General features: G+C 43.1%; 1 protein-coding gene across 2 annotated transcripts; it reads right to left on the bottom strand.

Annotated features, from left to right (window-relative positions):
- Positions 1–34480: 34480 nt before the first annotated feature.
- On the bottom strand, positions 34481–105706 carry PLXNB1 (plexin B1). 2 transcript variants are annotated; one of them, XM_069090618.1, is made up of 38 exons: positions 105361–105706; positions 87924–87984; positions 81270–82412; positions 78136–78318; positions 77585–77713; positions 76897–76997; positions 76279–76411; positions 75088–75244; positions 74709–74817; positions 73854–73962; positions 72116–72946; positions 71718–71843; positions 70848–70970; positions 70201–70294; positions 69524–69690; positions 69154–69305; positions 68128–68233; positions 66844–66980; positions 61185–61361; positions 60798–60981; positions 57703–57945; positions 56790–56957; positions 56558–56706; positions 55939–56039; positions 55614–55831; positions 54251–54429; positions 52699–52765; positions 51548–51694; positions 49293–49461; positions 48980–49083; positions 48798–48882; positions 48436–48608; positions 47095–47255; positions 46693–46840; positions 38340–38404; positions 38058–38133; positions 36546–36620; positions 34481–35421 (listed from the first exon to the last, which is right to left on the bottom strand). In XM_069090618.1, exons 1-38 carry the CDS (start codon positions 105672–105674, stop codon positions 35317–35319), a joined length of 6969 nt encoding a protein of 2322 aa, XP_068946719.1. In that variant the 5' UTR covers positions 105675–105706; the 3' UTR covers positions 34481–35316. The 2 variants fall into 2 exon arrangements, with proteins under 2 accessions (XP_068946719.1, XP_068946720.1); XM_069090619.1 differs by having other exon boundaries at positions 105421–105706.
- Positions 105707–116755: the final 11049 nt, after the last annotated feature.

The raw sequence follows: 116755 nt of genomic DNA, 5'->3' as shown, positions 1-116755 counted from the left end.
AGAGAGAGACAGAGAGAGACAGAGAGAGAGAGACAGAGAGAGAGAGAGAGAGAGAGAGAGAGAGAGAGAGAGAGAGAGAGAGAGAGAGAGAGAGAGAGAGAGAGAGAGAGAGAGAGAGAGAGAGAGAGAGAGAGGGAGAGAGAGAGAGAGAGAGAGAGAGAGAGAGAGAGAGAGAGAGAGAGAGAGAGAGAGAGAGAGAGAGAGAGAGAGAGAGAGCTAGAGAGATGGAGGGAGGGAGAGAGATAGGAGAGAGGCAGGAGAAAGACAGAGAGACAGAGAGAGACAAAAAGAGACGGGGGAGTGGATTTTTTAAAATTACCTTCTGTGATGGAAACAAGGTAAACTGAGCTATGTTACCAGCCCAGCTTTTAGACCATGATCAAGAAATCAATCGATAAGCATTTATTCAGTGCCTACTATGTGTCAGGCTTTGTGCTAGAGGCTGGGGACACAAATAGAAAAGTGACACAATCCCTGCCCACAAGGAGCAGGAGGTACAACATATTCATAGATAAATCAATATGAAATAAATAAGACATGCTTTTTGCAGGGGTGGGGATGGAAGAAGGAGGAGCACTAACCACTGGGGGATCAGGAAAAGTTTCTTGAAGGAGGTAGCAATTGAGCTGAATCTTTAAGGGAATGTGTTCTAAGAAGCAAAAGATGAGAAGAGATGACATTCTTGACATGGGGGACAGCCTTTGCAAAGGCACAGAGAACACAGTAACTAAACGATGGTGTCCTAAGTCCCAAATCCTGAGTCCCCCAGCCCCTCCCCAAACTCGATTTTGGGCCCCACTTAGCTGTGATCCTGTGGACAAGGTAAAGAAGGGAAAGAAGGGGAAAGCATTTATTAGGCACCCACAATGTGCCAAACACTAGGCTGAGTGCTTTGCTATCCCATTTGAGGGTTTTGGGTAGAAGCTGAGATGGCTGAGTGAGTCCTGGAGCTTGTCCCAGGAGGCTTTGGAAGGACAAGAAGCTCTGGCAGAGGGCTTTGGCTAGAGGGGTCTCTGGCAGCAGCCGCTGGGAGCAAGGGTTGCCATGGCAGTAGGAAAAGAAGAGCTCTGTACCAGCTGTAGAAGGAAGAGAGAAAAGGGACCGCTTGCGTACTTATCATTCAAAAACTCAAGTATTTCAAAGTTCAAGATCAGTAACAACTATAATTTTTTAAAATGGACAATTACACCAATTGGCTTTTGTATCATATGGAAGATCATAGCTTTGCAGCTTGAGTTTGTCTAGTGATTAGATTCTAGTCCTTCTACGGAGAAGGAAACTGAGGCTCAGAACAGCTGAATTATGTCCTCAAGGTCTCATAGAGGCTTCATTTGAACCCAGGGATTCTGACTCTAAATCCAGTATTCTCTACACTGATTATCAAAACATTTTCATTATTCAGTCCTTTTCAACGTAGCCCCAACCTATCTCTCTAGTCTTTTTATACATGGAGTCAGGAAGATTCATCTTTATGAGTTTAAAGCCAGCCTCAGACACTTACTAGCCTGTGTGATCCTTAGTAAGTGACTTACCCTGTTTACCTCAGTTTCCTCAACCTTAGCAATAACTGTCCCCCAAACCTGTAATGCCCTCACTCCTCACCTCAGCCCCTTAGACTCCTTTAGTTTCCTTCAAAGTTCAAGTTCAGCTGCCCCCTCCTATAAGAACTCTTCCTTGATCCCTCCATCTGCTAGTGTATTTTTTAAATACCTTATATTTTCTTTTGCATATATGTTATGTGTACTTACTTATTTATTTATATGTTATATCTCCTGATAAAATACATGCTCCTTGAAGGCAAGGACTTTTTATATTTTTTGCATTCCTGGGACCTAGCAAAGTACCTGAAACATGGTAGGAACTTAATAAATGTTCACTGATTGATTGGTTGTGAATTAATATACTTTCTCTTTTTTCTTTCTCTTTGGTTTGCCTCAGTTTCCTCATCTGTAAATTGGGGATAATAACAGCACCTACCTTCCAGAGTTGTTATAATGACCAAATGACGTTATATCTGCAGAAATACTTAGCACAGTGTCTGGTACATAGTCGATGCTATATAAATTCTTATTTAAGCCTCCCAACAGCCCCGTGAATGGATCGGACAAAGACTTTGTTGACAGATGAGGTAAGAGCTCGCTTCCCCATTGCCCTAGGACAACTGGAATGATTTCTCTGTATCAGTGTACTGGGCAAAGCAAATAAGGAGGGTAGGAGCATCAAGTTCTGTATTTACCATGGGTGTGGAAAGGGCACTTACCAGGTTCAAATGCAATTGTAGAAAACACTTAACGACACAGCCAAGGGTGAGGAGCCCCTCCTTATGCTAACATAACTGGAGAAGGAAGGAGCCACCAGAGCCCAAGTTTACTCTAAGAGTTAAAAGAACATTTTGTCCAACAGGAAATTCATTCAAAGTAAGCTCCACAAACGATTCATCAGCAAGGATAAAGGGAAGCGAGGAGAGTTGAGGGTATCCCATATGAGGGTATTCCATGAGATGGAAGAGGTGGGAAAATTGCAGAAACTTGCCAATGACTCAGCCATTTCCCTAAAACAGCTGCTCCCATTTTCTGCTCCCCCCTAAATGCCAGTAAATGAAAGCAGGGCTATATAAGACCTTGTTACAGTTTCCAAAATAAAAGTAACTGACCATTTACATAGTTTTTTATGGTTTGCAAATGACTTTACAAGATTATCTCATTTGATCTTCACAACGACCCAGTAAGGTAGATGAAACAGATATTATTATCCTCATTTTACAGGTAAAAAAACTGAGACTCAGAGAGGGTAATTGACTTGCCCAGGGTTAGAGTGTCAGAGGTGAGATTTGAACACAGGTCTCTACTGTCTTCGAGTTCATTGATTTGTGCTTTCTTAACTAGACTGATGATGATGCTTGCTGCTTTTTTAGTATTATTATTATTATTTTGTCATTCCTGTTCCTTTGTCATTTGCAGGAAACCAAGGGACATTATTATTGCAAACAACCAAGGAAATTACAATCTTGTCCAGATATGAAGAGTTGACAGAGGATGGCCTTTTGGACCCAGTATAGACTATAGAAACGTTGGGTAGAATTGTTTGGATTGTGCAGTATCCTTGCAATTTTTCAAAGGTTCATTAAATCAGTGTTTCAGGAATTACTCTCTCACATCTATTCAAGCCTCTGGGACAAATGTGATATGAAGGTAACTTTGTTCAATAATCCACTGAATATTAATGTCAGATGAAATATAAAATAGGGAGATAAAAGTTCACATAAGGTGTCCAACAATGTCTTAGACAAGGATGTCCTGAAGAGTGTAAACAGATGAAAAAATAATTTTCAATGTCAAGATTCTCCAAATGTTCTATTCACAAATTATGTTGTACTAATGACAATGAACTCCACGACAGCCTCCTCAGTGAAATCCATCATTATTGGGGGAGGGGAGACGGAATCACATTAACCATCCCCACCCATACAACAAAGTGGTTGAAAAATGCATGTTGCCCAGAATTTGGCCCATAGCATGTTGGGCTAATGCATCGACGTCTGCTGGGAAAGGCACTCCAGAGAGACAATGAACTTGGTCCAGATTTGAAGAGAAGAAAGAGAGAGATTTGAATCACATTCGAAAAATTGTGGGTGGCATAGTGGTGCCACAAAACCCCATCTCTAACAAAGATATTCTCTCAGCAGTGCTGTATGGCAGTGAATCATGGAATGCCAAAATTTTAGAGGCATAGTGATTCCTTGTGACCCAAAAGGAAACGGGAAAAAATGATCAAAAAGCTATGTATAAGACATCATTGAGAATATATTACATCAAAAAAGGAGAAGGACTAATAATGTAGTCAGTCTAGGAGGCATCATGGTACAGTGGAAAGAATATTAGCTCTGCAGTCTTATGACCTAGATTCAAATGTTGCCTCTGATGGTTACTACCTATGTGACCCCAGGCAAGTCAATAACCTCCGTGGACCCCAGTTTCCTCATCTGTAAAATGAGGGAGTTTGGCTGGATGGCTCCAAGATCCCCTCCAGCGATGAGCTATGGGTCCTATGAAAGATAAGAGGTGGCCAGTCTCAGTACTGCCTTGAGTTATAAGAGAATAACTTTAGGCACAAAGATAGTAAATGAACTAGAGGAAGATTTTCATCGTGTTTGACGTACTGAGCCTCTATGGAGGCTCCATTGGATAACACAGAAGAGAATCAAGCACAACAAGGAGGAGAAAAGGGGTTGTGATTTGCACCAATGAAGCAAGTGTGTACACACCTAGAGTTAGTTAGTCAGTCGATCAACATTTGTGCCAATAAACTCTGTGCTAAGCACTTGTTCTTTGTCCTTCGTGCTCAAAGACGACCAAAATAACATCACGATGTCAGGGCCAACATGCAGTGTGTCTGGCTGCGGCTGGTCATATGGTCATAGCAGTGTGAGATCCAAAGGCTGTACCGACAGGTCAGGTACAAATAGTCCATATGACCATGGGGAAGGAGAGGTCTCTAAATTTGCACATCTCTCTTTTCTGAGCTACCACAACTCTACTTTGCTCTGACTGATAGTAACAGTGATCCAAAGTGTTTTACAATGCCCTGTAGGCTGTTTATGGGTTAAAGACCTTTGGTGCATCTCAACTACTCAGCACGGATGGAGCCACATGATCCCTGAGAGATGGACTGAGCACTTCCATAGTGTTCTCAACAGACCATTATCAACCAATGCTAAAGCCATTGACAGTCTACCTCAGGTTGAAGTCAATGCCTCTCTAGCCAAACTTCAACTGAAGAAGAGGTTCTGAATGACATTAGGCTCTTCTCATGTGGCAAAGCACCTGGTACTGATTCCATTCCAGCCGAGATCTCACAAGGCAAGGGGTCCATTGCTCATACAAAATCTGGCAAAAGGAGGTTATCCTCCAGAAGATCAATGATGCCTCCATCATCCATCTATATAAAGGAAAAGGAAGCTGGTTTTCCTGTGACAGAGTGGGTCTTAGTCATTGCCGGCAAAATTCTTGCCAGAGTCTTTAATCAGCTGATCCTTCACCTGGAAGATGATCACCTATCCAAGAGTCCATATGCCTTCAGAAAGGGCTGAGGATTGGTCTACCTGATGTTTGCTACCTGACAACTCTAGGAGAAATGTCAGGGGCAGAACAGAGGTCTATATAAAACATTTGTTGATCTGATGAAAGTCTTTGATACCGTCGATCATGAGGGCTTGTGGAAAATATGACAAAATTTGGTTGCCTAGAGAAGTTCATCAGTATTGTATGTCAGTTCCACAACAGCATATTTGCATAGGCTCTGGATAATGGACAATGCTCACTTTCCCAGTCACCAATGGAGTGAAGCAGGACTCCCATGCTTTTTAGCATGATGTATTCTTCAACATTGTCAGACACCTTCAGTGAGCATGAAAATGGCATCAAGGTCAGCTATCACACTGATAGTAAATTATTCAACTTGAAAAGGCTACAAGTCAGTATTAAAGTAGAGGGAAAGTTGGTGCATGACTTTTTGTTCACAGATGGTCATGCATTCAGTGCAGCCTCTGAGATTGAGATGCAACAAAATATGGATGGATTCTGCTGCTTGTGCTAATTTTGACCTGACAGTTCACACCAAGAAAACAGAGGTTTTCCACCAGCCATAACCACACAATCTATACATGGAACCATCAGGCTATAACAAATGGAGAAATTTAGCAGTATACTTTCCAGGAATGTGTACATAAATGATGAGGTTGATGCCCACATTGCCAAAGCTACCTCAGCCTTGGGGAGGAGGCTCTGAAAGAATGTATGGGAGAGAAAAGGTACTAGGCTGAAAGTCTACAGAGCCATTGTGCTGACTTCATTGTTATATGCCTATGAAACTTGAATAGACTGCTAGTTCTGTGCCAGAAAATTGAACCACTTCCATTTGAATTGTCTTAAGAAGATTCTGAAGATCGCCTGGCAAGATAAAGTGCCCTACACTAAGGTGCTCTCTCAAACTGAACTGCCAATCATTGAAACTCTACTGCAGAGTGCAACTCCAATGGACTGGCAACCTTGTTCAAATGCCAAAAGACTATCTCACAAAGATCTCACAAGGCAGGCACTCACATGGTAGTCTGAAAAAGCAATACAGGGACACTCTCAAGGTCCTTCAAAGAACTTTGGGATAGATTGTGATAAATGGGAGACACTGGCACAGGCCTATGCAGCATGGTGTGCCCAAATCAAAGGCTAAGCACTAGGGATACAAAGAAGGCGAAAAACAGTCCCTATTCTCAAGGAGATTTCAGTATAACTGAAGAGACAAATGCAAACAACTATGTATAAACAAGTTATATACAGGATGAATTGGAAATAATCAACAGAGGGAATATACTAGGAATCAAGGAAGACTTCAATCTTTCCCATAGAAAGGTGGAATATTAGCTGGAACTTGAAGGAAGTCGGGAGATAAGGAGAGAAAGCATATGGGTGGGGCGTGAGGTAAGGCAATAAAAATGCCCAGATTCAAGAGATGATGTATAGCTAATACATGAAGCACTGCACATGGGCTGGTAGTGCTGGAAATGGAACTTTCTCTTCTACAGGAAAAATCATAATACCTTGCATTTGTCTCCTACTTTACAGTTTTCAAGGGATTTTGCCATACTTGTTTTCCAATTCAGCCTTTTACGTCCAAAAATAGGCAAATCAACCACTAGATGTCACTCTTTCCACATAAAATTACTCGGTCTCAAAAAACTAGTTTTTGGAGTATAGGGCATTGCCCCTGAATTTATTCCATGAAGAAGAGGAAAGGAATAAGCATTTAAAAGTATTAAGCACCTACTCCATGCTGGGCACTCTGCTAATTCATTTGATCCTGACAACAACACTGAGATAATGATCTCCGTTTTCCGGCTGAGATCTCTGCTGAACGACCTGGGACAAGATGACAGACTAAGTGACTTCCCCAGGATCACACAAAGTGTCTGAGGCCAGATTTTAATTCAGGTCTTCTTAACTCCAGACCCAGTGCCTATCCACTTCACCACCTACGTCCTTCTATTAGAATACCATCAGAATCACAGTACCTCTGAGTTAGGAGGATTCATCCTTCATGCAAGATACCTGATGAGTATCCCCTCTGCCTTTGCCTGAAAAGCTCCCCTGCTTCACTGGGTAGCCCAGTCAACTTTTGGAGAACTCTGATTCATTAGGAAGTCTTTCCTTACATTAAACCTAAACTTACCTCTTTGCAGCTACTACCCTCAATTCTACCTTCTAGGACTAAGCAGAATAAGTCTGCTTTGTCTTCCACATGAAAACTTTTCAAATATTTGGATGCAACTATTATGTTCTCCCTCAGTCTTCTCTTCTCCTGGCTAAGCACTCCCACTGTTTCTCCTACTGGTCTGCATATGCTATGACCTCAGAGCACTGTTTGCCTTCCTTGAGTTCTCTCTAGCTCATCTTCATAAAATGTGCCCAAAATTAAGACAAAGTACAAGGAAACTATCCACTCCAAAGTGCTCTGCTAATGCAGCCCAAGACCAGACAAGCATCCTTGACTTAGAATTGGACCCTTTATTTTATGCCATGTTGGCTGATCAGGCCACACATGGCGGGCTGACGAGGTACCATCCCACCATCCCAGGTCATACAACGGAGATCTCAGGTAAGGCCTCAGCTTTTAAAAGGATGCCACACGGCCAACGGTTAGGTATTGCGTAAGCAGAAACTTGCAGAGGCCAAAAACAGTGATTGGTCAGTACACACCTCAAAAATTCCCACCAGCACCAAGTTTCCCTGACCCGGCAGCCCACCCACCTCCATGAGGGAGAGCTGAGGTTGGGGGAAGGGTGAAACTGAACCCAGCAGTCTGTTCACTTCAGTGAGAGAGAGCTGAGGTTGGGAATGGGAAAGCCAGGTACAATGCGTAGACTGTGCCTCCCCTGTCTCTTACTGATGGAATCATTTTTTTTTTAACTCAAGGGTAAAACTTTATACTTAATCTTATTCAATTATACCTTACTAGATTCAGACTAGTGTTCTAGGTTCTGGTAGTTAGGTGTCTCAGTGAATAGACTGCTGGGCCTGGAGTCCAAAAGACCTGAGTTCAAATCCAGCATCAGATGCTTCTTAGCTGTACATCTCTGGGCAAGTCACTTAACCTTTGTCTGCTTCCGTTTCCTCAACTGCAAAAGTAGGATAATAACAGCACTTCTCTGTCAGGGTTGCTGTGAGGAACAAAAGAGATATTTGTAAAGCAATTAACAGATTCCCAGGTACGTTGTTGTTGTTCAGGCATGTCCAAGCCTGTGATCCCATGTGGAATTTTCTTGCCAAAGATACTGAAATAGTTTGCCATTTCCTTCTCTAGCTCATTTTGCAGATCAAGAAACTGAAGTAAACAGGGTTAAGTGACTTGCCCAGGGTCACACAGCTAATAAGTGTCTGAGGACAGATTTGAACTCAGGAAGATTCATCTTCCTGACTTCAGGCCCAATACTCTATCTACTGTGACACCTAGCTGCCCTGCCAGGTACAGAGCAGGTGCTTACTAAATTTGGGCTCCCCTTCTCCTAAACTGTCCTTAAAAATCCTGATTCAAGAATAGAGCACCAGCCCTGGAGTCAGGAGGATCTGAGTTCAAATGTGACCCCAGACACACTTACTAGCCGTGTGACCTCTTGGGCAAGTCACTTAACCTCAATGGCCCTCCAAAAAGCAAAAAAAAAAAAAAAATCCTGATTCTTGCATATTTTCCCCTCTATTTTTCTTGCTTTCCCTCCCTGCAACATGGTTAATATGAAAATACATTGTGCATAACTTCATGTGTATAATAAGTTTTGTTTCTTGCCTTCTGGATAGATGGGGTTGGATGAAGGGAGGGAAAAAATTTGGAACTGAAAATAAAATTAAAAGTTAGCATTATGCTACGAGTCAGTAATATGATCCTCAAAGAACAGTGGAACAATTGCATGCAAGTCTTCTTGAAGCTTCTTTCCAAAAAGCCCATTTAACTTGTTAGCTACTCTTTGCTGTACTTTTAAAAGTCTCCAGACTTGGAACAGTCAGTTCAGTCTTCCCATTTTACTGTACTGTCTGTAAAGAAGCCCTTCACTTGAACATAATTGTGCTGTATGTCTTCCAGGCAAAGGAAAGGGGTGACGATGGAAAAAGCCTGATCATATCTCTTAAGGTTGCTGTAGAGTCTTATGCACTTCCATGTTCCTTATCTTCACTAGTTAAAGAGAAAGAGTGGGGAATATTTATATCAACAGCCCAGGAGCTGCTGCACTCTCCAGAGGCTCCCTATCACCATGGAGATCTAACACAAAATCCTCTGTGTGCTGCTCAAAGCCCTTTATCACCTGTTATGCACGCGCGCGCACACACACACACTCTCTCTCTCTCTCCCCCTTCCCCCTCCCCCTCACTCCCCCTTTGCCTCTCTCCCTCTCCCCCTCCCTCTCCCTCCCTCTCCCTCCTTTCCACTTTTCTTACACCACCACCACAACAAAGAACAAACAATAACCACAGCAACAATACCCAAATACTCTGCAATCCAGTGACCCTGGCCCCTTTGCTGTATCTCCAGACTCCAGGCATTTTCTTTTTTTTTTTTTTTGAGGGGGAAGGCAAGGCAATTGGGGTTAAATGAGTTGCCCAAGGTCACACAGCTAGTAAGTGTGTCAAGTGTCTGAGGCTGGATTTGAACTCAGGTCCTCCTGACTCCAGGGCTGGTGCTCTATTCACTGTGCCACCTAGCTGCCCCAGACTCCAGGCATTTTCACTGCTCCTTTCCTAGGCCTGAATTCCTCTCTGTTAGAAATACCCAAGAATTTTACCTGGCCATGAGTGAATTTAGAAAAAAAAAAAAAAGATTTTTATTTCATGTCATTTCAGATGGGTAACTTGGCCTTTTACCTCTACTGAAAAGGCTCAAGTTCCAAGTTAAGTTAATTACATAGTCCTTTTTATAATTCATCCAGATTTGAATTTCACACCTTGAATCCCATTGGTTAACATTTTGGGGTTCATTAAATCTCACCCCTTGATAACATCCTCTCATTTCCACATTTCAATTCCCCCTCCTTTCTCATTCTCATATACTTTATGAAAGGAAATCCAAGCAGAATATTTTTAGTTTCTTCCCCAATTATCTGTATCAGATAGCATGAGAAAAGATTTCCCCAATTGCTAATAGATTTGACAAAAGTGTTAGTTTGAAGATTCTAGCCCAGGATATCAATAATAAAAGTCCCATTATCTAACTTGTGTCTGGGTTAATAGACCTCATCTTTGTGAATGACACCGGTCTGGCAGTCCCTTTTGATATACAGGAAGAGGCCTTCTTAGGTATGCTGATTTGCCGGCCTCCCCCACTCTTCTCTGCTAGCAGTTTTGCTCTCCGACATTAGCCATCAGTATGGCTTCAAATAATTTCTGCTTTTATATCATTTCTGTGGAAACAAAATTCAATCATATCTTACACTCTCCTTCATCGCCTCCTAATTTCCCTGGCTCCCTTCAAGTTCCTGTGAAAATCCCACCTTCTCCAGGAAGCGTTTCCTGATCCCTCTTCATTTTAGTACCTTCCCTTTGTACCAAAATATACCATATATAACTTGTTTGTACATGCTTTTTTGTGTGTTGTCTTCCCCAGTAGACTGTGAGCTCCTTGAGAGCTGAGACCATTTTTTTTGTCTTTGCTTGTATTCCCAGAGCTCAGAACAGTACTTGGCACATAGTAGGTGCTTAATAAATATTTATTGAATGACTGGACATTGTGCTTTCAAGGACAGGAGATGCAGTCACAGTTATGCCCACCCTAAACCATAAGATTTATCAAACAACATAGATACTACACTGATGTAGTCTCCCATACAGAAAGGATATGAGGAGACAGACACATCTGCTTCTTTGCTGACCACTGAGTCCCGGTCTTTGTCTGGCCTAATGAAAGGAAGCTGCCCATATAACTGCTCCCAGGAAGTTAGCTCTAGCCAGACAATAGCCCAACCACCAGCTGGCCCACAGATCTAAGGGATGCGAGATTTAATACTTTGGGAGACAAAGGGGAACTGGTGCCTCTTACAAATTCACCAATCTAGGCTAAGCAGATAAGATTAAACACAGGGGTTAGCACAAGTCCTTTGGAGTCAGGAGCGGCACTCATGGATATTCATCAGGCACTCTAGCTGTCTCTGTCTGCACTTTCCCTGCAACCCCTCTGGGTGAAAGGGCTCATCTAGCCAGCCAGCATCAACTGACATCCATAAAATATTAAACAACCCGGAGGAAGCCCTCCTGGGCATTGCACAGATCCTTTATGAAGTATTTATGGAAGAATATAGACAAGAATCATGCCAGATCACGAGAGGTATGAATGGATTGGGATCTGCACCCTACTCCCATGAATTAGACCAAGAGTTCTTAAGGTTTTTTGAATCATGAACCCCTTAGGCAGGCTGGTGAAACTTATGGATCCCTTCTCAGAATAATGTTTGTAAATAGTTGAAGGACATGGAGAATTTCAATTAGAAGTTAGTGGAAATAAAGATGTAATTTTTTTCCCATCTAAATCTATAGACCCCTGAAATCTAACCACCAACCATGGGTTAAGAACCCCTGAATTAGATAGTATCCTGGTCCTGAAATATCCATAGAAGAATTCAGTAAAAAAAAAAACAAATAAATTACTAATCTCATAAAACCTCATTAATCTTGACATAGGCTGGATTTAAATTCTATCTCTTTACTATCTGTGAAAAACAGGACAGAACCCATGATTTCATGGATATAGACAATTCCCAGATCAGGAAACACCCCCCCCCCACTAATGCAGGTCAACTGCCTTCTCCTCAATTTAAATTTTAGAGATTTGCCTGGGGTCACTTGGCCAGAATTAGTAAGAGGAGGGCCTTGGATTGAGGTCTTGCTAGCTCCAAAGCCAGTTCTCTATCCGCTATTTCACACTGCCCTTCAGAAACTGATTAAGAGAACCATTTTTAAGCATTTTAGATCCATACAATTACACAAAATTCAATACCGATCTGATTATAAAAAAAAACCTTCTTATTAAAATAGATGCCCAAAGGACCAGAGGTGGACAAGACTTTGTTAGCCTTATTTGTGTTATTATGGGTCCTTGAAAGTCATAAAACTGTATTACATGGTCAGGTGAGATTTGGCTCCTTCCCACAGAAAGAGGAGCAGGGGAACAGAAAGAGAGACTGACAGATCCACAGAGATTATCACTACTCTCCAAAGGACTACCGTGTTTCCCCGATAATAAGACCTATCCCGAAAATAAGCCCTCCCCTTACTGTGTAAGATTCCTCTAAAATAAGCCCTCCCCAAAAAATAAGCCCTATTAAGATTGCTACTGTAGTGAAAGTGATCCCCTGCGCTACACGCTACATTACGGTACCCTCTGTATGCACCGTCCCCTCCCCCCCCCGAAACGCACGCCGCGCTCCGAGCTGCATCCAATCAGAGCTGCAGCAGTGAGAGCGTCATCCTGTTCTTCCCCAGTGATTTGCTTGTAATCACTGTAATTACAATTTGCTTGTAATCACCAAATTGCTGTCAATGTTCATTAAAATAAGCCCTCCCCTGAAAATAAGCCCTCTGGTGTTTTTCTGTCCAAAAAAATTAATAAGACAGTGTCTTATTATCGGGGAAACACGGTAATAATCCAGAGTACAACCTTATCTAGCTAACTCTCGATTGGTTCATTCAGAGGTACCTGGAACGTATTTACCTTAAATTGTTACATTGGTTAAGCTCCAGCTCCCTCTGTCCTTCTGGGTATAAAACAGTTCAAACTCCAAAGTTCTAGAGCCACTCAATCTAGAGTCCTAGCATAGGACAAGTTCCTTCTTGGACCTCACGCACACTATGACATGTCCCAAATCAGGGCAAAAGGGACCCAGATGGCTATGTCACCGACTGGCCATCTGTTTTAATATCAATAAATTATAACCAGGCAAGTCACAAGTGACGTGTTTCTTGTCCCTTTACATATATTATCTCATTCTGATGCAAAAATGGATTACTATACTGTACTCATTTTTTAGATATTCTCTAATTGGGGTGGCTAGGTGGCGCAGTGAGTAAGAGCTCCGGCCTGGAGTCGGGAGGACCCAGGATCAGTTCCGACCTCGGATACTTAACACCCACACAAAAGAACTGGCCGTGTAACCTTGGGCAAGTTACTTAACCCCAATTGCTTTATTTAAAAAAAAAAGGTATTCTCTAATCAACACTTCACTTCCTCTCTATTAATTTGATTAAATTAATATTTTTTCAACTAAAAACAAATTGCTTGACAACCAGGATATATACAATGATCTTTTTCTTTTTTTTGGTCCAGACCTTGACTAGATTAGGAAACTACCATAGAGAGACTTCCTTTTGCCAAAGTAAATGCACAATTCTTATACCACTTACAGTTGTATTCAGTTGCATGGCACACTGAGAGGTTAGGTGACTGCCCAGAGTCCCACAGTTAGGAAGTTTCAAAGGCAGGACTGGAACACAGATCTTCCTGACTACACAGCTCACTTTCTATCCGATGCCTTTTGAACATAGCTACAATGATGGAAATTAAAACAACATTAAAGGCACCTGAATTCAGGCTAAAAGCAATGATCAATCCTGGTCCCTGAGAATAGGTGATAAAAATCACTTCTGTCATTAAAGAGGTGGGGTTCTTCAGGTGGGAAATTATTCCTATGCTATCAGACATCATCACACAGTTTTATAAGTTTTGCTTTATTGCAAAGGAGAGGTCTAATGCAGGAGATGTGTCAGGATATGACCATGGTGTTTCTCAAAAAGAAAATTAAAGCTTGAAGAACTCCTGAGTCACAACTGTCTCAAATTAATAACTACAGAATAGGACAGATTGGTTGTACTCCCTTCTTTTTTATGTTTATATTTACCCCCTTTTCCCTTTTCACTGCCTACTACAAAGATGTAAAAATATATTAAACCATGTATCTGAAATTCTTGTAACTTGGACACTATATAATTTCATTAAACCACGTTTGAATTACTTCACCTATTAGAACCCTAAGGTCCATCTTGTAAAAGTGAGCCTTCCCAGCAGAAGTGATCCATCCTCATCTCAGTGCTAACAGTGCTTTGCAGGCATGGTTCTGTTGTGCCGAAAAGGAGCGAGACAAGAGAACCCTGAGAGTAAAATTTGGAAGTGGATTTTATTTTCCTTGGGACTGTTTGGGGTCAGGCCCAAATCGAACAGTGAGTCTGCACGGATAATGTGTCGGCTTTTAAAGGGATACCACGTGGCCAACGGTTAGGTATTACGCAAGCAGAAACTTAAAGAGGCCAAGAACAGTGATTGGTCAGTACACACCTCGAAATTCCCGATGGTGCCAAGTCTCCCTGACCTGGAAGCCCAGCCACCTCTGTGGAGGTGGGTTAACTGGGTAAAGGTGGAGATTGGTAGGAGGAAAGTGGAACTGACCTGGCAGTCTGCTCACTTCCCTGAGGGAGGGCTGAGGTAGGGGGATGGGAAAACCAGGTACAACAGTTCAGAGGGTTCTTTGACATTCTACCTTATAGGGATAGAGTCTGGCCCTGCCTTCTTAGTGGTATGAGGAACTTCCAGAGGAGGAAACTCCCTCCCTGAATGCAAGTCAGTACCTCTGCTGCAATTTACAGTAAGGAACCAATTAGTACAAATAATGACTCCTCTGAAGTGATTGCATGTATTTGAATTTGCACTATTCAAAGTTATAATTATGTAAGTTATGGTGATTGGTTCTAACCCATGGAAACAAGCAGTGTGAATGTGGATGATGCAATTACTTCAGAGTATTCATTATTCAGCTAATGGAGACCAAGCTGTATCATCTTTGAGAGTTGCCCAGAGCACCGAGAGGCTAATTGTCTCAATTCTACCTTGCATTCCAGTGTTTACATTCATCATATCACTTCCTTGTTGTGTTGTAAAGAGAAGTACTTTATAAACTCCCAAGCACTCCATCACTATCCTCTGTGGAGGTAGAGGAAAGAGGGCTTCATCTGGAGTCAGAAGACATAGGTTCAATTTTGGAGGACCTTTGCCACTCTGAGCAAGAGAATGGCAGTGACCCTTTGGCAGGAATGGACTGCAGAAGGCTCCTCTCCAATAGGTTTCTGCTTCTTTCTCATCCTGCCCCCACCATTCTAAATCTTCAAAAGTACCTGGCACAATGCCAAAGCTGGTAACGGAGTCGTTAAGAGCATCTTATCTAGGTTTGAGCTTCAGTGCCCCCTTACAATAGTGAGGAGCATCCCCCACCCTGGTTTCACATGTGCACAACTACAACATGTATCATCTTCAGAGGAATAATCAGGGATAGACTATGCCGCTATTATTACTTATCACTCACTTGTAAAATATATATATATACAAATATATCTGAAAATAGGAATAATAATAATACATCTACCTCCCAGGGTTGTTGTAAGGATGAAATGAAATATTCAGGAAGTGTTTCGTACCCCCTGAAGTGATATATAAATATAAAAATTATTACATACGTATACATCGTTGTTCTTGTTGTTGAGTTATTTTTCAGTCATGTTCGACTCTTCATGACCCAATTTGGGGTTTACTTAGCAAAGATACTGGAGTGTTTTGCCATTTCCTTCTCCAGCTCATTTTAAAGATCTGGAAACTGAGACAAACAGAATTAAGTGGCTTGCCCAAGGTCACACAACTAGTCAAAATCTGAGGCCAGATTTAAATTCAGGAAGAATAATTTCCTGATTTCAGGTGCATGTATGTACACACACACACACACACACACACACACATACACACACATGCTTCTTCTTTCCCCTCTCCAGTTTATCCTCTATACAGGTACTAAAGTGATTTTCCTAAAGTTTGACCATATCATTCTCACTCCACTGGTTCCCTGTTGCCTTAAAAATCAAATAGAAACTCCCCTTTCTGACCTTTAAAGTCTTTCATCACCTGATTTCAACCTACCTTTCCAGTCTTATGACACATTGCTTTATTCACTCTATGGTCTTCCTGTTGTCTGGGGGGGTCCTCCGTCCTCACCCCAACTTCTTAGAATGCCTAATTCCTTCTAAGCTCAGCTCAAGTATTCCCTCCTACACAAAGCCTGCCCCGGTCACATACCCCACCCACCAGTACTAGAGTCTTCTCTCCCAAAAATTTCCTTGAATTGATATATATGTGAATTATGTCACCCCTGTTACATTGTAAGTTCCTTGAGAGCAAAGATTATTTCATTTTTGTTTCGGTACCTTGGCACAGTGTCAGTCACAAAGTGCTTAATAAACATTTTTGTTGATTAATTGCAAATATACTTATATGTATCTGTATATGCATAGTAGCAACCACACTGGCATACCCAGGATGGCTGCCAGCCCAGGTTCTGAGATCTGCTTTACTAGGAAAGATTGCTGTTTAAGGGGTCAACAATCTTTTTAATTACATTCATTTAGTTCAGGGGAAAAATCACTCTGAATTTCAGAGAAAATACAGGCAGAGGAATAAAGACCAAAACATAGGGCTTCTAACTGTCTGAGAAATTAGCACAGAACAACAGAAAGATCCAACTGTCTGATCAAGGCAATACACACATAGTTATCAGAGAGAGAAGCGCCAACATCTCGGTTTTTCAAAGCCAGGGGGCTCCTTAATGGCTACTCAGAGTCTTATCTGGCCAAATCACAAGAACACTCTTCCAATGAGTGAGCCCCAAAGCAAAACGCTAACCTCAGAGTATATATACTCTTTTTTAGAGCCAGAGGGCATCACAACCCTGAGGACTCAGTGCCTAATTAGAAATTAACAAAAGGTATGAAAACCTTCCTAGAGTAAGCCTCCTCTAAGCTAGTTTCCTTTAATGGGCTCCATGTGAAGCCTATTAATGGGCAAGGAAGATCTTCTATCCATTAACATTACAGTATATATATATATACATACACATATATTTACATAATTACAATGTAGTAGCTAGGTGGTCCAGTGGATAGAGAACTGGACTTGGAAACAGGAAGACTCATCTTCCCAAGTTCAAATCTGGCCTCAGGCACGTCCTAGCCATGTGACCCTGGGTGAGTCATTTAACTATTTGCTTCAGTTCCTCATCTGTAAAGTGAACTGGAGAAGGAAGTGGCAAACCACTCCAAGTATCTTTGCCGAGAAAATCCCTAAAAAGGGGTCACAAAGAATGAAACAACTGCACAACAGCAACAACTAGATGTGTGTGCATAATATATACACTTACAAATACATGTGTGTACACATGTATGTATGCTTTAGACCCATGATTTCATTGGTATAAGGAGCCCTCAATGTAGATATAGCCTCCACCACTCCAGACTGGCAGCTAGGTGTCTGGATTGTTGATTGGCTAATTGACTTACTCATGGTCAGACACCAGAACGTTTCAGAGGCAGGACTAGAGCCCAGACCTTTGCTGACTCCAAGGATAGCCCTCTCTATTCCCTAAGCCAGGCTCCAGGAATTCTCCCTATCAATTATTATATATCATAATTATTCATGATCATATCATAATTTAGATGATCCCTAAGGTCCCTCCAGCTCAAAATTCTGTGATTCTTCATGAATTCCTCTGCTCTTATGGCATCCTATACCTTCTCTGGAATTTGTATCCTCTCTTCTGCCCATGGAGGGGCTGCACAATGTTTACTTTATCCTGTACCTGGGATCATTTTCAATATTCAAGCTTTAACTAGATGCATGTGAGTGTATGACATATGTTTATGGTATTGGCAAAGGAAGATCTGCCTGGGGCTGTGTGTAGCAGGCAATACCAACCTCAATGACTACTTTTAGGTTGTCAGGGATACCTTTCCCAAGGTTGCCACAGATAAGCTTCTGTAAGGCTTTCACATCTAAGTCTGGCAGCCTGTAAATGGTCACAAACAATAACTCCAACCATTTTAATAAAAACTGTAGCACTACAAATGAATCTGCCCTCGCATACATGAACATATATGGATGGGCACCATTTTTTTAAACACTCACTATTCCTCTCATTCTTTACGGGAAACACTGATGTTCATGGTGTCTTTATGAGCCTCTAGCTCATTGGGAGATTCCTGGCACTGTACAATAGAGATAGAAATTAATCGGTTGTCAAGAAACGGAGACACCTCAGGGCTAGATGGAACAGAGAGACGCAGGTGCTGAAGCTTGCTGGGAAGGATTCCCTCCCACCTTTCCCTGTTCCAGGGGCAGCTGGAAAGGGGTATGATTGATTACAATTCTGCCAGGAGTCTTTAACAGCATCTGGAGGTAGGCAGAGTGCTGATGTATGTGACAAAGGGTGGTTGAAAGCTGGCCCATGTGTAGTGAATACTAGAGAATGGAAGGAGAGAAAATAGTAGTGATGGGTATGTGTGTGAGAGAGAGGTGTAAATTTTTCGTGTAAGAGCAATGAGTATAGAGACTAGGGAGATCACAATGACATAAGACAATTGTGTCTTTTGGTATGAGGACAGAGAGTAAGTGAAGGGCAATTCAGAGACTGCAGTACATTTTGGGAGTGAATTCATTGTTCCTGAGGTGAAGGTATATGCATTGGGTACAGATCTCTGGCATAATGGCTAATTCAGCAAAACACACACACACACACACACACAGCATATGCCAGTGTCTCGTGTAGTTTATCTGAATCACAGACCCCTGAACTTAATTCTGGATTTCTGTTTCTGAAGCAGATTGCAATCTAACAGTAAGGAGATATAATTAAAGGGCACTGGCCTGGGCTAGAAACAATAGATTACAGCTTGAGTCCTGGCTGTATGGTTGTAGACAAGTCTGAGTGTGTCTCCTGATCTATAAAATGGGGCAACCAAAACTGTAGCGCCAATCTAAAAGTATTATAGTGAAGTGTTTTGTCAATCTTAAAACTCTATGGAAACGTGAAGAAATGTTGCAAAAGCTGTAGCCGTTAGAGAGCACACTTCAATAACTATGTTATAGCAGCTTTTAGTGTGGGAAAATCAAACATTTCAAGGATCATTTAAGGCTACAAGGAAATAGAATAAGTCACACCAAACCTCAAAAGAAAGTGTGGTGAGTGTGTGATGACTGACTTTGATAGACTTAGCCCTTCTCAGCAATGCAAGGACCTAAAACAATTCCAAAGGATTCATGATGGAAAATGCCATCCACATCCAAAGAAATAACTATGGAGTCTGAATGCAGAGCAAAGCAGACTATTTTCTGTTTTGTGTGTTTTGTTTTCTTTCTCATGGTTCCTCCTATTTGTTCTTATTCTTCTATGCAACATGATTAATGTGAAAGTATGTTTAATAAGAATGCATCTGTAGAGCTTATATTAGATTGCACACCATATTGGGGAGGGAGGAAGGAGGGGAGGGGTAGAAAATTTAAAACTTAAAGAAGTGAATGTTGAAAACCAAAAATAAATAAATTAACTTTTTTTAAAAGTGTGGTCAAGGGGGCAGCTAGGTGGTGCAGTGAATAGAGTGCCAGCCCTGGAATCAGGAGGACCTGAGTTCAAATCCAGCCTCAGACACTTAACACAAAAACTAGCCATGTGACCTTGGGCAAGTCATTTAACCTCAATTGCCCCTCCAAAAAAAAAAAGTGTGGTCAAAAACAAAATAACAATGCCATGAAATGATAAACTATTGCTACAAACCAGACTAATCTATCCTCAGAAAACAAGTAAATATCTTCAAAGAGAACTGAAAGCCACCAAGAGTTGCAAGTGATTCCTCTGCAGAATAGCATAGGATTATTGAAGCTGGAAAAATATAGAGAAGGCCAGCAATAGAACAGAAGCTACCTACTGAGATGCTGAAAAAAATACATAGGCAAGACAATACAAAGACTGGGGCACTGAAGATTGGAAAAAGGTAATTTTACTGTCAAAAATCACTTGAAATTCAAGACCATAACAAAACCATTGTCAGAAAAAGTACAGATGAATCTATAATATCTGAGCAAAAATCTGTAAAACATCCATCCAAAAAAATGTTTCAGGACTTTTACTCAAGAATTTGTCTTGGCACATTAAGAACCTAGAGAATTGAGAGGTTAAGTAATTTGCCCAGGGTCAAACAGCTAGTATGTGTTACAGGTCAGATTTGAACATAGGTCTTCTTGGCTTTCTATTCACTATGACATACTATCTCTTATTTATTAATATAGCAATGTATAGATGTTTATATGCATAAGGGATATTCTGTTGCAAGTAATACTTGACAGCACTTACAGTTGCAAAATTATAAGAAGCAAAACCATTGTTTACACAAATAATGTGTATAGAACAACAAAGAGTAAGACATTATGGAAAAAATTATAAAACTTAAAGTTTGTTGACCCTTCCACAAGACAGGACAAGATAGAGCCTGTAATAGGTTGATAGTTGTAAACTGAAATAGGATGGAGATTATGGAAGTGGGAGAGAAGGAAACCGATGTGGGACATGTTTTTGAGGGAGAATCAATAAGATTTAACAACTATTGAACTAGATGATTTCTGAGGTCCCTACCAACTCTGAGATTCTATGATTTATGCTTAGATATGGGTAGTGACTGAGAGTCAAGAGTCAAGGATGAGTCTGAGGTAGCAAATGGATGTTGGCACCCTTGACAGAAATAGGGAAGTGAGGAAGAGGGTCGGAAAGATGAGATGTTTTGAACATGTTGAGTTTGAAGTGCCTATAGAATGTAGAGATGGAAATGTCCAATAAGCAGTTTTTGATGCTGGACTGGCACTCAGGAGAGAGCCTGGGGAAGGATCTATAGATCTGAGCAAGGCGGCACAGTGGAAACAGTACAAAGCCTGGAATCAAGAAGAATCATCTTCCAGAGTTCAAATCTAGCTTCAGACACTTATTAGCTGTGTGACCCTGGCAAGTCACTTAACTCTGTTTGCCTCAGTTTCCTCATTAGTAAAATGAAATGAGCTGGAGAAGGAAATGGCAAACCACTACAGTATCTTTGCCAAGAAAACCCCAAAAGGAGTCATGAAGAGTTTCACACAACTAAAAAACAACTCAACAACAAAAATAGATCTGAGTTATTTGCATAGATATGACCATTAAATCTATGGGACTTGATGAAAAAGACAGATAGACAGAGACAGAAAGGGTGAAGAGGAAAGAAGAGCTGAGGAACCAGGATTTGGAGTACATCCACATACACAGAGCAGATATTGATTATGATCCTGAAATAGAGATTGAGAAGGAATGGTCAGACAGGTAGGAGAACCAAGAGGAAGGAGTGTAACAGAAGCTCAGAAAATAGAGCATAACCCAAGGCTTTTCAATTCTCAACCTTCCAGGTCACTATTGAGTCATTTGGGGAGGTTGAGTGCCCCACTTGTTCACTCCTGCAGACTAGCTTGGACAATCAAGCTGACTGCTGACTCCTCCTCCCATCTCCCCATTTTGCAGCTGTTCTGCTCTCTACTCACTCCTCCAGATCCCCCTTTGGCAAACAATCACTAATTTCCTCATGAGACAGATAATTCCCAGGGGACATAGCCTTCTTAGCGTTATCATATAGAAGGAAATCCATCAAGATGGATTTTACTCTCGTTCAGTTCCCCCCACCCCACCCCGGCTGTGTCCAGGAATACTTCTGACCCAGGATCAGTGCTTATCTAATTCTGCATGTTTTCCAGAGTGAAGGAAGGGTAGTGTAAGCACAGCAGAAAATACACTTTATTACATTGTGAGATTTAGAGCTGAAGAACCATAGTTGAAATCCAGTCCCTATCACCTAAATATAACTTCTCTGAACCTCAAGTTTCTTCATTTGTAAAATGAGCATAATAATACTTAAGAGTATCTGTTCCATGTGGTTGCTGTGAAGTATGTTTTAAAGCATTTTGCAAACTTTAAAATACAATATAAATGCTACTGTCATTTTAGCTATACCCTCTGCATTAAGAATCCCCTCTTAAAAATACAGATACCATTCAAGAAGGCCTTTGATCAAGCAGTAACTTCAGAGATAAATCTGGAAATGTGTTTTGCACAACTTCACATGCATAAACAATATTATATTGCTTGCCTTCTGAATGGGCAGGAGAGAAAGAGAAAGGAACTGAAAATTTTTTAAATGAATGTTAAAAAATTTTTAATGTAATTGGGAAATATATACACACATATGTGTATATATACATCTATATCTACATATGCATGTATATGTGTGTGTATGTATATATATGTGTATATATAAAGTTCAGGACCAGGTTTTCATGCCCTCAGAAAGGATCAAATATTTATCAGTGTGTTTTCTGCCCTAAGAATGGGAAATGAAAGCTGTCATAGCCCTGCTTACAAGGAACGTGAAAATCTTATGCATTATTCTTCTGCCACAGAAAAGGTCGATCCATCTACCTGGGGAAAAGTGCCTGCTTCAAATTGACCTTTTGCCGCCAAAAGTCTTTTTATGTCTCCATGAATACCAGAAGCCCCACCAACAGCACCATTCAAGAGAAGACTCAATTCAACCTTTTACAAAGTGGAACAATCACCACTGCCTAAGGTAACCCTATACCCCATCTGCTGACATTTAAGTGACATTTTAAGATTGAATAATAATAATAACAGCTAACATTTATATAGCACTTTAAGGTTTTCAAAGTGTTTTACAAATATTTTCTCATTTTATCCTCACAACAACCCTGGGAGGAAGGGGCTCATAAGAGCTGTCATCTCCATTTTACAGATAAGGAAACTAAGGCTGGAAAAGATTTAATTACTTGTCCAGGGTCACACAGCTCATAAGTACCTGAGGCTAGATTTTAACTCAAGCCCTGTTGTTTAGTACTCTATCCACTGGGCAACCTAGGTTCACAAATCTTTACATGCTTTATTTCACTTTGCATATATTATCTTACTTAATTCTCACAAGAGCTATGTGAGATAGGTACCTATTCTCCCATTTTACAGATTACAAATCTAAGGCTCTGAGAGGTTAGATGTCACACAGTTAGGAAATGTCAGAGAAGTGTATTCAAAACCATGTTTCTGCTGACTCCAAGTTCAACAAGTGCAATGTGTTTCACTCTATTACATTGCTTCTCTAAGGGAGAGCTGGTTACTACTGAGTTTAAACCCCAAGGAGACAACAGCTAGATTAGTTGTGGCATCCCTTTGTAGCCAGGTGTGCTCAGGGTTTTTCCCTTCATTTTCCTAACATCTCTAGGTCAGAGAGAGAGCTGAATTGTCTGGGAAATACTAGGTAAAGGGATCCTTAAGATTATGTAATGTTGAGCTAGAGCAGAACATTTAAAAGCCCTGAGAGTCTCCTGCTTCCAGAGAAACATGCTAAAAGAACATGGCCAATCCGGGAATTTGTTTTGCTTAACCATGCATATCTATTACAAGGGTTTTGTTTTTCTCTTTTTCAAGGTAGGGAGAGAGGAGGAAAACATTGATTTTTACTTGTTGAAAAAACTTTCATTTAATCTTTTAAAAAATGCCAGAAAGCATCAAAAAGGGACACAGGAAAACACATCAGAGGTGTTTGAGATACAGAATAATCAAAAAACTTGAACTCACTAGTTAGGGCTGGTCCCCAGCCCTAGGTGGTCACTCAGTGCTATTGATAGGGGACCTCAGGCCTGAAAGCTGCACAAGGTGGTAATGTAGGAGATAGCAAAGAGACCTTCCTATTGCATCACTGGTAGCAGAGAACTTTCACTTAAAAACTGATCAAAGAAACAAATGCTGTCCTTCCAGGGCTCAGGGTAGAGAATGGCACATGGTGAAAGGGTTCTCTCCTTTCCTTCTTTGTGATTGATATGGGAGAGGTGGGAGCCAGGGAGATATCTCCTCTACAGATGACCTTCGAACAACAAAAAAAAAAAGCCTGACGTATAAACTCCTTATAACTCCATAATATAAACTCCAAGCCAAGGTAGCTGCCTGAACAGAAGCAGGCTCCCACATACTAGCAAAAACTCTAGCAAAAACCTGAAATTCACTTTAACAAAATAATGATCAGAAACTACAATTAGAAACTACAGAAAGAAATTTCTTCCTCCCCAGAACTGCACAAAAGGTCAACCAGAAGCACTTGGGCAATAGGAAACAGAGTTGCCAAAATAGTCAATGCCAGAACATGCAAATACATGCATGGTTCTTGGTCCAGAGGAAGCAGATCAAAAGGATCCCTCCTCTAGAAAACTACAGGAGGTTGATATCCAGAGTCTGGAAACTCTAGAGAACAGTAGTGACGGGTGGGGCATCAAAGCACAAAGATTGGGACAACCAAAGACCCCAAAGGCTCCCAGGTCTTCGGTACTCTTTCCTGAGATACTGTGGAGAGCCCTGAAGATCCAGGACTATGGAACTCAAAGATGGGGGAGGGAGTGATCCCAGGAAGTGGAAATCAACACTGGAGCCCCAGTAACCCAGAACAAGACCAAGTAGGGCCGACCACTTCACCCAAAAGCCTGTCACGGATTGGAATTTGGCCCTGGTCCAAAGTCTCATTTCAAGAAATCAAAGAAGACACCAACCAATATAAAAATTAGAGACCTAGACATGTCCAAACAGCCATTCTTGAAGAAGAAAGTGACTCCATACCAACTACAAGCTGAAAATATAGATTTTCCACAAAGACTACATGAATACCTAAATCATTAAGAGATAAAAAGGGATTCAGGCTGGTAGTTCAGGGCTTATATGCCACCTGGTGGCTAGCTCAAAGATTGCATGATGTTCAATTATTCCTGCACTGTCTCTAGTGCCCATGTAGAGCAGATCTTTCCAGGACAGAATAATCTGTGTCCTTTAAGACAAAAAGAAATACCCCATATGTACCCAAATATTCACAATAGTATAATTCATAATAACTTGAAACTGAGAACAAATTCTGTGCCTAATGTTTGGGAAATGACTGAACAAATTGGAATATGTGTGTGTAATAATATTCCTGACTTCTGAGGAATTACAAATATGAAGAATTCAGAGAAATGTGGGAAGACTTGTATAGACTGACACAGAACAGAAAAGCAGTCTTAAAAAAGACAATATTCAGAATAACAACAATAATGTAAATGGAAACACTTTTAAAAGACGAGAATATAGGTCAAATACAGTGAACAATGGTGGTTTCAGATGACTGAGGTTCAAACACATTTGATTTCTATTCAGAAATGATAAACCATAAGAATAGAACATTACATAGACTCTTAATCATAACTGTCATATTAGATGCTTTCGTTTGATTTTTTTTAAAAGGAAGATACTTTTGGGGGTGTGTATTGAAAAGCAACTAACATGTCCAATCAGAATCTTTTAAGAGATAGAAATAAAAGAGTTCTAGTTAAAGGACCATAGGGAATCTAGATGGTTCAGTAGATAGAGTACTGAGTGGGCCTGGAGTCAGAAAAACATCTTCCTGAGTTCAAATCTGGCCTCAGACATGTACTAACCATGTGACCCTAGACAAGTCACTTAACCCTGTTTGCCTTAGTTTACTCATCTGTAAAATGAGCTAGAGAAGGAAATGGCAAACCAATTCAGTATCTTTACAAAAAAATATTGAATGGGGTCACAAAGAATCAGACACAATTGAAAACAACTGAACAGGGGCGGGTAGGTGGCACAGTGAATAGAGCATCAGCCCTGGAGTCAGAAGGACCTGAGTTCAAATCCAGCCTCAGACACTTAACACAGAAACTAGCCATGTGACCTTGGGCAAGTCACTTAACCCCAATTGCCCTCCAAAAAAAGAAAAGAAAACGACTGAACAAAGTTAAAGGACCAGGGCAATGATCCATGGTCAGTAGTCTTTGAAAAGTAGCATGGTAACAACATACTAGACTAGAAATCAGGAAGACCTGGTTTCAAATCCTGATATGACTGTGACCATGGACAAATTACTTAACTGTTCTCATCCTCAGTTTCTTGCTCTGTAAAATGGAGATAATACCTGTACTACTTATGTCACAGGATTGAGAAGATAAAGTAAGGTAATATAAGGGAAGCACTTTGCAGACATTAAAACATTATATAAATAATAGTCATTATTTGGCCTATATATGCATATTTTAGATTTCTATAGTGTTTCTGGAATGGTTCTATAGGTTGCCAGGGCCAAAAACATCCATTATATTGCAAAGTGTGGGATAAAAGATTGATAGCCTAAGTATCATACAGGTAGCCCTGAAATATTAAAAGACCCACAGGAAGGTCCCTAGAATGTTGGATAAATTTTCTTTGGAGGGTATAGACAAGAATCATGCAGAATGAGAAGACATAGATGAGTTGTAATCTGAATCGTGGAAGGAGAGTTCACACCAGTGAGACCACAGAGCCATCAAAGAATCTGGCATGGTGTTGTTGCTTCTTCTTCTTCTTCTTCTTCTTCTTTCTTCTTCTTCTTCTTCTTCTTCTTCTTCTTCTTCTTCTTCTTCTTCTTCTTCTTCTTCTTCTTCTTCTTCTTCTTTTTTGCTTTTTGGAGGGGGGAAGGTAGGGCAATTGGGGTTAAGTGACTTGCCCAAGGTCACATGGCTAGTTTTTGTGTTGTGTCTGAGGTTGGATTTGAACTCAGGTCCTCCTGACTCCAGGGCCAGTGCTCTATTCACTGTACCACCTAGCCGCCCTTAATAGTTGTTTTTTAAAAGCATCTATTATCATAGCTTCTGAACACTATACAACCCCCAAAATTTCAAAGTGCTGATGTTGTAGTGAAGCTCAAATATTAGAATCAATCAAACACCAAGCATTCATTCAGACGCTATACTAACTGCTGGGGTTACAAAGAAAAAGCAAAAAGCAATTCTTGCCCTCAGTGAGCTTACAGTCTAATGGAGGCACTAACATATACAAACATAGCACTATATCAGATACATGCAAAGTAGATACAAAGTAACCCTAGAGGAAAGACACTAGCTAGTACTCAGCCAATTCCTTGGACTTCTGCTCTTTCTTCCACACTGAACTCTCATCTCTCTTTTCTCCCTCTCCTTCATCTTTTATTTTTTATTTTTTCTTAGCTCCCTTGCTTCTCTTTTCTTCACACTCCTATCCTACTATGCTGAAGAGTCGTGACCTGGGCCCTTGCAAAGTTGGTAATGAAGGGACTGTCTGGGCAGGGATGGAGCACTGGCCATCAACCTTGACTGCAGGGAAGGAGGAGGAGGAGGAGAAGAGAAAGAAGAGAGAAGGGAAGGGAAGAAGCATTTGTTAAGAGTCTACGATGTACCAAGCATCTTTACAAAAATTACCTCTTTGATCCTCACAACTCTGTGAGGTAGGAGCTATTTTTTATATTTTATCCACATTTTACAGTTGAGGTAACTGAGGAGGAAAGAGGTTAAGTCGCTTGCCCAGAGTGACATAGCTAGTAAGTGACAGATGTCAAATTTGAACTCAGATCTTCCTGACTCCAGATCCAGCACTCTATCCACATCACCACCTAGCAACTCTATAAGTGCAAGGGCAGGTGCAGAAGCTGTGGGCAGTGGAAGGTGCATCTAGGAGACCCCAAAAGAATCCCTTGACATCATTCAATGGAGAACTCTTTTCTGCGCATCGTGAGTGACAGTCAACCTGTCCCACAAAATAAGATGCTACAAACTTCACCTTGGTCAGGCCAAAGAGAATCCCAGGTTGCATGAAATATTTTTAGTGGACATGGAATCCTAGCTGGTCTTCTCGTGGCCATATGGGAAGTCCCTGAGGTATTCCAGGTGCTGTCAGGGACCAGGGCCGCTAATTCCAACTGCTTCCTCAGCCAGAAGTTTGCATCCTTCCAAATAGCAAATGTGCTTTACCAGGCAGAAAAATTCCTCAGAGGTCTAGGCCAACTGTCTGGGCAGCTCTAGGGTCTTATGGAGGCCCCTGCTGGGGAGCTTCTGGTCCAGCAGTCAGCCTCTGCCATTGTCAGCTGCAGGACATACATTTGTGGAGTCAAACAATAACTGTCACATCTCTAATTGTTATAAAGGGGATGATGGGAGTTTGGGGGGTTGGGAAGGGACAGTGTTGTTGTGTGCTAGTAATTAGGGCAAGCACCAGGCCTGGGAAGGAACAATTGCCTCCCTCAGAAGAGGGCCAGGATCCAAGAAAGCATCAACCAAAACAAAAAAATTTTAAAGCAAAAGCAGGCTAAGGAAATATAAAGATGATAACTGTTTTCAAATATTTAAAGGCTTTTGTAGTAGAAGTAAATATATTCTGTGCTGCCCCAGAAAGTAGATCTTAGGAATAATTGATGGCAATTACAAGATGCCTTTTTTGCTTCAATAATAAAAAGAATATTCTGACAATTAGACCTAACCAACTATGGAATGAACTACTTTGTAAAGAGGTAAGCAAGGCTAACTGACCATCTATTGGGGAAACTGAGTCATACTGTAAACAATGGGGCACTAAACTACTAGATGATCTTTAACCCTGAGATTTAAGATGACATGACTTGATGCAGAATTTAGTTTGCCTAAAAACTGGCTAGTTTCTGATCCAAATGTGTATTTTCCACTCCCAGTAATGTATTATAACAACAGACCATCATCCCTCCAAATACCCAGTACCACAAACTTCTTCCTTGTTTAGCTTCCTCTCCTGCCTCCCTCCTCTCTCTCTCCTCTACAAGAAGAGATTGATCTTTTTATTGGGGAGGAGGGAAGGAGGGAAGTGAGCTCCTCCAGAGTCCTTGTAGAAAGCATCTGAAATGCATTTCAGTACTGGATTTCAAGCATAGAGTCCTTTTGATCAGAGGCGAGGGTTTTTAAGGCTCAGCTTCAATTGATCTGGCTCAGAAGCGAGATTCCTTTGGCCAGTATTGCTAAAGCCCAGATCATGAGACAAACCCAGATACAAGGGTAATGCCTGGGACTATTTTCAATTTTTCTTTTTGACTTCAGTTGATTTGGGGCTTTGCCAGTACCAATAGACAAAAGTCTTACATGCTGTTTGCTCAGAAAAATGTTTGGAGCTTTTCAACACTGACCGAAAAGTAACCCAGGGTTATTACTAGAACCTAATTTGCATATTTACCTAAGGAACTACAGGATACCCAGGGCTGCTGAAGGATCACAATTTGCTTATGTGCCCCTGCATCTATGAAGAGAAATTTGAGGCTGTTGCCAAGTCCCCTAGACAACTAAGCTTGGACAACACCAGAGCTCTACGCTGAAATACCCTGGGAGAGAAACCCTTGGGAAATGAGAGAATTAATGAATTTGCTTGCAGGTCTGTGCCTGCTTCAATCTGCAATGAGTGATTGCTAAGCTCCCTTCCAACCCCATGATTATGTATATGTATACGTATACATATATACACACATACATATATGTGTGTGCATATATGTATATATGTATTGCATACGTTTGTGTGTGTATGAATGGATAAACAGACATGATAGATAGATATAGATAGGCGATAGAGATGGAGACAGAGACAGAGAGAGACAGAGAGGGAGATGGAGATGGATAGATGATAGAGGAAGCTGTGAGCACAATACCCTGTGGTGTAACCCAATCTTGTTTCTTCATGTTGACAGCTACTCAATTCATACAGATTACCATCTCTCATTAATAGCTGATCTTTGATGATCTTGATATAAAGAGAAGGGTTTGCTTTTTGTGTGTCTGTATGAATTCTTAGCTTTTTGAGGTTAAGGAAACTCTGCATCTTGGTTTTCCTTTGAGGATGTGGAACTGAGGAAAGGGCGGGGGGAAGAGTTCATTATGTATTAGGAAGTAATATCGGTGAAGCATCACAACCCCCACTCCTACACCACCACCATCAAGAGCCCTTTCCTTGGGCTGAAAATGAACCTGAATTGGAGGAAATGACCAAAGATCACAGGTGAGGGAATTTCAAATTCAGCTTGGGCCTAAGCAGAAGGGTTGCAAGATCTGATTTAAAGATCAGGCTCAGCCTGGGGACATTAGGTTAAGGGTTATATCAGAAAGGTTAAGTGCCACTCAGTCTTGGTGGAAAATGCAAACTTTTGATGTCTTAATTCCCCTTGATCTAGAGTCTACCTGGAATCACACATATTTGTATCCTAATTTATTAAATTATATTAATTATTAAATTATTTTTCTTAATTAATTTAATTATTTAATTAATTTATTTATATTTAAAGTATTAAATTATAAACTCCTTGAGGGCAGGGACAATTTCATTTTTCACATTAGAACTCAGCACAGTACCTTAGACATAGTAGACATTAAATTTCCCTAGGGCATCATTTCTGAATATGAATATTCCCATTTCCCTCATATGTTGGTCTGGACCTATGATTTCATCAGTAGAAGGAATTTCCTGTATGAAAATTCCCTCCACCCACACAGATCTGCCCCACATCTGTAACTTATAGCATTAGAGTTAGGGACAATGAGAGATTAAGAAATTTGTCCACAATCACAGAACCAATGTGTCAGAAGCAGATTTGACTTGAACATAAGTCTTCCAAACTCCAAGGCTGGCCCTCTATCCATAACATCCTGCTGCCTTTCTTTCCTTCTGCATAAGTCCTATAAAATATGATTTAAGAAATTATGTTTTACCACAATCTTGAATCAAAGTCCAGATTTTGGACTTGCCCTACTTAATCCTGCTCATGGAAGGCAACACCTGGAAAGATGTAAAAAATTAAATAAGAAGCTGACACCCAAAAAGATGTAAAAAAAATTATCCAGAGGCAATTAATTTGGAGTCCTGGAAGAGCAACCGATGATGTTTCTTGTGCTTCATCTTGATTTCTCCCCAAGTATGAGGCACATCTGCTGATCAAAGAAGGAGTGACTGCATCTATCTAGACAATGTGTTTCATGGCAACTCCCAATAACTTTCTTTTTTTTTCTTTTTGGAGAGGAGAAGGTAAGGCAATTGGGGTTAAGTGACTTGCCCAAGGTCACACAGCTGTTTTGTGTGTGTTTGTGTGTGTGTGTTAAGTGTCTGAGGCCAGATCTGAACCCAGGTCCTCCTGACTCCAGGGCTGGTGCTCTATTCACCGTGCCACCTAGCTGCCCCCTTCCAATCACTTTTTTGATAACAGAGTTTCCAAAATAAACAAAAACAAAAGTATCATTCAGGGAAGCTACCCCAGGGAGCTTTGGCCTATAGAACTCCTAGGTGTAAACAGTGTTGTTGGTAGTTGCTGTTTTTAGAAAGAGAACTTTGTCATCTCGTTATGAAATTATCAAGGATAGAATCAGTCCAAGAAATCCAAGGATCCTCAGCCAACATCTAAGTGACGCCAACACCTTCTCCAGATAAAGAATCCTCTCAACAACACAACTAAAAAATAATCATCAATCTGGGGTGGCTAGGAATAGAGCACCAGCCCCAGAGTCAGGAGGACCTGAGTTTAGATCCAGCCTCAGACACTTAACACAAAAACTAGCCATGTGACCTTGGGCAAGTCACTTAACCCCAATTGCCCTCCAAAAAAAAGCAAAAAACAAACCAAAAAAAAAATAGTCATCTATCCTCTTAAGAGCTCCATTGGGGGGGAGGGGAACCCATTACCTCCTCAGGCAGCCCATTCCATTTTAAAATACCTCTGACTGTAAGGGAAATTTTCCCTTAAAAGTTTGCCTCTACAATTTCTGGCCACTGTTCCTAGTTCTGCCTTCTGGGCAGAGAATACACTTATTCAGAAATTGTGCCCCAGAAGATGTCTTCTGGAGCCAAATAGAAGTAATCTAATCTCTCTTCCAGTACCTCTCATCTCTTCTCCACACTATACATCCCCATTTCCTTAAGTGGTACAGACAACACTCTTCACCATGCTGGTTGCCCTCCCTTGGGCATTCTCCAGATTATCAAATATAATACCTGGAACTGAACCCAATCCTCTGATGGTGTAGTCTGACCAAGGCAGAATACAGTAGGACTATGACATTCTTATTTCCGAATAGTAACCTCTCTCTTAATAAACAGATCACATTAGCTCCTTTTGGTCATCAAATCACAGTTATTCCATATTGAGCTTGCAGGCCACCAAGAACCTTCAGATCTTTTTCAGACAAACTCTAGAATGTTGTACACAGCTCCTGTGGTGATCTCCTGGGACATCAGCACAAGTCATATATAATGGATGGTTTGTGATCTGAATTGTTAGGAGCCCTTACCTCACCTAGTCAAAGAACCATTTGAATTCTTATATATTTGAGAATCATGGACTTAGAATTGTTGAGGTCTTTCAACATCAAGTAATCCAATCCCTTCCTTTTTCAGAGGAAGAAACTAATACCCAGTGAGGTTGAGTGTAAGGTCACATAGGCATTAAGGGGCAAAGTCAGGATTCAAATCCAGACCTTCAGACTTTGAATCCAGCACATTTCTACCTGGCATTTGGTTTGACAAACCAACTGTACAAGTACAGAATGAGGCAGAAATAATGGGCTGCAGTTTTTTTTTTCATATAAAAATGATCTAACAGAACCAGGAGAACATTGTATATATTAACAGTTACATTGTGTGATGACTGACTTTGATACACATCTCTTCTTAACAATGAAAGGATCTAAGAAAATTCCAAAAGACTCATGATGGAAAATGCTGTTCACATCCACAAAAAGAACTCTGGAGTCTGAATGCAGATCAAAGCATATTACTTGCCGTTTTTTGTTCATTTCGTCTTCCTCATGGTTTCTCCCATTGGTTCTAATTCTTCTTTACAATATGATTAATGTGAAAATAGGCTTAATATGAATGTATACGCAGAGCCTATATCAACTTACACACCGTCTTGGGGTAAGAGAAGGGGAGAAAATTCAGAACTCTTATGGAAGTGAATATTGAAAACCAAAAATGAATTTAATTTTTAAAATGACCTGGATATTTTGTTCAGTTGTTTCAGTCATGTCTGACTCTTCATGATCCCATTTGGGGACTTCTTGGCAAAAATACTGGAGTGGTTTGCCATTTTCTTCTCCAGCTCATTTTACAAATGAAGAGCTGAGGCAAACAGGGTTAAGTGACTTGTCCAGGGTCACACAGCTAGTAAGTGTCTGAGGTCAAATTTGAACTCAAAACGATGTTTCCAAACCCAATTCTCTATCCACTGCACCATCAAGCTGCCTCCAAATTACCAAGGGGATTTTAGCACACTGCAAATTCAACAGGAATCAACAGTGTGCCACGGGAGAGCAAAAAAAGCAAATGTGGTCTTAGATTGCAATAATGAACACCCAGCATCCAGCAATGGGTAGGTTATAGGATCATAAATATGAGGGGATGGCATATTAAGGCCAAACTCTTCATTTTGCAAATAAGGAAACTGAGGCCCAGGGAGATAAAGCAACTAGCCCAAAGTCACATTAGTAGTAAACAACAGAAGCAGGGTTCTGCTTCCAGAGTCAGTGCTCTTTTCACTGTACCTACCACACAGCACCTCCAAGAGGGTAGTTCCACTACACGTCCCTAATGGGACCACAGCTAAAATTCTGTGTTCAATTCTAAATGCCACATTTTAGGAGAGACACTCATGAGCTGGGAGGGCATCTACAAACAACCCTGGGACGTAGGTGCTATTATTGTCTGAGGCAAGCAGAGCTTAAGAGACTTGCCTGGGATCCCCATATCTAGTAAATGTGGGAGCCTGTATTCAACTTGGGTCTCTGTGACTCCAGGCCCAGAGCTCTGTCTACTATGCCCATCCCCCTTCTCCAGGGATAGTCAAGCAAAAGCCATATAAAAGGTCACTTACTTGTCAAGCAAGTGACCTCTAACTGGGATTACAGGCCCACCTCCACCACTCTGGTGACTTCCAAATTAGACCCTTTCTCCTCCTGTCTCCTCCACAAATTCACTCATCTCCAGACTACTAAACCCCCTCCATAGATCCACTAATTCTTCCAGTAGGACCTTGGGTGAGCTTCAGGAGCTGAGGCCTTGGCTGTGCTCACAGCCAGGTTTGGACTGTGAAAGGATTAGGCTGAGGCCAGTGAGAGTTGTCGGAAATCTTGATCTCAGCTGCCTCACTGGTCTCTTCCTTCGCTCCCTGACTCAATGACTATAGGTGAATTACATTTTATATCCTTTTTATTCCTGTTATACACGTTTTGAAATTTCAATCACTAGTTTTAATTGGATTTTATGGTTCACAAGTGCCTATTGGATAGTTTAAAAAGGGGGAAAAAACTTTGAAACTTCTGGGTCAAGCTAAATTTGGACTTAGCTCCCAGTACTTGCCCTTTGCTAATCTCTACAATGCATATCCCTCCCTCCGTCTGCAGCAATCCACTAACCTTTACATTTCAGACCCCCTCCTCCTTCATGCCAATATGCTAACCCCTACTGATCTCCCTTCCCCTGGAGGAGCAGGAGACAGCAATGGGGCCTGGGGACAAGCTACGCTTCAGGATCTGATGGGTCACCCATGATACCTATGTGGAGCAGGAGGCATGCATGGCACCTCATAGGGATGGATGTGAACATCTGCCTCACTGCACTGCCCACTGAAGATAGCAGGGCCTCAGCAGGGACAAGGCCTGAAAAGCAAAGCCCAACTCCATGAGGTCAGTGTTATCCTTTAATGATCACCAGGTGTCAGTCAGGTCCAGCACTACAGTTACATCACTAGGTCACAAGGTCAGAACCTCATCAAGACTTTATACCAATTTTTCTTCCGGACAGAAGCAGACTTTTAGCACTGAAGAAGGGGTTATGAGGGTGGGCAGGAGAGGTACCTCCCCCCCATTCTCCACCCCCAGGATTACTATATCAAGCAGCCAGACCTGACTAGGGATCAGTCTGTGAGGATCCTGGGAGAGGATTCAGAGTCACAAAGGATGGAGACTCACAAAGCAGCAGAGCTGATGGGAGAAGCCAGAGAAGGGTTAGGGGACCATGTCCCTGCTCCCTTGACTTTAGCCTTGAAGAGTAAAATGACAGGATGCAACAAGGCATTCTACATGAGTTGTATCCTTTGTTCTCCCTGTTTATTCCCCAAGGGAAAACTGAACCCTCATTCTGTGTCCACAGTCCAAGCAGGAACAGTTAAGAGGGCCAGCTCAGTCCCACATAGAGAAGGCAAATCCTACAGGGCCAGTGAGCTCACGGAGAGGGGATCTCCACATGTGGCATGAGGCCACTGCCATAGTGCTTGAGGGGCCTGTCGCCAGAGCTCCAGGAAGCCCGGACCCTGTTATTCCCACTAAACTCTGTTTGGAAAATCAGTCACAAAAGAGTATATCTTCCAGCAGCAGGGCCCTCATCCTGTCTGAGGCCACCCTGGTGGGGGGAGGTGGGAGGGTTCATGTCCCAGGCTTCTGAGGCCATAGCAAGGCGTGTGTATCCAGGCCAAGGGGGGTTCAAGGGAGAGGGTCTGTCAGGACCAGCTCAGTGAGGGGAGGTCACAAGTCAGTGACTTTGTTCTCTACAGCAGCAGCAATCTGTTGGAGCCGGTAACCCAGCTGCATCTTCTGGGCAGTGCTATCTTCCTCCAGGGCAGTGATGATCTGAAAGGCAGAGACTAAATAATGCAGAGCCTTGATAGGCAGCACAGGGAGAGGCCTATCACTAAAAGCCTTCAGGTTTCAAAGAAGGCATCACTCAAGGTGGGGAAGGGGAGAGAATGGAGAGGAGGGCTACACTGGAGGTCCCCATCACCAGGACCTGTAGGCCAAGGAGACATTACCCAGATCCTTTAGGCAGAAATAAAGACCCCTGACCTCTAGGGAATAAAAATGGCAAGAGTTTCAAGCAAACAAGATCTATCACAATCAGTCCTATTTTTCTCCTATCAGGTCTTTGTGAGAAAACCCATTCTAATGCTATAGCATCCCCACCACCTCCAACCTGGGCACACTCTCCCCAACCCTGCCATAGACAAGTGCCAAGAAGGAAGTAGTGCAAATGCCCCCAAAGAAAGTGGGGGTGAAGTTCATTTTATTGTCAGGCAGTGCTTGGGACTCAGAGAAACTGTTTGCAGTGACAACTCAGCAGGTAAGGAGACACTCCCACATCCCTGTAGTGGGAGAAGGTGTCTGTCCTACATCTGGCTTAAGGTTTAGGAAACATTTACCAAAAAACCTGGGCTTCCTTAAAATTAAGGCCAGGGGAGTAACACAGGGGTGAGGGCCTGTGGGAGAAAAATTCCCAATGAAGGTCTTCCCAGACCACAAGATGAGAGGCCTACCTAAGGTGTCTGATTCCCCCAGGGAAATTCTATCCCAATCCCATGGGTGGGGTGGGGGGTAGGATTACAGAGCAGGATCTGGGAAAGAGGGAGCAAGACTTCCAAGATGAAGTTTCCAGATAGTAGCAAGAGGTAGGGGGTGGGAACAGCAGACCAGCCCAACCCCCACAATTCTTGCCAGATCTCTGGGAAGCAATGGTCCCATTTCCCCCTCTGCTGGGAGAGGCACTAGGGTAATGGGAAAAGAGAACACTAGCCAGTGGGGGCTTCTGTGCAGAAGACACAGGAAAGGCTGCCCCTTTCCCTACCACATACTGTCCCAGAGACCCCACCCAAGTCACACGAGGTCCAGGACCAAGAACGTCAGCTCCCTGTCCCCTCCCAGCCCTGCCCACTGGGGTCCCACAGACAGAATCCCTGAACTCCTGAGGATGACATACTCACCTGGTCATAGTATTTGTTGATATACTTGTAGAGTTCATGAAGCGCCACCAGAGCACTGAGGTCCCCAGAATAATTCTAAGAGGGAAGATCAGAACCTCAGGTTATATAGGGACAAGGCAAGAATAGGGAGCACTTCTAGGAAGGAAGAGACCCATCACACAGGTCTCAAGAGCTTGCCTCATGTTGCCAGTGACCATAGCAGATAAGCTAGGGATACAGTAAGTCTCAAGCAGCCAGAAACTCCTAGCAGAACCCCCTCTTGGTGAAGAAAGCTAGCTGAGGAAGCCAAGTTCCAGTTTTTTTTCTGGAGTACGAATGGCTTTAATTTCACCTCTTGATCTTCCCAAAGATCTGCCATAAGTACAGTACAGATACGTCTGACTACAGGAGGAAGGGAATGAGCATTTATACAGTGCCACTATGTGGCTAAGAACATTTTACAAATATTATCTCAGTGAATCCTCACAACAGCCTTGGGAGGTAGACACTATTATTATCCCTATTTAACAGGTGGGGAAACCGAGGGAGAGTTTAAACAAAGACTTGCACAGGGTCACACAGTTAGTGTCTAAGACTAGGTCTGAACTCAGGTACTGGCTGTTCCATGAGAAGATGGGGAGCACATGGAGGGGAATTATGGACCACTGGCCTATAGAATGAAAGAGATACAGAAGGACTGGACTGAATGGAAAAAAGCAATGGACTGGGAGTCAGAAGAATCAAGTTCTAGTCCTTGTTCTGTTGCTGGCTAAGTGACTTCAGGTAAGTCACAATGTTTCTAAGTCACATTTTTCTATCTGTGAATGAGATGGATTGGAACACCCAGTGAGAAGCATTGCAAAAAAAAAAAAAAACTGAAAAAAGCAATGAATTCATGTAATCCAAAACATGCCACTTACTAACTGGTGAACCTGGGCAACCCACAATCTCACTGAGCCTCAGTTTCCTCATTTGTAAAAGGGGGGAAATAATCTGCCTCAAAGATGATGGATGTGAACAGTCTATAAACTGTCAAAAGCTATACCCATCCACACAAGATAAGGAAAGGGAAAGAGAGTTGCCTCTCAAATTCAGTGGCCAACCCAGCAGAGCTCAAGTCAAGCTTCCCTTGTACCATGAGTAGAAAGGAGAACTTTAGAGATTTTTTTGTTTCATCGCTTTCTTCACATGTGTGATTTTTAGACCCATATTGACTGGCAGCAAAAATTTCTGCAAACTCAGAAAAGGGCTGCATGTTTGCTTCAAAAACAGGAGGAAATGGTAAACACTGGGAAACCATGTTCCATTTCTCAGTAGGCCCTGAAGGAAGGAAACCCCAGACAGAAACAGCTAATAGTAGAATGGAGCAGGTGGGCCAATTCCCAGGGACCATAAAAAAGACGGAAGTGTTCCTTGGAGATGTGCCTGGAGCTTCATATCAGCAAAATGATACAAGCCCCACCACCAGGGCAGGGAAGAACAAAGCTCATCCCACCCACCAACCCCCCAAGAGTCAAACAACATTTTCCTTACCCTGGACAGCTCAGCTAGGGCTGAATTCATCTCCTGATCACTGGCCGAGATGGTTTGCCTAATATCTGCATAATATCTGCCCAGAGACCACAGTCACAGAGGAGATTTAGTGAGCTGGCCACCCCTAGGGTCCCTCTCTGTTTCATTCCCCACCCCTCTACTTCCAGTCTCTGCTCTCCAGAATGTTTCTCCACTTCATCCCCAGCTTTCTTCCCCACCTCCACCCTCCCAAATGTTAGGTTCACTCCTAGCTCTTCTAAACCCCAATCCTCACAGCAGTACCTCTCCACCATCTGCTTGTAGCGTGGGATGTCTCGGGCATAGAGAAGCTTGTTGATGGGTGAGTCCTGGACATTGGGAGGAAGGAAAATTAAAATGAGTTATTGTCCTTCTCTTCACTACTGAATTCCAATGGAAGGGGTCATGTCCAGCATCCATCCTCTCCTTGCCCTCCTGCAATCTGACTTTTGTCCTGACAATTTTTCACTCAAATTGCTCTACCTGAAGCTACTGATGACCTCCTTCTATACACAACCAACAGTCTCTTCTCAGACTCCAATTCATCCCCACTGCATTTGGACACGTCAGGAAGACAGCTAGTTAAGAGCCCCAACCTATGACCTTGGAATAGGAGTTTGGTAACCAAGATTCCCCCTTCTGATGTTCTCCTCCCTTTAATAATTTCACTTGGGAGAAAGAGGTGAGCATAGCCAAATAGGAGAGCATGATTAAAGCAATCCCAGTCAAATATGGTATCAACATTGCCCTGTTTGTGATGATTTCTTAACACCTACATTATTAAATAAAACATACCAGCTCAACAAGAGCCAATGCACAGGCTGAATAAACTAAATCCAGTTACCAATGCACATGGTCTGCTTCTGCCTCTCTCCCTGTTCAAACTGGGACACTCACCTCAAATAGCCTACCCAAAACCCTTCAGGCTCTAGTAATCAGTCCTTGCTTTATAATCCACTCTTATAGCCTTCAAAGTTTCAAAGTAACTTTCCTTCAGTTCCTGGCATGTTTGTTCCTTCATTCATTCATAAATTCATTCAATCAAAATTCCTGAGTACCTATGACCATGAAAGGCAGCCTAGTAAAAGCAGAAAATCTCTGTACTGGGAGTTAGCAGAGACATGAGCAGAAATCTTCCTCCCAAACTAAAGGGTATGACCATGGAGAGGTCACTTCATCTGAGTCTCAGCTTCTCTACTTGCAAAATGGGCCCAACATTAACACCTGTAACATCTTCACAGGGCTAGTGTGAAGAGAGAACGAGCTTTGCAAACCTCGAAGCACCATAAGAACAACTCTCCAGCCTGGTTGGAGCCTGCCATTCCATGAACAGGGCAAGCTTCCAGCCATAATCCTCTCTGTTCCTTTCTAATCTTCTTCTAGGCTAAGTCGTCATTTTACCCTTGCTCCTCCTCCTCATACTCTTAAGGTTTTAGTTTATTTAATTTAAAAACATTTATTTTATTTTATAGTACCTACTATGTGCAAAATACTAGAAATATAATGACAAAACTTATATAATCCCTGCCCTTAATTAGAATAGGAAGAGTGTTTCCAAGAGACATGTACGTAAATAACCATATTCTAATTTTGATTACAGTGCATAGGCCCAATAAATATATAATGGATCACTTCTGGTGGAGAGAAAGGGTGGCAGATTAGAGAAGACTTAATGAGGGAAAGAAAAAAGAACATGTATTCCTCTTTATCATTATGTTCCATGCACTGCGGTACAAGAACGGAACAGAATGATATGCTCTAAAGAATAACAAGTGTGATGGAGAAGCATGGGAAGGTCTGCACCAACCGACACAGAATGAAGGAGGCGGAGCCAAAAGATATACACACAATGACTACAACAATGTAAATGGAGAGACCATAGACAATCCAAAATAAACACCACAAAATTATAAAGAACAAGCATGTCTTGAAACAAGAAATATCAAAAGAATGTCTTCTCTTTGCTGTACATATTTTCATACTTCCTTTGATGTGCTAATAGTTAATGTTGATTTTTGCTTTTTTTCTTCAAAAAAGTACTATTTGTTATATGGGATGACTCAAGGAGGAAGAGGAGGAACACCATGGGGCACTAGGTTGATGGAAAATAACAAAAGATAAAAATAAAAACATTTTTTAAAAAGATCAAATACTAGTTTTAACTTGATTTAACTTAAGTATAAAGTACATGAAGAGGAAGGAACTCAGGTAGTGGTATAAAGAAAAGATTAGAGAAAGAAGAGCCTGGTGGCAGAGACCAGTTAGGAGACTAACATCTATTCAATAAGATCTATTCAATAAATAAAAAGACCTAAATGAGTCTGGTGACGATGAGCAAGGAAAGAAGGAGAAGAATGAGATCTGTAAGAGAGAGAGAATCAACAAGACTACTAGGAAATTGATTCAATGTGATGGACAAGGGATCAGGAAAGGTCAAAGATAACTCTCAAGTTTTGAGTCTGGACGACCGAGAGAACTGTGGTGCCATCATCCAAAACAGAAGAGCTAGCAAAGAGCCAGGGCTAGGAGGAAGAGGAATACAATTTAAAGTGTGAAGATTTTGAAATCCCCATAAGGCATCGAGAGAGGGAAGTTATTAGGCAAGCTGGAAATGTGAGACTGGAATTCCCAAGAAAGAAGAAATACTAATTTGGGAGTCTATCACAGGTGATGATAATAATAATAGCTTGCGTTTATATAGTACCTACTATGTGTCAGCAGCTAGGAAGCACAGTGGATAGAGTGCCCGGCATGGAGTCAGAAAGACTCATCTTCCTGACTTCAAATCTGGCCCCAGACACTTAATAGCTGTGTGACCCTGGGCAAGTCACTTAACCCTGTTTGCCTCAGTTTCCTTATCTGTAAAATGAGCTGGAGAAGAAAATGTCAAAAGTACTCCAGAATCTTTGCCAAGAAAGCCCCAAATGGGGTCACAAAGAGTTGGACACTACTGAAAACAACTGAACAACAACTATGTGCCAGGAGCTCTACAAATATTACCATATTTGAGTCTTACAACAACCCTAGAACATAGGTGCTGTTATCACTTCCACTTTACAGTTAAGGTAACTGAGGCAAACAGAGGTCAAGTGACTTGCCCAAGATCACACAGTTAGTACGTGTCTAATGTCAAATTTGAATTCAGGTCTTTCTGACTCCAGGTACAAAGCTCTACCCATTTTGCAACCTTCCTACCTCAAAGGTGATATTAAATCTATTCTAAAGCTTTGATTTTTAGTATGACAAGAACAGTGAAAGGACAAAGGGTCATGGAATCCAAGAGTGAATAGCATATAATTGAAATGATTGATTGAATGGAATAGAATAGAGATGATCCAAGGTACTTACAGGGGAAGATAAGGATGAAGAATAGATTGGAGAAGAACTGTAGTTTGGGAAAGGTGGAAGAACAGGAGATTACAATCAGAGAGAATTCCAAATAATGGTCATTCACATTTATCTAGAGCTTTAAGTTTCACAGATTGCTTTCCTCAGAACCATCTCCATTTTACACATGAGGAAACTGAGGCTCAGAGAAGTTAAATGACTTGCCCATGGTGACAGTGACAAGCAGTTGTAAGCAAGAAGATCACACGTCTCCTGACTAGGAGCACAATGCTATTTAATGCAATACAATGTCATTCTATCTCTAAGAATAGTGAGGAATACTGAGTGACCTCCTTGGTGATAACAGAACACAAGAGAGCTGAGGGCTCAGAAAATGAGGCCAAGATGCTAGAAAGGTCACCAAGGTGAATATTAAGAGTCATGAACGATGATCAGAAATAGAACACAGAAACTCTTTATAGTCTCCAACATGTATTTACGAGACAACAACAACAAAAAGGATGTCTAGCCCCTGTTTCATCATACTTCCTCTCCCTGTTTGGCTTCCAGGATATTTTACTCTCCTGGCATTCTTCCTGAATTTCTGGCAGTTCTTTCTCAATTTCCTAGACTGTCTCCTCATCTTCCTCCAGCTCTTTTAACCCTGGGAATTCCCCATAGCTTATTCTTGGCCTTTAGCTCTTCTCTCTCATCAGTTCATCCCTTAGGGAGCAGCCACAGTCAGAGTTTGAACCCTGGGAATTCCCCAAGGCTTATTTCTCAGTCTTTACCTCTTCTCTCTTCTTAATTCCTCCCTCAGAAAGCTCAGCCACAGTCCGAGTTTGAAGTGCCACACACAGACTGGTTCTCAAACCTGTGACCTCATACATGCTAAGAATAGCTCATAAGATGACAGGCTGAAAGTCAGAAATTTATAGTTGGAAAAGGTCTTTGACAATAATACTACTAGACCTTTGTCCCAAAAAAAATCAAAAAAAGAGGAAAAGTCCCCATATGTACAAAATGTTTACAGCAGCTTTTTTAGTGGTGGTAAAAAACCGGAAACTGAGGGGGAGTGGCCATCAGTTGAGGAATGGCTTAACAGATTATAGTATATGTATGTGATGGAATATCTTTTTGCTATAAGAAATTGTGAAATGGATTGTTTCAAGGAAACTAGAAAGACCTCTATGAACCAATGCAGAATGAAGTAAGCAGAACTAGGAGAATAATGTATACAAAGACAATAACATTATAGAGGAAAAACAACTTTGAAAGGCTATAGAATACCTCTCAAGGCAATGAAAAACCATGATTCCAGAGGAATGAATATGAAGCATGCTACCAGTCTCTTTACAGAGAGATATTGGTCTCAAGATGGAGAATGAGACATACATTGTTGGACATGGCCAAAGTAGAAATTTATTTTTCTGGGATATGAATATGTATTATGAAGCTTTTCTTTTTATTTCTCTGTTTTGCATTTGGGGTGAGAAGGAATGGAAGGGGGAGGGAGGAGACAGAGACTGAAAGGCAAAGACAGAGAGACAGAGAGGGAGGACAGGAGGAAGGAAGGAAGGAAGGAAGGAAGGAAGGAAGGAAGGAAGGAAGGAAGGAAGGAAGGAAAGAACTGACATCTTTGATTACTCTCCATTTTCAGTCTATTAACTTTGGGCAACTAGGTCTCCTTAACTTATTTCTGTACAATCTACTCTTTCCCACCATAGTCCTTTTGCTTACCTACTCCTATCTCCAAAAAGCCATAACCATCTCTTCTGGCAAAAAGTGACTCCAAGTTCACTTCCCCTCAGAGAGTTTTCCTTTCTTTTGCATTTTCACATGGTAGTCTACACAAGACTATCGAACATTCTCTTTCACTGCCTTAGAATTGTCCTTTATTTGGTTCCTGTGTCCTCTGCAAAAGTCCTACTCCATACTTCACTGTGACATTGAGATGAGCTTAGATTATTGAGAGCATGCCAATAGAAGACATGCTCCAACAAGCTTTACCCAAGCTGGGACCACTTCCAGTAGGAGAAGATGGCTGCTGCCCAAAGATCAATCTAGGTTAAGTGCATAAATACTCACTACCAGCAGATTGGCTATTAAGCGAATTTTTAGGCCATGGTGACCCATGAAATCTCAGATTCCTGGGGACAATGGCTAAATGGTGAAAGTGAGGAGGAAAGGGGGCTAAGAATCAGGATGTTAGTTTTTTTTTTTAGAGTATCAACAAACATTACAAAATATATGTCCACAGACACAGTCAGTGCTCTTAACTGTGAGATCCTTGTCCAAAGACCAATGAGTTGGATACACTGTTGTAGGAACCAAACCACATCCGTATTGACATTCTCCCTAGAAACAAAACTAAGAGAAAGAACTTGCTTGCCAATGAAAGGATGGCTCATGGCTTCTCCTTAAAGAAATAACTAAAGAAATTAGTGGAGTTAGTTTCATCAGGTGCCTAAATATCATTTCATGAAATTCTTGCTCATCTCACCTTGAAAAGCTCACGATAAACATCAGCAAAAAGGCCACCATGAAGATAATTACACGTTGTACACCAACATTGGTTGTAAAGGATAAACAAACAGAGAAATTCCAGGAAGAACTTTGCAAGATCCTCTGAATTAAATCAACAGATGCCCTGCTATTTGGTAACTTCAGTGTGAAGGAAGACACAGGGAGGACAGAAGAAATATTGGAAAATATGGTTTAGGATTAAGAAATGAAAAAGGCCAAAAGCTTATGGATTACTCAGAAGCCTCAAGCCTACATGTCATGAATGCTTTATTTAAGAAGTGAGTCAGAAGGGTCTAGTCATGACAAGCCCTGAATAATATCACAAAACTTTCAATCTGTTATATAATAACAAGAGCTAACTTTTATAAAGCACTTCAAAGTTTGCGAAGATCTTTACCTATGTTGTCTAATTTGTATCTTAGTGGACAGGGAAACAACAGTTGCCAAAGTGGGAATCAGAGCTGAATCAGCTCACTGAACAAAGCTGGATCATTAACAAGTTAGAACAGAGGTCAAGATCATCACCAGATAAGAAGGAAGGATACAGATAAGAAAATACAGTGTGCACTTACAACAGTTGAAATCTGACCTGTTGGTTCTCATAACATGGGAAATGGCAAAAAGACACTGACTCTGACTAGAACAATTTCTTAGAAAGGCAAATACTTGATCTCAATGGCAAGCAGATACATGACACCAAGAACAATTCTAGTTTAGAAAGCAAGTCCACTTGTAACAACACCTCATGGAAAAGGAAGACAGAAGACCACAAGCAATATTGGCCCCACAAAACAGTGAAAAGCAATGAAAGGAACGTGAAATTAGTATGAGAATTAACTAAACTAGATCATCCTGTGATCATTTGTAGATGAAACTCAAAGGGCAATAGTTATGTAATGGAACAGATTTGTTCACAGTTCTTTGGAATCTATTCTCATCATTGATGAATGGAACCACCACATTTGGATGCTACCACCTGGGTATCTGATGTGCTATAATGAAGGAGTAGAAATATCACTTAAAAATATGAATTCGGGAAGAATAGCTGGTCCCAAACAAATACACATGAAAAATACATGCTGAATTTGTCACAATATTAGTCACTTAGACATCAATTTTCAAACTATCTCAAAGTGAGAAAAAAATTCAAAAGAATGAGAAAAATTATAGACAGTAGTATCACACCAAAAGAAAGAGGACCAGGAAGACATCAGCAACTAATGATCTACATATGTACTTTCACATCTTTATGAAAATTGTATGTGCTAATATTATGGTTATCTAGGATGTAAATTTGAAAAGAAAAGAGGTGTCTACAGGTGATTTTCTACTTCAGTCTCTATCTTCAAATACAGTAATATCTATTTGTAATATATTCATCTGTATTATTACCTGCCATTGAGTGGGCAGCCCAATAAGTTCTTCCACCTATATCTTGGACAGGCTATGAAGATAAGCAATGAACTGAGCCCAAAATCAAACAAGAGGAGAGCACACACTGTAAAGACAGTTGTCCTCTTCATGATCCAAAAGTCTCCCTAAGACAAAGGCCCTTTTTCATCAGCAATATTTCCTCAGTGACACTATAAGATTTTAAACACAGAACAATATGACTTCAGAAGAATCACAATTGGAGGTGACCTGAAGCTCAATGGAAAGATGTACAGGTGGTCTAAGTAAGCAATAGCATTTTACCAAGGATGTGTGAGAGGTGGCATAAAAGGCATCACCAAGGATGGGTATAGACAGAAAAGGAAAGAAGAGGCCTTGTCATGTAACCCACAAGATTGACAATGAGACCCCAAGGAAGGCCTCCTGTATGTCATGTAGATCCTCAATAATTTATACAAGTGGAGCGGCTAGGTGGCGCAGTGAATAGAGCACCGGCCCTGGAGTTAGGACCTGAGTTCAAATCCGGCCTCGGACATTTGACACACTTACTAGCCATGTGACCTCGGGCAAGTCACTTAGCCCCAATTGCCCTGCCCTTCCCCCCTCCAAAATTAAAAAAATAATAATTTATGGAAGAATATAGAAAAGATTTAAATAAGATGAAAGATATTAGTGCTTGAGTGACAATTCTGCTACTTGCTCCCTGTGTGACCTGGGACAAGTCATCTAACTGCTCTCTAGGCTTCAGTTTCCTCACCCAGAAAAATTAGGGGATTGAAATGGATGATCCCTAATGTCTCATCTCTAAGTCTCTAAATCCTATTATCTCAATTTTTTTATTTGAAAGATATGATCCACATCGCCTTCCCCCCTACCATGCCATATGCTGTATTCCTTCTCATAGTGCATTTTTTTTGATGGAGGTTGCGGGGAGGTTGCCAGTGAGAGCCTGTGATTTTATCAGTATGGAAAACTCCCAGTGTGAAAAATCCCTACACCTTTCTCAGATGAAAAACCCCTTGGGAACACAGCCTAAGAGAGTTCCTTGGGACAATATGAGATTAAGTGATTTGCCCAGGCTCACACAGCTAATACATATCAGGGGCAGGATTTGAACCCAGGTCTTCCTGACTCTAAGGCCTTTATTATGCCATGCTACATCCTTCCTATATCTTATTACCAACCCCAAATTCATTTTCCCATTCTTTATTGACATGTCTTCTTCCAATGCCATACTTCCTTCTCCCACACACTTATTCCACCCCAAGATTCTCTCCCTCTACTTCACCCCAAAGTTACAACAGCTTGACTTCTACCCCTATCTCACACCTCTGATCCCCATATTTTAAGCCACCCTCAGCCCTTGGCTCACCCGACCCAACTTGTGGTCCGCAAGAGTGCAGGCATCCATGAAGGTTTGGGCAATGACTAGGAGCACAGCATCCATGTTGTCTGACGTCTGGACATCAAAAACAAACTGAGGGTTCTTGATGATGTTGATCCAGAACCTCAGGGGCAGACTGTGGACAGGGCAGACCATGGCAAGGTGTGAGAATGTAAGTTCTGGGTAGCTAGGGGGGCCCCCAGGCCTCGAAGTCCTCTCCCTCCCAACCACAGCCCAAAGTCTCTAGGCAGAACTTCTCCCTGTAAGCGATGGCGTGGAGTGGTACTTGTCCACTACATACCCCACCATAACCTCAGGGACAAGTTGTAGACAGAGCAGGCCAGAGGATGGTCCTGGCCACTACCCCTTTAGTCCAACTGGAACCCTGACCTGTTGGTCTTCCAGATGTGGATGGTGTCCTGGTCTGAGATACCATGCTGCTGTGCCTGATCATCCAACAAGTCAAAGAAATACTTGATGGCCAGGGGCACTGGGCGGCTGGTACTGAGGATCACCTGGAATAAGTCATCCACAAACGTCTGCAGAGTGCCCTGTGAAGGGATCATGGGAGAAGAAAAGAACAAAGCCTGAAGTGACACCAAGACCTCAGCAAGTATCCATTGTGCAGCCGAAGGCAGCAGCTCTACCCAGTCTGTGCCCGATCCACTTTCCGGACAGCTCTAATTAGTAGGAAGTTTTCCCTTGCATTAGACAAAAATCAGTTTTGCTTCTTAACAACTTTCATCCAGTACTTTGGCCAAGCAAAACAAATCTAATCCTTTAAATGACAATCCTTTATCTCCTTGAAGAAAGTTATCATGTAATCCAAGTCCTCCCTTCTCCAAGCTAAAACTCCCTAGTGATTTCAACTGAGCCCACTAAGGCATAATCTCCAGTCCTCTCACCATTCTGTTTGCCCTCCTCTGGACTCACTTCAGTTTGTCTATGTCTTCCTTTAAAAAACGTGGTACCCAGAATCAAACACAACACTCTAAGGATGTGGTCTGATCAGGGCAAGGAACACTGCAGGAGTGCACTGGTAAATGTTTAATTACCAGGTTGGGGAAGGGGGAAATGTATGCTTGGCACACTTTTAAGTTTAATCTGCATTATTAATATTTTCTCCATAACTATCTTAAGTCTGGGCCACCAAAACAACAAATAAAGCCTGGATCTGTAGCATTTGCTGATTACTAAAGTGTATAATTTAAATAATCACACTGAAAATTTAACAATCAGCTCTCATGCATCAGTACAAAACAGCTCCAGTCCACCAATGAAAAATGGGACTATTGGGCCCCTTGTCTGGGACATGTTAATAATCTGTGATTTCACCAGTGTAGTATCCCTCTACTGATTCACATCATGACCCTCCTACCCCCATCCCAGATAGTCTGAGAACTGCGAGAGCCAAAAAATCTATCCCTGAAAGTCACCTGACTTTCAGACAATAGATATATACTCTGTCACAGAGATCACATTCAAAGGTTTTCTACCTTGATTGGCTCTCCCAAGGCTTAGACTTGACTGGTACAACTTCAAGAACCCAGGTTTCCTTTCAGTCCATAACAAGGCACCAGTGGGAGCTTATTAAGCACTGTGTCCTGTTAATGCAGTCTGAGGTTACCCTCGTCCTACATGACCTCTGAGTGCATTTATTCCCAACCAAACCCTAGATTTGTCTATGCCATCTGTCCCTGAATGACCCCCCTCCCCCCATGCAATAGCTACCTTCATGGACAACAGGCGGGTCAAGTAGATCTCAGGGATGGCTTTGGCTCTTTCCCGATCTCCACCCCGAAGGCTTCCCCTCCTTTGCCTGGGTGGTTCTGGCTCCTCGCTCGGTTTCACTAGATGCCAAGGACGGATGCCTCCTTCATCCATGTCTTCCAACATTGGGGTTTCTGCATTAGGGACCCATATCTGGATCAGCCTATATCCCCACAAGGGATCCCCCAACTTCCATGGTGAAGAGATCTCCACAGGCAAGGGCTGAAGGGAGGTGCCACCTATGACTGTACTTGGAGATCTCCTTGGGATAAGGAAGGATTGCGGGAGATGCCCATGCTAGCTAGTATAAGGGGAAGACTTACTCTCTCCAGGGACATAATCCTGGTTTTCTCGGGAAATGTGCTTGCTGAAGCGGGGGACCAGGGCTACAGTTGCTCCATCAGGTACCTGTTGATAAGGCTGGTGAATCCCCTACCCCCCAGTAAGCCCAGCACCCCTCCCCACCAGCCCTTACCTTTGTTCTCTGTCCCCCATCCCCTCCCACCTTATAATGCTGCAAGGTGTTCAGCCGCCTCCATGCACCTTGGACCACAGAGGTGACATCTTCATCAGACAGGATGAGGTGACCAGCCACCCCTGACCGCCATTCTACAAGAGGAGTGGGAAAGGACAGGCTTCAATCTCTCCCTGTCATCAGACTGCTGTCCAGGGAGAAGGGTTCAGGTCAGCTTGAGCCTCAAATTCATCAATTAGGGATGAGGGCAACTTTGGGGGAGACCCTGGTCCCTGCAGCAGGAGAGCAATGCAATTCAATTCATCCCTCCCTTTCCTTGCATCCACCCCTCCAGACACCTCACCAACATCCAGGGCACTGGACTCTGGTCGCTGGGCGAGGGGCACCCCCTTGTACAGCTGGTCCAGAATCTTCTCCTTGGCCTGGGAAATGGTGTCACAGTCTAGGACCTTCACAGGGACGCCTGGAGCCTCTGCCAGCCCAACCCCTGGCACTGTTACTGCATTTAATGTCTGTGCAGGACATATAAAAGGGTAATCATAAGCAGTCCCTTCACAAAGTTTCCAGGGGGCTAGCAGGGGGTGGTGAAGAAGAAACAGAAGTCAGTCTGTGAAGGGATGAACATGACCAGCTGACTGCATGGCTAGCAGAGGTTCCACCAGGACCACTGGCTCTCCTCAACAAGAAAGGGGCCTTCCTGTCACCACCACCCCCAGTTCCTAGGGACTGACCATTTCCCTTATCTAACCTGTGTACAATTCCCTTGGCTCTTAAGTTTCACTAAGAAAAGGGTGGGAGATTTCCATAATGAATCTTTATTACAGAAGAAACTTACAGGAAAAGAAAGGAAACACCTGAACATCCAGAAAGTACAGGTTTCCAGAGTATGGTGCTAGACTTGGATCACAAGGCCTGGGGCCACAGTCAGGTTTTGATGTTTACTCTCTGTGTGACTTTGGAGCAGATTTCTAAGGTCCCTTTCCAGCACAAAATCTATGTTCCTACGACCCCAACTTAAGCATCTACCCAGAGTTTAGTTTGTTACGTAGTTCATGGGATGGCCAGGTACTGCTCCCCTTCCCTCCTGTCTAAGCTAAGTGCTACAGAATGGAGATTAAGCAAAGATCCATACTTCTCACTGGACAGGCAGTGGCTAGCGCTGCTGCCCAGGCTGATGGATTCCCACTCCCTCCCACATGATTCCAGGTTCCTCCCCTGGCTCTCTGATCCCTCTGCCTGATCCTAGTCTACATGGAACTTTTGATTTGCTGCCACTCTGACCTTCCCAGGTCCTCAGTTTCCCCAACTATAAAAAGTGCTTGACAAATACTCCCTTCCTTTTTTCCTTTCTTTCCTTTCTTCCTTTGCTTTTTTCTTATCTTCCTTCCTTGCCTTGCTTCTTTTTCCCAACTTCCTTCCTTTCCTCCTTCTCCTTTCTTCCCTGGCTCCTCAGTGAGGAAGAATCTTTCTTTTCTTATTCCACAGATTCCTCTCCCAGGCTTAGGATCACTTTGCTCTGATACCACAAGCCCCTGACCTTCAACTTCCTAGAGGTTCCTATGACTCTAATTCAGGGAATCTTTCCCTCTCCACAGAAATATGGCGGCAGTCTCTTTGCTTAAAATTCATGCACCAGTTCTCTCAATTATGGTTTGACATTAGAAGCTGGATCCAATGTCTAAACCATGTAGCCTCAAAAGTAGAACCATTTTTCCAGGATCCTGTCTACAGCATGACAGCAACCTCCACAGGCCAGAAACAGACCCCTTGTCTCTTTTGTTAAAGGTCTTACTCCCCTTTTGGCCTACTCACCAAATTTCTTGCCTGAAGAACAGCTAGGTTCTTACTGAACAGTGAATTAGTGAACTAGGCCTCAAGCCAAAAAGACCCGAGTTCAAATCCTGCCTCAGACACTTACTGACTTTATGACACTGGACAAGTCACTTAATCTCTGTCTACCTCAGTTTCCTCAACTATAAAATGGGGATAATAACAGGACCTACTTCTCAGAGTTACTGTAAGGTTCAAATGAGATATTTGTAAAGTACTTAGCACAGTGCCTGGTACATAGTAGGTATTATAGAAATTATTATTTCATTCCCTTTCCCCTTCCCCTTTTCCTCTCTAGTCTTAGCTCATAAGCAAAGCAGGAGTGACTAACATTCTAAACTCCATGGCTAATAAGGTCTTTCTTAGTCCAAGGCACCAGCTCTGCCCATTTCCCCATTTTCCTCCTGATGACTCAATGAGTGCCCCTCACGGGAGAAAGAAGCCTTCTAGAATCCTATGACTGTAGCTTCACAAAATCCTAATTATCCTACAACAGCAGAAATAATGACAAGGGGTGGCTAGGTGGCGCAGTGAATAGAGTGCCGGCCCTGGAATCAGGAGGACTTGAGTTCGGATCTGGCCTCAGACACTTAACACACACACACACACACACACACACACACACACACACACACACAAAACTAGCCCTGTGACCTTGGGCAAGTTACTTAACCTCAATTGCCCTCCAAAAAGCAAAAAAAAAAAAAAAAACCAGAAATAATGACAAGCCAAATTTTGACCCATGGGCTAGGCAGGTCATTCCCTCACCAGAGGACGGTATTCCAAGTCCTCTCGAAGCAGACGGTTATCATTCAATGTGTACTTGGCCTTGCCGGTCACACTGTCCACAGGCCCCTTGTCCACTTGGTGCTTGATCCCTCGGAAAAGCATGTAGAGGGGCTCACCCACTGAGTCCTATTAGACGAGATCAAAATGTTACAGAGGCTAATGGAAGTGGTATGTGAAGGGCAGAGGGGACTTCACTGCAATGGTAGAGTGACCGCACAGAAGGACCAGCCTTCTTTCACAGGGATTAAATGAGCACCCTGGCTGGAGACACAGAAAAATCCAGCTCCAAAGCCTAACAAGGTACACTGTTTTTTTCCATCATTAATCTGTCCTGTGTGAAATGGGCCTACTCATAAAATCTTATGCTTAGAGATGAAAGGGCTCTTAGAGAGCATCTAACCCAAACTGCTTCATTTTTTTAAAGATGGAAACTGAGGTCCAAAGACATCATAGAGGGGGCCGCTAGGTGGCGCAGTGAATAGAGCACTGACCCTGGAGTCAAGAGGACCTGAGTTCAAATCCAAACTCAGACTCTTAGCACTTACTAGCTGCATGACCTTGGGAAAGTCACTTAACCCCAACTGCCCTACCTTCCCCCCTCCAAAAAAGCAAAAAAAAAAAAATTTACAAAGATGTCATAGAGGCCATGACAATGGCAGGATTTGAACCCTGGTTTTCTATCTCCAAATCCAGCACCCTTTCCATCATGGAGTTTCTCATATAATCAACTGTAACCCTCTAATGACCAGAAAAGAAGTAAGAAGGGGACCAGGGGACCTGGGTGCTGGTCACCAAGAAGAAGATATGGGAGACCATGTGTCTATAATCACGAAGATGACCTTCACAATCCATCCCTTCTTAATCCCTTCTGGGCAATACACCATGCTCATTTTAAAAACCAAACCCAACTATGTGCATCATTTTGTCTGATATTCTAACTCAAGCCTCAGGGAATGAATGGGGCAGGGGAGAAACCCTTTATATATCACCTCAGTAATCACAGGGTTAATCACAGACCCTCAGATCACAGGGTTAGTTTGAAGACACTATGTCTCATACATAAGACATGCCTAATCAACGTTTATTCAATTTAAATGAATGGGCCAGGCCAAGAAACGAAGGCTTCTCACCCGCACAAAGGTGTAGAGGCAAATGGACATCCAATTGGTGAGCAACTTTTCCACTACAGTCTCAGTCCTGGGTGAAAGCAAAAAGGAAAGAGGCTTGAAGTTACTAGGATGCAGCCTTTGGAGCTGAACACTTGCATGGGATGGGTGTTTTGGGAAGATGAGGTTGGGAAACATGGTCAACACAATCAATACCAAAGGTCTCAAGGTCACCTGTGTAGACACACAGGTCTCTGTGAAATTTACAGCAAATTCTTATTAAATCAGCTTGTTCCAAGGACAAAAAACTCAAACTTAAGAGTTGAAAAGAGAGCTTAATGTTTGAAAAATAAAGTCTACACACATCAGTGAGAATATCAGAGTTCATCACCTTGATTTCCTGCAAGAGGAGGTCTGAAAACTACTAAACATCATACATGACCGTCCTCACAATTCACATATACCCGCATCCCCCCCCAATACACATATGCCAGCCCAACAGCCCTTCTCCGACCCTCTGACACATTCAAGGTTATTGTGGTTGCTTTATGACACAGGATCATTTAGAAGCTGGATTCAGTAATTCGGGTTCAATGGTCTCCAAGAACTACTGCCCATTCTTACCCTGCCCCCCACTCCTTCCTACCCTCTGCAAGACCTTGATCCATCAGTCCCATCCTCTCCCTAGCATCTTTAATTTTTCCTTCTCCCCAGTTTCTTCCAATCTACTTACAAAAAAATGCCTATAGGTCCTTTATCCTAAAAGAAAAAGCCTTCCTTTTATCCTTCTACCCAATTCAATGCATCTCCCATTTTTCTTCCACTAAGGACTTGGACAAGTCATTTCATCCCTAACGGCCTTGATTCCTCCAGATGGAAATGAGGGGATGGGACAAGATGACCTCTAAGCCCTCTCCTGGCTTTAGAGCTTGATCCTATGACCTTCTTGTAAATATTTCCTCCCTGTCCTCATGACCTTATCCCTCCTTATCCCCTTGAAACGAGGAATCTTCTGCCCCATCATTTTACTAAAACTGCTCTATCCAAGGTCACCAATGACTTCCAAATGGCCAAACTCAATTTCCCCTCAGTTTTCCCATATACAAACCACTATTCCTCACGGCAGGGAGCTGAGGAGCCCCAGCTGTTACTATTATCTGAATCAGTTCCCAGCAGGAACCCTGCCAACCCTCAGAGATTTTAAAGCTAAAAAATGCTAGTATTGAGAAGCGTCTTTAAAAGTCTAAGGCATGTAGGCACAGATGAGATCACCAGATACCCACTGCCTCATTTTACCTTTTGTTCCTCCCACTCCATCCCTGTAGCAACACGTTTTCCCCTTCTTTGCTCACCCTTCAATCCCTTTTTATAGTGAATAGCACAGTCCTGTATACAAGCCTCACTGACTCATGTCCCTCTTCCGGAGGCCACTTGCCCTTGTCACCAGTCTTACTTCCTCTACCCCACTCATCAGTCTTCCCAATCCCCAGCTCCTGCCTCATATCTGACACCAGCCTCCACCCCTACTTCCTTTCCCAGCACAGACCCTTTGCCATCCCAAGTCCCCCACACTGACCTCCGCAGCATCAGCTTTGGGTTCTTGGCCACATATTGGGCCACCAGGTCGCTAAGTAACGTCCGGAGAATATCAGTGAAATACTCCAGCTTCCCATGCAATGCCACAGTGAGTAGGGATGCCACATAAGCACGGTCTCTTGGGGAGAAAGTGCGCTGACTCTCCAGTGTATGGATGAACTGGAGATCAAGGAAAGGAATCATCAAATCACACAGATACAGAGTTGGAAGGGACCTGAGAGGTCATCTGGTCCAACTCCTACCTGAGCAGGAATTCTACAATATCCTCAACTAGCTGTGACCTCTTCTGGGAAACCATCACTGATGAGAAACCTTCACCTTCTGAAGCAGCTCATTCTATTTATGGACAGTGGCTCTAATTGTCAAGATTCTCCTTAAATCTGCAGATTCTACCCCCACTCCTAATTTTTCCCTCTCTAATGCCTTTTCTATACATCAGACTTCCAAATACTTGGAAACAGCTATCATGTCTCCCTGCCCCCAAACATTCTTTTTTCTTGGCTAAACATCCCCATTTCTTTCAAGTGATCCTAGAATGACATGGGTTTTAAGTCCCCTCCCTATCCTGGTTTCCCTCTTCTGACCACCCTTCAGCTCATCAATGGTATTCCTCTTATATGGCAGCCAGACCCGAATACAGTAGAGGCATGTTTTCCACATCACATGGGTTAGGGGTGTAGTGCCCCGACAATCTAGAAAATTTGCATAAAATTTTTGGCCCTCCCTTCGTACCAGAAGTCTGAATTATTATGGCATTAAAAGAGAAAATCTGCTTATATTATATAATATCATACATATATTTTATGCATTTCTGAGTTTCTAAATTTTTTCTGTGTTGTCTACTGACCTTCATTATGTCACCTGCAGCTTCCACAAAACTCTCAAAAAATTCCCATTTAATTTCTTATGTTGATCTGAGATATATTGAAACCCCAATGGGGAAAAGTCACAATATGGAGGGGATAACTGTACTTTATATGCAATCTGACCTGACCTGAGGATGAGAATATTAGGTCCTTCTTTCTGTACTTTTTTTACTGATACAGCCTAAGATCACATTATCTCTTTTGGCAGATTGCCGATTCATATTGAGCTTGCAAACCACTAAAAATCCTAGATCTTGTGCATGTAGATTATCTGTTGTCTAGCTACACTTTGTTCTTCACCCTGTATCTATATAGTTGATTTTCTGAGCCCAAGTGTAGAATTTACATTACTGGAAGGGAGGAAAGTACAAAGGGAAGGAGGAAATGGAGTGGAGAGGTGTGGAGCAAAGAGAAGAGGAGAAGGGAACTAAATGGAGTATGAGAAAGAGGAACAAAGAGAAAGATAGTTAATTGTACCTTGGTAAGAAAGAGTTTGCTATTAAGGAGATTGGACAGCTGCCCCAGCCCCTGCTCCACAGTTGGCCTTCGACTCTCAGGTACCCCCAAGTCTCTGTGTAGGGGTGACTCCCGGTGTCCAGGGAAGAAGACGCGCTCTGCATATGACTTGTAATCCAGAAATGGGATCCCACTGCCCACCAAGTCACTGGTAAGATCAGTCATCTCTGTCATCAAGTCTGTCAAGAAGGAAGACGCATGGCTCTGGAGGACTGGGTGGGATGAGGAGTCGGGAAAGGGCAGCAGGGCTCAGGTGAGAAGTGCTGAGTCAGAGCAAGAGAGTCACCTGTAAACTCTTTCTTGCAGCGATCTCGGACACTGGTTTCCAGATTCTCCAGCTGGATTTGCACTTTCTTATAGTCCCTCAGGGCCTGTTTGCTCTTCCTCCTAGAAACCCCGATGTAAGCAAGGAGAAAGAGAAAGAAGAGAGGAGGGCGAGGCAAGGAGGGAGAAGAGGAATGGGAACAAAGGCGAGAAAAAAAACGGGGGGTGAAGGGAGGAAAGGAAGGGAAGGGGTGTGTGTGTGTGTGTGTGTGTGTGTGGGAGAGAGAGAGAGAGAGAGAGAGAGAGAGAGAGAGAGAGAGAGAGAGAGAGAATATGAACATACAGACAGAGAGAGGATATAAACATACAGTGAGTACCACAATAGAAAACATTAGGGACCATGTGATAGAGGGAAGAATAGAGAGGCCATGCAGAGGAAAGGAGAGGAACATTGTGTGGGCAGATATAAAATAGGTAGAAGAGGGAGAGAGAGAACATGTGGTAGGAAGAAGACCACTCAGAGGGAGAGAGAAAGAACATGAATAATATGTCACTGAAGGGTGAAGGAGACTAGACCTCCCTGGTTCCCTAAGCCCCCTCTCCTTCCCTTTCCTTTAACCCCTTTCTAAGATGTATCCCACCTATAGATGAAGACGATGATGAGGACACCAAGTGCAAGGAGGGAGGCACCCACACCCAGTCCAACCTGGGCTCCTACGGGGAAGGCAAGGGGACTCTCGATGTCATATTGTACTCGGCCAAGGGTAAAGTTCAGGTTGCCCATCTGTACCTGTACCAGGAACAGAATCGCTGTGTCCAGATAGCTGCTGGCTATACTCGCCCAAATCTCAAAGCTTTTCATGCCCCACTTACTGTAAACTCAGGTAGGGAGTTCAACCCCTCCCGGTTCCTAGGAGGGGGCTGCTCTGCTGGGGGCTCACAATACAAGTGGTTCCGCGTCAGGGTCTTCACTAGGCAAGGACCATCACCAATCATGGCAACCACCTCATCCTTAGAGATTGCTAGATCTAGATTCTCCCCCTGGTATAGAGACAATGGGTCATTCAAGATGCCCCAATCCCCCAAAGTAAGAGCAATATGGGGTCACTCTGACCCAGATCCCCCTAAAACATAGGAAAACTGAGTCAGAATCAGTACCCACTCTCCCTGTGATAGAGAGAAAGTAAATAATCCCCTCCTCTCACTAGGATACAAGGACAACAGATCCATCAGATCCCCTGCCCCTGAGATGGAGGGAAAGCAAGTCACTCAAAACACCCTTCTCCTTCGATACTGGAACAATAGGACTCCTCCATGCAACAGAGGGAGAATAAGTCACTCAACTCCACCTCCCTCCTCCTGGAATAGAAGGTCAATGGGCACCTCAAACTTCCAGATCTCACAACAGGGTCCCCTCCCCTCCTTGCATTCTCAGTCTCTCCCTCTTATCCCTTTATTCTTCCTTCCCCATGATTCTTTCTTACCCTACCACACCATAACCCTTCACAACCTTGCCTCACCCTCCATGGTCCTGGAATCCTTCAGCTCCTACAACCCTCCCACAATGACCAGCCTTAAGCTTTTGCTTTGTCCACCCATCTCCCACAACTCAGCAAAGGCTCACGTGGCTAGGGCCAATATACTCTTTCCACTGAACAAGCAGAGAAGCAGAGACAACTGGGGAAAAAAAGAATCACAGACCCAGCAGGTAGCAAGAAGACTGAGGAGCCGGAACCCTTCTATGACCTCCCTGGAAGCCACAGGGTTTTGAGGGGAGGACAGATACCTCCACAGATAGCACGCTCCCAGGCTTGTGTCGGAATGGCGAGGAAGGGTCCTCCATGTTGAGGGGCCTCAGGATGGGGTTGGCCTCATAGGAGAAGCGTGTGGGATGCAGGGTTGCAAAGTCAAAGAGCAGATTGTCGAGGATAAACTCCAGTTGGACCCATGTACCACCTGGGAGCCCAGGGATGGCTGGTGTACGGCACACAAGTAGATGGGAAGAATTGATATGGCATGTCTCCTCAAACTGAGAGAAAGGGAAAAGAGGCTAATGAGGATAGGGAAAGAGTAGGACTCTATCTGCCTCAGCTACTCAGCCCTGGTCACACACACACATATCAAGTGACTGTTGCAAAATTATAAAGAATAAACATGGCTTAAAAGAATAGATGTGAGAAGACACTCCCAGTCCACCCTTTTGCAAAGGTGGGAGGTCCACAAGTATTACATATTGCACATATTTTCAGACTTTTTTAATATACTGATCAATTACGTGGATTTTATCCTCTTTTTCTTTTTTTGTCTTTGAAAAAATACTGTTATACCTTCCCAATAAGATCAAGGGTGAGGCAAGAATGCCCACTATCACCACTATTATTCAATATAGTACTAGAAATGCTGGCTATAGCAACAAGAGAAGAAAAAGAAATTGAAGGAATTAGAAGAGGCAATGAGGAAACTAAACTATCACTTTCTGCATATAATATGATGGTATACTTAGAGAACCTTAGAGAATCAACTAAAAAAGTACTTGAAATAATTAGCAAGGTTGCAAAATATAAGATAAACCCCATAAATCATCAGCATTTCTTCATATGACCAACAAAGCTCAGCAGTAAGAGACAGAAAGAGAAATTCCATTTAAAATAACAACATAAAATACCTGGGAGTCTACCTGCCAAGACAAACTCAGGAACTATATGAGCACAATTACAAAACAATTCTCACACAAGTAAAGTCATATCTAAACAACTGGAAATATATCAATTGCTCATGGGTGGGTCGAGCCAATATGATAAAAATGACAATTCTGCCTAAACTAATTTATTTATTCAGTGCCATACAATCAAACTACCAAAAAATTATTTGATAGAGCTAGAAAAAAATAACAAAATTCGTTTGGAAGAAAAAAAGGTCAAGAATATCAAGGGAATTTATGAAAAAAAAATACAAAGGAAGGTGGCCTAGCAATACCAGATCTCAAATTATATTATAAAGCAGTAATCATCAAAACTATCTGGTACTGGCTAATCAGTGGAAGAGATTAGGTACACAAAACACAGTAGTCAAAGGCCACAGTAACCTCATGTTTGATGAATCCAAAGACCCTAGCCTTTGGAACAAGAACTCACTATTTGACAAAAACTGTAAGAAAACTGAAAAACAAAAGAACACAAACTAGGTATAGACCAACATCTCATACCATATACCAAGATAAGGTCAAAATAGGTGCACAATTTAGGCACAAAGGGTGACGCCATAAGCAAACTAGAAGAGCAAGGAATAATTTACCTGTCAGATCTATGGGGAAAGGAAGAATTCATGACCAAACAAGAGACAGAGCATTATGAAATGAAAAATACATGATTTTGATCATATTAAAATAAAAAGCTTTTGTTCAAACAAAACCAATGTAACCAAGATTAGAAGGAGAGCAGAAAAATGGGAAACAATCTTTATAGCAAGTATCTCTGATAAGGCTTCATTTCTCACCTACATAGAGAACTGAGTCAAATTTATAAAAATACAAGCAATTCCTCAGTTGATGAATGGTTAAAGGATATGAACAGGAAGTTTTCAGATGAAGAAATCAAAGTTATCTATAGACATATGAAGAAGTGCTCTAAATCATTCTCGAGTAAAGAAATGCAAAGGTACCATTTCATACCTATCAGATTAGTTAAGATGACAAAAAAGGAAAATGTTAAGTCCTGGAGAGGATGTGGGAAAAAAAAAATGGGACACTAATGCATTGTTGGTGGAGTTGTGAATTGATCTAACCATTCTGGAGAACAATTTGGAACTACTCCCAATCCAGCAATATCATTATTAGGTCTGTATCACAAAGTGATCATAAAAAAATGGAAAAGGACCTACCTGAGCAAAAATATTTATAGCAGCCCTTTTCATAGTGGCAAAATATTGGAAATTGAGGAATTACCCACCAATTGGGGAATGGCTGAACAAGCTGTGGTATATGAATATAATGGAACATTACTGTGCAATAAAAAATGATTAACAGGCAGATTTCAGAAAAACCTGGAAAGACTCATATGAACTAATGCAAAGTGAAATGAGCAGAACTAGGAAAACATTGTACACAGTATGAGCAACATTGTGTGATGATCAACTACAAAAGACTCAGTTCTTCTCAGCAGCACAATGATTCAAGACATTTTACAAAGGACTCACAAAGGAAAATGCTTAAGAACTGATGGACTCTGAAGGCAGACTGAAGCATACTTTTCTCAATTCTTTTTCATGCTTTTTTTCATTTTTGATCTTTTTCTTCTTTCACAACTGTGACTAACATGGAAATATGTTTTACAGGATAGCACATGTATAATCTATAGCAAATTGTCTACCATTTTCAGAAGAGGGGAGGGAGAAAATTTTGGAATTCAAAATCTTGTAAAAAGTAAAGCTAAAAATTGTCTTGATATATAATTGGGAGAAAATATTATTTTTTTAAAATTCTATTATAAAGGTGGTTCTTTGGCAGGGAGACACTGGAGAGAAACTATGGTGATGTGAAAAGCAAGAAATCAACAAAAACTTATTTTAAACAATACATGAATCTTGAAAAATGCATTGAGGCAGACTGAGGTGTTGGCAGGTGGGAAGATAATGAAATGTTAGAGTCAGGGGCTGAGGGTACATACTATTAGGGATCTAGAGACAGAAAAAAGGTGTTTGGGGGACTGGAGACAGATAAACCCTGGGTAAAGTCTCCAAAACAGATAGGGGAGACCACAAGTCATATAAGGCTCTGTATTTGGATGAGGTTCTGGGACAGGGAAATATAACAGATACCAGTGGTCACATAAGTACAACAGTGCAGAACACAGTGAGAACCTGGGTGGCCAAGAGATGACTTACGTGTTGTGTGCTGCACAGGGTATCCTGGGAACATTCGGTCTCAGTCTCTGGGATGATCCGGCGTCTTCGGCCCAGCCCCCGTCGCTGACGCTGATGCTGCTCCTGGGTTGATACCGTGACCCGGATTCTTGGTGTCTGCACCACATCCAAGTTCTGCCCATGGACCCAGATCACACGCCCTCCACTGCAACACAGCCATGTGAGCCACGGCCCCACTGCAACACAGCCACGTAAGCCACAGCCCCACCAGAGCATAGCCACGTGAGCCACGGCCCCATGGACATCAAGCTACACAAGCTCCCCAACCCTCTCCCCGTCCCCAGACACACATATACACACACCACCACCACCCAGCTAAGAGCCCTGCCTCCCAACCGTGCCCTTCACCTGACAAAGCTCTTGGCTGGGCCAGCAGAGGTTATGTTGGGGTCTGGTGTGTATTGGAAGAGGCCCTGCTGCAGTTGCCTCTCCACACCCCCAAACCACACAGCCACCTGCAGTTCTGCAGACACTGGACTTGGACTCGTCTGGCACTGGAGCTGTTCCATCTGGGCCTTGGAGAAGCTGGGGTCAATGGGAAAGAAAAAGAACCCGGGTCAGGTTTAAGGAAGACAATGGGAGCCTGATCCCATGGCGGGGTCTGCAGAAGAAAGATCCGATAAATCTGCCCGATTAAGGGAAGAGGACAAGGAAACAGAGAGGGAAGTAGAGGAGTGCAGGGAGAAGAGAAAAGAAGAAAGGTGAGGGCAAGGAAGAAGGGTAGGAAGGAGAAAAAAGAAAAGAGTAAGAACACAAGAGGCCACAAAATGGTTATAGAGTCTCTAATGGGAAAGCCCAGCTAGGTCATAATTGGGATTTCTGGGTCATCATCCAGGTTCAGGATACATACCAATATCCAAGCTTCCCTCAGTAACATAGTATGGCTGTGTTATCCAGGGTTTAACCAAACTTTTTTTTATAAGTTTTTAGGTTTCCAAAATTGGAAACATGGATAGAATGACAATCTTAGAGTCAGGAAGATCAGCTTCTAACATATTAGCTATGTGAAAATTGGCAAGTCATTTAACTGCAGATAACTCTACATCCAGAAGTTACAAATGAATATAAGATTTCCCTTGGCGGAAGGAGTTTCTACACCAGAAGCTCCTTTTTTGTTGTTGTTCAGTCATTTTCAGTCATGTCTGACTTTTTGTGATCCCATTTGGGGTTTTCTTGGCAAAGATATTGTAGCGGTTTGCTATTTCCTTCTCCAGTTCATTTGACAGTTGAGAAAACTGAGGCAAACAGGGTGAAGTGACTAGCCCAAGATCACACAACTAGTAAGTGTCTGAGGCTAGATTGAACTCAAAGATGAGTCTTCCTAATTCTAGGCTCAGCACTCTAACCACTGCACCTAGCTGCCCTCAGAAGGCTCCTTAATATTCATGAGATTACAGGTCCAAACAAAAATAAAAACTATTTCCAAATTCACTGCATCTTGAGATTACAAATTCCATAAATGTATTCCTCTTTGTGTAAAGTCTATTTCTTTGTCCTAAACTTATGCCTTTCAGGCTTCAAAGGAGACTCTAGTAATCCAGGATTTGGTAAACAAGTCCCTTGCTGATCCCTTCATGCAATCATAGCATTTCATGGTTAAGAGTAACTCAAGAGATCTCCTACTCCTCCCATTCCACCCAAATCAAGAAAGCCTGTCTTCACCATTCCTTTGGAACAGACATACCATCTCACCCTTGGGGGCACTCATGTCAGAGAACTCAAAACCTCAGGAGGCAGCTCCAAGCGTCAGCAAGTTTTTCTTACATAGAGCTGAAATCTGCCTCTCAGTAACTCCCACCCATTGCTCCTAATTCTTCCCTCTAGAGCCAAGAAAAACAAACTTAATCTCTCTTTCACACAAAAGCCCTTCCCTTCAAATATTTAAAGGCAGCTATCAAGTCCTCTTTAGGTCTTTTCTTCTTTAAATTAAACCAGTTATTCAACTAGTTCTGAAATCACCTAAACATGCTAGCAGCTAGTCCAAGCCTCACCATCTCGCCTATAGGGATAGCAGGGAAGATGGTGAAAAAAGCACAGACAAAACCCAGAATTCAGAATAAGACATGTATTTCTGGACATGGCCAGTGCAAGAATTTGTTTTGTTTGACTCATATTTGTTACAAGGGTTTTTTTTTTTATTTTTTCCCCAATGACTCAAAAGCAGGGAAAGAGAGAAAGTAGACTTTTGTTCATTGAAAAACATTAAATTTATTTTTATAAAGCATGGCCAAAATTTAAATGTTTTGCTGAAATTCAGATATATTATGCCTATAGCATTCATCTAAGCCTAGTAATCATATTCCCCTCCCCAAAAAAATCAGTCCTTCCCAGTTTCATATTATCTACAAATTATTAAACATGTCATCTATGCCTTCATTCAAGTCACTGATATATACCTGAAATTAAATTTATCTGGATCCAGAAGAATGGAGTGTTATCTTGAAAATGACTAACTCATAAAGAGCTATTTTGGCTTCTGTTAAATAAAGCCAAAATAGCTAGAGCTAAAAAAGTATGAATAATCAGGGATAAACTACATAGAAAAGTATTGTTTCAAATGTGTATTGTGATTGCTCCAAGCAGAACTCTATGACTTTATTAAACTTGGAGAGGATGTGAAGGGTGCTTCAGTACAAAGAGGGATAAGAATTGGGGTCAGATAACCAACTAGCGAAGGGAATCCAGTGTTCCCTCAAAGAATGCTTTGAAGAAAAAAAAAAGATAGAAAGGAAATCCTAGCCTGTGTCCAGAGTAGAAGACTATGACACAAAGGGTAACTTTGGAGCTATGCAATAGATAGATGTCTTCCTAAAAGGCTCCAGCTAGACCCTTGAAGGAAGAGGAAGCTTCCAGTGCTTCAAGGAATAAAGATATGGTTCCACAAGTGCTGGAAGCATAGAAGGAATCCAGCAAGAGTCAAGGGAAGAAGAGATTAGTCATAGTGTCTGATAACTCTGCTGAGTTTGGAGGTCGCCCCACATTAGCCAGACACAAAGAGCAGAAAGGTCTCTTATCTTGTCAGGGTATCTATATTCTGAACATGACAAGTGTGTGTCCTAAGGTTTGTCAAACCTGAGGACCACTTCCCACTGCCTGGTGATTCATGTACAGACAAGTAACACAATTAGAAGGAACCCAAGAAGTATCACTAAGGCAAGAGTGAAGAACACATAGTAACAGCAGCATTGTGTAATGATCAGCTATGATAGACTTAGTTCTTCTCAGCAATATAATGATCCAAGACAATTCCAAAAGACTCATGATGGAAAGTGCTATCTACATCCAGAGAAAGAACTATGGAGTCTGAATGCAGATCGAAGCAGACTATTTTCTCTTTTTTTGTTTGTTTCCTTTCTTTTTCTCATGGTTTTCCCCCTTTTCTCTGATTTTTCTTTCACACCATGACTAATGTGAAAATATGTTTAATATAATTGTACATGTATAACCTATAACAGATTGCTTGCTGTCTTGGGGAGGGGAGAGGAAAAGGATGGGAAAAGAAAAAAACTGGGGACTCAAAATCTTATAAAAGTGAATGTTGAAACGATCTTTATGTGTAATTGGAAAAAAATACTATTAAATGGGGAAAAAAAATAAGGAAGTTTTCAGCAAGCAGTTGAAGGTTTTAGCAATATAACTGGGGTTCCCATCACTGCTGCCAATAAAAGGGCTAAAGAAAAGCAGAATTGAGAAGTGAATAGTTGTCTAATAAATTAGTAGATTTGGGACAATGATTTAAAATATAGAAATAATGGATTTTTGATCAGGGATGAAGAATACCTAAGAAAGGCTTGTAAACTCCTTGATGGCTTGGACTGTTTCATTTTTGTCTTTGTGTGACCAGTGCCTACCACAGTTCCTAGAACTGTTATAAAATGCTTACTGATTGACTGACAAAAGTATGTTTGCCTAGAGTATTTGAAACTGATTAACAGGACTTCAAACTGAAAAAAAGTAGAGGAAGGAATTTGAAGTGGTACTTTTTATGGTAGCAAAGAATTGGAAATAAAGTAGATGCCCATTGACTGGGGAACAACTAATCACGACATAGTGCATGAATGAAATGGGACATTATTGTGCTATAAGAAATGACAAATGTGATGAATACAGAGAAGCATGGAAAGGTCTATATGAACTGATGAAGAATGAAGTGAGCAGAACCAAGAAAACAATTTACACAATGACCACAACAACGTAAGTGGAAAAAATGATCACCAAAAATATCAAAAGTGAATGTTACAATATTATGAAGATCAAACATGACTCAAAAGAAAACCCAACTCTTTTCAGAGATGGAAGGTACCACAACTGTTGTACTGTTTGTACCTGATCTGTGGTAGAGCCTTCCAACCCCATACTGGTCTTATCAGTCATAGTTGGACACCCTATACCTTAACCCCTACATAAAAATGTCATTTGAGTCCTCTTTAAGAAAAAAAGGACAACAATCAACCAACATTGGACATATTTTCTGATTTTTCTGATGTATTGATCAGTTATGCTGTTTTTCTCTCTACTTTTTCCTTTTTTTGTCTTAAAAAAATACTCATTGTAATATGGTAATTTGTTTTGCTTAACTTAATATCCATGTTGTAACAGGAAATTTTGGGGGTTTTGCTTTCTCAATAGGGAAAGGAATTAGGCAGAGAAGATAGATCTTCATTTAAAAAGATAAAATATATCCAAAGTTTTAAAAACACATAGGATAGCTCTATGGAAAAGCAATGATTCTGCAGAAAGTATGGTAATGTTAAAAAAAATCATCAATAAAAACTTATTTTTAAAAATGTAGAAGAAGGCAAACAAAACTACCCATAAATATATATATATATATGTATATATATATATATGTGTATATATATGTATATATATGTGTGTGTGTATATATATATATATATATATATCTTCCCAAACCAGATACAATAGAGAGTAAAAGGAAGGATACAGGAAGAATGCCAGAAATTCATAAAAAAATAATACTCCCCAAAGAGAAAACAATAAAAGTCATGATCTCATATCTATAAATGTACAAATTGTGTACAATAAACTATAATGAACAGAAAACTATAAAGTACAAGGGGGTAAATTCACCTTCTAGATACCCCAAAAACTTGATGAAATAGCTCATGACTAAAATATGGTTATGAAAGGAACTAAAAAGGAACAGAGAAGATATGTGGGATAGAGTAGCATTGTACATAAAGAAGAAATATGCATATAAGGAAATACAAGATAGGGTAGGAGCTAGATGTGAAAAAGAGCTAGGAATTTTAGTCAATTGCAAACTCAATACACGCTAATCATGCAACACAGAATAACTGAGGCGGAAGAAACTGAGGAACAGTGCCAAGGACAAGAGAGGAGATGGATTGTCTCCTCGGCCACTTATGGAGCATTTTGTTCAGCTCTGGGTGCCATAGTTCATGAAGGAAATGACAAACTGGAGCAGATCCAGAGGAAGATGACAAAGACAGTGAGGGAATCTGGAGGCTGTGCTATGTGGGCATCAACCATAGGTGCCACAGAGGTTTAGCATGGAGAAGAAAAAACTTACAAAGTATATGATAGTTGTCTTCAAGGAGCTGAAGAGCTGTAATGCAGAAGGATCAGGCTCGTTTTAATTGTCCTCAGAGGACAGAACTAGGAACAGTGAGTAAAGCTGAAGAAAAGCACATTTCAATGCCTTCAATGGAAGGCAAAACTTCCCAACACAAGGACAAAATGAGTTGCCTCTGATGCTGATGTGTTCGCTATCACCTGAGGTCTTTCAGCATGAGCATTAGTAACTGACCAACCCCCGGCAAGAGCTCTGTAGAGAGGATTCCCACTCAGATAGAAGCCACAGTACATGACTTCTGAAGGTCCTTCCAACTCCAAATTTCTGCAATTAGAACACTCCCAGACCTCGTATGGAAAGAGGAGGAAAAGGAAGCTGGAGAATTAGGGAAATGGAAGTGAGGGAAGAAAATGAGCAGTTGAGGAAAAAAAATATTGAAATAGCCCTTACAGTTGACAGGGATGGTCACCAACCAATACTCGGATGTCTTCCAATCGTCCAGTTAGCAGTTTGGAACCCTGAAGGGTCAGATAGGTACCTCCAGCCTTGGGACCTCGAATAGGAAAGATAGACTTCACCTCGGGATCCTGAGGAAAACAGAGAACGATGAATATGGGGGAAGAGAGATGTGGAGGAGAAAGAGAGAGGCACACAGATATAAAAAGCCAGGAAGAAATAGAAATGGGCTTGATAGGGGAAGAGAGAAAAGGAAAGAGATAGGAATCTCTCTCTCTCTCTCTCTCTCTCTCTCTCTCTCTCTCTCTCTCTTTCTCTCTCTTTTTCTGTCTCTCTGTCTCTGTCCTTCTCTGTCTCTGTCTCTGTGTCTCTCTCTCCCTCTTATACACACACACACACACACACACACACACACACACCATAAAAGGAGAAGAAAGGAAAAGATAGAAACAAAAAGACACTAAACATAACAGAGGAAATGGCAAAAAAAAAATAGAGATAGACAAAACAAGAGAGAAAAATACATGGAGCCAGGAAGAGAAGAAAGAGAAAGACATAAAAACAGAAAAACAGACATAGGAGCAAGAGTCGAAAGGAAGAGAAACATGAGGGGATGAGAAGGGGAAGAATAAGTAATTACATAATAATAGTTTATAATATGCTGTTTGTTAATTAATAATGATGTGCTTGTATAATAAATAATATAATGATAAGAATATTAACACTATAATATGATGGCATTTATATGGCGCTCTAAGGCTTGCAAGGAACAGTAGATGGGCTATCCCATCTGGTTCTCATGACCCTGGGAAGCAAGTGCTATTATTATTCCCATCTTATAGATGAGGAAACTGAATGTGAGAGAGGTTAAATGGTGAGAGATTAAAGGATCTGCCCAGGTAAGCATCTGAGGCAGGATTTGAACACAGGTTATTCCTGACTCCAGATCCAGTGCTCTTATTCACTATACCAGCAATCTGCCTCAAAGACAGACAAGACAGAGACACAGAGAGAAAGACAGACAAAGACAGACAGGCAGACAGGCAAACAGAATCCAAAGAAGACAGAAACAGGCAAAGGGGTAAGGGAAGAGCAAAGGAATCACGCACACATAATCAAAGAGGGTCAGAGATAGTGATGAAGACAGGATGGGGAGAAGGTAAGCACAAGCCCCCCCCAGAATAAGGGGCCTGGGAGGGGGCCTGAGGGGCTCACAAGAAGGGTGGAAGGGAAGTGGAGAAGGCTAGTGTTCGGGGGAGCAGGAAGAGGTCAGTGTACCTGATAGGCAAATTTGTGGTCAGAGATACCATGTCCTCCACCAGGGACCTCCACGATCACATGACCCACCTTCTCCTCCCCACTGCTACCAGTGACACACACGATGCTGTGGAAGACAAGCAGTCCCATTGGTCCTCCCATTCCTGCTGCCTCCCTCTCACCCCTGCTGACCCTGCAGCACAGGGCTCCAACAGGAGATGCCCAGGAATTAGTGCTCAAAGGAACAGCTCCTTCCCTTCACCCACGAGCAAAGTATAATGAAAGACGCCTGGGAGAATTATTTGTTTCATGTTTCTATGTATGGTTTAAAGATTTTTCATTATAATGATGGGGATGACCACAGTTGACACAGTGATCTGAGCAAATTATGTGTTCCAATGGAATGGGATGGTCAGAGACAGCATTCTGAGGCAGAGAGTGGTTAAGTGACTTGCCCAGGGTCACACAGCTAGTAATTCTCTGAGGCTGAATTTGAATTCAGCTCTTCCTAACTCCTAATCTTGGTCCTCTGTCTTTATTATCTATCTTTATTAAGCACCTACTATGTGTCAGGTGCCCAGTGTTGGGCACCAGGAGTTCAAAAATGAAAACCAAACAGAAACGCCCTTAGCTATACTCAAGTCATAGAGAGCTGAGACAGAAGAGAAAAATAATATTTTTCTGGGGTCAGGGTTCAGAGAAATCTCTAGTAAATGGGTATAGGATGATGTGGGCTGGCCTGAAACCAGGGCTTCCAGAAAGAAAGTATCTTTCTCCTTTAGGATTCAAGACAGAGGTCAAGATAGAGTAAAAGTGTCGCATGGCCTGGGAGGTCAGGACCAACCAGGCAGGGGCACTGAGGGGATTCTGGCAAAATGGTGCCAGGTCTAACACAGAGGTAAGAATCAAGGGCTGGTCATTATCATCCTTGTGACCGGGACGCAGGGCCCCAAAGCACACAAAAGAGTCCTCTGCCCTGGGGTTAACCTGATCAACAGGCACGGGTGCTCTCTCTCTTCCCTGTTCCAAATCCCTACAAAAGGATACCTGCTCGAGACCTCATACTCCTGGGCATCCACAGCACAAGGCACTCCAGCCACGGTGACAGTCTCTGCAATATCTTGATGCTTCTGACCCAAGTTGGATCCTCGGATGGTAATACGGGTGCCCCCATCCACGGGCCCAGTCAGTGGCTCCACCTGTCCAGTTACACCACAATTACAGCCTAGAACCACCCACTAGGAGAGTGACACCTTGGGCTCCACCCTTTCTGCCCCCTGGCTTCCCTGAGGTACGAATTAACAGTCACCCCTCTGTCCTCTAGTCTCATTCCCTCTGTCCCCAAGCCTGAGGGCCCCTCTGCCCTACTCCAAACCCTCCCAAGGCTCTTTCCCTGTGCACCCAGTTATCCACATACCATGTGGATGAGGGGAGCAGGGCAGAGAGCTGCTTCAGCCTCAGCACAGGCCTCACGGGCCGCACAATGGGGATGGTGGCCATCACACCACACACAACTGTAGCGAGGGTCAGCCGTACGGCAGAGGCTACAATCTGGGCGTCCCACAGAGCAGTCGTACAATGTCACTAAGAGGGAAGAGAATTATAGTGAATGGAGCACAAAGACTAGTGTCCCTCATCTTCACCATACTGCCCTCCCCCAGATCTTCCTTCCTCTCCCCTGAAACTGGAGGATCCTCTGTTCCAGAGGTGTCAGACACACAAATGGCCGGTGCCTGACTGAACCAGATTAAAACACAATTGGGAAATATTTGAACAAATAAATAAAAGGTTTTCTACTTTTTTTTTATTTTTGGAGGGCAATTGGGGTTAAGTGACTTGCCCAAGGTCACACAGCTAGTTTTTTGTGTTAAGTGTCTGAGGCCAGATTTGAACTCAGGTCTTCCTGACTCCAGGGCTGGTGCTCTATTCATTGCATCACCTAGCCACCCCAGTAAAAGGTTTTCTAAATCAATATGGGGCTCACAGGAATCCTTAGGAATGGCTTAGTAAGTGTCATTTCTATTCAGATTTGACACCACTGCTCTGCTTCTTTCCTATGACACCATCCTCCCCCCCCACCCTTCAAGTATTCACCATGAAGCCCGTCAGCGCTGTCCATCCGAAGCCTTCCTGACTTCCGCAAGAACACAGGCACGTGGAACTCAGGCTGTGGGGCTGCATAGCTAAGCTGAAGTGAGACAAGGTGGGAGAGAAAGGGTTAAGGAGGGAAAGGAATGAAAGCAGCTTGGAGCAAATGTCACCAGAGGAGGATCAGAACAAGGACGATTAGCTTCCAAATGTTCAAAGAGCAGCAGCCACATTTTCTGACTCCCAAGATCAAAAGTCCTGTGTCCTCCTCAGACTTGGAGGGCTCTGTAACGTCAAGGACCATGTCCTCCCCCCCAGACTGAGGGACTCTCCAAGGTCAACAGACCGGGTCTTCTTCAAACATGAAGGCTCTCCAAGGTCGAAAGACCCTGAAGAAATGGGGAAGGGGTGAAGGGAGAAGAGACTTTCTGAGAGCAGTGGCTCTCTCTCTTTCTTTCTCTCTCTCTCTATCTCTCTCTGTCTCTGTCTCTTTCTCTCTGTCTCTCTGTTTCTCTCTCTATGTCTCTCTGTCTCTCTCTCTCACTCCCTCCAGATGGAGACCCCCTTGTTTATGAAGATTAGTATACTAGAATCACCACCTGCCTGAGGGTGGAGACAAACATACCCCACCTCGGGATCCCCAATTCCTCTACCTGATGCAACTGGCAGATGATGCGACAGAGGGTGCCTGCGACTTCATCACACTCCACTCTGGCCTTGGTAACTTCCATGTGACCCTCCAGTTCTAGCACACATTCATAGTCCCCTAGCCCATCCTGGGGAAGGAAAAGAAAAATCAAGACATGTGACTACTGAAGGTCACTCACCTTCTGGGTGCTTAATAAACATTTGCTAAACTACTTTATAAATTTAGAGAGGCTTGAAGACCTCTCTGAAGCTGTCCAGGGTCTTGAAAGTAGCATAAGGATTTTAGGGACAACTCTAAGAATGTGGAAGCTTCTTTAGGATTAGGCAGTCGACTCTAAGGCAGTAGAGATGGCTGTGGGACCTGAGGTGTGTCTCAGAGACCTCAGTGATTTCTCCAGGACTGACCTGCAGGCCATGTCTAGAACCTCTGGGACATCTCTGGAGCTTCACTGACACCTTTGGGACCTTAAGGATGTTTCTAGGGCCTCAGGGACATCTCTGGAACCTCAGAAACAACTTCAGGACCTAGGGAACGTTACTAGGGTCTCAGAGATATCTCTGGCATCTCAGGGTATCTTAAGAACATTTCTGGGGCTAGAGTAACATGGTGGGAGCATTTCCATACTTAGGAGACAGGTTTAGACTAAACCGCAAGGGATCTAAATGGCAGTTGCCTCTAACCCTGACACTATTCCAGTTCCTCAAAACTAGAAGGTAAGGACCCTATTGGTAAACAATAGGTGTAGAGGGTGCCAAACTTTCCTTCTAACCAATTCCCAGAACCTAAAGAGCCCAATACCTGAGGAGTAAAGGTTTCCTAGGGCTCTCCAAGCTTCAGAAATAGGAAGGGCCACTGAATGGGACCAAGGACTCACCTGGTACAAATGAAAATTCCTTCCTAGAAGGGTCAGTTCACGTTCTATCTGGACAGGAAGCAAGGAGGAGCCTTCAATACCTTCCACACAGGGACAAGCAGCAGGACCCTGGTTCACTACTTCTTCCTATAGTAACCCAGAGAAAGGAGGGTGTGGGGCTGCATTCTCTCTCCCTGCCCTCCCACTCACTCCTTTCTTCCCTCCTCCCACAGAAACCCCAAACACTGAAGGAGATTTGGCCATCTCCTCTCCTCCCACAGAAAGCCCAGATGACAACAGGGAGGTTAGGAATAGGGCAGCATCCTCTCCCTTCGCCCCTAGCCCACTCCTTTGTCCTGCCTCCCTCTCTTCCTGCCCCAAAGACCTTGCTCTTTCTCCCTCCTGGCTCTCAGCCTCACCAGCTCCCAGAGCCCGGGGGAGTCATACTGGTAGTCGAGGTCAGGGAGGAGGATGTGGGGGGCGTTGGGGCCCTCGAATTCCGATGAGTCTCCGTCACCTGAGAGGAGGGTGGAAGTGGAGAAGGGCGATGCGTCACTCCCCGTCCACTCGTCCGCCTCAGGCAATTCATCCTCTCTGAGCAGCCCATCAGGGGCATGCTCCTCGGAGCCAGCAACCCCTGGGAAAGTGGTGGAGGGGCCAGTGCTGGGAGCATGATCCCAGGGAGGAGAGGAGGAAAGGGCCAGGGTACCAAGGTCCCAAGATGAAGAGGTCAAAACTGCTGTATCAGAGGGCTGCTCTCCTAGGGGAGATGGCGAAGGGGCAGAGGGCAAAAGGTCCTCAAGTTTGGTCACTGCTCCAGGGGCATCCACTATGGTGACAGTATCACCTATACCCTCCATAGTCCCAGGATCCATGGGGATGCTGGGGAAACTGATGGGCTCCTCTGTTGGAGCTGTTTCCAGGGCCGGACCAACAGTCACCTCTGACCCAACAGTGCTGGGTATAAAGGCAAAGTCTTCTGTAGTTGGAGGGGCTGTGGTGGGGGGCATGAGGACTATGAGGGGAGGCCCAGGCTCTGGGGGAGGTGTCCTGGGGGCCTGTTCTGTTGGGGAAGGTATGGGTTCTGTGGAGGGAGAAGTGGGCTCCACAAGGAGAGTGCCAGGCTCTGTTGGGGGAAGTTTAGGAACAGGAGTAACAGGGGCTTTGGAGGGCACAGAAGGGGTAAAAGTGTGAACATCCCCTGTGGGAGCCACTGAAGAGAGGAGTGGCCAGGAGGCTGACAATGGCAGCTGGGGATTGGAGGCAGAAAAGGAAGGGAGAAGGGAGACACACTCAAAGGACACAATTGGGAAATGAGAAGGCCAAGAGGTGTAGGTTTATGTTTCAGAGGAAAGATAAGAAGACCAAAGAAAAGAGAAACACACAAAAAAAACTAGTTAATTATCTAAGGGAGGAAATAATCCCAGGGAACATCTGTGACTGAGGGAGGGGCCCCAGGAAAGTGTCATGAAAGGAAGGGAACCAGAGGGCTTGGTGGACATGTCCAACCTACCTACTTGAAAACACACACAGACACAAAGCAAATCTGTAAACCCACATGGAACCACCACAGAAAAACCACTCATAAAACACAGATCATCACATGGACAAACAGGTAAGCCCTGTATGTGGTCTCACATGCAGGCACTCACGGTCTATGGGAAATCTCACCCACAGCTAGAAACACCCAAACATCTCACATTTGAGCACACAAGACTTGTTACAGGTCTCAAACTCAATTTTAGGGTCACATACAGAAGGGTCACAGCCACTCACACATAGAAGGCAAAGACACGGGGATTTATGAAGTTGTTCCCCCAACCCTCTTATCCAGGACACATGTAGAGCACAGGAGCTGCTGGCACCTTATGATACAGACTGAGGCCAAGGGCACAGGCAAGGGCATGCCATGGGGTGGAGAGAATAAAGGTTTGGGAAATGCTAGCAAGGTCCCTGAGGAGCTACTGAGACATGCTATTCTCCCTGTCCCAGGGAGTCAGTACCAAAGGTTTACTCTCTTCCTTACATATGTAACCCTGGAGACCTCTTGGGAACATCCACTCTTTGGGAAATCCCCTGTCCCATTCCTAAAACACACACACACACACACACACACACAACCCTTTTCTGTGCTCAGACCTCCTGTATCACACTCACCCTTTGGCTGTGCACAATAGGCCCTGCTTCACAGGCTATCTTGTGGGTACACAGATGCTGCCACACACACCAGCTGCACCCCCAGGTGCTCTGCACACAGGCCCGGCATCTAGGGCAATAGAAATTTTATTGATGGAGAGGAGCACATAAAGGATGATGATGATAGGGCTGATGTGGAGGTTGGTAGGAAGCCAGGGTAAGCATTGCTAGAGACAGTAAAAGAGTTGTGGTCACAAAGCATTTTGCATATATTTGAGATAAGGGAAAACAGTACTGTTATTATGATCCCTGTCTTGCCAATGAGAAAGCAGGGAGTGAGTGAGAAGTGACATGTCCAAAGTCATACAGCTAGTCACAGAAAGAAGTAGGACCTAAAATTAGGTATCTTGACTCCCACCCCAGGGATCTTTCTACTGCACCCAATGGCCTGTCATGATTAGGGACCAGTGTCAGGAAAATCAGTCAACTGGAAACTGGGTTTGGGGGTCAGAGATAGGGAAATCTCTGGTCAGTGTAAAGGATGGAGGAGATAAGTCAAGATCAGGGATAGAAGAAGATGGTCAAGGTGAGGAAGAGAGGAATAAATCAGGGTTGGGCATGGGTAAGGGATATTGGGGAATGGAAAGATAGGATGAGGTCAGGGATTGGTGGGGAGTGAGAAGGTTGTTCTTCAATCCATCAAATAAACATTATGTGCCAGACACTGTGCTAAGCACTAGGGATATGGAAAGAGGCAAAAGACAATCCCTGCCCACAAAGAGCTTATTACTCTCTCATGGGGGATGTTGGAAGGAAGAACCACGGTAGAGAAATGTGGCAGGGTCAGGACTGGAATGAGGTGGTAGGGGAACTCACGGTGTAGACAAATAAAGCACAGCCACAGCAGCGCAGTCATAGAAGGAGAACTCAGTGGATGCAATGACGACTTCCCCAAACTTCAGCAATAAAGGCACTAAGACATGATCTGTGAGGGAAGGGAGTTCTAGTCAGGGCCTGGGGGTCACACTCATACACACTCACATGTTCTGCTACAATAGAGAACCAAAGACCCAAGACACAGGGAGAAAGGAGGGAAGGAGAAGGAGGAAAAACAAGCCATAGATCCAGCCCTCTTCCAGGACTAGTCCCTCTCCAATCCTAGCCCCTGCCTCTGGCTCTCCCACCCTCCCCACCCCCAAGAGGAGAATCTTTCCTACCCTATCCCTGTCCCAATTTGCCCCTCTCCATCACTGACCAGCACCCATCTGCAGGGCAGGAGTCCGACTGGGATCCGGGGAGGGACACATCACGCCAGCATCAGTCCGAACCGCTGGACTCTCATACTCTTCAAAATAACATGAGTATGACTCATCTGGTCGAAGGACAGGCAAATCTGAGATTGACAGGAATATCTGCCAATCAAAGGTCAGGATAAGCATATCAGCCTATGCATATAGGAGAGAGGACCATGCCACACACACACACACACACACACACACACACACACACACACACACACCTGGGAGACTCAGAGCTCCACACATTTTCTACGCCTCCAAACCTAGGGAGATATGCAGAAGGAAGGGGCCGACAAAATCTGCCAGATCCATCGTGAGCCCCATAGATGCCCTCCATGGAATTCCCACAATTACCCCTCAAGAAGCCTGTCACAGAGGCAGCTAGGTGGCACAGTGAATAGAGCACTGGCCCTAGAATCAGGAGGACCTGAGTTCAAATCCGTCTTAGACTTAACACTTACTAGCTGTGTGACCGCAAGTCACATAACCCCAACTGCCTTGCCTATGCCCCTCCAAAAAGCAAAAACAAAATCAAGAAGCCTGCCACAAACAGCTCCTCACAAAGCCCTCCCACAGACACTCCCTGGGGTTACTTCTCCATGGAGTATCCCCAAACATTGTCAATGACCCCCCAGACATCCCTAATAGAGATCTCCAGCAAGAGGTCTCTATCATCTCCCCCAAGAAAATCACCCAACCCCGTGGAGTTCCCTATATATACTCCTCACAGAGTCTCCTACATTTACCAACCCCCAGAGGCACCATCCATAGAGCTCCTCCTGCCAGAATATGCCTCCCCACAGAGTTACCCAAGATGCCTACCATGAAAGACCCCTCAGTATGTCCCACATGGAAAATGCCACCTCACCCATCCATATACCTCACGAAACTTCTCTAGCATATTCCCCATACAATTATCCCCTGCAGAGCTTTCCACTATATGCCTCCCTCCAAAAAAGAAAACCATCCCAGAAACCCTTGTGGAATCCTCTGCAGACACTCCCTACCCCACCACAGAGCTCTGCAAAGAGACCCAGTCCTTGGAGTCTCTCCATGTATATCCTTTGGCCCTCTCTTCATGGAGCTGCTGTATACATCTTCTGGACCCCTCAGAGAGACCCGCCCACCCTATTCTCTTGGGGGCTTACATTTCTCTTCTCCTCCCTGCTAACATTGGCAGGAGTCACAGCCTGGATTTGCAGACACTTGGGCTCAGGACTGAAGCTCCATAGCCAGGGCTCTGGGCCCCGGCCCCGGGAGCACTCAGCACGACGGCTGCACCTAGACCAGACAGAGGAAGCCTTTGAAGATCACAGAGCATCCAACAGCCAAACAGGGGTCACGGAGAGGAAAGAAATCCCTGCCTAAAGTGCCTTTAGTCAGGGATTAGGATCACAAAGGGTCTCTAGAGGGCTCCAAAGGTCAAGAGGGGTCTCCAGGCATCACAGCAGCGAAAGGATCTCCTTCAGCTGACCCCAGTCAAGGACTTGCCTGTCCAACGTACATTTCTACCTCAGCCTCCTGGGGATGGGGCTCTGACTGTCTGAGCATATCTCCCAAACTCACATATTAGGGGGTCTCTAGCATCAGCAAAGTATTCTTCAGAGATCACAGAAAGGTATCTATCTGAGCATCATCAGAGGGATCCCTGACATTCACAGAAGAACTTCCAAGGGTCAGGGACTCTTAGTGTCGAAGAGGCATCTTCCCCCCCACCCCCCATACACATTAGCAATCAACAAGGGTCAGAAGGTCAAGGCACTGACCGTCCAAGAAGAACACACCACCCACAGTAGGGGTCCTTGGGGGCCAGACATGATGTACAGTTCAAATGCTGAGAGCAGGAAGCCACTGGGACCCTCACTACCTGGGGAAATAAGGTGGTTACCTCAACAAAGAAACCCTCAAAGGAGCCCAGACATCCCAGGCAAATTCACTTTTAAGGGCCCAAATTAACTAGAACTCTTCTCTACTCTTCCCCCCCGCCATTTCAAACCCCATTCTAATAAACCATCTTCTGGGACATAATGATTCCCATTTCAATAGCACTTTAAGGTTAAAAAAAATGCTGTCCACCAGGAACCTGCACTGTAGACAGCAAAGCTTACCATTCTATGCTCCCCACACCCATCATCATCTTCACCATGAGTCATTCAAATCATGATCTAAATAACAACAAAAACCACTACCAAACTTTAAGGTTTGCAAAGTCTTTCCTTTATAACAAACCCTGTGACAGTGGTTAGATAAGGAATATTGTCCCCATTTTACAGATGAAAGATTTAGACCCCTGACTAGTAAAGTGACTTGCCTAGAGTGACCCAGTAAGTGTCAGAGTCTGGATTCAAGCCAAAGTCTCCCAACTTGAAGTCGGATGCTCTTTCTTCTACACCATAACTACTCCTTATAGAAAGAGGGTCCAGTTCTACCCCCAGCCCTAGCCCCATCACTCACTGTGCTCTGGGTCATGACATACAGATGTTCCAGGGACCAGTCAAAGATCAGGTCACTGCTCACTGATGAGTCACTCTGGATGAGCTGAGTTGCATAAGGACGGTTGTCACCTTCTGGGCCCAAGTAAACCTGGATAATCAGGGATAGTGAATGAGGTACAGAGAGTAAAGAGGTAAGGACTGTGAAATGTCTCAAAACCCAGAGATTATAATGCCCATCTTAGACTACAGACAATGAAGCCCAGAGATCAAAGAGCAAAGGGGCCTAGTCTTGGGATCAGAGGTTACATGGCCCATCCCTGGGATTAGAGCTAGTATACCCTGGCTCTGAAGTTTATAAATACATGGGCTTGGTCCCAGGATCAGGAATGACACATTCCAGAATGGGTTTTTCAGAAACATATTATAGGTAAAAAAAAAAAAGAGAGAGAGAGAAGGAGAGGGATCAGGAAACCCAAGAATTTCTTCTTTCACACAGCAATGCATCCCTCTTAACCTGCAGTCCTGACCCACCCTCACTCTCCCATGGGTATCCCCAGTCCCTAACCTCACCTTGTGCAGCTGCCCTTGGCTATCACCCAGGAAGGCAATGGTGTGCCCATCTTCCACACTGACTGCCACAGCTGTTAACTGGACATCTGCCCATTCCACCAGGGGTGTGGCCTCTAAGGGAACTCGGCTGGCCATTGGGCTGGGTGTGTGGTCTGACCCACAGGGGTAAGCATCCAGTGTATCCTTAGCAGAAGGAAGAAATTTAGGGTGGAGTCACAACTCCTACCAATATCTAGCCCAAGACCCCCAGGTGGCTCCTTCCACATACCTGAGACAGCCTTAAACATCCCTGGGAAAGGGTGGAGTTCTTGAGGGCACTAAGTATCTATAGTATAACATGACTATATTTTCTGAACCAAAAATAAAGATCCTGGTCAAACCAAAAAAAAAATTATATATCCCTTTTGCAAAGCTTCATGAAAAAGTGTGTTTTCTCTTCTTAAAGTTGGGACTTTCTGGGGGCAGCCAGGTAGCACAGCAAGTAAGAGCACTGGCCCCAGTGTCAGGATGATCTGGGGATCGAATCCAGGCTCAGACACTTAGCACCCACCCAGAAACACCTGGCCATGTGACCTTGAGCAAGTTACTTAGTCCCAATTGCTTAGGGGCAGCCAGGTAGCACAGTGAGTAAGAGCACTGGCTCCAGTGTCAGGATGACCTGCGGATCAAATCTGGGCTCACATACTTAGCACCACACCCAGAAATAACTGGCCATGTAACCTTGAGCAAGTTACTTAACCCAGATTGCTTTAAAAAAAAAAAAGTTGGGACTTTCTGGAAAATCTTAGATATATGCTATTGGAGCTAAAGAATGCTACCATGGGGCGGCCAGGTAGCACAGTGAGTAAGAGCACCGGCTCCAGTGTTGAGAAGACCTGGAGATCGAATCCCAGGCTCAGACACTTAGCACCCACCCAGAAACACCTGGCCGTGTAACCTTGAGCAAGTTACTTAACCCCAGTTGCTTAGGGGCGGCCAGGTGGCTCAGCGAGTAAGAGCATTGGCTCCAGTGTCGGGATGACCTGGATCAAATCCGGGCTCAGATACTCAGCACCACACCCAGAAATAACTGGCCGTGTAACCTTGAGCAAGTTACTTAACTCCAATTGCTTTAAAAAAAAAAAAAAGAATGCTACCACCACAGCCATCTCCCCAAAAACAATCTTCATCACCCCCACCCTCAGTGGAGTTTTCAAGTAGGAAGGAGAAGGAAGCAAGAATCTCAGGGTTCCCTACCACTATTCCCACTCTGCCCCAACCTCCCACAACACAATGCAGCTGGTACACATTACCATGGACCTCCTATGCTGCCATACTTGAACTGGCCCCACTTTCTCCCCTAGAGACTTTGGTCCCTCCTAAGGCTCTCACTATCACCTCTGTGCTGACATCTTCCAAATCTAAATCTCTAGCTCCCCCAAAAACTATCATTGAAGTTCTAGTCCATCATTTCCAACTAGTAACAGATCAATACCACCTCAAACTCAAGTATGTCTAAAACCAAACTCCATCTTCCTCACCAAAATAAATCTCAACTTCCTTGTCTAACCACTATTCCCTCAGTCTTGAAGACCTAAAGCCAATTTTGACTCTTCTCCTCTTCTTTATTCCCTTCATACTATCAATCCTTCCTCCAAATGTCTCTCAGATTAGTCTCTTCCTCTCCATTTCCAAGGCCACAACCCCAGAAGAGAAAAAGAATGTGGCATAATGACCAACCACAATTCCAGAGGACTCATGATGAGACATGCTACCCACCTCCTGATAGAGAGGTAATGAACTCAGAGTGCAGAATAAGACATTTTTTTAGACATGACCAATGAGGGAATTTTTTTTGCTTGACTGTACATGTTTGTAATAGTCTTTATTTTTCTTGCTTTCTCAATGGAGAGGGGAAAGGAGAAAAGGAGAAAAAGAAGGTAGACCTGAAAATAAAATAAAAGTTAATTTAAATTTAAAAAAAAGAAAAGGCAATTGTAAATAGGAAAGGGCTTTGTCAACTGTTAACCACCATAAAAATGATAGTTACTATTATTATTATTATTATTAGTCCAGTTTCTTGACTAGTGGCTTGATTACTACAATAGTCTTCTAACTGATCTCCCTGACCTCTGGTCTCTTCCACTCCAATCCATCCTGCTCACAGTACCAAATAAATCCTCCTTAAAACACTACTTTCCTTGCATTACTCTCCTACCCCAAAACCTATGATAGCTCCCCAATGCCTACAGAAGCAGATTTAAACTCTTCAGTTCAAAATCCAGGGTCTTCCATATTACAGTCCCACCTGACCTACCTAGCTCTAACCTCTCTCTCCAACACAAACACTCTTCAATCAACTAAGTTGTTCTCCTATCCCCAACTATCCCCACTAGATACAGTGAGTTTGTTTCTACATGTTTACTTTTGTTCATGCTATTACCTAGAATCTGGAATACTGTCCCCATTCCTTTTCTACCTATACAAATCCAACCCCTTCTTCAAGATCCCACCTATGATGATATTTTCTCTGATTACTTCAGCTCATACAAACATCATCACTCTCTGAATTACTTCAGCACACATTATCTGTACCATACAACTCAGCAATTTATTATCAAGAATCTGATCTCAATCTCCATTTCAAGCGAGTATGTTTTATCACCTCAGCGGGACAGTTTCTTTTGAGCAGAGCCCATTTCTTTTGTACATTCACAACTTCTGGCACAACACTGGGCACACATGAAACCATCAACAAATACATTCTGATAACTCTATTAAAACTCTTCATCAATTAATTAAAAAGTAAAAAAATATAATTAAAAAAAATTTTTTTTAAGTAAGGAGCCTGAGACCAAGAGCGGAAGATGTGTGTTAAATGTAACGTATACTCTTAGAAAACAAAACAGCACATCAGAAATTCACTCATGGCTTCATATCTGACTCTGCTGCTTCTTGTAAATGCCAGCGTTCTTGTTTGTTGATGTTCATTAAGTTCTTAATAAAAAGATTTAAAAAAAAAAAAACTCTTCATCAATTCCCAACAACTTAGGAGACTGGGAAATCTGTGATGAGTCTTAGAGACAGGAAATGGCAAGGGAGAGTAGGATCACCCACCAGAGGGGAGAAGGTACAGGGACTACAGGGTTACTTACAACTGGCAGCTGGGCACAGTTGGAATTGACGTCATATTCAATGTAGGCAATCTCAGTTCCATCCTCTGCCCGGCCATCCCGTGTGTAGCAGGCATCTCGTGTTCGGTTGGCCAACTGGTCAACTTCATCTAATGGGAAAGCACAGAGCGCAGAAGCCCCAGAGACTCCAGCAGTAGGGGCACGGCCAGCAGTGGAAGGGCTGACTGAAGAAAAAGCAGCAAACAGCATCTCTCCGCCATTCCCCTGGGACCCCATTCCAGGAACAGCCACAGCTGCTGCCTGCACCAGTCCATAAGGTGCTCCTCCACAAGACAGTGGAAGTTCCACATAGGAATAATAATGCTGATCACTCAAGCAGACTCGTGATAAGTAGGGGCGGAAGGCTCGGGACTGAGCCTGAAGGTCCCTCCGCAAGAACAGGAAATAGACGCTGGTTCGACGGGCAAAGGCAGCCACAAAGTGATGGCTGTACTCAGACAGCCGGCCCACTGCTAGCTTGGCTGTCTCCTCATAGGAGAACACAGCCTGTGGGTCAGGGGGACGCAGCGCACGGGTTGTGATAGGAGGGATACCCCCTCCAACACCACGGCTGGTATACCCCCGGCCTACAAATAAGAGAGGCTCTCCAGCTGGACCCTGTCCCACCAGTCCCACCGTGCTGATGGCTGGATCATTGGCTGCCACATACTGAGTATCCCCTGGGCGCTCTGGGCGAAGCAAGAGTTGCCCAATGTGGTCAAGGCGTCGCTGTTCACATACTCCCTGGTGTGCACTCCCACACACCACTAAGGCCCCTTCATCTCCACCAGGTCCACGGGGGCTCACCAACAGCAACTGGTTGGGATTGTCCGTGGGTTGGGCCTGTGGGCACTCAAGAGGCAACACAGGGGGCAGACAGTCTCTGCTGTCCAACACTGGCCCCGTGGACACAGTGGCCTCAAGAGTTAGCTCTGAATTCAGTTGGAACAAGAAGTTGGTGGCCCCCAAATAGAGGGTCCCTGAGATTGGGTCCCTGACCAGATGCTGAAGGCGAGTGTTGTTGGGTGTGAAGGAGGCAAGAGTGGACTGCTGCATCGCAGAGACTGGAGCACACACAGCCCAGAGCAGCTGCAGAAGGGCTGAGCCAAGGATAAGCATGGTCACCTGAAGGGAGTAAAATATGAAAGACAGACAGAGAGGAACAGGGTGAAGAGGGGGAAGATAGGAAGGAAAGGGGGGGGAGGAGAGAGAGAGAGAGGGGGGAAGGGAGAGAGAGAGAGAGAGAGAGAGAGAGAGAGAGAGAGAGACAGAGATACATAGAGCAAGAGTCTGTGAAAATGATTGACACAGGGAGAGAGAGAGAGAGAGAGAGAGAGAGAGAGAGAGAGAGAGAGAGAGAGAGAGAGAGAGATCAATTAGTCTGGATAAGAAGGCCTGTGAGGAAAGGACCTAGGTCTAACCCCTCTACCTGGGCTCTGATTTTACCCTTTTCCATGTCTTTCCCACTGATCATACCCACTTTTTCATTTTCAGTCTCTCCTTAATCTCATCTCATTCCCCTCTGCCATCCTGAATCTCTCTTTCTTTTTACTACCAAACTCCTACAAAGAGATATCTACAAGCACTGTTACCTCAGCTTCCTCCTTACCCTTCTCAATGCCTTAAAATCTGGCTTCCAGCCCCACCACTCTACTGAGTCTATTCTCTCGTAGAGATCTACTAAGTGCCAAATCCATTGACCTTTTCTCAGTCCTCATCCTCTTTCATTTCTCTGCAGCTTTTCCAAGACACTCTCTCCTCCCTTAGCTTCTCTCTCTCCTGGTCCTCTTCCTAACTGTCTGACCACTTCTTCTCATTCTCCTTTACTAGACCATCAGCCATCTCCCTTTCCTTAATTATGTGTCTCTCAAAGCTCAGTCCTGGACCCTTTTCTTTATACACCCTCCCTTGGTGACCTCATCCACTCCCATGGATTCAATTATCATCTCTATGCAAATACAATTATCTCTCTAGGAGTCCATCTGTTGCTTAGAGACCTTCTGTAGTCTTTCAGCCAGAATCTTTCATCACTGAGCCAAATCTATAAATCCAGCCTTCATTTCTCTCCTGAACTGGTCCTGAAAATGCCTGCTGGACATTTCTACTTGGATGTCTGACTGGCATCTCAAGCTGAACACGAATGAATAAATAAGCTTTTAAGTTATGTGCTAAGCTCTGGGGATACAAATATAAAAGTGAAGGTAGCCCCTGCCCTCAAGAAGCTTACACTCTGATAGGAGAAACTACACATAGAAGAGTAGTAGCCAGGGAGGAGCTGGTCTGGATACAGGGATGCTCATTGTGGCCACAGAGAAGTACACTGACATCCCCATCTTTAAAAAATGGCCAATTTGGGGCAGCTAGGTGGCGCAGTGAATAGCACTGGCCCTGGAGTCAGGAGGACCTGAGTTCAAATCTGATCTCAGACACTCAACACAAAAAAAAAAAACTGGCTGTGTGACCTTGGGCAAGTCACTTAACCCCAATTGCCCTACCTTCCCCCCTCCAAAAAGCAAAAAAAAAAAAAAATGGCAGAGTTGATCATGGTTCGTGGTGCCATGAGTAGTCTAAAATGAGATTCATCATCTTTCCCATCTTATTTTCACTCATCCATCCTTCCAGTCACCTAGATCCATAACTTCAAACTCTTCCTTAACTCTCTCCTCTCCTTTACCCCCAGACTTAATCAGCCACCAAGTCCTACTGATTTTACCATGACTCTCATACACATTTCCTTCTCCTTTTTTCTCTTTTCACATAGGCATCACCCTAATTCAGATCCTCATCACTTCATTCCCAGACTACTATCTCCAGTCCCTCCCCTCTCCAATCCATCCTTGACAAAAATTTTCTAAAGTCGTCCAATGGACCATTTTACCCCCCAACTCAAAAACCTTCAGTGGTTGCCTATTGTCCTCAAGGAAAAAAATGCAAATTCAGCCTGGCTGCTAAATCTTGTCATTTCTACCTTTATAACATCTCTTATATACATCCCCTTCACACCATTCATAAAGCCATGATCCTAGTTCAGGCTTTTATTACCTCTCATCAAGATTACTGCAATAGCCCTCTAACTGGTCTCCCTACCTTACATCTCTTCCTGCTCCACCCCATCTTCCACTCAAGTGTCAAAGTGATTTTTCTGAAGAATAGGTCTGACCATGTCACCACCATTCCTGCAACATGGTACTCCAATGGCTTTTACCTCCAAGAATAAATACAAAGTCCTCTGTTTGGAATTTAAATTTCTTCATAACCAGGTCCCTTTCTGCCTTACCAGACTTCTTACACCTTACTTCTCCCCTGCATTACTTTGATGATCCATCTATACTGGCCTACTTGTAATTCCTCCAACAGGACACTCCACATCCCATATCTATGCCTTTGCACTGGCTGTCCCCCCTTCCCATGCCTATATTGTTCTGCCTCTGTGCCTTGACTTCTCAAGTTTCCCTGGCTTCCTTTGAGACTCAGATCTAATTCCCCCTTCTGCCGTGGGGGAGTTAGGGAGGCTTCCTGGTCCCCCCAGCTGTTATTGTCTTCTTTCCGATGACTATGTATACATCTTGTATATACCTGGATATCTATGAGTTGTTTCACCCACTAGAATGGAGGCTCCTTGAGGGACTGGGTTTCGTTTTGTTTGGTTGCCTTTCTTTGCACCTCCAGTGCCTAGTGGCTCATAAAAGCTTGTTGTCTGACTAACTGGCTTAAGGCCCTCCACAGTACAGCTAAAACCTCCCTTTCCACCCTTATGTCCTATTACACTCCTTCATGCTCTTGATCAGTAGGATGAGACTTGAAGCTGCTGCCCATCTCAACATTCCATTATGCTACCTGTGCCCAGAATGGCCTCCTCCCTCATCTCTACCCTTCAGTAGACACATCTTCCTTCAAGGCTTTGCTCAGGTACCACCTCTTCTGGGAAGTCTTCCCAGTTGCTTGTTGTGTTCTCAACACCTTCAAATGGCTTTGCTTCCCCAAAACACACACAAACAAGCCACAAACTTGAGGAGAGGCACGGTCTATTTTTTGTCTTAGAACATTAAAGGCCTGCCCAGCACAGTGATAGAGTGTGTTAAGCATCTTGTTGTTCAGCCATTTCAGCCATGTCTGAACTCTTCATGGCACCATTTGGGTTTTTCTTGGCAGATACTGGAGTGGTTTGCTGTTTCCTTCTCCAGCTCATGTTTACAGATGAGGAAACTGAGGCAAACAGGATTATGTGATTTGCCTAGAGTCACACAACAACATTTCACACAATCTAAGGTCAGATTTGAACTCAGGAAAACTAGTCTTCCTGACTTCAGGGCTGGCACTTTATCCACCGCACCTCCTAGCTGCCCCATATGCATCTAGTAGACCCTTAAAGAAGTTTGTTGAATTGAATTGAATAAGCAAATAAGCACAGGGGCTGGGACATGGAGTGTACTCACTAGAGAGGAAGGAGACTAAAAATCAGGATCCTTGTGATTAGAACTGTCTGGGCTTAGAATGAGGTAAGTAACAAGTCATGGCCAGAACCCCGGGTTCTCCCCTGGTGTGTCCAAGGATATGGAGAATGAAAGGACATCCAGAAAGGCCCAGAGGATTAGAGTGGGAGGTGGAAGGGAAGTTCAGGTTAGGTGTCAAATCGTGGTCAGAAGCCTGAGATTCCCCAGAGCCCAAGAATGTGGAGAATTCAAGGACACCTAGGGAGGAAAGGAAGGCTGAAGAGTGGGAGATAAGAAGAGGGGAGGAGGGAAGAAGGAGGAAGTGTTTTAGTATGAGAAAAGTTAGAGATCATTGAAAAATTGTCTTCCTCTTAACAATGAACTTAGAGAAGATGAATATTTTAACCCAGGTTAAAACAAGAAGAAAATGACAGGAAGGTGATGGACTAATATTCAGAATGAAACATGAACTTTCAGATATAGCCAATGTAGGAATTTGTTTTGCTTGACTATGCTTATTTGTTGCAAGAGGTTTTGTTTTGTTTTCAGGGAAAGGGAGGTGAAAGGACTTAATGGTTGGAATGCTATTGGGGTACAAGAATTCCTGAAATAGTAGGAATTCAGGTTATACCTAAGGTAGAACTAGTAAGAGACAAGGGTAGCAAGTGTTACTAAAAATAGGTAACCAAACCAAGCCCTTTACTAGAAACTTACAAAAGCAAAGGGAACCCCGCCCCACCCCAGTCTGTTTGGTCATCCTATCTGGAGGCAGAGGACAGTGAGATGACCCCCCCCACGGAACCCCTACAACCAGAACCCTCAGAGGATCCTTACCCCCAAGTACTGATTTATCCCTGCCCTTCTCTAGGTCAGGAGGCAGAGGAAGCCCTGACATAGATACCAGAGGAGCATTTCACCCTCCTTCCCCCCAAAGGAGCAGGAAAGCAAACAACAAAACAACCAGGACCCGCATCAGGGCACCAGGAGGTATGGAATAGGATAAAAGGCATACAGAGGCACAGAGAAGAGGGGAGGAGGGGAGGGGGAGGGACGGAGAGGCATCCCACCCCCAGCCTTCCCACAATTTGACATGTTTCCTGGACAGAGGGACAAGGATGTGAGGACATGTTGTATCCGGCCCAGCTGTGACAGAGGCTGAAGAGGAGGGGGTAGGGGTAGTGAGGGGGACAGGCGGAGCTTAGTCTGGATAACCATGACCAGTGACCCAGTGTGGGAAAGTAGATAATCACAGGTCCTGGGGACTATCAGCTGGATCAATGGACAGAGATTTGATCAAAGAGAATAGTGCGGGCTTAGGGGTAGTAGAAATAGACCATTGTCAGATGAGAGGGCAGCAGAAATGAGGGAGAGCTGGCAAAGGAATGAACTTGCTGAGCTCAGGAAGGCAGGTCAGTGATTTAGTAACAGATGATGGAACATTTGGGGGCCGAGAGCTTAGTATTGCCAGAACTTTGGTGAAGTACATAAAGTCCCCATAAATACTGCCTCTCGCTTTTCCCAGGAGACATGATCTCCCCAATCCTCTGAGGAAAACGACAATCCTGGCTCCCCCTCAGGCAATACCAGCTCCTAGCTCCTCCAGGGAACATTAGCTGCCTGATCCCAGCTCTCTCAGGGAACACCAGATTCCAGTTCCCTCAGGGAACACTAGCTTCCAGATCCCCCAGGAACACCAGCTGCCTGATCCCAGATCTCTCAGGGAACACCAACTCCCAGCTCCCCCATGAACACCAGCTCCCAGCTCCCCCAAGGAACACCAGCTTCCCCAGAGAACACCAGCTCCACACTCCCAACTTCCCCAGAGAACACACCAGCTCTCCTAGAGAACACCAGCTCCTGGTTCCCAGCCACTCCAGGGAACAGCAGCTCCCACCAAGAATGCTATTCTCCCTGTTGCCCCAGGGTCCATTACTCTCCCAATTTCCCCAGGGGCCATTACCTTCTTCATCTCCCTCTAGGGTTACCAGCTCCCAGTTCCTCAAGGAGAACACTACAACCAGCTCCCTAAGGGGACCACATACCCCCAGATCTACCAGGGAACTACCACCCTTTCAGCTCCCCTCAGGAAACATGACCTCTGGCTCTAACAGCAGGCAAATATAGTTCTGGGGAGCTCTACTTCTGGCCTCCACTAACTCAGATCCTCTAAATAAAGTCAAGTGGAGCCATGAGCTGAACTTACCTGGTACAGCAGGCAAAGCAAGCAAACAGCAGCATGGCCAGTATGGATCAGGTCACCTGGGCTGGAGAAAGAGCACATAACGAGTCTGAAAAGCTGAAGTCACAACACTGCTCCCTGCCAGTGTCAGCAAGGATGGAGAAGATCCTTGAAGGTTATCCCAACAGCACACATGTGAGGGAGGGAGCAGGACCACCCCACCCCAAGTAAGGTCATTATGGTTCACAGGAGGCTGTGGTCATGCTTTCCCCTCACTGTCCCCACAGAGGGCTGAGAGGCAGTGAAGTTGGCTTGGAGGGCTGCCACTACACACATTCCAATGAGGTGGGGGTGGGGGAGGGGAGCAGGGTACTTGCATTCCAGAGTAGGCTACTGCTCCCCTCCCAGAACTTCAGTACTGCCTCCCCTCTCCCCATACCTAGGAGGCAAGAGAACCATGGAATTATAGAGTCCTCAGTTTCCTTCCATGCCCCCAAAGGAATCTTTACACAGCCCTGGTGACAGATATTTGGGGCATCTCTGGGGGAGAAAGCCCAAGGCAAATTAATCAAAAATAGAGGAGGCAGGTTTCTACTCAGTATGGGTCCTGGGATTGAGATGCCCTAGTCTAGTAGCTCTTAACTTTTTCTGTGTCCTGAACCCTTAACCAGGGTGAAGCCCTTCTCAGAATAATGTTTTTGTAAAAGTTGAAGGAAATGTCAAATTTCAGTGAGATGTTAGTGAAAATAAAGATGTAATTTTTTTTCCCCATTCAAGTTCAGATTATGGAGTCATGGTTAAGAATCCCAGCCCTAGTAAGTCTAAGTCTGTGGTCTGGGCTGTGGGGTAGGAAGAGGGGTGGAAGGAAAGCTAAACCCCCCAGAGAAGACGGAACCAGAAAATGGTTCTAGCCTTGGCAGACTATAAGAAGGGAAAGCAGGGAATTAAAACAGGTGATTAGAGAGAAGGCATCTGGAAACAGGAGTGCCAGGAGGTTAGCTGGGGGCTAGGTATGCTAGTCCCATGCTATCAGGGGAAAGGATAAACCCTCAGCTTTCAAGTCCCACGTAAGCTATCACATGGTATCACAATCATGACTACAAGAGTCTGACCACAAGGGCAATGACCTTCAAGTTTGGAGCTAGCCTCCCTTCTCTCCCGTTTCTGCCTCCTACAATCCAACCTGCATATCTGTGGTGGTTTCATTACTATTATTCCTAAAGTATTGCTTTCACCATGTTATATCTCAGACTCAAATGCCTTCAGCTGCTACCTGTTACCATCATATCAAATTTAATTTCTTCTACATGATTTTCACAGCCTCAACAGACTATACCCACTTATCTCTCACCACTTCTCCTCTCCAGTCATGTTGGTCTCCCCATCCACCATCCAATATAGCACACTCATATGCAGCTTTTCTCTTCTCAGAATGTTTACTGCTTTAAAAGAAAGAGCCATTCTAACACTTTTATCCATTCGACAAACATTAAATGACTATTATATGCAGACTTCTGTTGGACCTTAGCTGAAATATAAAGCTTAAATAAGAGACAATCCCTGCACTCCTGAGTCTTATATTTTTGTAAGAGGTTAAGAGTGATTTCTCTGTCAATAAAGGACCCCAAGGGAATGGCTGAACAAGTTGTGGCATATGATTGTGATGGAATACTATTGTGCTATAAGAAATGACAAGCAAGATGGTTTCAGAAAAACCTGGAAAATTTTATATAAACTGATGCAAAGTGAAGTGAACAGAAGAACCAGGAGAACACTAAACACAGTAACAGATTTATTGTGCAATGATCATCTGTGAATGATTTAGCTATTCTTGGCAATACAATGATCCAAGACAATTCCAAAGGACATGAAAAATGCTATCCACGTCCAGAGAAAGAACTGATAGACTCTGAATGCAGATCAAAGCATATTGTTTTTTTAACTCTATTTTTCTTGGTTGGGGGGAGTCTGTATTTTCTTTTAAAATATGTTTAAGTATGCTTCACATGACTGCATATGTGAATCAATATCATATTGCTTGCCTTTTCAAAGGGGGGGAGGGGAATGAGAGAAAGAATTTGGAACTCAGAATTTTAAAAAATGAATGTTTAAAAACTGGTTAGTTGTAAACAGAAAAAAAATAAAACAAAGGACTCCAAGAAAAGTCTGGATAACAATCTGTCAAGGAAACTGAATAGGAGATTCCTTATCAGGTAGAATTTGGGTTAGATTATTTCTGTTTTCTCTTCCAACTTTGAGAATCTGTGATTCTTAGATTTAGTGTTTTATGATAAGCAAACTAGAAAGATTTAAAACATAGCACTCTAATAATAGCTAACATTAAAAAGAAATATAAACATATAATTCTCAAAAGAATTGCATGTTATTAACAACCATTTGAAATACTGCTCCAAATCACTATTAAGAGAAATGCAAATCAAAACAACTCAGATTTCACCTCACATATTAGCAAAGATGACAAAAGATGGGAATATCAATAATGAAGGGTTGTAGAAAGACAGGCACACTGACATACTCTTGATGAAGCTATGAATTAGTCCAACCATTCTAGAAAGCAATTTGGAATTATGTTAAAAAGAAAAAGTGATGAAATGTCCATGCCCTCTGACTCTGAGGGCCTACTAAAAGGCATATGCCCCAGGAGGTCAAAGATAGGAAGAAAAATCCAATATATACCTAAATAATTGTAGCAGCACTTTTTGTATTAGCAACAAACTGGAAACAAAGGTGATATTTATCAATAAATTGTGGTCCAGAAATGTGATGAAATGTTACTGTGCTAACAAAAACTACAAATATGGACATAGAGGAGCATGGAAAGATACATAAACTGAAAAGTGAACTAAGCAGAACCAGAAAAAACAATCCTACTACAATGTATCTATAAGCAACAATAACAACAAAACTGAACACTGTGTAATTATAAAGACCAAACCTGGCCCCTAAAAAGAGATAAGAGAATGCACTTTGCACAGTTCTTTGAATGAGTGGGAGTCCATGAGGGTAGAACACAGCATATATTGACAGACTTGACTAACGTACCAGTTAATACTGTTTAACTATGTGGTTCTCTTTTTATTTAATTCTTTCTTCTAAAGATGCTTCTCTGGATTAGGGGAGAGGAGAAGGGTATGGGAAATGAAGGTGATATGAAAACCAAAAAATAACAATATTTTTAAATAGTAGTCGACATTAATAGAATACTTCAAAGTTTGACAAATGTTTTATGTGCATTTTCTCATGTGATCCTCATAATAATCCTGGGAGGCAAGTACTATGACATTATTATTCCCCATTTTAGACATGAGTAAACTACAATTCTGAGAGGTTAAAAACCTTGAGTTGAGTCTACGGTCACACAACTAATAAGCCTGATAAGCAAGATTCAAGCCCAGGCCTTTGTGACTCCTAAACCTGCCAGTTCTTGGCATTACACCACAATGCCTCTCAGGTATGTGATGCCCCAGGGTGAAGCTCATTGCCAGCAAGCAACAGGGAAAGTTTCATCAAGCATCTGAGTATGGCTTTGAAGACGGTAGAAATCTGGCAGTGGAACAGAGAAGACATTCTCGGTATGGAGAATGATTTGAACAAAGATATGAAGGTGAAGAAGCAGAGGGTATGCTCAGGAAAAAGAAACTAGAATTGGTCTAGAGCAAAAAATATATGAGATAAGGCTAGAAAAGATGGTGGCTCTAGATTGTGGGTAGACTTGAATGTCAGACAAGAATCTTGTGATTTACTTGGTAAGCACCAAGGAATCATTGAAGATTTCTGAGCAAAGGAAAGACATAACAGAACTTGGAACTTAATAAATGTTTGTTGAATTACAGTCAATGGCCAGATCTTTCCAAAGGAAAGTCATTCTGGTCATGGTGAGGAGGATAGATTGGAAGATACAGGGAGAAGTGAGGAAGGGACCCTTAAAAGGCTATGTCAAATACCATTCTTAGGCCTTTTCCCCAAAGGAATCAAAGAAAGAGGAAAAGGGTCCATATTTACAAAAATATTTATAGAGCTCTTTTTTTATGGTGGCAAAGAACTGGAAATTAAGGAGATGCCAATCAGTTGAATAATAGCTAAACAAATAATGATATATAAATGTAATGGAAAACTATTGTTCTGTAAAAAATGATGAAACCTGGGATACCTTGTATGGACTGATGTGAGCATAACTCGAACAATTTATACAATGGCAACATCATAAAAACAAACAAACTTTTAAAAGACTTAAGAACTCTTAATCAACACAGTGACTAACCACAATTCCAGAGGACCAATAATGAATCATACTACATACCTCCTGACAGAGAGGTCATGAACTCAGGGTGCTAAATGAGATATATATATTTTTGGACAGGGCCAATATAGGAATTTGTTTTTTCTTAACTATGTATATTTGTTCAGAGGGTTTTGTTTTCTGTTTTTTTTTCCCCAACAGACTAAGAGAAAATGGATTTTTGTTAATTAAAATAGTTGAGCTAGAATGAATGTCCAGGTGGGTAGTAACATAACCTGTACTAAGGTGAAGGCAAAGGGAAAAGGGAGGATAGATGGGTGGATGCAAGAGAATGTGTAAAACTGGAACAGACTTGGGGGCAGCTAAGTTGTGAAGTGAATAGAGAACCAGCCCTGGATCCAGGAGGACCTGAGTTCAAATCCAGCCTCAAACACTTGACACACTAGTTGTGTGACCTTGGGCAAATCACTTTAACCCCAATTGCCTTGCTTTCGCTCCCTGCAAAAAAAAAAAAAAAAAAAAAAACCTGGTACAGACTCAACAGCACTTGATAGGATATGAGAGGTGAGAGGGAACAGCTATGGTTTTGAATCAGTGAATAGTCAGGCCACTCACAAAAACTGGAAAAACAAAAGGAAGAACAAGGTTAAGATGAAAGACAATAAGCTTGCTTTGGAACAAGTCGAGTTAGAGTTTCATGTCCTATTTCCAGGCAAAGATGTACATAGGAAGTTAGAGATATGGTTCTAGAACACAGAATTGGAGAGTGAGAGGAATTCTGGGGTCATCTACACAAAGGTAATAGGTATTTTTAAGAGTGAGATATATATATATAATTTAACATGGTAGTAACAATAATGCCATACTTGTCTATGTCCCTTTCTGATCTGCTTTATGTTCTCTTCTTTGTATCTTGGTCTCAATGAGCTCTTTTTTTCTTTTTTTGCATCACTATCACAACCCTCCCCCCTCACAACTCTGAGCTGCCAATAAAAAAACTCCCTAATAACAAATAAATTCAGTAAAGAAAAACAAATTTGTATTGCATTGATCTGAAACTGTATGTCTTGCTCTACATCTACACTTTATCACAAAAAAGAAGGAAGCATGCTTTGTGATCAGTCTTCTATAGAGTACAGATTGGTTCATTGATCAGAATTGTTTATTTAGTTTCCTTTGTAACGTGTTCATTTTATAGTTACTTCACTCTGCAACAATTCATACAAGTTTCTCTTGGATTCTCTGAATCCCTCCTTTTCATCCCTCATGGCACAATAGTTTGCAATAATTCATCCAGTCGTTCCCCAATGAGTTAGCACCCACTTTGTTTCCAGTTATGCGTTTGCCAAAAAAAAAAAGTTTTACTATAAATAATTTTTGTGCAAATGGTCCTTTCCCTCTGTCTTCGGTCTCTTTGATGTTTATAGTTAGTTACTGGGTAGCTAAGTGGTGCAATGGATAGAGTGTCAGACCTGGAATCAGGGAGGACTAGCCTTTGGAATTCAAATCTGACCCCAAACACTTACTAGCTGTGTGACCCTGCAGAAGTCTATTTACCTCAGTCTCCTGGAAAAGGAAATGGCATACCACTTCAGTATCTTTGCCAAGAAAATCCCAAATGGGGTCACGAAGAATCAGACACAACTGACACAACTTAGCAACAAGAAGTGGTATTGCTAGGTCAGAATATGAACAATTTAGTAACTTTGGGGCATTGTTCCAAAACACCTTCTAAGATGGTTATAAAATGGTCCTGTCTTCCCAAAGGTCCTCTAACAATTGTCATTTTCCTTTTTGGTAATTATTCCCAATCTGGTGGACAAATGAGCAGGTACTTCAGAGTTGTCTTAATTGGTAATTCTCTTGTAATTAGTGATTTGTAGCACTTTTACATATGGTTATTGACAGCTTAGATTTCTTCCTTTGAGAACTGCTTGCTCAAATCCTTTGGTCAATATATCTATTAAAGAATGGCATAGGGGCAGCTAGGTGGCACAGTAAGTGGAACACCGGCCCTGGAGTAAGGAGGACATGAGTTCAGACACTTAACACTTACTAACCGTGTGACTTTGGGCAAGTCACTTAATCCCAATTGCCCTGCTTTCCCCCTCCAAAAAAAATGTTTTATATATATATATATATATGTATCTATGTATGTATGTATGTATATATGTGGGGGTGCGTGTGTATGTATGTGTATACACACACATATACATACATGTATATATACATATACCCTAAATATCTTGGCTATCAACTTTTACCAGAGAAATTTTATGCAAATATTTTTTCAAGTTAATTGTTTCCCTTCTAATTCTAACTGCACTGTTTTTGTCACCTTTTCAATATTATGTAAAAAACTGTACAGTTTATCTCCTTTCATCTTCAATCTCCTTTGTTTAGTCAATTCTTTCCAGTTGTGAAAAGCATTTCCTTCATTCTCATCTAATTTATATGATTCATACATAGCTCATGTAAGCCATTTAAAGCTTATTGTAGAATATGGTATCACATAGGAGCCTAATTTCTCCCAGAATGCCTTCCAATTTTTTAAGCACTTTAGGTCAAATAGTGAATTCTTACCTAGCAGTTTGCATCCTTGTGATTACCAAAAACTATACTGCTGTGTTCAGTTGTTTCTAATCTTTTGTACCTAATCTGTTCCACTGATCAACTCCATTTTTTAACCACCACAAAATCATTTTGCTGATTTACTACTCTGTAATTTACTTTGAGGTCTGGAACTGCTAGGCCTCCTTCCTTCCCACTTTTTTCATTATTTCCCTTAAAATTCTTGACCTTTTGTTCCTCCTTTTATCGTAATTTTGTTTACTTCAATAAAGAAATCCTTGGGAAGTCTGATTGCTATGGCACTGAGTCAGTAAATTAATTTAGGTAATATTGTCATTTTTATTACATAAGCAGTGCCCGCCCATGAACAATTAATTCGTCTCCAATTATTTAAGTCTTCCTTTAGTTCTGTAAAGAGTACTTTGTAGTTGTATTCCTATAACGCCTGTGCATAGAGGTGAGAGTTGAAACTATACAAATGAATAACACAATCAAGGTAAAGAATATTGAAAGAAAGATAGTCAAGAACAAAATCTAGATCAGAATTAAGATAAGGTTAAGAACCCAGTGAAGAAGATAGAATGACGGATTAGAGAAATAGGAGCATCATGTTAGAGACTTAGGTGTCTTTAAAGCCAAGGAAGAAGAGTATCCAGTAGAATGGTGTGGTTAACAATGCCAAAGGCAGAGAAAAAGCTATTTATTTGATTTGGAAATTGGAAGCCACTGGTGACTTTAGAGAGGCAATTTCAGTAGTGTGGTAGAAGTAGAAGCCAGACCACAAGGAACTGAGGAAGAGAAAGTAAACATCAGGTACAAAGTTTTTGAAGTTTGATAGCAAACTGGGAAACAGAGATAAGGCAGATAGTTAGCTGAATGACAGAAGTAACAAAGAAAGTTGTTTGTTTGTTTGTTTTTTAGAATTAGGAAGATTAGGGAATGTCTATAGGTAGATATCAAGGAACCAGAAGAAAGGAAGAAATTGAAGATGGTTAAAAGAGAAGGGATGGCGACTAAAGATCTTAAGAGGTCAGATGAAATGGGATCGGGGGTACAACCCTAACAAGAGATAGGGATACTTTTTTCAGGGAAAGAGGAATGGATGATGCTGTGGTAAAATGTTGAGAAATGGAAGAAGGAATCTTCAGTCTTCGCACTTAAGTAAACCGATATACCACCTGTGATAAGGGGGAATGAGGAAGGTGAGTAGAGAAGAAATAGTCTGGAATCATCATTGAGGAAATGAGATAGAACATATCAAGAGTAGAAGGATCCACTTTTTCCAACCTGCCCATCCTCTCCCCCTCCCACCTATACACACACACACACACACACACACACACACACAAAGAGATTGTTGATTAAATATTAGAACTGGTCATGGGGTAGAACTACCCCCAATTGATGACTTTATAAGCAGCTAAAACCCAGGCTCAGGTCCCTTCCTAGTCAGATTTTGATCACCAAAATCAAGCCCTACCCCTCCAATTTCCACTTTTCCCCTACAGTACTATCGCCACTAGGAAGGACACAACCATCTTTTGCCCTATAGTTACACTCAGTATCCCCATGATTTAGTCACTGACTATCAAAACAAAAGCATGCTTTCTCTGCTACCATTTTCTGCAACTTCTTACACAATCATGTTATTCCTATCTTTCCCTATCCCACTCCACCCTCCCCCTTCTTTTCATATTAAAACCCTTCCTCTCATGCTTCTCCATCCACTTGCAATCATGGAAATCTTGCTCCTCCCAAAAGACACTACAACCCTGACTAATGTGTCCAGTTTCTCCCCTGCTGTTTCACCCCTGCCCCACAAACAGTCAAGAACAGTAAGCAGAGTTCTCAGTCCTCTCCAGATTTCCCCTTCTCTATCCCTCTCCCACCATCACTCAGCATCATCTCCTCTGAGGTTCACAACATCCAGATTTATCATCCTATCCAGATCCTAGTGGATGTCATTTAATGGCTCCCAGATCATTCTCCCTCCTTTCTCAGGAAGTTCACCTAGCTCAGAGTCTTCCTCCCACCCTAACCCCTGCTTTTATAGTTGGCAATTTCAGTTTACATACTGCTTTCCCTTCTATTACTCTTGCTTCCCAGTTCTTCAACTCCCTTCGTCCATTGGTCTGCACCTTCATTCTACCTAGCCACACACGGGGGACAAGCAGTCCCACCACACAGAGCCCTGAAATTATCTGAGCATAACCTCCAATCCTTCCATCTCTCCCTGTGCCTCACCCTTCACCCATGTTCTGTCCCCATCAGAACCTCCAGCTCCCTGCTCTCTGCTCCACTGCTCTCCTAGTTCACATCCTCTCCTCTGGTTCCACTTGTCTCCCTTCAAACTCTTAGCCCTATAGTTAAAAATTTTAATTTTTCACACTGAACTCTAGCCTGGAGTCCCTTGTCCTCTTGTCCTAGCAGTGTCCCCTCATCCCTTCTCAGATACCAACTCTGATTCACTCCTAATCTACTTTCTCTACTCCTACTTATGTGCTGCTGAATGATCATCAGTCATATTATCATGCTGATTCAATCCATTGCAAATTTACATTATATAATGTCAACTGGACACTCACCATTGCATGACAAATCTTTCACCTTTCCATGATTCACTACCTACCATACTTCCCACAAGGTATGTTCTAAAACAGTGATGTCAAATTTAGAAAATCACAAATTAATATTATCCATGTTATATTATATTTTTATTTGTTCTGTTAAACATTTCCCAATTACATTTTAATTTCGTTTCAGTCTTACTGGGCAGTTTTAGAGCAGGGAGTTTAACATCTCTATTCCAGACCTCTCAGGACTGTGCATTATACTTGACTGAAAAAACTGAGCTCCTTCTGGTCTTCAATTCTATACTTCATCACTCAATATATTAATGTAAACTCCAGGGACATGCTATTACATTCAGAATCAAATAAAAAATCCTATTTGGCTTTTAAAACCCTTCATAATCTAGTCCTCTTCCTATTTTTCCAGTCTTCTTACATCTTGCTTTCTCCCACCACCACCACCCCATACCCTGCAATCTAATGACATTGGCCTGTTCCCTGAACTAAACACTCCATCTCCCTCCTCCAGGCATTTTCACAGGCTGTCCCCCATGTCTAGAATTCTATCCTTCCTCTTCTTTACCTCTTGGCTTCATTTGAGTCTCATTTAAAGTCTATAGAAATAGATGTAGGTGGAGAGAGAGAGAGAGAGAATATCTGTACAAATAAGATATATGCATAGATAATGATTATATCATTTGTACAGAGCTGTTGTCATATTGTGTCCCCCCACCCCATTAGATTGTGAGTTCCTTGAAAGCAGAGACTGCTTTTTGCTGTTCTTTGTATCCTCAATGCTTAGTGTCTGGCACACAGTAGGTCCTTAATAAGTATTGACAGAAATAATCCTTCATTGTTCTGTTGCTCATTCTCAAAAAGAAGAAATTGCTCCTCTTTACTAAATTCTAGCTTTTCTACATCTGCCCTTGATCTATCCCATCAGGTAACATGATCCTTCAATCATTTACCCTCTCTCCCTAATTTTCAATCTTTCCTTATTCCCTAGTTCCTCCCCTACTGACTATAAACATGCTCAATCTCCCAAAAACTTCACTGTTCTAGATCTCTTCACCCTTTCACAGCCAAACTTTTAGGGGAAAAAAAAATCTGTCTAAATTTATTGTCTCCACTGTCTCACTTGCCACTCACTTCTCAATCCTTTTTAATCTGGCTTCTGACCTCACCATTCAACTGAAACTGCACTCTCCTGTATGATCAACTAAAACTGCACTCTCCTGTATGAACTGAAGCAGAGAGAAGGAAGGAGAACAAAAAAAATTATATACACAATGACTATAATAATGTACTTGGAAAGAACAAAAAAATTCAACTGTATACTTTATAATTATTATACCCAAGCTTGACTCCAGAGAAGTGATTAAAAATATATATATATAACCTTCCTTCTTTGAAGACGTGGGGGGTTATGGGTGTGGAACATTGCATGTGCTGTCAGACTACACTCATGTGTTACTTAGTTTTGTTGAATTGTTTTTTCTTTTTTTTCTCTTTCATTACAAAGGATAGTTTTTAGAGATATAGGTAGAAACGCAGCTAATATATAAAAAAAATAAAATTATCAGTTAACATTTTTAAAAAAGAAACTGATCTCTTCAAGGTTACCAATGATTTCTGTATTCCTAAATAACCTTAGTTGTTCTTGACCTCTCCACAGCCTTTTACACTATTGAACATACTACCCTCTTTCTGGACACATTCCTCCCTGGGATTTTATGACTTCTCTGTAAGGGTTTTCCTCTTATCTCTCTGTTTCATGCTTCTTAGTCTCCACATCCAGCCCTGGTATATATCCCAAGGCCCTTTACCTGAGTCCTCTTCTCTTTCTTCCATATATCCTCCCTCCTCTTGGTGATCTCATCAGCTCCCATGGGTTCAACTAATATCTCTATGCTGACGACTCCTAAATCTACATATCAAACCTGCATCTTGATTCTGAACTCCATTCTCAAATCTCTAACCATCTGCTAGATATCACCTCAAACTCAATATATCCAAAATGAAACTAATTATCTTTCCCCCTAAATTCTCCTTTCCTCTAAAACTTCCTCATCTCTCTCAAGGGTACCACCAGTATTTTAGTCATCCATGGTTACAGCCTAGAAGTCACAATTCAATCAAGCAAGTGTCTGTCATGTGCCATGCCCAAGGTACACAGATACAAAAGGGAGATAGTGCTAACCCTCAAGGAGCTAACATTCTACTAGGGAGATACTTATTCATTGATGAGTAAATATAGGACATATATATGTTACATATATTCTATAATATTATACATCTGTGTAAATATATATGCATAGGTTATTAGGGAGATAAATATATGTGTATATATGTATGCATATGTGTATACATATATATATTTGGTTATTAGGGAGAGGCCTTAACAATTGAGGGCAAACAGGAAAGGCCTCTTGAAAAAAGTGCCACCTGGGCTGATCTTTGCTTGAAGGAAACTAAAGGATGGAGAGAGGTGATGACAAAGCGCATCCTAGACAAAGGAGGGGGGAGCATGTGCAGAAGCAAAGAGGAAGGAGATATAGCCACTCTTGGCTCTTCCCTCAGTCCCCCTCCAGCTCTACCCCCACTCAGATCCAATCAGTTAACAAGTCTATCTTGGTTCTTTCTCCACAACACCAGTTGCATCTATCCCCTTCACTCCATTCATGTCACACCCACACTAGTTCAGACAGTCATCATCTGTCTTAAATGAAGAATATTCCAGTAGTCTCCCAACTGGCCTTTGTACATCCAGTCTCTCCCCTCTCCAATCCATCCTCCACACAGCTGTCAAACTGATATTCCTAAAATACAGGTCTGAGCATGTCACTCACTCCTCTAGCTCAAGAAGCTTTAGTGGCTCCCTGGCCTTTCAGATAAAGTAGAAACCTTCTCTGCTGGGCATTAAAAGCCCTTCATAAGCTGTCTCCAGCCTATGTTTTCTAGACTAATTACACACTACTCCCCCAAATTCACACTACACTCTATCCAAACTGGTCTATTTTATGTCCCTCCTTCAGGACATTCTGTCTTGCCCCTCCTTGCCTATGAACAGGCTGTTTCCCATGTTTGGAATGCTCATTTTCCTCACCCTCACCTCATAGAATCCATAAGTCCCTTCAAAGGTTCAGCACCCCTTACAAGAGGTCTTTCCTGAATCTTTAGCCTGTTGATGTCTCCTCTCCAAAAAAAAAAAAAGATATTTGCATATATCTTATGTTAACTTATCTGTAAACCCATTGTTTCTCCCAGTAAAATATAAATTCCTTTTATTTTGTTTTTCGCTCTGTATCATTAGCACCTAACATGGGTTCTGGCCCCTAGAAGGTACTTAAAATGTTTGTTGAATTGACTATCAAACAGAAGCAAGCTAAGATTATGTGCCATCAATCTGTATTAGGTGAAATTAGCTTAATTTGACCACTGTCCCTCAGCCTAAAAGCAGCAGAGAAAATAGACAGTAGAGGTTACCCAGTGATGAGGATATTAAGAGGTTCAAGACATCAAGGCATGCTACCATAATAAACAGTGACATATTAAAGTGGCAGCCCATGGTATGATCTGGGTCTAGAGGAAAGTGAAACCAGGGTGGTGGAAATAGAATGGGTGATCAGGGGTGAGTCAGAAGTACCCGAGGTCAAGCATGAAAAGAAATGTTGAGTAGTAAGATAGGAGGTTATTTCCTGTCTGGTACTGACCTCTAGTTTTCTCCTCAACTGGACTAATCACTCATGGAGGACACATCTTTGTGTCTACTCCAGGGCACTGTGCACAGAGTTGCCTATAGAATAGGGGTTCTTATTTACAGCATGGACCCTTTTGGCAAATGGTAGAACCTTTCTCAGAATGTTTTTAAATGCATAAAATAAGACATGGAAGAAACCAATTATATTGAAATAGTTATTAAAATACTTTCAAAACAAGTTTAAAGACCCCAGGTTAAGAAACTCTGCCATAGAGGGAGTCTCGATAAAGCTGTGACTGAGGTATAAGGGAACTGAACTCTGAGAGGATGGGGGTGTTGCAGGGTTTGGGGAGCTGAGAAGGGAAAGAGGAGGAGATGAGGGAGATAATTAGGGGCCTGAGTAGGGTAGGGGGTGGAGCACCTGAATCTTTTCAGTCTTCAGCTTCCCTCTGTTCTGTCTGGCCCCAACAGGCTGACGTCCTAAGTGACCCGGGGTTGAGGAGTCCCCTCTGTATGCTATGGGTGACCTAGGGGGTCAGTCTATCTCAGCTAGCAAGAGTCCAAGGGACAAGGAGCCAAGCCAGAGAGAGGTTTCTTTGGTGTCCTGGGGAGGCCTATTTAGAAAAGTTCTTCTGTGTACTCAGACATCTCTGTCTCTCGTGTGAGAAAAGGCAAGAGAGCACAGCTCCTAAGACCCCCCAGACCAGCTGCCAGTATTAGGAACAATCAGGAAGCAGTGATGACCTTGGCACTCAAGTCTGCTCCCCACTAACCAATCCTCCCTGGCCCCTGACCCAATCAAGTCAGAGAAAAGCACTGCAGGGAATGGTCAGTACACAGAAGAGGCCAGAGGGGAGGGGCTCAGAACTGGACCCTGAGCCTAGGCCCCAGAAGGAAGGAGCTGGGAAAGAGGGGGTGGGGACCAAGCTGGGTGGGAATGGGGAGGCAGTAGGCCAAGGCCCGGCCTGGGCACTGCTCCCAAAATAGCTCGGGGGTTTCCATTTTTAGTGTGGAGAAAACAGGGCAGCTCTGTGGGAGCGGGAACAACACTGCCTTTGTTTATCCGCCCCAGGCGGGTGGGGGGAAGGATGAAGGTGGAGGGGGGGGAGAATGAGTGGCATGGAAGAGAGGATGTGGGGGTGAGAACTAAGAAGAGAGGATGGAGAGTAGGAGGGCTGGAAAAGGGTGAGTAGGGGCTGCCTGAAACCTTCCCTCTACCCGATACATCCCACTGTGGGAGAATAAGGGAATTTCCTGGTTCCCATGCCACTGACTTGGGTCATTTTCAGATACAGACTGGAGAAAAGGCAAAGAAGGGATGTCTTCTCTCCCAGGATCCAGAAACTATTCCAAGACATCACTGGCCAGAGAGAATCCAGAGATCTAAAGCTCCTAGTCTGAAAGGAAGACGTTTGTGTCTGGATGTTGTGCTTGATTCTGACCTTCTTTTAAACTAAATCGTCCAATTCCAAAAGCCTTTCCTGCAACCTCAGAGGACAGCAGCCTTAGAAGAGAGACCTTGGCAGAGCCCCACTCCCAGTCCCCCACACCCCGCACTCCCACAGACTGCAGGAATATGCCTACAACACAGACTTGGGTACAGACAAGCTCAGGAGGTTCTCAAGCTCAAGTGTACCTCTCCCTAACAAAAGGCATGGATGGGGCTTTCCCCAAAGACTTGTTACAGTTGGTTCTCTGACTGGTTAATGGGGCCGGAACCTGGGGAAGGGTATTAAATGAACCTTAAGTCATGGAATTCTCTGAGGTGAGACTTCCATTCCCCTCCAATTCAGTTGCTCTTCTCTCTCTAGCACTTTCTTCCACCCCGTGGTCTCCCGTTCTGCTCTCTCTCCCACCTCCCCCAAGCAGGAAGCAGATGAGAACTCAAGAAGGCTGATCAAACAGATATCACAGGCATCTGGAGCAGATAGGGAGTGTGTTTGTTGGATGGGAGTGGAGGCAGATGCCCATATAAACCATAATAATATAACACACAACACAATATAATCACCCTGCATCCAGAGATGTTCTGAGGGTGCCGACTGCCATAGCTGCCCAATCCAAAGAACAGGCAGGAAGGAGCTTCCTCAAAGAACTCATGTCCTGTGTCACAGTGGGAACTGAAAGGCCTCAACTGTCACTTCTCTCATTCGGGAGTCCTCAGGGGAGAATGGGGCCAATGGGCCAATGAAACTGGGAGGCAAAAAGGGTTCCTGAACAGGGCAGGTCCAAAGCTGCTCCCATCATCTATGTTCCTCCCCCCTTTCCTCTACTGACCCTGGAGAGCCAATCAGTTCTCTTTTCCCCTCCCAAGGGATTCCTAGGAGCTGTCTGCATGGATGGAGTGACTCTAGGGGAAGGGGGCTGGAGAGGCCAGAACCGCTCCTGTTCTGGTCTCTATCACCAGTTTCCTCCCAGGACTCATGGCTTGCTTACCTCTCCCCACCAAGGACAAAAACCAGAGACAGGCGAGAAGAGTCATGGAGACAGGGTGCTGGAGACAGAGAAAGAAAGACTGAAGGACAAGGAAAATAAAATGGAGAGGGTCAGAGAAGAAGGAATGAGAATGAAAAATCATTAAGTGATTAGTATGTGCCAAGCAAGGTAACAGAGAAAGATGGAAGGACAACACAGGGGCCAAAGGGAAGGGACAGAGAGAAGAAAGGTGAAGATCAAGTGCAGAATCTGGGTGGCTTCAGAAACAGTTTTACTAATTAGTGACAATGAACTGTTATTCTGTTATGTTATGTCTGTTATTGAGATGTACACAAATTAGACTTGGGAGCAGTGTAAATCCTTCAGTCTCCTCAAACTTTCTTCAAAGCTCCTATTGCCTCCTAATTGACCTCTGTGCCCTACCCACCCCTTGCACCTTAACATTCAGAGCCTAACACATTCCAGTTGGGCCCATTAGTATACCATTCCTCTTCCCCAACATGCTAGCTAGAAAATTTCTCCTCCAACAATGTCAAAACTGGCACCAGATTATGCCACTCTAGGGCTCCCCACTTCTTCCAATCCATCTCCCCATCTCATCCACCAGGGGGAGTACTATTTCTTCACCCACCACTTAAGGAGATGCCCAAGATACACCACCTACCCCCCCACCCCACCCCAGGCTTAGCCCTCCTCTCTCCATTCCCAGGAGATAAGAGGCTGAGATAGCTAGCGGTGAAGAGAGGCTTCCTCTTAGCAAGGGAACTCCCCCGCTCCCTTCAGAGGCCCAGATCCTGGGTCGATACCTGCCCCTCCCGCCCCTTCCCCCCAGCTTATACCCAAGGAGGTGCCCACCACCTGGCTGGCTCCCTGGGTGCCTTAATTAGGAGAAACCAGCTTTCACTGGAATGGCCGGGGAAACTGCTTCCTCCCCCTGCCTCGGAGCCGGCCAGTTACTTATTAACAGAATGTGAGCGGGTTACACTCTGGTTTGAGCATGTAGAGGACTGAGGAGAGGGAGGTCTCAATTCAAATTATGTATGAGGGGAAAGGGAAGGGTCATAACCCAGGCTATGTGTTTTGGTGGTATAGGGTGACACAATCCAGTTTGTTGACCAGAAAAGTGTCACTCTCCACGGCGTGTGTACTGCAGGGGGAAGGTGGTCGCATTAAGGATGCCCATATTAGAGGAGTGTCAAAATCCAAATCCACTGTAATATGTGTTGAAGAAGGAGACACAATCTAGGGTGTGTTCTGAGGGAGTGACGAGGACCACAATTAAGGTGTGCTTTGAAATAGGGTGGAGGGGCTCTCAATCCAGAGAGTGTTTGGATTTAGTGGGGTAGGAAAGACAAGAGTAAAGATCCAGTCTCCCAGTCCTCCTCGGACCTAGGCAGGCTGCAGGAGCCGCGAACCTCCTCTCCCACATTATTCCTCCCTCCGAGGTTTGGTATACCTCTAGTGTTCCTCAGTACAGGCATCCCGCCCCCAGAGTCCAAGAGGTAAAGACCCTATCTGGTCCTGGCGGGGAGGGAAAGGCTGTAGGTTGGTAAGGATGGAGGTGGGGGAGAGGAGGGGCTGCCTGGGGGCGGAGGGAGGGGGCACTCAGCTCCTGTTCAGGGGGAGTCGATCCCGCCTCCCTCTTCTCCCAATCAAAACCACCCTGAAGTTTTCTTCCACCAGAGAAGTTCGGTCCAAAATTCCCCCAATGAAATAGCCCCCTGCCCAACCGCCAGTCCCCAGACCGAGAGCTCTCCCCTTCCAGGTGGGAGATCCACACAACAGAAAACCCAAAGCGACCCAAGTACGTCTGTTCCCCAAGCAATATATTCTTAGGGATGCCGGCTCTCCACCTCAGGAGACTCGGGGAGTCTTGCCGGGGAGCTTAGATTGCTTGCCTCCCCCCGAGACGCATGGACTCACCACTCGGGCCCCCGATGCTGGGAGAGAGAGAGAGAGAGAAAGAGAGGTAGGCACTCACACCGGTGGAGTGCACACCGTTGCACTGCGCTCGAATCCTTTGCTGCGCGGGGCTGCGCGGCGCGGGACTGAGTGGAGCTCAGTCGAGCCGAGTGGCGCTGCGCGGCGCGGCGCTGAGCTGGGCTGAGCCGAGCCCCAGAGCAGCGCGGGCCTCCCTTACCCCCGCCCCTGGAGGTGGATCCGGCGAAGCCACAGCTGTTACCCGGAGACCAAGGGGCGGAAAACTGCGCCCGCCCATCCCCCACGACCCGGCGCATTCACCTCCAGGAACAATGGAGACAAAGCCGCGTCCTCCCCCGGGCTCTGCGCCTTCCTTTCCTCCCTCCCTCCAGACCCGGGCTGCCCAGGAACAGAGACACCCCCACCCCCATCCCCACCCCCAAGTCCCTTCCCTAAGCAGACACCAGGCCGAAAAGTGCTCCGGAATAAAGCAGGGTGGGCAGCAAAGAGGCAGCGCGTTTTCTCCGCCAGAACCCTCACCTGCTTGTCCTTTGCCTTCCTACTTCTCTTTCTACCTTTCCTTCCTTTCCACTTTCTCCGCCAAACTAGGAAGAAAGGAAGGAAAGAAAGAAAGAAAGAAAGAAAGAAAGAAAGAAAGAAAGAAAGAAAGAAAGAAAGAAAGAAAGAAAGAAAGAAAGAAAGAAAGAAAGAAAGAGAAAGAAAGGAGAAAGAAAGAAAGAAAGAAAGAAAGAAAGAAAGAAAGAAAGAAAGAAAGAAAAGAGAGAGAAAGAAAGAAAGAAAGAGAGCACCCCTAAGGATTGCTCCCGTTCTTTTGGGGGACTACCCACACGTGGATAATATTAGTAAATACTAAGTAAGCTCGACTAGGTAGGTGGGAGTGGACTGAACACTTGAACTTTGACTTAAAGAAATCTTGGGCTTCTGTGAGGTGGAGGTAAGGAAGGAATACATTTCAGAAATTGGCTGGGGGGGGCGGGCGTACAGCTAGTGCAAACGCAGCAAAGTAGTTAAGTGAAAAGGGAGGCTGTTTGCGGGATCGGAAGATCTGTGTGACCTTGAACAAGTCATTTAACATCTCTAGGCATGAGGAAGTGAATTAGATTTCGAAAGATCCTTCCTGAGTAAAGAAAAGAGGGTACCCAAGAAAATCAAGAAAGCCAATTTTACTCATGTAGATGGGAGCAAGGTGCAATATCTGGAAATGTAAGTGAAAGCCAAGTTAATGGATGGCTTTAAATGCCCGGCTGAGGAGTCTGCATTTTTATCCAAAAGGCAATAGGGAAGCATTGAAAACTTTTGAATAGAGGATTGACATGGTCCGACCTGGGGCTGCCCTTCCTTCTCTACCTTTTCCCCCTTCCACTGCCTTTCCCCTCTTCCCACCTCCCCACCCCCAACTTCCTCATCCCCCCATGAAGCTTCCCGCCCTTTCTCCTCTTACAATTAAATATTAAGCCCTGAGAAAGCACTGTGTTAGGCTCTGGAAGAAAGATCATTTCGTTTAAATAAGTCACAGTCCATGTGCTCAATAATGGGGGATATGATGCAAAATCACACAAAGCCAAATAATGTAAGAGTCCATGAGAGAGTGCACATAGGAATATGTGAAATCTGTCAGGGATTGCTACCAACTGGGTTATGAGAGGGAGTCAGGGAAGTCTTCCTGGAAGTGGGACAGTTGGAGAACAGCATTGTCCAATTTGACTGGAGCAAAGAATTAGTATGAGATGGAAAGGTACCAGATGTGAAAGCCTTGAATGTCAAACCAAGACCAATAAGAAGTAATCAAAATTTTCTGAGCAAGAAGTAATAAGACAAGATCTGTTTATTAGAAATAGGTAATCTGGCAGTGGTGTAAAGGTTGGACTGCAGGGGAAAAGATATGTTAGGCTATTGAAATAGCTTGAGGGTGGAGGGGGTGAAGAATTGGTAATGAGAGTTTGTGCTGTGGTAGTCATTTGGTAGAGAAGGGTATGGATGTGAAAGATGTTACAGAAGTGGAAACAATGGAACTTGATAAACATTTGGGTACAGGAAGGGTCCAAGATAACCTTACATTTTCAAACATGGGATGAGAGGTGAACCATGTGGTACCAGCCACAGGATAGTCAAGTCAGGAGGAGGTTTAAAGGTTTAAGACAGTAAGTGGAACCCTTTTCCACCTTGCAGGTGTCATGGCCCATAGGCAGTTGGAAATGTAGGTCTGGAGCTGAGAAGAATCAGAGCTAGAGATCTGAGGGCCGATCATAGAATCAGTCATTGCAACCATAGGAGTGAATGAGAATGCCAAGTGACAATATAGAGAGGAGAAAAGAGAACCAAGAATAAATTCTGATGATGGACTCACTTTAAGGCGGTGTGGGAAATGGATGAAGACAGTGAAGAAACAGGTTAAAGAGACCCTTTCTCCATTTAGGTCTTTTCCAGTCATAAATCTATAGTGCTTTGATTCCCATTTTCTTACTATCCCCACCAAAAGGTTCTTGTCAAGATCTGGAATTTTCTGGAGTACTCTGTGAATTCTTCATTTCAGGGTTGGGGGAGGAGGGGACAAAAAATGTCTCAATGAGAGGAAGTAGTTTAGGGAGGGAAGAGGGAGAAATCATAAGATAATAGAGTTAGCTCTAGAAGAAACTTAAGTGATCTAGTTCTCAGGTGATGAAAATGAGCCCTAGAGAGATTATTTTCCCAAGGTACTCAGGGGATAAGTAGCATAACTAGCATTTGAAATCAGGTCCTCTCACTTCAAATCCAAGATCTTTCCACTAACTCATGCAGCCTTATGGGGAATAAGTAAGGGGAGGGGGGGGAGGATGAATGGAATAGTTGAGATGGGGGGGTAAAGAAGGAAGTGGAAAGAGCAAAGGCATTCATTAATGTTGGGAGGGCAGTGAGGATTTAGCTGCCAAGTGTGGCCTACATGTTGTCTAGGCAAGGGGAGCTTGAGAGGCGGGCCCCAGAAACATACTCTGCCCCTGTTTGGGCCCCTTCCCAGGCAAGAACAGGGATTTACCTTCAAAGCTGGCCTGCCCCACCCTTCCCCAACTCTCCCTGCTTCATTGGCACCGCCCATGCTCCCTGGAGCCAGCCTTTGCCCCAGCTCTCCAAACTACTCAATGGTGTCTTTTCTCTTATGCTCCACCTATCAGGCAAAGCTGGGTGGGACCTCAGGTGTCGGGCAGCTGGGGGTCTGAGCTGTGCCTACATCACACTGCCTCCTCTTCTGCCTTTAGTTTACATTGGACTAATGAATTTCCCTGAGTCGGTCTGGCCAGAGGTGGGTAAAAGACTAAAAGCCTAGCTTCAGGAAATCAAAAGGCACTGCTGTTCCCCAGCCTGGAAAAAAGGAAAAGCATGTGTGGGCATCAGCCATTCTAACAACCCACCTCCACGATTCACTGCACTATGATGTTCTGGAAGGAATCTTATCTAAAGGTGAAAGATAAGGACCTTAGTCTAACCAATGCCTGCCTCCTGCCATCCCCACCTGTCAGGGTCCATTCCAGTCCCCTTCAGAGACTGACAGATTCATCAACCACATTGGCTGTTCCCAAACTCCCAGTTGTCAGTCAGTAAACATTTATTAAGCTCCTAGTGTGTGCTAAGCACTGTGCTAATTGCTGGGATACAAGTTGTTTTTTATTCTCAGAATTCTGTCGTTCAGATTCACAACTATCTCAACTCTTCACTTTCCCTTTCCCTGCCCCATACAATGTTACTAAATCTTATTTCTTCCTCCACATCTCTAGAATTCATTCCCTTCTCTCTATATCTTAGCTCAAGCCTTTATAGTTTCCTTCTTAATTGGTTTCCCTGCCTTCATCCTCTTCCCCTCCTCTACAATCCTCCACACAACTGCCAAACTGATAATCATTAAGTATTTCTTAAATGCCTTCTATGTGCCAGGCAGTATTCCAGGCACAAGGGGTACAAATATCTTGCTGGGAGGGTTTCAAGAGGTGTAAATGAGGAAGGAGTGTATTCCAGGCATATGCAAAAAGCACAAAGGCAAGGGATGGAATGTCTGCCAGTTTGGCTAGAAGGTAGCGTGTGAGGGGATACTTAATAGAATATATTCACATCCTTGCATGGTACTGAACATCCTCTATTGAGTTAAAAAGAAATCCTGTTCCACACTCACAAAATAACCCTAGCTTCATTTCCCCCAATTAAAGCAAGCCAATCTGTGTTTGTCATCCATGACCCAGATCCCTGATCTCACATGGATGGGACCTCATACCATGAGGGCTATTTTCTCTCTTTAGTTCAATGCTTCTGCCTGGAGTTCTCCAGGAAAATCTTACAAAGTAATCACAGCATGGCTCATGTCTAGGTTTCTCTAAAAGTAGGTAGCAAAGTTTTCCATTCTTGTACAGGTACTTAGTGTATAATATAGATTTTTTTTTTTAAAGCAATCAGGGTTAAGTAACTTGCTCAAGGTTACACGGCCAGTTATTTCTGGGTGTGGTGCTAAGTATCTGAGCCCGGATTTGAACCCCAGGTCATCCTGACACTGGAGCCAGTGCTCTTACTCGCTGCGCTACCTGGCCGCCCCATAATACAGATATTGATGGCCTTTATTTCATATGCCACAGAAAATGTGTAAGTTAGGAAGGGCTCACAAGAGCCCATGAACAAACACAAAAATATAAAGCACTTCCACCACCACTTCCAAACTAAACAAACTTTGGAAAGTTGATTAACAAACACTCCACATTCACTTTCGACCAGCTCTGACCTGTTACCATTCCCCTCTTCAAAAAGCTTTAGTGGGTCCCTATTGCCTCGATGGTGAAATACAAACGCCTCTATTTAGCATTTAAAGCCTTTCACAGTCTGGCTCCCATCTATCTTTCAGAGACTAATTTGACATTTCTCTCTCTCAGGAAATTTGCAATGCGGCCAAATTGTGTGAACTCTAAAGTCCTTTCCAGGTCTAAATCTATGATCCTATGATGCTCGTGGAAGATACTGCATTCAGCCTCTGCACATTTGAAAAGTCTACCTCTACTTCTGGAAGCCTTTCCCAACCCCTTTTCATTCTAGTGCCTTCCCTCTCTTAATTATTTCCTATTTATCCTATATAACTTGTTTGTGTTTGCTTCCTTATTGTCTCCCCACTAGATTATGAACTCCATGAGGGCAGGGACTGCTTTTGCATCTTGACACTTAATAAAAGTTTATTGATTTATTGACTTTACTTCTGCCTTCTAGATTTCCTAGCTACCTTCAGATATCATCTTTTTTTTTTTTGCAGGGCAATTGGGGGTAAGTGACTTGCCCAAGGTCACATGGCTAGTTTCTGTGTTAAGTGTCTGAGGCCAGTTTTGAACTCAGGTACTCCTGACTCCAGGGCCAGTGCTCTATTCACTGAGCCACCTAGCTGCCCTCTAGCTACCTTCAGAGAGCTCAGTTCTATCCTCATCTTCTCTGTCACCCTCTGTTAAAAGTTCTTCCCCACACCCCACCAGAAATTACTTTTCATACAATCTGTGTTTACTTATCTGAATACCTGTCATTTCCCCCCAATAAGCTGCTTGAGGGCAAGTACTTTCATTTTTTGTCATCGTTTCCCTAGTGCCTAGCAGTATTTTTTAACCAGATATATAGGAAGCTCTTGGTAAAGAACTTCCATTGATGTAGATAGGTTCCTTTGCAGCAATTTGCCTAGGGTACCAAAAGGTGAAGGGACTTGCTCAGCGTTACAGTCATAATATGGTGATAGAAGCAGGACATGAAATTAGGTCTTCCAGACTCCAAGGCCAGCTCTTCATCACAATGCTTTTCACCTAGCACATCCTGTAAGCAAGTTATATACTGACTGGATTGAATTAAAGTTCCAATCAGTAGTGTCACAGAATTACAGAATTTGAGAGTTAGAAGGGACCTCAGTGGCCATGATTCTAGAGGCAGCTGGATAGGACAGTGGATAGAGCACTGGGGCTTAACATCAGAAAGACCTGAATCAAACCCAGCCTCAGACGCTATGTGACTTTGGGCAAGTCCCTTAACTTCTGACTCTGTTTCCTCAGCTGTAAAATGGGGATAACAATACCTATTTCCAAGGGTGGTTGTTAAGGATCAAACAAGAAAATATTTGTGAAGCACTTAGCATAGTGCTTGGCATATAAAAATAGTAGATGTTAATATTACTATGTTATTTGAACCTATATACAAAGGAATACCATCCACTCTCAGCCTGAAGGCCTTCACGAAGGGGGAATCCACTGCCTCTGGAGGCAAGCCATCCCATCTTTAAACAACTCTAATTCTTAGCAAGTTTTTCCTTATAGCAAACCTAAATTGTTCCCCGTTTTGCCAAACAGAACAAGTTTAATCCCTCCTTTTAGATTTAACAGCAGTTCAAATACCTGATCACAGCTATCATGTTACCCGTCTTCTTTTCTCCAGGCTAAATCTGCCAGATTCTTTCAACTGATCCTCATGAGTCATGACCTCAAGATCCTTCACCATCATCCCATCTGAACACTCTCCAGTTTATTAATGTCCTTCTTCAACTGTGGTGCCCAGAGCTGAACACAACACTGTAGATGAGGTCTGACAAAGGACTACACCAGTAGACTTATTATCCCCTGTTCTGGGAGCTCTGCCCCTCCTAACACAGCCCAAGATTGCATTGGGTTTGTTTTTTAGCTGCTATATCAATACTGCTTACTCATAGTAAGCTTTCTGTCCACTATAACTACGAGATCCTTCTCAAAATGACTGCTGCCTACCCATGCTCCCCCATATTTTATTTGCAAAGTTGATGCTTTGTACCCAAGTGTAAGACTTTACATTGATTCCTATTGAATTTCATCTCATTAGATACAGCCCAATGCTCTAGCCAGTCAGGCTAATCCTGACACTGTCATTCATTGGAGTAGCTACCCCTCCCACTTTTGTGTCACCTACAAATCTTAATAAGCATATCTGCCACCAAACCTCTATCTCAAGGATGTTTGTCTCTTGTCCCTGTTCCTTTAATTCCCCACAACTTCTCAGCTCAGGCTTTTACCTGAAAGAATCACTTTTCTATTTAGAATCTTCCCAGGTCTTGTTCCTTTTCCTAAGAGCTTCCCTAACAACCTCAAATTTAATAAATATTTCCAAGAATTTAGATACCACTTTTTATCTGTCCACTGCCCAGTTAACCTATCAAATCCCTTCCCACCAGCACCCCAAACTCTCCCTCCTCCCTACTTCCTCCTCTTTGCCTAGAAGGTCCCTTTGAGTGAAACCCTATGAATTTCAGAACTAGCAAACCACCAGCTAGAGAATGAGCTGTGTACCATTTGCCAGGGCCAAGGCACTGAATGTGTCTTTGCCTCTGAACTAGATTTTTCTTCTAGAAAGCTTGAAAGAGCAAGACTGAACAACACCTCCCTTCCGCTGCCATGCACGGGCATCTTAAAGTCTGTTCAGGAGAATTTCAAAGCCTGGAGCTTGGGAAAGATCCAAATGAGCTCACTTTTTTGGATGGGACTCTGCACAATACAGGATGAATATATGGGGCTCCCAGATTGGGAAAGCAGCTCAGGGAATTTTAGAGTTAGTTTGATTTGTATTTACCTAGAAAAGTGACATAACCCAAGGAGGAAGAGTCCCCTGCCTTGACTTGCTCCTCACATCTAGTCAATTATTAATTCTCTATCAAATTTCCCTATCTTTCTAGATCACTACAATACTCATTTAGAGCTGAGGAGCTTGCAGCCTCAATTTGCCCTCTAGGTCCTCAAGTTCGGCCCTTTGACTGAATCCAAACTTCACAGAACAAATCCCCTTGGTAAAAGGATTTATTCTATAAAACTTGAACTCAGTCAAAAGACCGAACCCAAGGACCTAGGTCATATGTGTCCTCGAGATTGAAGGTTCCCCACTCATGATCTACTTTCTATATTTCTAATATACCCCTAGCACCAGATTAATCTTCCTAAGATATCTGGGGGACTCACTTCCATGCTAAAAACAAAACAAAACAAAACAAAAAACTATTGTTTTTTCCATTGACTACAAGATAGTTCAAGCCCCTTACTATTTGACTGCCTGATCTACCTTTCTAAGCTTTTCTGATCTAGCCATATTGATCTGGTTACCATTCCCCCAAAACATGCCTTAATTTTTCTCTTTGTCTTTATTTTTATTGTTCCTCCTACTTGGAACACTCACCCACTATCTCTAGCTATCAGAATCCTACTGATTCTTAAAATACCATCTCCATGTTCTGAGGCCTTCACTGATTCCCAAGCCAGAAGCAATCTCTCTCTTTAGTGAATAACTATACTATTTGCTATCTACAGTACTTATACAGAACAAGCTCACATGACTTGAATGAAATAGGAGCCAATAACTCTATTCCTTCTGGTGACTTGAAGGACCACCAGGCCTTAACATCTGCCCTGTCTTAATGTCCTGAAGTCTCCTGGCACTGTTATCCTATGTAACCTAAGAATTCCTGGGTTTTGCCATTTGCCTTGCAACTGAACTTTTATTTGTTGTCTCCCCCCAATTAAAGTATGAGTACTTATAGAAGAGGCCTGTCTCAATTTTTCTATGGAGCAGTGGATAATGTAGGGCCTGGAGGCAGGAAGACCTAAATTCAAATCTGGTCTCAGACATGTACTAGCTGTGTGACCTTGGGCAAATCACTTAACTTCTGTTTGTCTCAGTTTCCTCATCTGTAAAATGGGGATAATAGTAGCACCTACCTCCCAGGGTTATTTTGAGGATCAAGTGAGATAAAAATTGTAAGGTACTTTCTTAGCACAGTGCCTGACACATAGGAAGTACAAGGTTATTTTGAGGATCAAGTGAGATAAAAATTGTAAGGTACTTTCTTAGCACAGTGCCTGACACATAGGAAGTACAATAGAAATGTAAGCTATTACTATTATTGATATTCTCAGCACTTAATACTTTACTCTGCACATAATAAGCACTTAATAAATGCTTTTTTTTAATTTTATTTTTTTTTTTAAAGCAATCGGGGTTAAGTAACTTGCTCAAGGTTACACGGCCAGTTATTATTTCTGGGTGTGGTGCTGAGTATCTGAGCCCGGATTTGATCCAGGTCATCCCGACACTGGAGCCAGTGCTCTTACTCGATGAGCCACCTGGCCGCCCCTAAGCAATTGGGGTTAAGTAACTTGCTCAAGGTTACACGGCCAGGTGTTTCTGGGTGGGTGCTAAGTGTCTGAGCCTGGGATTCGATCTCCAGGTCTTCTCAACACTGGAGCCAGTGCTCTTACTCACTGTGCTACCTGGCCACCCCTAATAAATGCTTTTTTTCATTCACTCATACCACTTAGGTAGTATACACAATTACTTGTATACCTCTCTTCTAATCTGGATTGTAAATTCCTGGAGTTCAGGGATGATGTCATACATGAGGCAGCATGATTGTACAGCAGAGGCATCAAACTTGCAGCCCTGGCATGCAGCCCACAGAACCGCAACCAGATTAAAATGGAATTAGGAAATGCTAAACAAAATGGATAAAAATAAAAATTAAACATGATGTTAATTTTCAGTTTTCTAATCTGTTTCTAGTATGGGGCAGCTAGGTGGCACAGTGAATAGAGCACCAGCCCTGGATTCAAGAGGACCTGCGTTCAAATCCGGCCTCAGACACTTAACACAAAAACTAGCCATGTGACCTTAGGCAAGTCACTTAACCCCAATTGCCCTACCTTCCCCTCTCCAAAAAGCAAAAAAAATATCTGTTTCTATTTGAGTTTGGCCCACTAAAGTGCTATATTTGAAGTCTGGAAGATATAGGATCAAATGCTGCCCTTGTCTGATGCTTACCTGATGTAGAGCCCTGGACAAGTCACTTAACCTCTCTGTACCTCAGTTGGCTCACCTGTAAAATGGGGATAATATCTGTGAAGAATTGTTAAGATCAAATGAGATAGTTATATCAAAAGATCAAATTGTGTGAAGAATTGTGAAGATCAAATGATAATTATAAAGTGCTTTGTAAATGCTTCAGTTCTCTATGAATGCCAGCTTTTATTATAAAAATAACACATCCCTGCAGAGCCTCAAGTACCCACTGTGTACATAGTACTTATCCAAAACCAAATTCTATGTTTCCTCCAAAACTTGCAAAATCTCCCAACTATTCTCCCAGGATTACCTGGGTTGAATGAAATCATCTTTTGACTTCTCCCAGTAGTCCCATCCCTAATCAGCCACCAAATCCTGCCAACTCTACCTCTGTATTACCTCTCAGGTTATTCCCTCTTTTCTATTTCCACCCCTTCTCTGGGCCCTCTACCTCTCGTGTGAACTATTACAAGAACTTCCAGTCTTCCTGCCTCTGCTTTGTCCCCCTTCCAATTCACTGAACAATCATTCAGTGCTTGCTATTTACAAGGCACTATGCTGGGCATAAGGGAAATATTAAGAGAAATTAATAAGAGTTATTAAGATACATAAGATTCTTTTCTTCAAGGATCTTATAGTCTAGGGGAGAAATTAAGTCATATACACTAGAATAATAAATAAAACATGGGCATAAGAGGTACAATTATACATTCTTTCCAAGAGCATCATAATATGTAACAGGCATCATGTTAGACAGTCCAGAAAGAAAGATAACATATAAGGAAATACAAAATATATGTAATTTCCTTGTGGAGAGGGCACTAGCAATTTGGGCAGATGAGGACAGACCTCATGTAGTAAACAGTATCTGATTTGAACCATCAGAGAAGCTATAGATGCCTTGTGGAAGCTGATGAGGGAAAGTATTTCAGGCTAGAGCAAGCAGGAAGGAGATAGAATATCCAACCAGGGGAGTATGAAGTATTCTAGCCTGGAGTGTCAAGTCCATGAGGTGGAGTAACATATGACTAACCTAGAAAAATTGGCTGGAGTCAGATTGTGAACAACTTTAAATGCTTAACAGAGGAGACTATATTTTACCCTAGAGGGTAAGAGTGACATGGTCAGACCTGTGCTTTAGGACTATCAACTTGGTAGGTGTGTGGAAGATGAATCAAAGGGAAAAGACAAGGCAAGGAGACCAATTAAGAGACTGTTGCAATAGTACAGGCAAGAAATGATGAGCTTGAGCTAAGGTTGTGGCCATGAGTAGAGAGGGGATGGATACAAGAAATGCTTTGGAATCAGAATCAACAAGACTAGGCAATTGATTGGATATGAGAGGTGAGGGAAAATGAAGAGTCAGAGGGTAACCAGAATGGTGGTGTCCTCAAAAGATATAGGGAAGTTAGGAAGAGAAAAGGGTTTGGAGAAAAGATAATACTAAACTAACATTTATAAAGTGCTTACTATATGCCAGGTAGCTTTTTCTAGGAGTTCTATTCTGAAAACAAGGAGAAATATATGGTGATAACTTGAGATAGAACAA

Source organism: Petaurus breviceps, unplaced genomic scaffold, assembly GCF_028583685.1.
Source record: "Petaurus breviceps papuanus isolate PSGF00001 unplaced genomic scaffold, PetGlider_PUasm1.0 187, whole genome shotgun sequence".
In the NCBI taxonomy this organism is placed as follows: Eukaryota; Metazoa; Chordata; class Mammalia; order Diprotodontia; family Petauridae; genus Petaurus; species Petaurus breviceps.
The sequence above is the reverse complement of the archived record's forward strand: the minus strand, read 5'-3'. Positions and strand labels throughout refer to the sequence as shown.

Coding starts and splice junctions, on each gene's coding strand:
- PLXNB1 (XM_069090618.1), bottom strand. CDS start 105,674: ATGCGCCGGGTCGTGGGGGATGGGCGGGCGCAGTTTTCCGCCCCTTGG. Junction 69,691..70,200: donor CAGCGCTGACGGGCTTCATG/GTGAATACTTGA, acceptor CTTCCCTCTTAG/TGACATTGTACGACTGCTCT. Junction 46,841..47,094: donor CACATCTGGAAGACCAACAG/GTCAGGGTTCCA, acceptor CCCTGTCCACAG/TCTGCCCCTGAGGTTCTGGA.